Below are 144,179 nucleotides of genomic sequence, written 5' to 3'. Positions count from 1 at the left end.
TTTATATTGGAAGGGTTTTTCTCCTGTGTGGACATGAAGGTGTGTCTTCAGCTGACTTGAAACTTTGAAACTCTTGCTACAATGTTTACATTGGTAAGGTTTTTCTCCAGTGTGAATTAGAGCTCTTCTCCGGGTCCCCAAACTCCAGAGACCCGCTCGAGTCGGGTCGGAGTCGTGTTTTAATGTAATCACTCGGGCAGGGTCGGAATCGGACGTATCCCCGTCGGATCTCGGTTCTGTCTATCATTGTGTGTAATGTCCGAGTGGATCCGAGAAGACCCGTAGACTACTGTGTGTGTGAACTGTCTGTGATTTTTTGTTGTTGAAAATGTTATTAAAATATTCATTCAGTGTGTGATTGTGTGCCAGTCTGACTGAGGCTATATAGCCTACTCTTTTTCTCTGTCCGCTGCATGTGCACTCATGCTCCGCATCAATGTGGAGCAGAAGAACGGTGAAAAAAGTTCTGTTTAAAGTGTGATCATTTAAGCTGACCTAGGTTCAGGTTAGTGTTGCAGCGACACGAACGGCTGTGTTACGTGTGATGATTATGCTGATTTAGGATCAGCAGCGCAAGATTTACCACAACAATTCAAGCCAGGTTTTGCCTTGCTTTGATTTGAATGAAAACACTGGCGTGCAATTATACTTTATATCACGATCACAACAGTTTTGACCTCAACGAGGTGAAAGCAAACAACAAAGCTCAAATCAAATTAATATAAGAAGGATTAAAGCAACCATGACAACTATTGAGTGTCGCGCCTTGTACATGCCGGTACATGCATCTGCATCTGCTAAAACTCTGATGATTGCGTGTAAAAAACAAATGATCAGTTTGGTTCATTTTAAATGCACGACACGGAGGAGAAGAGACGAGACTCTTTTTTTCTCTCTCTCACCCTCTACTGCAGCACGCAGTCTCTCTCTGTCTGTCTGTCTGTGTCTCTCTCTCTTTCTCGCTTTCGCGCTTTAATCATATAAAATGGTAATTGGTCAATACGTAATATTATTTCTATATAGTCCACATTTATGTCTGCCTGGCTGGGTCGTGCCTCTCGGAATGTCGGACATAATCGGGTTTGGTTTAACTATTTGAAAATATTTTCGGAACGGGTCGGGATCAGTAACATGTTACAGATTAATTCCGGACCCGTGAAGAGCTCTAGTGTGGACACTGGTGTGTTTTCAGGGAAGATGATGAAGTAAAACTCTTGTCACAATATTTACATTGGAAAGGTTTTTCTCCAGTGTGGACACGAAGGTGTGTCTTCAGGGAACCTGACAGGCTGAAACTCTTGTTACAATGTTTACATTGGAAAGGTTTTTCTCCAGTGTGGACACGAAGGTGTGTCTTCAGGGAACCTGACAGGCTGAAACTCTTGTTACAATGTTTACATTGGAAAGGTTTTTCTCCAGTGTGGACACGCTGATGTGCTTTCAGGTCACCTGACTGTTTGTAACTCTTGTTACAATGTTTACATTGAAAAGGTTTTTCTCCAGTGTGGACACGAAGGTGTGTCTTCAGATGACATGACTGGCTGAAACTCTTGTCACAATGTTTACATTGGAAAGGTTTTTTTCCAGTGTGGACACGAAGGTGTGCTTTCAGGTTACCTGACTCACTGAAACTCTTGTCACAATGTTTACATTGGAAAGGTCCTGTGTGGACAATCTGGTGTGTTTTCAGGTAATATGACGAGGTAAAACTCAAGTCACAATGTTTACATTGGAAAGGTTTTTCTCCAGTGTGGACACGAAGGTGTCCCTTCAGGGTAGCTGATAAAGTAAAACTCTTCTCGCAATGTTTACATTGGAAAGGTCCTGTGTGGACAATCTGGTGTGTTTTCAGGTAATATGACGAGGTAAAACCCAAGTCACAATGTTTACATTGGAAAGGTTTTTCTCCAGTGTGGACACGAAGGTGTCCCTTCAGGGTAGCTGATAAAGTAAAACTCTTGTCACAATATTTACATTGGAAAACTTCTCCTGTGTGGACAATCTGGTGTGTTTTCAGGGAAGATGACCAAGTAAAACTCAAGTCACAATGTTTACATTGGAAAGGTTTTTCTCCAGTGTGGACACGAAGGTGTCCCTTCAGGGTAGCTGATAAAGTAAAACTCTTGTCACAATGTTTACATTGGAAAGGTTTTACTCCTGTGTGGACATGCTGGTGTATTTCCAGTACACCTGACTTTCTGAAACTCTTGTTACAATGTTTACATTGGAAAGGTCCAGTGTGGACACGAAGGTGTGTCTCCAGGGAACCTGACTGACTGAAACTCTTGTAACAACGTTTACATTGGAAAGGTTTTTCTCCAGTGTGGACACTCTGGTGTCTCTTCAGTTCACCTGACACTCTGAAACTCTTGTTACAATGTTTACATTGGAAAGGTTTTTCTCCAGTGTGGAAACGAAGGTGTTCCTTCAGGGAACTTGAATGACTGAGAATCTTGTCACAATGTGTACATTGGAAAGATTCTTCTTCAGTGTGGACATGCTGGTGTATTAGCAGTTGGTGTGTTTTCAGGGAAGATGATGAAGAAAAACTCTCGGCACAATGTTTACATTGGAAAGGTTTTACACTTGTGTGGACATGCTGGTGTATTATCAGTTCACCTGACTGTCTGAAACTCTTGTTACAATAGTAACATTGCCATTGGAAAGGTTTTTCTCCAGTCACTTCTAGCATTGTCAACATTGACCCAGCAGGTTCCTCTGGTCTTTGAAGTAGCTCTTCCTGTTCCTGTTTAAGTTCCTCCTGTTTCTCTTTAATTTGTGGAGGCTCTGGTTCTTCCTGGAGCAGACTAGAGCTCCTGTCCTGTTCAGGGGAAACCTCCTCTTTACACACAACCATGTGCAGGATGTCTAGGAGCAGAAACATAACATGATGGTCAACACTGGATTCCTAAAATGTAAATCCATTCTTCTTCCATGTTCCATGTACAAAAGGGGCTAACCTACCAAGATAAGATTGACTAAACCGTTATTACCTACAGGTTACTACAGTTCTGAAAGTTTTAGCAAGATTTTAGCAAAATACGAAAAGAAAATCACGTGAAGTAATATATTTACTTTAACACCAAAATGAATAATGTTACAGCAAATATTTCATTTGAAACATGAAATTCTGAAACAATTTAAATTAAAGCTGCAAGCAGCGATGCAAGTTACAGGCAAATATCAGAAAATCAGAACTGGGAGCAGAGCTAAGTAATGACTCAAATGGGTCCAACGTCTTTAACAAACTACACTACAACTACAACAGAACATTTTGATTCCCTATACAGAACTTAAAATGAACGGAAACAACTGTGTGGCAGTGAGTGACAAACTGTGACATGAGGTATTTATTTTTTCCTTAAGACGATGTAATGCAGACACAGGCCTGTACTTCTGTGTCTGAATGGGAAAGTCTTATTTATTTATTTTTGCTTTTTAATTGTCATAATAATAATTAATTATATATATATATATATATCTGGTGTCTGGTCATGTCATAAGATTAAACGATACTGGTTGGGTATCGTGCAGCAGTTGAATGAGATCTTTAATAATATATGGAGTTTGAACCTGACCCTATGTGTTTGATTCTTGGGCTGCCTGATGACAAGATTGTTGACAAGTTCCATACACGTCTGTTTAATCTCTTAACTTATGCTGCTAGGAAAAATATTCTGTTGTCTTGGATTAATGAGAAACCACCAACAAAAAAGGACTGGCACAAAATAATCATGCAGTGCATGCCGTTGGAATTCCTAACCTGCATGCTAAGCCCCACCACAGATACCTTCTATAAAATATGGGACCCATATTTGAGATTTGTTGGCCCTCAGTTAGCTACCACCTTGACCATAGGGTTCCTGGACAGAAGCGATGCCACTAACCTTGATTGATAAAGTGGATATTATTGTTATGTATGTATAATGCATATCTTTTATTATATTTTATTTTCTCTGGAGTTGTTAACCCATCTAAACTGTCAAGCACCAAACTGCAAATGTGTCCATATTTGTATATTATTTTTGCACTTTATTATTTTTGGTATAAGTGTATAATTGTGTCCTTTGTTCCACAACGCGCCTGAGCTGAGCTGTCTGTTTTTGTTTGTTTGTTTTGTTTTTCCTGTCTTGTCTTTGTCATAAAATGTAAAAATCAATAAAATATATTATTGGAGAAAAAAAAGAATATCTATATCGTGCTATGAGATTTTGTCATATCGCCCAGCCCTACTTACAGAACAGAAAATATTAAAGAAAGGAAAAGCAAAAGAAACTTACTGAGATGTGGCTGGTCTTCAGCATCCTGTTTATTAGAAACATCTTCTGCTTCCTGTTTAATAGAAACGTCTTCAGCTTCCTGTTTAAAAGAAACTTCTTTTGCTTCCTGTTTAATATAAACGTATTCTGCTTCCTGTTTAATAGAAACGTCTTCAGCTTCCTGTTGACTAGAAACGTCCCTGGCTGAGTCTGGAGAGTTCATCTTCACCTGGGAGTGATGCATCATGGGTATTGTAGTTCTTATGAGTCTGGATAGTTCATCTTTACCTGCAGTCTGGACTCCGGTCTGAAATCAAGTGAATAAGGAAGGACTTTAATAACTGGAGACCTATAGTCTGTGGAGTGGGAAATGTGTTATATCACTCATTCTTGAGATGAGGGACAAAAGTGGAAAAAACATGTCCCACACATAAGAGCCTTATTTATGTTAAAAATAAATTAATTCATAAAAATAAAAGCACTTGCAAAGTTAAATGTAATACAGTTGTGTATTATTATGCCATTCATTTCATTATAATTGTTTTCATATGCCATCTGAATTAGTTAAAAGCAGGCACTGTACCCAAAAACGCCTGTATTTAGCCTGTCCCCAGCAAGTGGTCACAATTTCAAACTGCTAAAAAAGTGTCTAATACTGTCACAATCACATAAATAATAAATATACATACTAAATTAAAGTAGATTGTCAACAACATAGCAAACAATATACAGTTAATTTTAATTTATATTTTCCATTAGATATCTCATATCAAATGTGTGTCCCACGTCTCCCGTCAACTCCGTCAGGTTTTTTTAAAAGTCTTAAATTAATCAGAAAATATTGTCGGCAGATTTAGCCTGAAGACTCCTTTTCCAAGTCCCGTTTATATTTGTTGCAACAGTGGAGCACCTGGTCTGACAAGCATTAAATTGTTTGATATTTTAAACAAACAATGTTGATATCAATGAGGTCACAGCTTTTACATGTCAACTCCGTCAGGACATTATTATGATCTTTGTTAAGAATTCCAAAATAATGTTTATTATTTTAGTTTAGGGTTAGGTTTAGCTAACAAATGAAGCAAAAACTAAATGGCTACATTGTACCAGAGGGTTAAGATGAAAACAAATGACATTTTGTCAACTCCGTCAGACGTCAACTCCGTCAGGTTTTGTGTCTGACGGAGTTGACATGTATCTGACGGAGTTGACAAAAGTGTTCCTAAAACAATAAAATGATAATTTTTGAATAATGGGACATATTCTAATTTGGCACACAGTTAGAGCATGCCTTAAGGAACATTTTTGGCTATAGGGCCATCACAGATTTGTCTCGTGGTGACCATGGCAGCCATTTTCCAAAATTGCCGCCACCTGATGTTATTTTACAATAACTCAAGTTCTACACCACCTAGGATCTTGATTCTGGTGACTAAGACTACATTTTCAAGGATGAGGGATACATTGGTACTATCTAGATTTGTCCTGGGACCATGGCAGCCATTGTTTTTCAAAATGGCCGCCACCTGCTGTTATTTTACAATAACTCAAGTTTTAGACCACCTAGGATCTTGATTCTGGCGACTAATAATACATTTTAAAAGATGAGGAATACAGTGGTACTATTTAGATTTGTCCTGTGACCATGGCAGCCATTGTTTTTCAAAATGACCACCAACCTGCTGTTATTTTACCAATAACTCAAGTTTTAGACCACCAAGGATCTTGATGCTGGTGACTAATCATTACATTTTCAAGGATGAACTTTCTCTGGGAGGGGTCAGGGCTTATTTCAGGTGCAGGTTGAGTTGCTACAGGACATTAAAAGGAGGTGGGCTTTCTGGCCTTTGACTTGTCCCTTTCAGGTACAGACGCACAGTTTGACTTCACTGGCCGCTGCAGTGTGGCGTTGTATCTTGGTGGCCTCCTGCCAGTGTTTCTCCAATCCTTCTCATGAGCTCTGTGTTCTGGGGCTCTGTTATAGTCAACTTACATTGTCTTGGCTGGAGATTGCTTTCCTGCAGGGTCCAGCCCAGTCTTGTGCAGATGGCTGCTGGCCCACCTGGAGGCCCCAACCTCACTTGTTCGGTTGGTGTGATTAGGTGGGGTGGTCTTCCCCAATTAGGATGAAGGGTTTGACCCTTTCAAACGGCAGTCTGGCCAAGTGTCTGTATTTAGTTGTGAGGCTAGATACAGGATATGATTGCTCACCCAGCCCCAGGTGACTTGAGGTGAAGGCTCCTTTGATTTGGTAACATTGCTTTGGTTGACATGCTGGGGATACAGAACGACACTGATGCCTTCAGTGTCTGCACATGCTGCCTGATAGTCCTGAAGGCAGATCTTCTGTCTTCAGTCTTTCGCTCACTGTTCACTGCTCACTGTTCACCTCAAGCAGGTCTTCAAGGTGTTTGCCTTTGCACAGGCTATATGGCTAGGACTCGTGCTTCAACCACTCAGAGAACTCCAACATGGTGTTGGTTGCTCCTGGGCCGCAGAGCATTGTGCGGCAGAATTCAGCTCTCATCTCTGGTGGCAGCTTGTTGAGGAGTCGTGCAACATGTGAGCCGCATCTAAGTTCTGTGTCTCCCTCTGGGCCTAGGGTAGACACTTCCGTAACACTAATTGGTGGGGCTGTCCAAACTTGTTGTTTAGATGTCAATCGGGTCTCTGTTGGTGAAGTCGGGTCTAGGTGGTCTAGAAGATGAGTTAGTCAGGGGATATTAATACAATCTGGTAATAAATTCCTTATCAAGAATTTTCTTCACCAATGTGTTTGGAAGGGTGTCTACTAACATATCCCACATTGCTTTATATTCAACCACCCTAGGGGAACTTTTGACAGCTGCTGAAAGTTGGGGTACCATCAACAACCTATATAAGGCAAAATGTTCATTATGCTTTAAGTAGCATGTGACATGTCAAACTAGGGAGTTTTCATGATTCTGAATGCATTCCAAGCATTAGCTATGCACGAAGAACACTCCTTGGGCTGAAAACGGCCATAGCCGTCATCACAAAATGAGGTCAGCACATTTGGGCAAGTGGATATATGGCCGAATTTAGCCCAAGTGGTTTGACCCCTAGTTTGGCCATAGACTCCCTAGTTTGGCCATAGCCACATGGTATGGTACCCAACTTTCAGCAGCTGTCAAAAATGCCCGTAGGGTGGTTCAATAGAAACCAATGTGGGATATGTTAGTAGAAACCTTTACAAACACATTGGTGAAAACATTCTTGGTAAGAAATGTATTCACAGATTTGACATTATTCTGATAATATTCCCTGACTAAATTGGTAAAATAATAGCAGGTCCACCATTTTTGAAAATGGCTGCCATTGTCACAGGATAAATCTAAATAGTACAACTGTTTTCCTCCTCCTTGAAAATGTAGGATTAGTCACCAGAATCAAGATCCTAGGTGGTGTAGAACTTGAGTTATTGGGAAATAACAGAAAGTTGGCGGCCATTTTGAAAAATGTCTACCATGGTCACAGGACAAATCTAAATAGTACCAATGTATCCCACATCCTTGAAAATGTATGATTAGTCACCAGAATCAAAATCCTAGGTGGTGTAGAACTTGAGTTATTGTAAAATAACAGCAGGTGGCGGCCATTTTGAAAATGGCTGCCATGGTCACAGGACCAATATAAATAGTACCACTGTATTCCTCATCCTTGAAAATGTGGGATTAGTTACCAGAATCAAGATCCTAGGTGGTCTAGAACCTAAATCAGTTAAACTTGTCAACTCCGTCAGATGTTCGTCAACTCCGTCAGACGTTCGTCCCGTGATGTTTTTGTTAATTTCCAAAGAAATAGAAAATTCGATGTTAAATCTTTTGTGCTTATGTATTGAAACACCAACTGAAATGATACGTAATGATGATTTCTTTTTTTTTTTTTACATGGTTTTCATGTTATAATATTGAAAATAAAGGTTGAAATGACGGATTTGAGAAATTGGATATTTCATAATAGTGTGATATTGGAACAAAACAATATTAAAAGAATTGTATTACTTAACTTGATTACTGAAAGCCATAAGATAACTGAGGACTTTATATTATTGTTGAAATTATCAAATTCAATTAAAAGGGATTTTAGTGTGTCTGACGGAGTTGACATGAATCAGGTATTAAGTGCATAAATGTCCCATTTTAGAAATAAATGTTATGCGAAAAACCTGTTCCTTCTCAAGATTGGTAGTTGAGACCTGTGTCTACAAATACATCTATTTGGTTTGAATGTATCTTAAAAAAAAAAAAATCTAGTTTGAAAAAAGTTTTGTCCCTTATCTCAAGAATGGGTGATATACGTAGTTTTTATTGGCCTAAAATATTGCCTATATACTCACATAATACTACATACTAACACTTGCGGACTGACTGTCTGTATTGAGCGAATTCTTTTATAGGAGTTTATGTGACCATACCATTACTTATATACGGCAAAAATGTAAAAATGTCATCATGCTTTAAGTAGCATGTGACGTGTCAAACTAGGACGTTTTCATGATACTGAATCCATTCCAAGCATTAGTTTTGCACAAAAAAACACTCCTTGGGCTACAAACCAGAAGAAATCACACTTAACTTATGGTGTAAAGTGAATAAGGTGAAAGTAACCAATCTTTTTTTTATGTTCTGCCTCAGTTCGAGCAGCAGGGAGCGTATAGTACAACCATTTCTGTGAGCGTAAATTGTAACAAGTAGGGATGGGAGATCATAATTATTTGATCACATAGCCAGCCTGTATTTGACCTCGGTGAGGAGAGTGATCCTATATTCTATATTCAAACGTTATTAGCAGTCTCAGGTCCATAGAGATACATACACACACGGGGTTAACATACAAGAAATAAAATCATAAAAGAATGTAAACCAAATACACAATATATAACTTTACCCACAGGCAGAACATACAGGCATTTTAGCCAGTGTACCCTTAAACTTGATGTATAACGTGAACAGCTCACTGGAGGGCTTGAAAGCGCCACAATGATACCATTTGTCGATCCAGCCTTTGCATAAACTTAAACATTACAATTCAGTGCTTTAAAAGTCCTCACTCCAGCAGTGACAAACTGCTCTCTGAGTGTTCTCATGGCATCATTATATGAATTTTGCGACCTGCGCATGCTAATTTTTTTATAACATGAGTCATGGTGAGCACTGAGCAGTATAAAGTGTTGTGCAATATGCCTTGAACATGGACACTTTCACTTTAGTGGAACACTGACTGAACTTGCGGGCAATAGTGTTTGCTTGAGCATACAACTTCCGACATTGTCTGTATATCATCATCATCATCAGTCATTTAATCAGTAATAAAATGACAAAGATATTGAATCTTATTCCAGACCTCAAGACTATTGTCCGATAGTTTAAACATAGGAAAGTTAAGGCGTTTGTCCTCTTTAGTACTACATATTAGAACAGCGCTTTTGCTGGCATTATATTCAGTCATGTTGCACACCGTATTTAGAGCAAATGTCAAGGAGCTTTTGTAAACCAGCACTACTGGGACTGAGGACCACCAGGTCATATGCATACATCAGATGGTTTACTAGTGTGAAGCATGCCATTTAACAACTAGAACTGCACTCTGCCGAGTGCCTACTTGCACGTTGCACACAAGTAAATGGCCTACTACTGCGCAAGCTTCGTAATTCATCTCTGTAAAACAGAGATTAATTACGAAAGTAATTACGATATGTTTAAATATTGGTTGGGTAACAGGTAGGCTATTGTATGTATGTAAGTTAAAAGTACTACTGTATACTGTGGTCGGCTGGCTTTTTTATGTACGTACAGTATGCTTGGTTGGTATCAACGTCCATTTTATATACCTCCCAAGCACACGTGTCCCAACACGACCACAATACTTGCACGCTCTGCTTGCTGCTACGAACTTTCAAATCTCAGCCTCTCTGTAAAACATTGGAATTAAATACTAAAGTATAGTTATAACTGGCTGTCAATGGTGACGAAATTACTATATGTTTTTTAATATTGTTTGGGTAACAGGTAACGTATGTATGTATACATGTATGTAAGTTGTAAGTTGAAAGTACTCTACTGTGGTCGGCTGGCTTTTTTATGCGTATGCTCGGAGGTATATATACTGATTTTGATGGAGACGTAATTAAGATAGGTTTCAGATTACATTACATTACATTACCTCTAATTCACCCAACACTGAAACATATCCTAATTACCTCAGCATCGACAGCCAGTTATAACCCGATATTGAAACATATCTTCATTACGTCACCATCAGTATATATACCTCCGAGCATACGCACATTCGTACGAGCACGACCACAGTACTTGCGCGCTCAGCTTGCGCAAGTAATGATGCTCTTTGTTTTGTCTTGTTTTTGAGAGGCATATATTCAGCTATTAGTGTAGATGTCCGTCCTACACAAACATTAAATTCCCATTGACAATGAATGGAGAATTCTACGTCATGTGTCTGAGCAAATCGGCTTAGTGACCATTTAATGTCATGATGATGTACAGTACGATTATAAGAGCGCCCCTAACTTCACATGGGTGTAATTTTGTCTAGAATACCCTCTTTTGCCACTCCCTAAAAGCTCAGTGAGATGTTTAGTTCAGATTTAGCCCAGATGTGAAAAGAGGAGCAGTGCTTAAATGTGACCACCTCTCGCTAATATACGTCATAGGCGTATATATTCAACTTAAAGCGAGCGTCAACAGGCTAAGGAATGCATGCGCACGTGACATGCAGTAACTAATCAGGATCCATTTTGAATCAACATTTGACATTTCATGGCATATATTATAATTGTTACTCACTACTAGTTAGTGGTATACTATTATTTCGTTGCTGTGTGGAAGAAACCTCATAACTCCATTTTTGAGGTTTTTATTTTATTCAGTATAAATCAGTGCTATTGAACAGTATGAACACCCTTTGTCTGTGTGTGGTTTCGAAAATATTGAACCAATGGACAGGAGTAAAAAAAAAACCCTCTTAACTCCATTGGACCCTGTCTGCTAAAACAGCTAACTCCACCACCTCTCTCCTTCTCATGCAAGTATTTGACAATATATAAAGTCACAACACCAACTTTGATGAGGCAGTATTGCATCGTTTATTTATTTTACCAGGGCCAACTCTCCAACTCAGCAGAGCAGGCAGGCAACAAAAAGCCACGCTATAGCTCCCTTTGTTGGAGGAGGCTGAGAGCGACTTACAATATCATTATACTGCTGCTAGAATTAACTACTGCTAGTTTAGGATCACATTATAACAAAACAAGTTACAATATTATTACTGCTGCTAGTATTAACTACTGCTTAATGTTTAGGATCACATTACCGGTATAACAAACAAGCAGATATGAGAGAAATACTCGTCATGTTAACGTTCCATGAGTCAATAATAATAATAAAGATAGATGTAGTAAAAAACAATTGGATCAGTTCCTCTTACCTGCTGTGTTTCAGGGTTGAGCTGCTTAACGAGGACACCGTTTTCAAACGAAACCTTTTACTTTTCTTTGTATGTTAATTAAAGTGTCAACAAACACTCACACCAACGCTCACAGGGGTGTGCACATGCGCAGTCTAGCGCTGCTGTTGCTGGAAGCGTGCACGGTGCACGTACCATAGACGGTCGCTAGGGAGAGCCATGGTACAGCGTAATACAGTGGAACAGCTATGTACTGTGTGTAATGTCAGTCCTGAACTGACACCACTGGCTGGTTACTGAAAGCGAGATCTAGTTTGACGTGTAGCCTATAATAATAATAATAAAAACAAAGAACTGATGTCCAAACGTATGACTTCGTTTTGAATGAACTGGTATTTATTTACCGTCACTCAGCAGGTTTAAACAACGACAAATTCAACAGCCTTTGTTCTCATGATTCGATACAGTCAACAAACTGTTGCCTCTTTCATTTCAGTAGCACCTGTGCCTTAATTGTTGCTCACTTCCTCATATAGACAGGGCGTTGGCCGTGGCCTTGACGTCAATTATAGAAGTAAAAAGCATAGAAACGAAATGGCTCTTACACTGTGATCTCATCTCGCAAGTATGATTGAACCCTACAAACCCTCCCGCGCACTCAGATCAGCCAACGCAGGGAAGCTGGAAGTACCCTCACTAAAAACGCCGGGACAACGCTCCACACGTCCCAAACTCTTCTCCCTTCTGGCTCCAAAACTGTGGAATGCACTTCCCATTGCAGTCAGAACTGCAGCATCACTCCCAATCTTCCGCCGTAGTCTGAAAACCCACCTTTTTAGACTCCATCATGGCCCATAGCACTTACCCTACCCCCTTAGATAGCATTTCTGTAGACTTAGATAGCATCTGATACAGACTTATAGCATGTTATGTAGACGGCACTATAATTGCATTGTATATAGTCATAGCACGCCATAGTACATATGTATAGCATAGTAGTATATATATATAGTTTATATGTATAGTCTCATAATATTGATATTCCACTGTTACTTTCTTAGCTTACGCATGTTTTATGATAAATGCTTTTGTGATGTATTCCCATGCTTTTGTTCTTGATTATTGTAAGTCGCTCTGGATTAAGAGCGTCTGCTAAATGCCTAAATTGTAAATTGTATCAAAGTCTAACTTCACTAAATCATTTTAAATATAAACTTATAGAAACCATTTGATGAATCAAATCTAACAGTTCAAAATGTCTTACACCCCCACACACATCACACATAGGCATACACTTATTCTTTTCTACTAATATGTATTTTTACATTTATACTTTTCATTTATACTGTCGGTTTCCATTGTTGTATTATTTATGTTGCCAATTATTTAGTTTGATGTTTTATGATTTATTTGTGCAACCCTGAAATGAGTGTCCTTGGCCCTGGTGTGATTAAATCCCACCCTCTGTCTCATGAACCAGTCTCTGCGTTGTGCATTTGACGCAGTTAACTATGACACCTTGCGTCTTTTGTCACGTCACATCACGTCACTCACATCCCCATACATGGGGAAAGCCCCCATATATGCCCAGGTCTCGTGACATCACTATGACATAGGTCTTGTCACTCGTAGTGACATCACTATGACATCATCAGGGATGCTAGTAAATCAGGGATCATATCATATTTAATGCGACCTGCTGTCGCAAATTAAGCCAATATATGGAGATCCCTGATGTAATCAATATTAGTATAGGCCTATGGATATATGTCAGAACCTCTTCTGACAGATCGTTCCCCATCCATCCTCTTCGATGTCTCCCTTTTGACTGATACCTGTGCATTTAAAGTAACTCTAGACGGGCCTGCCCCAAAGTTATTTGTGCAGCTGCACCCGGCAGCCGGCAAAAACTAGAGTTCTCAACAGGCCTGAAAATGAAGGCCCGGTCCTACCTGGGCCCTCATTAAACCCTGTAAACTCAAGACACCGCCACCGCCGACACCCTTATATTTCCGATATATGAAGCATTTTTGGAGCTGACCTATTCTGACATTCCATATGTTGATCTGACCTCATCAAACCCTGTACACTCAAGACACGCTCCATATGGCCAGTGCACGCGACCTCGATCTTTAGGGCGAGGTCGCTTCTCACCCTCAGGCGTCTTACTGGATGTTGTTGTTGTGTTTGTTGGTTAGGAGATGAAGATGAAGAACCAGCTGTGCAGTAACCAGTTTATAGGGCAGTCTGGTGTCGGGTAGACAGGTAGACAATAGACATGGTTGCACACCTGTCATTTGACAGCGAGAGGCAGGAGTTCCAAGTTTGCATCGCTGTTCATGGCCAGGGCACAGTTATCTCATTCCCTTATAGAGCACCGAAGTCTGACGTCACTTTCAGTAGATGGCGTCAGTCACAGGTTCATGTATTTGTTTAGTTGCATTGAAATCCCCATTGAGGCGATTTTAGATCGCCTCATATAACTGTGTTTTAAAAATCAACATGTCATCCCGGCCGCTTCACTCATATGGATATGAAGAATCAACTGACTGAGAGAAAACGCTAATGTTACTGCTGCTGAATTAGTTACATTTTCGCTAGAAGCAGACTGTATCATATATGAGTGACTGACTGTTGCAAACGATACAGAGACACCTCCCTAACAATAACGCCGAGACAGCTTGTTTATTTTTGGACCACAACGCTTATAGTAGACGATATTAAGATCACCCCATGTTATTCTCCATAGAGAAATTACTTCCGCGAACCAGGGGAATCGTCGGGATGAGCGAGTTACGTCAGGACTTCGGTGCTCTATGCTTGTAGACCAGCCAGTAAGGTATGTTAAATATTGTTTGCATGTTATTTGGACTGCCTTTTCTTTATGATTATGTGCCGTTGTATTCTGCTGTATTATGTTTGTGCGATGTTTTAAGCATTATTTTTGTGTTGTTTACCAGTTCGATGTTGGTTTGAGTGCTTCTAAATAAATCCAGCAGTAGCTATGCAGATCAACTGAGTAATTTTTGGAGCTGAGCTGAGGGAGTGATAGCGGTCTTGCGCCTATCAAATAATCAAATCAATTGCACGCTGCTGTGCGTAACGATAACGCTCAACAACCGACATTCTCTGAATCCCCGCTGTTCACAGTCACCACAGCCAGTTAAAGGAGGAAAGGCACAATGTACTAATATAATTGTAGTGGAGTAAAAGTATTGACAATTGGAAATAATCGAGGGGCAGCTGCAGCGGACGAGGTAGAGTGGCCGCTTGTTCGATACCAGGCTCCCGCAGAGTTAGTGTCGAAGTGCCCTTGAGCAAGCCTCTCTCTGACTTGCATGGTCTCCTCCACCATCAGTGTATGAATGTGTGAGAATGGATTAATGTAATATGTAAAGCACCTTGGATAAAGGCACTATAAAAAGGCACCATAAACTATTTTCCACCACTGGCACACACACATACACGCTGAACTGTGACACATGAACGGTTTCTTTTTTAGGTTGTTTTAGTGCTGCTGCTTTTAACGTGCAATATATCAGTGGGTGCAATTGCTTTTTTTTGCACATTAGGATTCGTGTTGTCATTTGCATGATTTTGTATGAATTTTAGAGAATCCTTATAAAATGTTTAGATGTCTTTTTACCTGACAAGGACCTAGGTAAACAAATGTTGTTCTGTACTTGTATGGAACGATAATAAAACTCCTTGAACCTTCAGTTCAACTTATAGGTATTCAGGCCACGTATTTGAAGACCTCCATGTTAAGTACACAGGATGCTAACATATTTTGGCGGGTCACCAATTTCACTCCTATGCTGAGTGAAGTGACCGAGTGTGAGAGAGCGAGTGGCCGAGATTTTGGGTATTGGCATTTGGCTCAACAAGGGGAGAACGGGGAACACTAGCCAGGGAGCGCAGGACTCACACAGGGATGCCATGGGGAAGAACGGGGGACACTAGCCAAGGGACACTCCGTCCCATGCCTGGCCACACCGGGCACGGGCGCTACATACTGGCCATAAGCAGAGGTTGTGATCATGTCGTCATCATCCTTCTATAGGCCAAGTTTACATAATTTTGTTTCCCTTTGGAGAAATCTGTATTGGAAACACAATGCAGTACAAAAACTATGACAGGTACAACCCTCCAACAGTCATTAGGCCTGTACATCACCCTCCAGCATAACAGATAACCTACACAAAATTCAATATCAATAACAAAAACACATATTACATGAAACAAGAACAAGAACTGCACGCTGTTGAGTGCCAACTTGTCTACTAGTGCGCAAGCAGCTTATCACTGCGCATGGAATACGGATGTGCATATTACAGGAAACCCCTGTTAAACCCCCAAATTTTACCATCACACGGTCACACCTGTATATTACTGTATATTCCTGCTAAACTTGAGGTTTACGGGAAAATCTAGTGCCCATAATTGCCCCTTAACTCCTCTTTCCATCAGCCCATCTGTAAAATATTGAAATTAAATACTAAAACAACAAATAAACCTTTAAAGAAATTACATTAATATAAAATACAATTTTGTTGAAAACAGTTTAAAAAAGAACTTTAGAGAGATAATAGATATGACATTTAATTTCTATAAATATACGACTTATATTAAGTCGTATATTTATTTATATATATATATATATTATATATATTTTTATATACAGTGTATATAAAAATATAGGTTTCAGATTACATACAGTACATGTATTCCATAGTTTACCCACCCGAAATTGAAACATATATCTTAATTACGTCACCATCAACTTAATTTCTGCACCATCCTCTTGTTCCCCTACTGTTGATCTTCGTCGCTTTTAAGTACTTTTAAAATATTCTTTGAAATGTTGTATATAGTGCCTATTATAACTGCTGGCTTAAATCTCATGAACACTACGAACGGATTGTTATAAATGTATATCGGTGGTGTAACCAATCTACGTTTAATCTTAATTATGTCACCATCAACAGCCAATTATATACACTATCTTAATACTTGACGTAATTAAGATTACATACAGTACATGTATACATACATTACCTCTTACCCACCGACATTGAAACAATTATAAGTGTATACTTGTATACATAACTTGTATACATGTATGTACTGTAACTTGAAAGTAGTATACTGTGGTCGGCTGGACCGAATGTGGTCATGGTGGTCATATTCTATAACTTATTATCGGCTGTTGATGGCTACGTAATTAAGATATGTTTCAATGTCGGGTGAGTAAAAGGTTATGTATGTATACATGTATGTAATCTGAAACCTATCTTAATTACGCCACAGCCAATTATAAGTTAGAGAATATATGACCACCATGCCCATCATACATACATACCATTTTTGGTCCAGCCGACTTAATAAGTAATAAAACACTATTGGGTAGATTTTGAAGGTGCGTTTTACCAATGGAAATACATAAATTGGCCTCGCTCTGCGCACATTCGTATTCGTATTATGAAATCGGCCCGTGTTGAACGCACTGGCCCGTGTTGAACGCACACACATTATGGCTTACCGCGTTGCTGAATATTTTAGCATTGTGGGAGTGTCCATATGTTAATTATTTTCGCTTTGCGCAATTTGCTATTAAGCCCCTTGACCTAAAGACACTCAGCGCATAACGATTAGACGTGGGTCTGACCACCTCATAAACGCAAAAAGCACTGTTTGATTTGACACTTGAGCGGCTCTGTGAGGCTGCTAGAGTGTTGCCATGTCTGTTTATTATAAGCGGCTTATTTTTCTGTAAAGTTGCTTTCTGTGTGGTTGCTTTTCTTGTGTCTAAAGTGGTTATTTGGGCTTTTCTCCTAATGTTGTTTAAACCAGTGATCCTCACACAGCACATTCCCATGTCAAGGATCCCCAGATGAATGCATTTGCCCAACTAAGGACGGCTAATCCAAAAATTAAATAAAAAGATTACTTTTGAAAATAGCAGATCTATACCAGCTCACAATGCATCACATTCATTCATTAAAACTATGAACTCTGACTGCAGGGGGATATATAATGATCATTATAACAATGTGCAAGAACATATTTAAAAAGAAGGAAGAACTTTATATTTGTGGACAATCAAAATATGTTTTTTTATTTTAATGTGGTGTCATTCAAATTAATCTGGATATGGCAGACTCACTATTTAGAAAATAAAAACATGGCACTTCATTTAAAATAGGTTACAGACCCCTGTTATATGCGCTTCTTTTGGGATTATTTTTATAGACCTATTTAGTTGTTTCTATGGGACATGGCAACACTGCAACAGCTGCTCTCTGCTGGGCAAAGAGAGAGGCTTTCTTTGGTAAAAATGTTGAGATTAGAAACGGCCATAATTCTTACATTTCTCAACCTTTAAAAAAAATAAAAACATCTCCATAATCCTTGGGAACTTTGCTTTCATACGCTGTATCACACCCGATTCAAGTCTTCTTAAATAAAATGCTACGAGCGAACTCAGCGAAGACCATACTATCGGGGCCACAGCATTACGCAGCACGCATTCAACTCATTCCTTCCTCGTGATTTGAATGAAATAAAATATAATAAACGTTATTTTACTGTTTTTTTTTTAATAGAAACAAATAAAGAGCGTGTGTAGGCTACTGTGTGCAAGTGCAACAGTGCATATACATGCATGCACTAGGCTATATTTCTTCCGTGTCGGGATGGTGATTGAGCTCTTCAAGTTCACAGCCCGTTTGTCTTTCAGAAAAAAACGTTTAGGATAAGTGATAATTTCCTCTCTATTGGGCTGAAAGGTGGACTTTCAGGCTGTGCTGTAGAAGGAGAATTTACCCATATTTGTTTTGAAATATAGGAGCAGTAGAATAATCCATAATATTGTCCTTGTCTATCGACCTCCCTACAAACATACGGCTGTTTAATTTGATCCTCCCAGCAAGCTCATTTATAGTGGAAACTTTCTTTTCTTACCCCATGGTGTGAATGCAATGGTGTTTTAGCAAGTGCCCAGAGTTATTTAAACTTTGATCACACCGTTTACAGTGGACATCTTTTTTTTTTTTACCTATGAGAACTGTGGACACGAAGGTGTCTCTTCAGATTACTTAAATCATTGAAACTCTTGTCACAATGTTTACATTGGTAAGGTTTTTCTCCAGGGTGGACACTGGTGTGTTTTCAGGGAAGATGATGAAGTAAAACTCTTGTCGCAATGTTTACATTGGAAAGGTTTTACTCCTGTGTGGACATGCTGGTGTATTTTCAGTTCATCTGACTGTATGAAACTCTTGTTACAATGTTTACATTGGAAAGGTTTTTCTCCAGTGTGGACACTCTGGTGTGTTTTCAGGGAAGATGATGCAGTAAAACTCTTGTCGCAATGTTTACATTGGAAAGGTTTTACTCCTGTGTGGACATGCTGGTGTATTTCCAGTAAACCTGACTTTCTGAAACTCTTGTTACAATGTTTACATTGGAAAGGTTTTTCTCCAGTGTGGACACTCTGGTGTGTTTTCAGGGAAGATGATGCAGTAAAACTCTTGTCGCAATGTTTACATTGGAAAGGTTTTACTCCTGTGTGGACACGAAGGTGTGCTTTCAGGTTACCTGACTCGCTGAAACTCTTGTCACAATATTTACATTGGAAAGGTTTTTCTCCAGTGTGGACACTCTGGTGTCTCTTCAGGGAACCTGACTTAATGAAACTCTTGTCACAATGTTTACATTGGAAAGGTTTTTCTCCAGTGTGGACATGAAGGTGTGTCTTTAGGGAACCTAACATTCTGAAACTCTTGTTACAATGTTTACATTGGAAAGGTTTTTCTCCAGTGTGGACATGAAGGTGTGTCTTTAGGGAACCTAACATTCTGAAACTCTTGTTACAATGTTTACATTGGAAAGGTTTTTCTCCAGTGTGGACACGAAGGTGTGCTTTCAGGTTACCTGACTCGCTGAAACTCTTGTCACAATATTTACATTGGAAAGGTTTTTCTCCAGTGTGGACACGAAGGTGTGTCTTCAGGGAACCTGAGCGGCTGAAACTCTTGTAACAACGTTTACACTGGAAAGGTTTTTCTCCAGTGTGGACACTCTGGTGTCTCTTCAGGGAACCTGACACTATGAAACTCTTGTTACAATGTTTACATTGGAAAGGTTTTTCTCCAGTGTGGACACGAAGGTGTGTCTTCAGGGAACCTGAGCGGCTGAAACTCTTGTAACAACGTTTACACTGGAAAGGTTTTTCTCCAGTGTGGACACTCTGGTGTCTCTTCAGGGAACCTGACACTATGAAACTCTTGTCACAATGTTTACATTGGAAAGATTTTTCTTCAGTGTGGACATGCTGGTGTATTAGCAGTTGGTGTGTTTTCAGGGAAGATGATGAAGTAAAACTCTTGGCACAATGTTTACATTGGAAAGGTTTTACACTTGTGTGGACATGCTGGTGTATTATCAGTTCACCTGACTGGCTGAAACTCTTGTTACAATAGTAACATTGCCATTGGAAAGGATTTTCTCCAGTATGGACACGCTGGTGCTTCTCCAGGGAACCTGAGTCACTGAAATTCTTGTCACGGCGTTCGTCATCATCGTCCTCACTGGTGTCCTCCCAATCATCACTGTCTTCAGTGACTTCAGTGTCAGATTTAGGTTCAACTTCAACTTCAGAGCAGTGGGAAGATATGTCTTTTTCATCATCATCATCATCATCATCATCATCATCTTCTTCACCTTTCACTTCTAGCATTGTCAACATTGACCCAGCAGGTTCCTCTGGTCTTTGAAGTAGCTCTTCCTGTTCCTGTTTAAGTTCCTCCTGTTTCTCTTTAATTTGTGGAGGCTCTGGTTCTTCCTGGAGCAGACTAGAGCTCCTCTCCTGTTCAGGGGAAACCTCCTCTTTACACACAACCATGTGCAGGATGTCTAGGAGCAGAAACATAACATGATGGTCAACACTGGATTCCTAAAATGTAAATCCATTCTTCTTCCATGTTCCATGTACAAAAGGGGCTAACCTACCAAGATAAGATTGACTAAACCGTTATTACCTACAGGTTACTACAGTTCTGAAAGTTTTAGCAAGATTTTAGCAAAATACGAAAAGAAAATCACGTGAAGTAATATATTTACTACACCAAAATAAATAATGTTACAGCAAATATTTCATTTGAAACATGAAATTCTGAAACAATTTAAATTAAAGCTGCAAGCAGCGATGCAAGTTACAGGCAAATATCAGAAAATCAGAACTGGGAGCAGAGCTAAGTAATGACTCAAATGGGTCCAATGAGCCTGGGCACCATTTCATTTAGGGTATATGAACCTGTCGGGAGCGGATGATATCATTACGTCATGTTGTAGTATTGTTTTATAGTCGAGTTAGTTCAAAGGTTATGGCAAATGAAACTATAACATATTGACCAATCAGAAGAGGGGGCGGGGCAAGTTTCACCAATGAAAGACAAGGACTCTGAACCAAGTCCTGACACCCCCCACGAGTCTGAACTATCAAATATCGACCAATCAGAAGGAGGGGCCATTCTTCAGAAGGCTGCATTCACATGGAATAAGGCAAGTGGTAGACGGTACTGTAGATGTCATTTTAGTGGACGGGAACAGGACGGAACGGCAGCCAGAACCGGCGACGGTCACGGTAGACGACATCAATGTTAAAATATTTAAACTTTTTACCGTTCTGTGCCGTCCAGTAGGTTTTGCTGTTTGCCGTATACCGCTTGCCTGATTCCATGTGAATAAGTTACACCAATGAAGGTCAAGGACTCAAAACCAAGTCCAATGACACCAACCACCATGACAAACCATTGAAAAGGTATAGCAAAAAATATGAACTTTCAAGTATCGACCAGCTGTTCTTTTCACTTCCTGTTTGGTGTTGAGGTTTGACGTTTCGCCACGGTCACGCCATCTTACGAAAACTCACGATTTTGATAACTTTATCGTTACGATCTTTTGTGTATGCTGAGCAAGTTTTAAGCTGAACGGACCCTATTGCTAGGAGGACTTTGTTAAAGTGTGACCCGTGGAAATGGCGCTAAAATGCAACAATAAATTGAAAATGGACGACTTCCTGTTCCGTTTAGGTCATGGCGCTAAGAGACCTTTTTGGAAGTCGGGACATGATACAGGTGTGTACCAATTTTCGTATTATGTAGGTATTGTGGGGCTTGAGGCACAAAGTAGGGGGCGCTATTGAGCCATTAGGTCACGCCTCTTTTTGAGATCTTTGAGTATGTTTAGCGCCTCCAACGCAATTCATTTGTGGGAATCAACAAACAAACAATAATCACTGCGATTTCAATAGGGCTTCGGCTTCGCACTACTGTGCATTGCTCGGGCCCTAAAAATGATACTTCACACCCGAGCTCTGATTTGGAAGTAAATTAGTCATGCCACTCAGTGCATGACGTTATGAAACAGAACAATTAAAGCTTGAAATGTGGACCGATAGTAGCTTAACAATCTATGTAAAAGATGTCGACTGCATAGCTCTGTACGTCTGTAAATGTCTGCCTGTGTGTAAATGAGTCTGCGAGTCTGTGAATCTGTCTGCCTCTTTGTCTGGGGCAAATTTCACAAACTACTGTAGCTATCAAATCTCACAATCTGCTGTAGCGATCAAATCTCACAATCTGCTGTAGTTATCAAATCTCACAATCTGCTGTAGTTATCAAATCTCACAATCTGCTGTAGCGATCAAATCTCACAAACTGATGTAGCGATCAGCGCCAATTTTCTCTTGTTCACACTGCCAGTCGGAAGAAAGTATTTTTCCACACCTGATAGAAATTGCGTTGCACATAATGTTTCAGTTTTGTAAAGAGTAAGAAAGTGCAGACACTAAGCTTGCAAATACTTGTTTGAAAGTTGTTAACAGTTAGTCCGCCATTGCCGTTGCTGCAATAATATACAGTATATATATTATATATATATATTTGTATGACCAAGTTGTCCACATTGTTTCTTCAGGAACAATATTTAATAGTTTGCCATTGTAAGTCCAGTGAAAATAAGACATTGTGGCAGCCCTACAGAATAGGGCTGGGCGATATGACGATATATATCGTATATACCAGGGATGTCAAACTCAAATACACAGTGGGCCAAAATAAAGAAATTGGTACAAGTCGAGGGCCGGACTGTGTTTCAACACACGGGCCATTTTTGGAGGAGAGGGGTAGCTGAAAGTTGACCACAAGTGATATACTTTCACTGCTGATCAATAGTGGAGAGAAGACGCATGCTTGCGCTTGCGGGCCCTCGATACGTGACAATGCTCTCGCAGTGCATTGTGGGACTTGTAGTATTATGGTGGTCCGTGCAGTATACCAGAGGGCCAGTTCTAATACTAATTAAATATCACCCCGCGGGCCAAAGATAATTCATTCACGGGCCTGATTTGGCCCCCGGGCCTTGAGTTTGACATATATGGTATATACGATAGAAAATGTCTATCGTGAAAATTCTTCTATATCGTTTATATCGTTGTGTCGCAAAACAAGCGTTACGGCAGTATTTTACGTCACAGCGCCCAGCCACGCTGTGCTGTTATTTCATAACAAACATGAAGGGAGATGATGGCTGACGAGATTCAGAGCGGAGTAACACTAAAGTAACCGGCCATTCACTGTTATAAAAGCAGGTTTCATGTTGGGTCAAATTGATAAACTGCGTGAGCCACACATCAGACACATGTTTTACACAGTTGAACAATTGAGCTTGTCGGTCGGGTGCAAACTTCTTCTACGTCTTTCCTCTTACCTGCGCAGTCCTCCTGCTCTGTCTTAAGTGTCTTGTTTTATTGTTCCAAATATTATTATTATTCCATTTGAAAAGTCCTTAATTCAGCAACAGCTTCCAACAACAACAACAAAAGACGCTACCTTAAGTTGTGATCATCAAAAAAAAAAGAAAAGGAAAAACATCCCCTCGCGTCCCATACGCACAGCTGGCCATGGAGAGTTGACGACGCGGTCGCGTTCTCTCTCACTCTATCGCCTGTAGTCAATTAAACATCGTTAAGCTTCCCAACGTCTTTAACAAACTACACTACAACTACAACAGAACATTTTGATTCCCTATACAGAGCTTAAAATGAACGGAAACAACTGTGTGGCAGTGAGTGACAAACTGTGACATGAGGTATTTATTTTTTCCTTAAGACGATGTAATGCAGACACAGGCCTGTACTTCTGTGTCTGAATGGGAAAGTCTTATTTATTTATTTTTGCTTTTTAATTGTCATAATAATAATTAATTATATATATATATATATATATATCTGGTGTCTGGTCATGTCATAAGATTAAACGATACTGGTTGGGTATCTTGCAGCAGTTGAATGAGATCTTTAATAATATATGGAGTTTGAACCTGACCCTATGTGTTTGATTCTTGGGCTGCCTGATGACAGGATTGTTGACAAGTTCCATATACGTCTGTTTAATCTCTTAACTTATGCTGCTAGGAAAAATATTCTGTTGTCTTGGATTAATGAAAAACCACCAAAAAAAAAGGACTGGCACAAAATAATCATGCAGTGCATGCCGTTGGAATTCCTAACCTGCATGCTAAGCCCCACCACAGATACCTTCTATAAAATATGGGACCCATATTTGAGATTTGTTGGGCCTCAGTTAGCTACCACCTTGACCATAGAGTTCCTGGAAAGAAGCGATGCCACTAACCTTGATTGATAAAGTTATGGATATTATTGTTATGCATGTATAATGCATATATTTTATTTTATTTTATTTTCTCTGGAGTTGTTAACCCATCTAAACTTTCAAGCACCAAACTGCAAATGTGTCCATATTTGTATATTATTTTTGCACTTTATTATTTTTGGTATAAGTGTATAATTGTGTCCTTTGTTCCACAATGCGCCTGAGCTGAGCTGTCTGTTTTTGTTTGTTTGTTTTGTTTTTCCTGTCTTGTCTTTGTCATAAAATGTAAAAATCAATAAAAATATTATTGGAGAAAAAAAAGAATATCTATATCGTGATATGAGATTTTGTCATATCGCCCAGCCCTACTACAGAACAGAAAATATTAAAGAAAGGAAAAGCAAAAGAAACTTACTGAGGTGTGGCTGGTCTTCAGCATCCTGTTTAATAGAAACGTCTTCAGCTTCCTGTTTAAAAGAAACTTCTTTTGCTTCCTGTTTAATATAAACGTATTCTGCTTCCTGTTTAATAGAAACGTCTTCAGCTTCCTGTTGACTAGAAACGTCCCTGGCTGAGTCTGGAGAGTTCATCTTCACCTGGGAGTGATGCATCATGGGTATTGTAGTTCTTATGAGTCTGGATAGTTCATCTTTACCTGCAGTCTGGACTCCGGTCTGAAATCAAGTGAATAAGGAAGGACTTTAATAACTGGAGACCTATAGTCTGTGGAGTGGGAAATGTGTTATATACGTAGTTTTTATTGGCCTAAAATATTGCCTATATACTCACATAATACTACATACTCACACTTGCGGACTGACTGTCTGTATTGAGCGAATTCTTTTATAGGAGTTTATGTGACCATACCATTACCTATATACGGCAAAAATGTAAAAATTGCATCATGCTTTAAGTAGCATGTGACGTGTCAAACTAGGGGATTTTCATGATACTGAATCCATTCCAAGCATTAGTTTTGCAGAAAAATACACTCCTTGGGCTACAAACCAGAAGAAATCACACTTAACTTATGGTGTAAAGTGAATAAGGTGAATAAATTAAAGTAACCAATATTTTTTTTATGTTCTGCCTCAGTTCGAGCAGCAGGGAGCGTATAGTACAACCATTTCTGTGAGCGTAAATTGTAACAAGTAGGGATGGGAGATCATAATTATTTGAACACATAGCCAGCCTGTATTTGACCTCGGTGAGGAGAGTGATCCTATATTCTATATTCAAACGTTATTAGCAGTCTCAGGTCCATAGAGATACATACACACACGGGGTTAACATACAAGAAATAAAATCATAAAAGAATGTAAACCAAATACACAATATATAACTTTACCCACAGGCAGAACATACAGGCATTTTAGCCAGTGTACCCTTAAACTTGATGTATAACGTGAACAGCTCACTGGAGGGCTTGAAAGCGCCACAATGATACCATTTGTCGATCCAGCCTTTGCATAAACTTAAACATTACAATTCTTAGGAGTGCTTTAAAAGTCCTCACTCCAGCAGTGACAAACTGCTCTCTGAGTGTTCTCATTGCATCATTATATGAATTTTGCGACCTGCGCATGCTACATTTTTTATAACATGAGTCATGGTGAGCACTGAGCAGTATAAAGTGTTGTGCAATATGCCTTGAACATGGACACTTTCACTTTAGTGGAACACTGACTGAACTTGCGGGCAATAGTGTTTGCTTGAGCATACAACTTCCGACATTGTCTGTATATCATCATCATCATCAGTCATTTAATCAGTAATAAAATGACAAAGATATTGAATCTTATTCCAGACCTCAAGACTATTGTCCGATAGTTTAAACATAGGAAAGTTAAGGCGTTTGTCCTATTTAGTACTACATATTAGAACAGCTCTTTTGCTGGCATTATATTCAGTCATGTTGCACACCGTATTTAGAGCAAATGTCAAGGAGCTTTTGTAAACCAGCACTACTGGGACTGAGGACCACCAGGTCATATGCATACATCAGATGGTTTACTAGTGTGAAGCATGCCATTTAACAACTAGAACTGCACTCTGCCGAGTGCCTACTTGCACGTTGCACACAAGTAAATGGCCTACTACTGCGCAAGCTTCGTAATTCATCTCTGTAAAACAGAGATTAATTACGAAAGTAATTACGATATGTTTAAATATTGGTTGGGTAACAGGTAGGCTATTGTATGTATGTAAGTTAAAAGTACTACTGTATACTGTGGTCGGCTGGCTTTTTTATGTACGTACAGTATGCTTGGTTGGTATCAACGTCCATTTTATATACCTCCCAAGCACACGTGTCCCAACACGACCACAATACTTGCACGCTCTGCTTGCTGCTACGAACTTTCAAATCTCAGCCTCTCTGTAAAACATTGGAATTAAATACTAAAGTATAGTTATAACTGGCTGTCAATGGTGACGAAATTACTATATGTTTTTTAATATTGTTTGGGTAACAGGTAACGTATGTATGTATACATGTATGTAAGTTGTAAGTTGAAAGTACTCTACTGTGGTCGGCTGGCTTTTTTATGCGTATGCTCGGAGGTATATATACTGATTTTGATGGAGACGTAATTAAGATAGGTTTCAGATTACATTACATTACATTACCTCTAATTCACCCAACACTGAAACATATCCTAATTACCTCAGCATCGACAGCCAGTTATAACCCGATATTGAAACATATCTTCATTACGTCACCATCAGTATATATACCTCCGAGCATACGCACATTCGTACGAGCACGACCACAGTACTTGCACGCTCAGCTTGCGCAAGTAATGATGCTCTTTGTTTTGTCTTGTTTTTGAGAGGCATATATTCAGCTATTAGTGTAGATGTCCGTCCTACACAAACATTAAATTCCCATTGACAATGAATGGAGAATTCTACGTCATGTGTCTGAGCAAATCGGCTTAGTGACCATTTAATGTCATGATGATGTACAGTAGGCTACGATTATAAGAGCGCCCCTAACTTCACATGGGTGTAATTTTGTCTAGAATACCCTCTTTTGCCACTCCCTAAAAGCTCAGTGAGATGTTTAGTTCAGATTTAGCCCAGATGTGAAAAGAGGAGCAGTGCTTAAATGTGACCACCTCTCGCTAATATACCTCATAGGCGTATATATTCAACTTAAAGCGAGCGTCAACAGGCTAAGGAATGCATGCGCACGAACATGTGACATGCAGTAACCAATCAGGATCCATTTTGAATCAACATTTGACATTTCATGGCATATATTATAATTGTTACTCACTACTAGTTAGTGGTATACTATTATTTCGTTGCTGTGTGGAAGAAACCTCATAACTCCATTTTTGAGGTTTTTATTTTATTCAGTATAAATCAGTGCTATTGAACAGTATGAACACCCTTTGTCTGTGTGTGGTTTCGAAAATATTGAACCAATGGACAGGAGTAAAAAAAACCTCTTAACTCCATTGGACCCTCAAACTGTCTGCTAAAACAGCTAACTCCACCACCTCTCTCCTTCTCATGCAAATATTTGACAATATATAAAGTCACAACACCAACTTTGATGAGGCAGTATTGCATCGTTTATTTATTTTACCAGGGCCAACTCTCCAACTCAGCAGAGCAGGCAGGCAACAAAAAGCCACGCTATAGCTCCCTTTGTTGGAGGAGGCTGAGAGCGACTTACAATTATCATTATACTGCTGCTAGAATTAACTACTGCTAGTTTAGGATCACATTATAACAAAACAAGTTACAATATTATTACTGCTGCTAGTATTAACTACTGCTTAATGTTTAGGATCACATTACCGGTATAACAAACAAGCAGATATGAGAGAAATACTCGTCATGTTAACGTTCCATGAGTCAATAATAATAATAAAGATAGATGTAGTAAAAACAATTGGATCAGTTCCTCTTACCTGCTGTGTTTCAGGGTTGAGCTGCTTAACGAGGACACCGTTTTCAAACGAAACCTTTTACTTTTCTTTGTATGTTAATTAAAGTGTCAACAAACACTCACACCAACGCTCACAGGGGTGTGCACATGCGCAGTCTAGCGCTGCTGTTGCTGGAAGCGTGCATGGTGCACGTACCATAGACGGTCACTAGGGGAAGCCATGGTACAGTGTAATACAGTGGAACAGCTATGTACTGTGTGTAATGTCAGTCCTGAACTGACACCACTGGCTGGTTACTGAAAGCGAGATCTAGTTTGACGTGTAGCCTATAATAATAATAATAAAAACAAAGAACTGATGTCCAAACGTATGACTTCGTTTTGAATGAACTGGTATTTATTTACCGTCACTCAGCAGGTTTAAACAACGACAAATTCAACAGCCTTTGTTCTCATGATTCGATACAGTCAACAAACTGTTGCCTCTTTCATTTCAGTAGCACCTGTGCCTTAATTGTTGCTCACTTCCTCATATAGACAGGGCGTTGGCCGTGGCCTTGACGTCAATTATAGAAGTAAAAAGCATAGAAACGAAATGGCTCTTACACTGTGATCTCATCTCGCAAGTATGATTGAACCCTACAAACCCTCCCGCGCACTCAGATCAGCCAACGCAGGGAAGCTGGAAGTACCCTCACTAAAAACGCCGGGACAACGCTCCACACGTCCCAAATTCTTCTCCCTTCTGGCTCCAAAACTGTGGAATGCACTTCCCATTGCAGTCAGAACTGCAGCATCACTCCCAATCTTCCGCCGTAGTCTGAAAACCCACCTTTTTAGACTCCATCATGGCCCATAGCACTTACCCTACCCCCTTAGATAGCATTTCTGTAGACTTAGATAGCATCTGATACAGACTTATAGCATGTTATGTAGACGGCACTATAATTGCATTGTATATAGTCATAGCACGCCATAGTACATATGTATAGCATAGTAGTATATATATATAGTTTATATGTATAGTCTCATAATATAGATATTCCACTGTTACTTTCTTAGCTTACGCATGTTTTATGATAAATGCTTTTGTGATGTATTCCCATGCTTTTGTTCTTGATTATTGTAAGTCGCTCTGGATTAAGAGCGTCTGCTAAATGCCTAAATTGTAAATTGTATCAAAGTCTAACTTCACTAAATCATTTTAAATATAAACTTATAGAAACCATTTGATGAATCAAATCTAACAGTTCAAAATGTCTTACACCCCCACACACATCACACATAGGCATACACTTATTCTTTTCTACTAATATGTATTTTTACATTTATACTTTTCATTTATACTGTCGGTTTCCATTGTTGTATTATTTATGTTGCCAATTATTTAGTTTGATGTTTTATGATTCATTTGTGCAACCCTGAAATGAGTGTCCTTGGCCCTGGTGTGATTAAATCCCACCCTCTGTCTCATGAACCTGCGTCTCTGCGTTGTGCATTTGACACAGTTAACTATGACACCTTGCGTCTTTTGTCACGTCACATCACGTCACTCACATCCCCATACATGGGGAAAGCCCCCATATATGCCCAGGTCTCGTGACATCACTATGACATAGGTCTTGTCACTAGTAGTGACATCACTATGACATCATCAGGGATGTTAGTAAATCAGGGATCATATCATATTAAATGCGACCTGCTGTCGCAAATTAAGCCAATATATGGAGATCCCTGATGTCATCAATATTAGTATAGGCCTATGGATATGTCAGAACCTCTTCTGACAGATCGTTCCCCATCCATCCTCTTCGATGTCTCCCTTTTGACTGATACCTGTGCATTTAAAGTAACTCTAGACGGGCCTGCCCCAAAGTTATTTGTGCAGCTGCACCCGGCAGCCGGCAAAAACTAGAGTTCTCAACAGGCCTGAAAATGAAGGCCCGGTCCTACCTGGGCCCTCATTAAACGCTGTAAACTCAAGACACTGCCACCGCCGACACCCTTATATTTCCGATTTATGAAGCATTTTTGGAGCTGACCTATTCTGACATTCCATATGTTGATCTGACCTCATCAAACCCTGTACACTCAAGACACGCTCCATATGGCCAGTGCACGCGACCTCGATCTTTAGGGCGAGGTCGCTTCTCACCCTCAGGCGTCTTACTGGATGTGGTTGTGTTTGTTGGTTAGGAGATGAAGATGAAGAACCAGCTGTGCAGTAACCAGTTTATAGGGCAGTCTGGTGTCAGGTAGACAATAGACATGGTTGCACACCTGTCAATTGACAGCGAGAGGCAGGAGTTCTAAGTTTGCATCGCTGTTCATGGCCAGGGCAGTTATCTCATTCCCTTATGCTTGTAGACCAACCAGACAAGGACCTATAAACAAATGTTGTTCTGTACAACGATAATAAAACCCCTTGAACCTTCAGTTCAACTTATAGGTATTTAGGCCACGTATTTGAAGACCTCCATGTTAATTACACAGGATGCTAACATATTTTGGCAGGTCACCAATTTCACTCCTATGCTGAAGTGACCGAGTGTGAGAGAGCGAGTGGCCGAGATTTTGGGTATTGGCATTTGGCTCAACAAGGGGAGAACGGGGAACACTAGCCAGGGAGCACAGGACTCACACAGGGATGCCTGGGGAAGAACAGGGGACACTAGCCAAGGGACACGCCGTCCCATGCCTGGCACGACACACTGGGCACGGGCGCGACATACTGGCCATAAGCAGAGGTTGTGATCATGTCGTCATCATCCTTCTATAGGCCAAGTTTACATAATTTTGTTTCCCTTTGGAGAAATAAGTATCGGAAACACAATGCAGTACAAAAACTGTGACACGTACAACCCTCCAACAGTCATTAGGCCTGTACATCACCCTCCAGCATAATAGATAACCTACACAAAATTCAATATCATCAATAACAAAAACACATATTACATGAAACAAGAACAAGAACTGCACGCTGTCGAGTGCCAACTTGTCTACTAGTGCGCTTATCACTGCGCATGGAATACGGATGTGTATATTACAGGAAACTCCCGTTAAACCCCCGAATTGTACCATCACACCTGTATATTACTGTATATTCCTGCTAAACTTGAGGTTTACGGGCAAATCTAGGGCCCATAATTGCCCCTTAACTCCTCTTTCCATCAGCCCATCTGTAAAATATTGAAATTAAATACTAAAACAACAAATAAACCTTTAAAGAAATTACATTAATATAAAATACAATTTTGTTGAAAACAGTTTAAAAAAAACTTTAGAGATAATAGATATGACATTTAATTTCTATAAATATACGACTTATATGAAGTCGTATATTTATTTATATATATATATATATATATATATATTATATATATTTATATACAGTGTATATAAAAATATAGGTTTCAGATTACGTACATGTATTCCATACTTTACCCACCCAACATTGAAACATATATCTTAATTACGTCACCATCAACTTACTTTCTGCACCATCCTCTTGTTCCCGTACTGTTGATAATTAAAGATCTTCGTTGCTTTAAGTACCTTTAAAATATTCTTTGAAATGTATATAGTGCCTATTATAACTGCTGGCTTAAATCTCATGAACACTACGAACGGATTGTTATAAATGTATATTATGTCACCATCAACAGCCAATTATATACTTGTATACACTATACTATCTTAATACTTGATGTAATTAAGATTACATACAGTACATGTATACATACATACATTACCTTTTACCCACCCGACATTGAAAGAATTATAAGTGTATACTTGTATACATAACTTGTATACATACATATATGACCACCATGCCCATCATACATACATACCACTTTTGGTCCAGCCGACCACAATACTTGCGCACTCTGTTTGTGCAAGTAATAAAACACTATGTACAGAGTGGGGAAAAGTTAGGTGGGGGGGGGGGAGCACCTGTTTAAAGTTTAAGTGATAATTTCCTCTCTATTGGGCTGAAAGGTGGACTTTCAGCTTCAGGCCTGTTTTAAAAGATGTAACTGATTGCATTTTTAAGGGAAGGGGTCAGGGCACTCCACACCTGGGTGGCCGTGCTGTAGAAGGAGAATTTACCCATATTTGTTTTGAAATGTAGGAGCAGTATAATAATCCATAATATTGTCCTTGTCTATCGACCTCCCTACAAACATACGGTTGCTTAATTTGATCCTCCCAGCAAGCTCATTTATAATAATAATAATAATTATAATAAAACTTTATTTGTATAGCACCTTTCATGACATGAAATGCAGCTCAAAGTGCTTTACAGAACAATGGAGAATAAAAAAGAAAAGCAAGGCAACGACATTAAAAAACAAGCAGTAATGCAATACAGTGAGGACATGAATAACAAAAAATAAAAGATCAATTAAAAGCAATGTTGTAGAAGTGGGTCTTGAGCTGTGCTTTAAAAATGTCTACAGAGGCTGCCTGACGAAGGTACAGTGGGAGCTTGTTCCATGCTGACGGCCCGTAGAAGCAAAAAGCTGCTTCCCCGTATTTCTTAGTTGCCATTTTTTTAGGCAAAGCGAGCAGGCCAGCAGTGGAAGACCTTAGGGGGGCGGTTTGGGACATATTTAGGCAGGCAGTCATGTAGGTAGGAAGGTGCGAGACCATTGAGAGCTTTATACACAAGTAAAATAATTTAAAAATCAATCCTAAAAACAACCGGAAGCCAGTGCAGTGAAGCCAAAACTGGAGTAATATGTTCTCTCATCTTAGTTCTAGTTAAAACTCTGGCTGCTGCATTTTGGACAAGTTGTAATCTGTCAGTTGTTTTCTTAGGCAGTCCTGGAAAAAAGTGCATTGCAGTAATCAAGCCGAGAAAAAACAAAGGCGTGGATTAGCGTTTTTGCATCGTCCACCAGGAGGCCTTTGTCCAAACATCACGCAAATTGGTACACAGTCTCTCTAGTTTACTTTTGTTGCCCTTTTATCCAACCACCAGATGAAGGCAAGCTGCAATGTCCTACATTCCTATCCTGGTGGAGACCTGTGCCCAGAAGGGCCCTTTTTCTAGTTATTGATTATTTCTGCTCACTAGAACCGATTATGAGAACTTCTGTCTTATCCTCATTTAGCTTGAGAAAGTTCTCACTCATCCAACATTTGATGCTAGACAGACAGGTCAACAGCGGGTCTAAAGCACAGGGATCATCTGGAGCCACAGAAAGATATAGTTGGGTATCATCAGCATAGAAATGAAAATTGACTCCGTGATTGGTAATGAGTTCACCCAATGGCAGTATGTACAAGGAGAATAGCAGAGGACCAAGAATCGAGCCCTGTGGAATACCAGAACTGATGTCGTGTTTGTCTGAGTCAAACTCAGCTAGATTGACAAAGTAACTTCTGTTTGATAGGTAGGAGGAAAACCAGGACAGGGCCGTACCAGACAGGCCTATCCAGTGCTCCAGACGCTGTATTAAAATTGAATGATCAATCGTGTCAAATGCAGCCGTTAGATCTAGAAGTAAGAGAACGGATACATGTTTCTTGTCAGCAGACACCCTAAGATCATTCATTACTTTTACAAGTGCTGTTTCTGTGCTGTGACCTTTCCTAAAGCCAGATTGGAATTTGTTATGCACATTATTGTTCTGTAGAAACACATCCAATTGATGAAAGATGCATTTTTCTTATAGTGGAAAATTTCTTTTTTTACCCCATGGTGTGAATGCAATGGTGTCTTAGCAAGTGACCCGAGATATTTAAACTTTGATCAAACCGTTTACAGTGGACATCTTTTTCTTTTACCTGTGAGAACTGTGCCGGCTGATAAAAGCATGAGCTCTCGAACTGATGATTCAGAATGTTTTATTCCAGAAACACAGTAAGAACTATAGGTGGAAAAACACACAAACAGTACACAAATGTTACATATATGGCTTCTGACGAAAACAATTGACAAACTATACCGTAGCAAAGCTGAATACTGTACTATATGAAAATCAAAGTTACAAATACATCGATAACATTTGACAATGAGCCTCTAAATTACTATTGCTCAGCATGAACTGTTTTTATACCAAAATGACAACCCTTTGAGTGCAAAACATGAATTACTGAATAATGAATTATCTTAAAGACAAAACCTTTACATTTGATCATTTTGAACATAATGGAATGTTTGTTACTGTATCTGTACTGTATCATTTTAACAAACAAGGCTAAGATTATTTGTAAAACACATTCTTCTTTTGGCAACATGAAACATTTTAATCAATCAACCATTAATATGAATTACCTATCTAGTATTTATCAACGTTACCGAGGCTTCACAAAAAGGGTTCAAAATAGAATGGCAGAATCACGTCTTCAAAGTTACTTTTAACTTAACACAAATGCACAGAAGCAACGTAAAAGATATTGCATACAATACAAAGCAACAGAATCATAAACAGTACCTTGTTGCCCTCAGGCATGTGATTAAACTAAATAAACCTTTCGTTCTGAACACAGGAGTGTTCCCTTGCTGTTTTCATTCATGGCTCTGTTGCAAAGAAAGACCAGTACGCTAAACTCTACTCATCTACTTGACTACTTCCTTCCTGTTTCTCAGTTTCAAATTAAAAGCTATACAAAAACAGACTAATAAAACTAACTCAAATACAATTATTTCAAGCAAAACACACTGAAGAAGTTGGTAGACACTATATAACCATGAAATATATAACCATGAAAACCGTTTAATAACTCAAATAAAGAGAAACTGTATAAAGATACACTGACACGAAAACGTGTATTCAGGGCGGAGTCACCACCCCCAGGGTAAGTTGTGATTTGCTCTCGTTCACTGCAATGCAATTTGCGGCATTTCCAAAACAATATTGCGCAGAGTAGCGATGTGACGTTTTTGGGCGTTCCTGTCTTGTTCCGTGTCAGTGTGAAGTAACCTCGAAAGTCCTTGTTCAACTTGTTTTGTGGGCAACAGCGCAGTCGTCTGGACAGGGGGAGCATATCTTTAGCCTTTCTTAACCCATTCTGACCTGAGATCAGATTCTAAAAATGTCTTCTACATCCTGACAGTTTTCCATTCTGACCTGAGATCAGATTCTAAAAATGTCTTCTATGTCAGTCGCTCTTCGATTTTACAAAAATAGAAGACCTACAGTACAAGCGTAGCATAGCGTGCCACTAGGTAGATCTGCTATTTTTCAATAGCTAAAGCATAACATAATGCTAACACCAAAAGGGGTTCCCGCCCAAAACGGGTTAAGGTAAACAAAAGACACGAAGGTGTCTCATCAGGGAACCTGACAATCTGAAACTCATGTCACAATGTTTACATTGGAAAGGTTTTCCAGTGTGGACACGAAGGTGTTTTTTCAGGCAACCTGACAATCTGAAACTCTTGTTACAATGTTTACATTGGAAAGGTTTTTCTCCAGTGTGGACACACTGGTGCTTCTTATATTGGGAAAGTTTTTCTCTAGTATGGACTAGATCTCTAGTATATGGTATCTCTAGTATATGGTGCTTCATCAGCGAGTCACTGAAACTGTCACTGTCACGGCGTTCATCATCATTGTCCTCACTGGTCTCCTCCCAATCATCACTGTCTTCAGTGAGTGAAGTGTCAGTGTCAGATGATTCTTCATCATCATCATCTTCTACACCTTTCACTACTAGTAATGTCAACGTTGATCCAGCAGGTTCCTCTGGTCTTTGAAGTAGCTCTTCCTGTTCCTCTTTAAGCTCCTCCTGTTTCTCATTGATGTGTAGAGGCTCTGGTTCCTCCTGGAGCAGACTAGAGCGACTCTCCTGTTCAGGGGAAACCTCCTCTTTACACACAACCAGGATGTGCAGGATGTCTAGGAGCAGAAACATAACATGATGGTCAACACTGGATTCCTAAAATGTAAATCCATTCTTCTTCCATGTTCCATGTACAAAAGGGGCTAACCTACCAAGGTAAGATTGACTAAACCGTTATTACCTACAGGTTACTACAAGATTTTAGCTAAATACAAAAAAAGATCATGTGAAGTAATATATTTACTTTAACACCAAAATGAATAATGTTACAGCAAATATTTAATTTGAAACATGACATTCTGAAACAATTTAAGTTAAAGCTGCAAGCAGCGATGCAAGTTACAGGCAAATCAGAACTGGGAGCAGAGCTAAGTAACTCTACTGAATGACTCAAATGGGTCCAATGAGGTGACTCATGACTCTGTACGACAAACTGTTCAAAGGTAGCCTGGGCACCATTTCATTTAGGGTATATGATCCTGTCGGGAGAGGATGATATCATTATGTCATGTTGTAGTATTGTTTTGTAGTCGAGTTAGTTCAAAGGTTATGGCAAATGATAGAAACTATAACATTGACCAATCAGAAGAGGGGGCGGGGCAAGTTTCACCAATGAAAGACAAGGACTTTGAAGCAAGTCCAATGACACCCCCCACGAGTCTGTATGAAAAATCACTGAAAAGTTATAGGACAAAATAGGAACTATCAAATATCGACCAATCAGTAGAAGGGGCCATTCTTCAGAAGGCTGCATTCACATGGAATCAGGCAAGTGGTAGACGGTAGATGTCATGTCATTTTAGTGGATGGGAGCAGGACGGAGCAGGACGGCACGGCAGCCAGAACCGGCGACGGTAACGGTAGACGACATCAATGTTAAAATATTTAAACTTTTTACCGTTCTGTGCCGTCCAGGAAGGTTTTGCCGTTTGCGGTCTACCGCTTGCCTGATTCCATGTGAATGCAGCATAAGTTACACCAATGAAGGTCAAGGACTCAAAACCAAGTCCAATGACACCAACCACCATGACAAACCATGACAAACCATTGAAAAGTTATAGCAAAAAATATGAACTTTCAAATATCGACCAGCTGTTATTTTCACTTCCTGTTTGGTGTTGAGGTTTGACGTTTTGCCACGGTCATCACCAAACTCACGATTTTGATAACTTTATCGTTACGGTCTTTTGTGTATGCTGAGCAAGTTTTAAGCGGAACGGACCCTATTGCTAGGAGGACTTTGTTAAAGTGTGACCCGTGGAAATGGCAAAAATTGCGCTAAAATGCAACAATAAATTGAAAATGGACGACTTCCTGTTCCGTTTAGGTGATGGCGCTAAGAGACCTTTTTGGAAGTCGGGACATGATACAGGTGTGTACCAATTTTCGTATATGTAGGTATTGTGGGGCTTGAGGCACAAAGTTTTGTAGGGGGCGCTATTGAGCCATTAGGTCACGCCCCTTTTTGAGAACTTTGAGTATGTTTAGCGCCTCCAACGCAATTAATTTGGGGGAATCAACAAACAAACAATAATCACTGCGATTTCAATAGGGCTTCGCACTACTGTGCGGTGCTCGGGCTCTAAGAATGATACTTCACACCCAAGCTCTGATTTGGAAGTAAATTAGTCACACCACTCAGTCAGTGCATGACGTTATGAAACAGAAGCACTTCTGACAATTAAAGTTTGAATTTGAATTGAAATTGCGTTGCACATAATGGTAATGTTTCAGTATTGTAAAGAGTAACAAAGTGGAGAAACTAAGCTTGCAAATACTTGTTTGAAAGTTGTTAACAGTTAGTCCGCCATTGCCGTTGATCTACTGCAATAATATATATATTAAAAAAATGAACAAAGTTCCACATTGTTTCTTCAGGAACAATATTTTATAGTTTGCCATTGTTATTGTCCAGTGAAAATAAGACATTGTGGCAGCCCTACAGAACAGAAAATATTAAAGAATGGAAAAGCAAAAGAAACTTACTGCGGTGTGGCTGGTCTTCAGCATCCTGTTTAATAGAAACATCTTCTGCTTCCTGTTTAATAGAAACGTCTTCCACTTCCTGTTTAATAGAAACGTCTTCTGCTTCCTGTTTAATAGAAACCTCTTCAGCTTCCTGTTTAATAGAAACGTCTTCTGCTTCCTGTTTAATAGAAACGTCTTCTGCTTCCTGTTGAATAGAAACATCCCTGGCTGAGTCTGGAGAGTTCATCTTCACCTGGGAGTGATGCATCATGGGTATTGTAGTTCTTATGGGTCTGGAGAGTTCATCTTCACCTGCAGTCTGGACTCCGGTCTGAAATCAAGTGAATAAGGAAGGACTTTAATAACTGGAGACCTATAGTCTGGCAGCCGGGGGTGTGGAGTGGGAAATTTGTTATAGTTTTTATTGGCCTAAAATATTGCCTATATAGTACTCACACAATATTACATACTCACACTTGCGGACTGACTGTCGGTATTGAGCGATTTCTTTTATAGGGGTTTATGTGACCATACCATTACCTATATACGGCAAAAATGTAAAATTTTCATCATGCTTTAAGTAGCATGTGACGTGTCAAACTAGGGGGTTTTCATGATACTGAATCCATTCCAAGCATTAGTTTTGCACAAATCACTAGCCCCTTCCTATATTCAGCTATTAGTGTAGATGTCCGTCCTACACAAACATTAAATTCCCATTGACAATGAATGGAGAACTTTACGTCATATGTGTCTGAGCGAATCGGCTTAGTGACCATTTTTGTCCTACACAAACATTAAATTCCCATTCATGAATGGAAAAGTTTGCGTCATAGTGTCTGAGCAAATAGGCATAGTATCTATTTAATGTCATGATGATGTACGATTATAAGAGCGCCCCTAACTTCACATGGGTGTGATTTTGTCATGAATACCCTCTTTTGCCGCTCCCTAAAAGCTCAGTGAGATGTTTAGTTCAGATCTAGCCCAGATGTGAAAGGTGCTTAAATGTGACCACCTTTCTCTAATATTATACATCATACTGTCATAGATGTATATATTCAACTTAAAACGAGCTACAGGCTAAGGATGCATGCGCACGAACATGTGACATGCAGTAACCAATCAGGATCCATTTTGAATCAACATTTGACATTTCATGGCATATATTATAATTGTTACTCACTATTTAGTGGTATACTATTATTTCGTTCCTGTCTGGAAGAAACCTCATAACTCCATTTTTGAGGTTTTTATTTTATTCCATAAATCAGTGCTATTGAACACCCTTTGTCTGTGTGTTGTTTCGAAAATATTGAACCAATGGACAGGAGTAAAAAACCTATTAACTCCATTGGACCCTCAAACTGTCTGCTAAAACAGCTAACTCCGCACCACCTCTCTCCTTCTCATGCAAGTAATTGACAATATCTAAAGTCACAACACGAACTTTGATGAGGCAGTATTGCGTTATTTTCTTTAACCAGGGCCCCCTATGGACGGGCCTCCACTGCTTTTAATGGATTATGATCTTTATTTTTTGTGTTCATACATAATTTCCATGCATAAGAATTCTGTTGTTGTTGCTTGTTTTTTCTGTTTATTTGTAAGAAATCCAGTACTGATCATAAAAATAAAAAAACAGGTGGTACGCAGGTCCGTATTCAATGAGTACTTCCAAACCCCAATACTTCAAAAAAAAAATCACACTGCAAGGAATTCAATTTCTTGACACAAAGTAGCTCATAACATGTCTATGGTGGACTTTTATGAACCAAACACTTGCAGATAGAAAGAGCATCATTCAAGCTTTTCATACAGCTGCAATGTTAGTTTGACATAATTTAATACAATTAGATAGGACTTTGTCTGTTTGGATCAAGTATGGGCGTTCAATGGCAAATTGCGTCAGGTTTCCACCCTGCCATTAACTTGTGGAAAGATGACCGCCGTGTGCATATGGTCTATTGAGTATTCAAACATGAGTATTGTTGGAATATGATCTTTATTGTATATATATTTTTTTAATTATTGACAGCTCTTATTGTGAAGTACAAACCACAGACCGGAAGTGCCTATTATCTATGTGTATATAACCTGATGTGAATAAACCTGGTAACGTGACGTGTGTCGTACTGATCCAGCAACACTTAGCTGATGCCTCCTGGTGTGTTTATTTATTTACTCTAGTGTTATTCCTCCGTCTACTATTTCTTCACTTTTATATTCCTGGTACAACACACTATTGAAGCTGTGAAACTCAACAGGTTATGGGCCCAGAGAGACCGGATTTATTTACGAGGTGAAAAGTTTGTTGTCGGCGTGCTTTGCCGAGCTAGTCTCGAGTTAGGCTAACAACAGAAGAACCGAACCATGCGGGCTGCTTCGAGTGGTCAAGATTGTGTTTCGACGGAGATGCGGAGAGATATATACTGTGGGAGACGAGGATGTTGGGACATCTGAGACTGCGAGGGCTGAAGAGCACCAAATTGAATGCGCCTGACGACGGCGACAATGTGGACGCCGAAAGAAATGAGGAGGCGTATGCTGAGCTTATTCAAGTGCTCGACGATAAAAGTTTGTCTTTAATTGTGCATGCAGCAGATGATGGGAGGAAGGCGTTGAAGATTCTGAACGATCACTAATGCTGGTAAGAGAAAACCAAGAGTGTACACAGAGCTTACGTCGCTCCAGAAAGCTGCTAATGAAACAATTACTGACTATATTATACGAGCAGCACTGCACTGAGGAAATTGAAGAATGCGGAAGAGACTATAAGTGACGGCTTATTGACAGCTATGATTCTGAAGGGGCTGCCAGTCATACAAGCCATTTTTATCCACATCACACAAAGTGATGACAAGAAGACCTTCGCTGAGTTTAAGACCGCAAGCTGAGGAGTTATGAGCGCACTGATAAGTTCAGTGGCAAGTGCAACTCTCAAGCTGAGGAGTTATGAGCGCACTGATAAGTTCAGTGGCAAGTGCAACTCCGTCGGTGAAGACAGCGTGATGAAAGGCAAAGACATGAAACTGTGCTGTTACAACTGCGGCCAGAGGGGGGCATAGCTTTCGAGTGCGAGGATGCTGCCGGCCAGAGAAAACAGACAGTGGTGCAGTCTTTGCAAAAGTTCCACGCATAACGATACAAACTGCAAGCGGGGAAGACGGAGGGACAACGTCAACGTGACGCAGGATGATAAGAGGAGCACACGTTCACCTTCAAGGTGGGCAAAGTGAACCGCGACTTGGACGGCGCCGGGAGACCAAAGCAGAGACTATGTCAGGGCATTGCTCTGAGCATTGGGCTGATGGTCGTCACCGGGGCTACGTCACACATTGTGACCGACGTGAAGAAGTTCCGAAACTTCGACGAGAGTTTCGAGCCACGGAAGCATGTTCTAGAGTTGGCTGATGGAGTGAGGGCCTCTGGCATAGCGCTGAAGAGAGGTAGGCTACTGCAAACATTTGGCTGAGAGATAACAATGGTCGAGAGGTGGAAACGATGCAGAAGGGGGTGCTCTACGTTCCATCCTTTCCCCAAGACATTGTATCAGTCAATGCAGTTATAGCTAACGGAGCCACAGTCATATTCAAAGAGGGACAGAAAAAGCTCATCCATAAAAACGCTATGACATTCAACATTAAGGTACATGACATATTGTTTTATTTAAACACTATAGAGATAAATTCTGATGTTGATGAATGTCATGGGTGTTATAATATAAAAACGTACCCATTGTATCAGTCAATGCAGTTATAGCTAACGGAGCCACAGTAATATTCAAAGAGGGACAGAAAAAGCTCATCCATAAAAACGCTATGACATTCAACATTAAGGTACATGACATATTGTTTTATTTAAACACTATAGAGATAAATTCTGATGTTGATGAATGTCATGGGTGTTATAATATAAAAACGTGGCATGAAATTCTAGGCCATTGCAACTGCAAAGATGTGTTGAAATTGCAGAATGTAACTAAGGGGGTATGGAAATGATAGGCAAAGTTGATATTTCCAAATTGACATGTGTGCACAAAAGGTAAATTTGCTCAGAGCCGAAACAGAGCCAGACCAAAGGGCTAAAGCTGCACTAGAATTTGTACACAGTACACACTGATTTATCTGGACTGATTGATCCAACAGCTAAAGATGGATTCAAATACACTAGCATTTACTGATGACCAAGATGATGTAACCTTTGGTTATTGTTACAGAGTTATGAGAGAACATGATGTATTTACCCTGACTATACTGCCAGAGGGCAAGAATGCAGTGGGGGATGCAAACAGAAACAGGGTGATGCATGATTGTCATAACACAGTAAAACAAAAGAAAGGGAAACAAGTGGTCATTTTGTGTTTGATTATTTGTATCTGATTCTGTGATTTATTTAATCTGTTTTTTTTTTAGTATTTGAAAAGTAACATGTATTTGAAGTTGTATTATTGCAACCAGTAATTTGATGTGGTGATAGATGTAAAAGAGATGCTTACATTTTGCATATATTTATTGAACTTTTATTGGTATTGAAATGGATTATTGTTAAAGATTAGTTTGAAGAGACATAGGGCCTATGCATTATGGAATTCTATTGTGAAAAGAAGAGAGGGGAGAAAAATGTGTATATAAGAGATGTATGAAAAAGAAAATATATCCAATGTGCGATCAAGTGGGGGTGTTGGAATATGATCTTTATTGTATATATTTTTTTTTAATTATTGACAGCTCTTATTGTGAAGTACAAACCACAGACCGGAAGTGCCTATTATCTATGTGTATATAACCTGATGTGAATAAACCTGGTAACGTGACGTGTGTCGTACTGATCCAGCAACACTTAGCTGATGCCTCCTGGTGTGTTTATTTATTTACTCTAGTGTTATTCCTCCGTCTACTATTTCTTCACTTTTATATTCCTGGTACAACACGCTATTGAAGCTGTGAAACTCAACAAGTATTCTGAACATTTTGAGAGGAAAACTGTCGCACAAACAGTTTAGAAGATAGAGCCATGTTTGAAGTAGCTGTCTGGTGTGGTCATGTCCGGGTATTTCGCCCCGGGATAGAGATTTCTTCACAGTTCCTAAAGTTGTTCGCAGTGGTCATATTAGCCAAGAACAGTTGAGATATTCTCCGCTAAATGAAGTGCATATGTAACGGGTCCCAGGCTGTGTGGGTACCACATTTACAATATTGGTTGAGTGGATGATGTAGGTCTGAAAAACAGAATGAACAGTCACAGAAATGAAGACAGAACTTGTTTCTCTTTCGTTCCTAGTTTTCCTCTCAGATTTATTCACCAATAACAATGAATCAAATATAATTCACAATACAATCTATCAAACATTTCCCAATGCAATAATGTATTTTTGTTGTTGTTGTTGTAATGTTGTTGTGTCTGTTCTCCCATAAAAGGACATTAACATATTTCCATTTCAGTATTTGCAATAAAACTCTCTTCACATTCAACATAACTCTTTGGCTTCATCGATATCAATAAACCTCAAAGTTACCACATACAAATACATCAAAGTGCATTTCTTCAGTACCGTTACTGGTTCCTTTTAGCTACCATTCTGTAGTGCAATAATACTGTCAATTACAGTGCAAATAGTTCCATAGTTGTGCCATAATGCTGCTACAAAACACAACCATAGTGCAGTCTGAATATTCACATACATTTTACTTTAGCTTTCAGCTATACCTTTAGTAATAAACTGTTGTCTCTTCAAGACATACTGACATCATCACAAAGGAATGAATAAGAAAGGTGAGCATATTAAATACACTCCAAACACAATAACCTCTATAAATCAAATGCACTTTTACAATAAACCAGTAATCAATAATAAACCATAGAGCACCCAAATACTCCGAAAATGTAGATAAGAGTAGAAATATAAAAAGTAGTACAAATGCACATATCTGCTCTGCAGCTATTCAATGTAAAACCGAAAATTAGCTGTTCACAAATCCTGTCACACAATAATATATCTGTCAAGTAATCAGGTAACCAGCATAAATCATGTCGGGGGTAAATATAAACCAACATCTCTCTGTAATACACGAGGCGGACGCCATTACGCCACAGTGGTTATGTAACAGGGCGACGCCATTACATAACAGCATGATGCAACAAGTCTTCAAAACCGCAGCATTTTCACCGTATTTAAACACACTCTAAAGCACTCAAATTCTTCCTCAAACGTCTCACAGTATCTCCACATAAGCACTCGATCCTCAAGGGATAAGTTAATATTGTTTTCACGTTGTACTAACCTGAAAAACAGAATGAACAGTCACAGAAATGAAGACAGAACTTGTTTATCTTTCGTTCCTAGTTTTCCTCTGAGGAGAAAGGGGGCGGTCCCCTAACCTTAAGAGGAAGCGTCAGGAAACCATGCCCCATTCTATAGAAAGGTTCCGCGTTCCTCATTCTAGTGAACTACAGTGATATACTGCTGATATATTTTGGCTTGTGACCATTTGAATAATAAAAATAGTAAACGTACTGGACAATACTTTTAACCAAAATGAAAATAAAGAAAGACCAAAGAACCATAGAAAACAAAAGCTATTTCACACTTTGTGAGAGTATCACACATAGGCCTACATATCTTAGCCAGGTCCTGGTTTCAGAACATCCCACTCCACTGACACATGCCTCCTCTATTTGAGCGACCACATCAAACACGAGGTGGATGCTGTAAAATACTGCGGCATGGTCAAGCTGGACCTCCAAAAGGCTTTTGACACCGTGAACCACTCCATACTGGTTAACAAGCTTAAAGCTATTGGTTTTGATAGCACATCAGTGAGCTGGATGCAATCCTACCTGGAGGGGAGAGATGGTGGAGGTGAACGGAACACTGCCCCCCCCCCCCCCCTCCCAGTGAGCTGTGGCGTCCCACAAGGAAACATACTAGGGCCTTTACTGTTCCTAATATATGTTAACGACATAACATCAGCTTGTGACTGCAACTTGTTCCTGTTCGCAGATGACTCAGCACTGCTGGTCTCGGACAGGAACAAACTGCATGTTGAAAAGACCCTCAGCTCTGAACTCGGTAGAATCTGCACCTGGATCGCTGATAACAAACTATCCTTACACCTGGGAAAAACTGAATCCATTCTCTTCGGATCTAATAGTAATCTCAGCAAGGCAGATGGCTTCTTGGTTAGAGTGGGTGACAATATTATCACACGAAAAGATGAAATTACCTACCTAGGTTCCATCCTGGAGGCCAATCTTTCCGGTGATAAAATGGCCACCAACGTAATCAAAAAAGTCAATCAAAGAACAATATTCCTTTACAGGATCTCCTCACTGGTCAACAAAAACACCTTGAAGACCTTAACAGGAGCCCTCGTACAAGGTTTCTTTGACTATGCATCCACCTCTTGGTACCACAGCACCTCAAAGGCCCTTAAAACAAGGCTCCAGACCTCCCAAAACAAACTGGTCAGGCTCCTACTTGGCCTCACCCCCCGAACCCACCTCACCCCTGGCCACTTTGACAGGCTGGGATGGCTTAGGGTCGATGACAGAGTACAGCATCTTGCAATGGGTCTGGTCCACAAGATTCGATACACCACCAAGATACCCATGTACCTGTAATGTAAATGAAGTCCACACCCACAACACCAGAGGGAGTGCAACAAACCATGTACAACCCAGATTCGGCACAAACAAGGGACTAAATTATTTTCGCTCCTATGCCACCAAAATGTGGAACGCCCTACCAACAGTCATTAAGACATGTGATGTGAATCCGTTGACTCCTTCAAAACCGCTCTCAAAGGGCACCTGCGGATGGCTGCAATTCAAAACTGGCCTCTGTAAAATCTGAATCCCCCCTCCCCCCTTTCCCCTCACTGTATATGTATCTTTTCCCTTTTTGCTTCCTAAATGATGAATTCCTGTTCTGTTCTTTAACACAAAGAATGCTGGAACCGTATCCATACGCTTTATTAATCTCGAACGCCGTATGCTGAAAGCGTATCTATACGTTTTATATGTTCTTTTTTATGATTAATGTGCTTCATATTTATACGCGCCCGGACAACAAAGAAAGTAACACCGATCGTCTCTAGGAAGGTCCGGTATGTGATCCGGGAGTTAAAAGCCCCCCCCTCCTGAAAAGAGGTCTGGTCTATGGCGGGCAAGCTCCCTCCAATGCCTCCATTACGACGTACTGGAGTCTGGAGCCGGCCTGCACGGCAACGGCATAGACCAACGCAGATGTCAGGGGATATAAAATGGAGTTACCCATACTCTAGTGTGTGTGAATACACTCGATTCCCCCTCCCCTCCTGTTTCTACATGGTTTCTCCCGAGGCAGCAATGGAGGGAGGGGCTCTTTCTCCGATCGCATTTGCAGTTCAGTCCCCCCCCCCCACTCACTCATCATCATCCACAGATCCACTGTGTCTGACTGTGGCTGTGTGTGCCTCCATTCCAACGGCAACTCGCCGGTCCGCCGCCTCGTCCTCTCATTCTCGGAAAAATATTGCCCGTATATAATCCAAGAATAATCTGCAACGGTCGATCGCCATTTCACGCACACGGACAGGTATACGCAAAACGAATGACGTATTCTCGAAGGACCGCCATAGGAGAAGCACGTATGAGATGATCAACTGGCCGCTTTATATGTCTTCATGGTCTTCACCCATGTTTGGGCAATGAAGCCCGTATAGAAGAGATCACAGCGATTCTCTCGACACCATGGATCGCCATTAGCCATAGCGCCTTCGCCAGCCAATGCAGCCAACTATCCTACTCTGTAGTGTGATTGTAACCGACTTTTTATCTTTGCCCCAACATGCCCAGACATGCCCAGACATGTCTGTCAACCACTAAAGTGTCTCACCGTTATCGTTCTGAAACGATCTGAAGGTAGCCTACAGCAGAGCCGAAGAGTTTGATCAATCCTCAAGGCCCCCCCCCCCCCCCCCCCCCGCAGCCCCGCCTCCCCGCACCCCCCCCCCCCCCGCCGCAGCGCGGAAAAAAATAAGTTGTTTTCGCTGGTACTTTTAAAGCAGCTTCTATAGGCCAATGTCCAAGCCAAGGTGAGGACTTTCAGGACTATATTATTATTATGAGAGAGAGAGAGAGAGAGAGAGAGAGAGAGAGAGAGAGAGGGAGAGAGAGAGAGGGAGAGAGAGAGAGAGAGGGAGATATAGAGAGATACGGAGGGAGAGAGAGAGAGAGAGAGAGAGAGGCGGAGGGTGCGTTTTACCTTTTACCTTTGGGTAGGCTACAGAATTGCGTTGGGGGGGACTGTCGCGGCCGAGCGAAGCGAGGCCGCCGCCGCGGATTTATTTATTTATTTATTTCCCAAATGGTCTAAAAATGAGTTCTTTAGCATACTTTTACCAATGAATTAGCCTATACACAGACAGCGACTGATCAGCCTATTTTGGACGATATGGGTCTTTTCTCGAGTCAGTGTGTAGTCTCACTAGTCTGTGGTTAGGTCTCTTTGGTGAATTCTTGATCAGTGTTATTGGGCGCGTTCGGAAATAGCGCACTGAGCCCACTGTGCAATGCAAACTAATAGGCGAGTGTGCTCCGGTGTGGTATTTCCGAACGCGCCCTTTATGTCACGCCTCAAGAACAGCTACAAAAGAAACCCGATTAGCACTTTTTAACACCTCTTGGACGGCCGGTGTCTCTCAAGACAGACTGTTGCCTGAGGAACAACAGGGGAGGCGCTGTTTTCCCGAATATTTGACGATGGGATTCTCAGCGGAGAGGTCCAAAATGTTCGGAATTCCCAGAAAATATGTAATGTAAATGTAAAATGTCCACGAAAATCTTCATGGGGGCCGAAAGGGGCCCTAGGATTCTTCATGGGGGCCATGGCCCCGTGGCCCCCACAGACTCTACGTCGCTGGCCTACAGTACTGATCCAAGACATTTGTTGCCCCCCCCCCTGTTACTGAGACAATGATCAGATATGTCTATAGTATGTACATGTCGCTATAGGCCTTATTTTGTGAATATTTAGTTGTCAGGTACCTTGTCTAAGATACTCTTTTTCAGAGAGGATTTCAGAGAATGAAGGACCTGAAGAACTATTATTCACAAAATAAGGCCTATAGCGACATGTACATACTATATACCGTATGAAACAGAAGACACTCTGCTTTCATAAGAAAAAAACTAATACTGTAATAATAATAAAAATCACACCCATGTGAAGTGAGCAGTGCAATGTTGTGAAGTGAGCAGTGCAACATTGCACTGCTCACTTCACAGGGGTGTGATTTTTATTATTATTACAGTGGAAGTATTTTTCTTATGAAAGCAGAGAGTCTTATGTTTCATACGGTATATAGTATGTACATGTCGCTATAGGCCTTATTTTGTGAATATTTAGTTGTCGGGTTCATGTCTTGTCTAAAATACGAGAGGTAAAAACAATTGGATCAGTTCCTCTTACCTGCTGTGTTTCAGGGTTGAACTGCTTAACAACGACAACGTTTTCAAACGAAACCTTTTACTTTTCTTTGTATATTAATTAAAGTGTCAACAAACACTCACACCAACGCTCACAGGGGTGTGCACATGCGCAGTCTAGACTGTCTAGCGCTGCTGTTGCTGGAAGCGTGCATGGTGCACGTACCATAGACGGTCGCTAGGGGGACCCATGGTACAGTGTAATACAGTGGAACAGCTATGTAGCCTACTGTGATCTCATCAAAGTCTAACTTCACTAAATCATTTTAAATATAAACTTATAGAAACCATTTGATGAATCAAATCTAACAGTTAAAAATGTCTTACACCCACACACATCACACATAGGCCACTTATTCTTTTCTACTAATATGTATTTTTACATTTATACTTTTCATTTATACTGTCGGTTTCCATTGTTGTATTATTTATGTTGCCAATTATTTAGTTTGATGTTTTATGATTCATTTGTGCAACCCTGAAATGAGTGTCCTTGGCTCTGGTGTGATTAAATCCCACCCTCTGTCTCATGAACCAGTCTCTGCATTGTGTATTTGACCCAGTTAACTATGACACCTTGCGTCTTTTGTCACGTCACATCACGTCACTCACATCCCCATACATGGGGAAAGCCCCCATATATGCTCAGGTCTCGTGACATCACTATGACATAGGTCTTGTCACTCGTAGTGACATCACTATGACATCATCAGGGATGCTAGTAAATCAGGGATCATATCTTTTTTTTCTTCTTTTTTTTAAACAATGTGTTTATTTTCCTTTTTTTACACACAAATGGAGAGATGACAATACAAACATACAGAAAACAACAATGAACATTACGCGACAGTACAATGACTACTATAAAGAAAGCAAAACAACAATAACCAAAACAAAAAACAAAAAAAGACCCAACAACAACAGCACTACTCCTCTTCAGCTCCATCCATTAAGTGTGACAAATTATTGTTCTTTATGTATCTAATAAAACGGCCCCACACCTCCTGAAACACTTCTTGTTTGTCCTTGAGAATATATGCAATATTTTCCAAAGGTAAACATATCGACAGTTCCCTGAACCACTGTGTAATACTCGGTTTGTCTGGTCTCTTCCAGGTCAATGCTATCATTCTCTTAGCTTCTGTCCCTCTGGGTATAGACCGAGCAGGAAGAACTTTGGTTCTGGTACAATATGTATTGACAAAATGTTCTGTATTTCCTGCCCGACCTTCCCCCAAAATTCCATCAACTTTGGACAGGACCATAGACAGTGGAACAATGTGCCTCTTTCTTCACCGCATCTGGTGCATACATCTGGAATGTTACAATTGTACTTATTAAGTTTAACTGGTGTGATTGCGAACGCAGTGAGCCACTTACTATGAGACCCTGCTGCTCATGTCTGTGTATGTGTGTGTGTGTGTGTGTGTGTGTGTGTGTGTGTCTGTCCCGCTGTGACACCACCCGCCCGCCACCAGAGGGCGCAGCTGTAGCACACACACACACACACACAGGGCGCAGCTGTAGCACACACACACGCACACACACACAACCACACACACACGAGCTGCGTTCGCTTCCCGCGTTTGCGCGTCTTACTTGTGTACACTCTCATAAGCCAATTGTATTGTAGAAGTTTTAGACAAGTATTCCCAGTCTGGGATTGAGCTTGTACACAAGCCGTACTCCATTGTTCCACTGTTAAATCCTCCTGAATATCTGTTCTCCAGGCGGAGAAAAGTCAACCAATAGAGTATAGAAGTCTGATATTATCCCCCTTCCGAATGGGTCATTAACCAAAGCTTTCTCTAGCACAGACATGGATGGGGCCAGCATGGATTGCCCCTGATTAGTTCTAATAAAATCCCTCAGTTGCAGATATGGATCATATCATATTAAATGCGACCTGCTGTCGCAAATTAAGCCCATATATGGAGATCCCTGATGTCATCAATATTAGTATAGGCCTATGGGTCAGAACCTCTTCTGACAGATCCTTCCCCATCCATCCTCTTCGATGTCTCCCTTTTGACTGATACCTGTGCATTTAAAGTAACTCTAGACGGGCCTGCCCCAAAGTTATTTGTGCAGCTGCACCCGGCAGCCGGCGAAAACTAGAGTTCTCAACAGGCCTGAAAATGAAGGCCCGGTCCTACCTGGGCCCTCATTAAACCCTGTAAACTCAAGACACTGCCACCGCCGACACCCTTATATTTCCAATTTATGGAGCATTGGAGCTGACCTATTCTGACATTCCATATGTTGATCCGACCTCATCAAACCCTGTACACTCAAGACACGCTCCATATGGCCAGTGCACGCGACCTCGACCTTCAGGGCCCTCAGGCGTCTTACTGGATGTTGTTGTTGTTGTTGTGTTTGGTGGTTAGGAGATGAGGATGAAGAACCAGCTGTGCAGTAACCAGTTTATAGGGCAGTCTGGTGTCGGGTAGACAGGTAGACAATAGACATGGTTGCACACCTGTCATTTGACAGCGAGAGGCAGGAGTTCCAAGTTTGCATCGCTGTTCATGGCCAGGGCACAGTTTTTGCGAACGCAGTGAGCCACTTACTATGAGACCCTGCTGCTCATGTCTGTGTGTCTGTCTGTGTGTCTGTCCCGCTGTGACACCACCCGCCCGCCACCAGAGGGCGCAGCTGTAGCACACACACACACACACACACACACACACAGGGCGCAGCTGTAGCACACACACACACACACACACACACACACACACACACACACACACACAACCACACACACACGAGCTGCGTTCGCTTCCCGCGTTTGCGCGTCTTACTTGTCTCATTCCCTTATGCTTGTAGACCAGCCAGTAAGGTATGTTAAATATTGTTTGCATGTTATTTGGACTGCCTTTTCTTTATGATTATGTGCTCACTGCTGTATTATGTTTGTGCGATGTTCTAAGCATTATTTTTGTGTTGTTTACCAGTTCGATGTTGGTTTGAGTGCTTCTCAATAAATCCAGCAGTAGCTATGCAGAACAACGGAGTCATTTTTGGAGCTGAGCTGAGGGAGTGATAGCGGTCTTGCGCCTATCAAATAATCAAATCAATTGCACGGTGCTGTGCGTAACGAGAACGCTCAACCACCGACATTCTCTGAATCCCCGTTGTTCACAGTCACCACAGCCAGTTTGAGGAGGAAAGGCACAATGTACTAATATAATTGTAGTGGAGTAAAAGTAAAAGTATTGGAAATAATCGAGGGGCAGCTGCAGCGGACGAGGTAGAGTGGCCGCTTGTTCGATACCAGGCTCCCGCAGAGTTAGTGTCGAAGTGCCCTTGAGCAAGCCTCTCTCTGACTCTGAACCCCTGTGCAGGTTGGTGCCTTGCATGGTCTCCTCCACCATCAGTGTATGAATGTGTGTGAATGGATTAATGTAATGTAAAGCGCCTTGGATAAAGGCACTATAAAAAGGCACCATAAACTATTTTTCCACCACTGGCACACACACACACACACACACACACAGTCACACACACACGCACGCACGCACACGCAAACGCACACACGAGAGTTGAGTGAGTGAGTAGGGGGAGGGGGGAAATGGAGAAGAGGTCAGGAGGGAACGGGGAAGGCCCATACAGGGCCAGGGACACTATAGAGCTGAATTCCAATACCCGGTCAGGAGGTCACTTGGTCAGGGCAGTGTTACGGTGACCTGCTGAAATATGTGACAATCGTGTAGACATCACATAACGTCAGTGTCCGAAGATATTATTGCGGTTTGTTTGTTTATTAGCAGAGGTCCCCCTCCATTAGGGCAGGAGGCTGCCCTAGTAGTATGAAGGCCAGCACCACCATGAAGGAAGAAGAATAATAGCTTCTTCCCTGTAGCTGTGGGGACCATGAACTCTACACCTTGAACTGTGACCCTTGCACTAGTGATCTGTGAGATTACACATGAACTGAACTGTGACACATGAACTGTTACTTTTTAATGCTGTTTTAGTGCTGCTGATTTTGTATGAATTTTAGAGAATCCTCATGAAATGTTTAGATGTCTTTTTACCTAACAAGGACCTAGGTAAACAAATGTTGTTCTGTACTTGTATGGAACAATAATAAAACTCTGAACCTTCAGTTCAACGTATCTGTATTTAGGCCACCCATTTGAAGACCTCCATGTTAAGTAGCCCACACAGGATGCTCACATATTTTGGCAGGTCACCAATTTCACTCCAACACCGCTATGCTGGAGTGACGGAGTGTGAGAGAGGGAGTGGCCGAGATTTTGGGTATTGGCATTTGGCTCAACAAGGGGAGAACGGGGAACACTAGCCAGGGAGCGCAGGACTCACACAGGGATGCCTGGGGAAGAACAGGGGACACTAGCCAAGGGACACTCCGTCCCGTGCCTGGCACGACACACCGGCCGGGCATTGGCCAAACACACTGGGCACGGGCGCGACATACTGGCCATGGGCAGAGGTTGTGATCATGTCGTCGTCATCATTCTATAAGCCAAGTTTACATTATCTTGTTTCCCTTGGGAGAAATCTGTATCGTTAACACAATACAAAACCATACAATACAGTACAAAAAACCCATTAGGCCTGTACATCACCCTCCAGCATATATATATCACCCCAACCAACCTTGCGCAACACCTTAGCACCACCTCAAAGTCTAGTACCCCGGAGGCACCGGTTCTAGGTGGTAGCTCTATCAGGCACCTTGAGTGATATAAGTAGGACTTTGTGCGACTTTTGTGCCGGGCTTCGCGCAATTCTACAACATATGGTCAATGACAGACTAAGGCAGACTAGGCTGGTGCCGTTCTATGATTATAATAAAGACTTATATGAGTACTTATATGAGTGCTTGTAACTGTAGTTATATCATGTTATAATAATATGCAGATTATAAAGCATTATAAGTATTTGTTTAACAGTGACACGGCAAAAGAATGGTTATATGGCCATGTACCAAATGACCTCAAATAAAGCACAGATACTTAGAGAGGTTTGAGTTGTGTAGTTACCTTGTAACTCCAAAGGTGGGCATGACACCAAAACATTGACATCCATGTACGGTGAAGAGGCTCAGGATGAGCTCTTTTCAGTAAGCAAATGCAAACAAAGCTGATTCTGACCATCACCAAACTCAGTATTCTTCTTATGTATATAAAAATGTAAATGTCAACGTCCAATTGATTTTGATGTTGTTTTTATTAGGAAGAAAAGCCTGGATCCGTATCTTCAAATAGTAATCAGTTGAAATCAGTTGTGTGATCATGTGAAAAATGAACAGTAAAAAGCAGTTGCCAAATGTACTGCTTGGTTATAATGTCCAGCACCGGTACTGGTACCAGGCTCGGCTCCAGGATGAAATGACTGAGGGGGCATTTGAAAATGGCGAGGGTGCACATCTAATTTTTATATAGTAAAACTATGCTGTATGTACATAAAAGTGAGGGTGCAGAATTTGGAACGGAGGGTGCTGGGCACCCTCTGGCACCCCCGTGGCGCCGGGCCTGACTGGTACTGCTCTAGCCTGGTTAATAAACCAGACTAATATCGCACGGATCCGCGGGATATTAGTCTGGGGAGGCTCAGCTTGGATTTCATTTCCAGGGAAACATTTTCTCTTTGACGCAATTGGTCAGAGCTACTGTCAGTCAAAGGTCTCAAGCATTGAAAGTCACTGTACCAAAGCCCGCCCATATTGCATACCGTGTCCCGATTGGCCGCCCACATTCTCTGGTGTAGGAAATGGGCGAACAGTTGAGCCTCTCCAGACCGAAATCCGCCGGCAGGCAATTTATTTTTGCCAACGGCTGATTCGGTCTGGTTTATTAACCAGGCTAGTACTGCTCTGAGCCCGTGTTGATTTTGACAGCAAATCTTTATTTAGTTTTAGCCATAGACGTTTGAATTAAATTCTGTTAAGTTTGACATTTTGTCATTGAAATATTTTACCTTTAGACTAGTTTTAGTTGACTAAATATCATAATATTTTAGTCAACTAAATCTACAGTTGATCTAGTCGACAAGAATGTATTTTGGCGGTGCCTTGATGGCATCGTAATGGCAGATTTTACACGTTTGCATGCTGAAAATAGCCGATCTGTCGCACTGCGACGCGCTGTGAGCTTGTAGATCGGCTATTTTCAGCCTGCAAAAACGCATACAATGAAATGTGTTCTACTAAGTCCCTCCCTAAAATTTTAGTCTAGTTTTAATCTGTTGACGAAATTGTCAGTATATATTTAGTCCTAGTTTTAGTCGTCTTCATAGCTATCAACACCACTCTGAGCACGCAGAGACGGCGTGCCCCTTCACGTGCACAGCTCTCCCCAGCCAATGAGAGCACAGAGCTGTCCCAACATGTCAGCCTGCGGGCTCGCCATGCAGAACCCAGGTTAATTTTAACCCCATCACAGTTATATGTGGCTGGCTGGCTGGCTGGCCTGCTTCTGAAGACATCTCCGACACCACTACGATGTGGAAGTTACCCTCCCAGAGGTATACTGTGTCCACTTGTAACTCGGGGAACGTACTGTAGCAAACGTATAAACCGTCAGCTGAGGGTCCATTATTTTTGGTCATGTCTGGGAATTTCACTGTGCAAGATTATGCTTTTTTGAGTGGTGCAACCACTCCTACAACCAGCAAACAACCAGCAATGTCCGTGTAACCCACCCGCCTATGTGGCCATGAGCATGACTATATGACTATAGGGTACCAGTAGGGGGCGCCAGAAACAAAGAGAGGGATAGTGCTGCAATGGTGCCTGCTAATATGAGAGAGAGAGAGAGAGAGAGAGAGAGAGAGAGAGGTGTGTGTGTGTGTGTGTGTGTGTGTGTGTGGGGGGGGGGGGTTATAATAACAATGAGAAAAGCAGATCAGCATACCCAAATCCAACGCATTCCAGCAAATCATTGCATTTGCACAGGTCGCATTTACTATGAAAACGTGCATTTCCCGTCAGTTCGTTGGTCTGTCACCCAATCGATTCGTGACATCATCACGTGACATCATCAGGGATGGAGATACCTGATGTCATCAATATTAAGCCCATAGGCCTATAAATGCCAATAAATGGAGATCCCTGATGTCATTAATATTGGCCAGCAACTCTACATCTGACTTCAAACCACATACACAACCATATAACTGTATGGAGCTGACCTGTTCTGACTGACATCCATATGTTGATTCTTCCCCATCCATGCTTCCTCTTCGATGTCTCCCTTTTGACTGATACCTGTCTATTTTAAACTCTAGACGGGCCTGTCCAAAGTTATTAGTGCAGCCACGCCCGGCAGCTGGCAGCTGGCGAAAACTAGAGTTCTCAACAGGACGGAAAATTAAAGGTTAGGGAAACGGAAATGGTGGGCATTTTATTTTGAAATGTCAGCTTGAAACGCTGGCCCTGAAGTTTCTGAACCAATCAGTGCTTGGCATCCCTCCAGGCCCCAGGTCTCCAGCTCCCTCCAGGTGTTGATAGGGAGAGGAAGTCTCTCACGTGCAGTATCTTGAATGAGATTAAAAACTCATCCTACAGCCAGGTGTACTCAGTTATTAAATAATGAGCTTTAATTGACGTAGATCTCGGCCAATGGTGGTATAAGTGTTAAAATATGATTATGTGGCCCAGGCCGTAGCGTAACGGTCTGGGCACCGGACTGGTGATCCAGTCGCAGTGTGCCGCGGGTTCGACTCCCGGACCCGACACGGCCTTTACTGCATGTCATCCCCCCATCTCTCTCCCGTTTCCTGTCAGCCTACTGTCTGTCCCTTCAAAAATCAATAAAAGGCGTAAAAAAATATCTTAAAAAAAATATATATATGATTATGTTGTGGGTCACGGCCTGCAAAGGTTGAGACCCACTGTACTGACCTACAGTATGAACTTTTGGTAGGGTAGCACTCCTTCTGCTGTGTGTGTGTGTGTGTGTGTGTGTGTGTGTGTGTGTGTGTGTGTGTGTGTGTGTGTGTGTGTGTGGCCTAGCTGGCTCACACGCAGGCAGAATTCCCTCAGAAGGATTAATCTTTTCTTAGCAGTGTAGGGTTCATGATAACAGACAGCTGCAGCAGGTCGTAAACATAGGCTTGTTTTTCTATACTTCCACCTGCTGCTGCTTCCTAACTTGGCTTTAAATGTGTCCACACACACACACACACACACACACACACACACACACACACACACACACACACACACACACACACACACACACACACACACACACACACACACACACACACACACACACACACACACACACACACACACACGCACGCACGTGCGGTCCTTGATTGGTTTCCAGGTGGTCCCGACTCCCCAGCTAAATGAGTGGGTAACCGAATGGACCCTTATTAGTTACATCTTTAACTCTCGAGTGTAAAATGAATCATTTTATGCTCTCAAGAGTTAAACTATTGTTTAAGTACATACTGTATGCATTACATTCATTTTGGGAGTATCAAATTGGGGTCCGCAGCCTAATGCATATCAAACAGGAGTTCACACAGATTCAGAAGCCCTGGTCTATATCTTTGGACCACAATCTACGGTACACTCACTGTAATATCCAGAGTGCGCAAATGGAACCAAAAGGCCTTTGAGTGGACTGTCACACAGGGAAGCCCAAATGGTAACAACTTTTTTTTTTTTTTTTTAAGATATTTTTTTGCGGCTTACGCCTTTTATTGATTTTTTAAGGGATAGAAAGTAGGCTGACAGGAAACGGGAGAGAGATGGGGGGATGACATGCGGTAAAGGCCGTGTCGGGTCCGGGAGTCGAACCCGCGGCACACCGCGACTGGATCACCAGTCCGGTGCCCAGACCGTTACGCTACGGCCTGGGCCAATGGTAACAATTTTGACATCTGCTTTTACAAATATGCATAGCATCCATTTAGAAAGACTTTGACTGGAAAAGACTCGCTCACCGTATAGAAAAAGAAGTAAAACTCCTTAGACTGAGACTTAGAAAAATATATTTTATTTTATTTTATCATGCTGTGCTCATGGTGCAATTAAAAAGCTTTTTAATTGCACCATGAGCACAGAGCACCATGAGCACAGCATGATAAAATTATTTTTCTATACGGTGAGCGAGTCTTTTCCAGTCAAAGTTGTCCTTATGTTTTTGAGACCACCGCTACCGTAGTTAAGTTTGAAGAGAGAAAAAAAGGACGAAGAAAGGCGCAACAGTTTTCTCAGTGCTTTAGCATCCATTTAGGAAATAACTTGGGCCCCTTTGTAGCAAGGAGCCCTTATTGTATTATGAGCAGTTATTACATTACGAGTTGCTACACCCTTCCCTACTTCCTTCACAGGTGTCACCGATGCCACTAATGAAGGCTCTGTCCATTCTCTGGGCTCTGTCCAGCACCTTTGTCAGCCTTGGCTGTTGTAAATGTGCTATCAAATAAAGTTTGATTTGATTTGATTCTGGTCAGACACAGTCAGGGTGCTGCTGTTGTGCTTGTTGACTCACTGTAAACACTCCAGTGGGTCTCAAGGTGTCCTTGAGTGGGTCCCAAATGGAACCATATTTGTACACCATCAGAGTTACAGGTGTTTGTTTGTTTGTTTGTCATGCCATGGTGATGACCTTGATTAGCTGAGCTCTATAAGAGCAACTTGTTTGTCTGTGATCCACCCTTATAGCACTGACCAAGTTCCCCTAATTTTAACTATGAGCACAGAGCACTTAATTATGAACATATAATTATGAAATATAAAATAAATTATATTTCTTAAGTCTCAGTCCAAGGAGTCTTCCTTTATTTTTCATGCAGCGGGCAAGTCTTTATTTTTGCCAGTATTTTCTTTCTTTTTTTACCCAGGGTAGTAGCTGAGCACATAAGTGCTCATTTTCAGCAACGCCCTGCACATAGAAACACAGACACACACACACACACATTAAAACCAGGGAGCTGACCTGTACAACCACAGTCTGATACTGTTGACCACAAAGCAGCTCCACTGGAGCAGTTTGGGGGTTCAGTGCCTTGCTCAAGGGCACTTCAGCAGTATTGGGCGAGTGATGACCAATCACTTCACGACCCAGATGTTTCCTGCCCGTTCCGGGGAATCGAACCGGAAACCTTTCGGCAACAAGGCAACACTCCTCTAACCCTTAGGCCACTGCCCTATGTGTTTTTTAAGACCACAGCACCTGCAGTTTAACCCTGAACAGTTCCCCCTGTACTTTAGCAACACATAAGTTATGTGACATAACCACATGTATTATGTATAGGAACAAATACCTTTTCAAAACATATATTGTAACAATTGTTACAGTTGGAGTGGATGGTTTGTATTCCATATTTGTATTCCACGCCTTGAGCGATATAGTGTATGTTTTAGAGGGGAATCAAAACAAAACAGGTTAATCTGAAATAATTTATTCTCTCAACAAAAAAAAGCCACAAGGGCATCATATAAAAAAATATTGTTCTGTACAATTTAAACATACAAATACATTTCCTTCATAGTGAACAGTATTGTGTATTTTTGTACACAGCAAAGAAGAAGAAAAAAAGCAAATAAATTGAACACAGAACTGTTAACCCATTAAAACCGGGAAAGCATCTGTGTCATTTATAACAACATGAGTTTTCACAAAACTCTTAGGAGAACAGTGGTTTATAACCGTGGTTCTCAAAAACAGCAGATCTACAAGCTCACAGCACGTCACTGTTGCACGGTATCAACATTTATTCTTTTTAACAGTTTCCGTGCCGGGAATGGATTACTCCAGGTTAATGTCGCTGCCGTATCGGACATACCCGCCTTTTGTTTTATGTGTTTAATCCGCCGTAATGTAATGAATCAAAAGAAAATCCGTCTTCGTCGCGGAGTATGAGACTGGATGCCTTCGCTGTGATGACGAAACCGGAAATCGTCACATGCTGTGGGCTGCTAGGGCTTCTGGGAAATTGAGGCCAATGGAAATGCATTGGGTGCAACGCCTCATTGAAACCAATCTTGTGTGCATCTTCCGGGTGCACCAAGATGGTGGATGCTACACACAGATCATAACAAACCACGGGAGCTTTTTTTGATGGATTTTCGCGGATTAAAAGCCCAAATAATTCAGCGTATGCTCTAAAGGTAATACAACAATCTCGGCAGTGAAGGGGGGTTGATTAAAATGCGGGTTAATCGTAAAAAACAGTCAAACTGTTAAAGAAATCTCTTCTGGGGGTGCCTGGCACAAAACATTCTCAAATGGGGGCCACACAGTGGCGTGCACAGATACACTAGGGGTGCTGCCCTTGCCCTCTGGACAGCAATGTTCCCTTAACCCATTCTGACCTGAGATCAGATTCATACGAGGTTTCCGCCGGACACACACTGGTCCTGATGAACCCATTCTGACCTGAGATCAGATTCTAAAAATGTCAGTCGCTCTTTGATTTTTCAAAAATAGCAGACGTACAAGCTCGTATCGCGCCACTCGGTGGCGCGATATGAGCTTGTAGATCTGCTATTTTTCAATAGCTAAAGCACAACATGATGCCAACACCAAAATGGGTGCCCGGTCAGAATGGGTTAAAAAAATTACTTTTTTTGTACAGTATGTGGACCATGGTGACATTGATCAATTCTTGATCTTGATTTCTAATATATTATTTATGCCCCAAAATCTCACACTATTAAGTCAACCGGCCGGTTCCATGCGCTGCACAAGGTGCCCTTTTTTCACTTGAGCCCCTGCCCCTCTAAATGTCTGTGCACACCACTGGCCATACATATCAATTTGGGGGTTGTTGACACGTAAAAAAAAGTTTGAGAAGTACTGATTTAGAGGGCCTTTTGTAGAATTGGCCTCAGGTCTTATGGGTTAATCTAGTCTTCAGTGACCCAGGCGAGTATGTACATGGTAGAAGGACGTTAAGCAGTGCTGGGCAATCATTCAGCACTGTGGATGACAGTGTTTCTGAACTAAATAGACCCATGGAATGACTAACCTTGTGCACTATCAATCTTAAGAAGTACACAGTCTTCCTAAACGCAACACCAGACACACTCCAGAGACTGCCCCCGTGTGTGTGTGTGTGTGTGTGTGTGTGTGTGTGTGTGTGTGTGTGTGTGTGTGTGTGTGTGTGTGCGTGTGCGTGCACTCGCGCGCACGTGTGTAGGAATGCATGTGTGTCCTCAGACAGCTTGAACAGGATGAGTTCTGCATCTGAGCTCCTCATCAACCTATAAGGACATAACAGACACAGTATGTTAATTACACAGTGATACATTGTCTAATAAAACTCAGTTTTTAAACATTTAATATTATAGTTTTTTACAGGCTAGCTCTTGAAAAGCACTATATAAAGCCCAGATATTAATATTATTATTATACCTATCGCAGCTAAATTACTTTCTAATATAAAGCCATTATGAACCATTGGTCTATCTATCCCAGCGGTTCTCAATGTTGTTGACCCTGTTGTTGAACCGGTTCCGTTCTTTTTCCCCGCTAGTAATGGAACGGTGTTTCCACTATAAATGAATTGGTTCCGAACCCTAAAAGTTGGTTCGGAACTGGAAACCAAAACATGTCCACAGGTTCTGTGAAAGCACCAATAAGGTTCCAAGAATCTGGAACAGAAGCAGTTCTAGAACCAAGGTTCTTTCGGTGGAAAAAGGGGCCAAAGTGGGGTCTGCAGGACCAAATGCATGAAAATACAATGCGTTTTGACATGAAAACGGTTTGAAAAGCACCGCTCTATCCACCCTGCACCAGCGGGTCCTCACCTCCGAGTAGGGCGGTGGGGGTGGAGGGGGGTAGGGCGCCACGGGCGATCTCATGAAGAGGCCCCCCTCCTCCTCCTCATCCTCGTAGTCGTCCAGGAGGGGCGTGAGGCCGCTGTCCGCCCCCAGCTCTCGAGGGATGTTGCTGTAGCTTGGGGGCGCCGAGGGGAACGAGACGCAGCTCCCTCGGCCGGACGCGTAGCTGACCATGCTGTTGGTCCGGCTGTTGATGCCGCAGTAGGGGATCGTACCGATCACCAGCGGCAGCTCCACCGACAGCTTCTCGCTGCCAGGAATGTGGACGTAGATCTGCAGGGAGGAGTTATGGTTTGTTTGTTTTTTTTATATTTGAGGACATCAGGAGGTGTTACCACATGCCTCAGGTTGCCTGAATGCGTTAGCCTCGGTATCCGGGCTTTTATTTTCATTCGGCTCAAAACTGTATTTCGCTTTAACAGTGCAGAGGCGCGTCGCTCCAAAATGTGGCGACGTCAATGTTCTCCGGTATTTTCTACCGGGGAGGACCGGCACCCGCCCTTCTAGACCAGAAATCATACAGGCTGGGCCAGGCTACCCATGCGTCGTTTTACATGAACCCTAACAGCTTCCAAGTCTTCCCTACACTGCCCAAGGAAGCTCTTAGAAGGAAGTGAAGTGGTCACGTGACTGGGCTGCGCCATGACACTTTCATGGACACTTTCACGGGAGCCAAACTACACCCGGAAGTTTGGCAGAATGCACTGGAGCCAATGAGAGCTCAGTGACCAGCTCATGAACAAACATTATTTATGAATGACTGAGACCTTTTGTAAAGTGATCGCTTCTGGAAAATAAAATAATATATATAACACATTATTTTAGGCTGTCTTATTTTTTTATGTGCATACTACTTAATGTGATTTATTTTTTCAAAGAGCAGAGAGCAGCCCAGGCAGAAAACTTACTATGTGCTCTTCTATAAATACCTCAATAAAAATAAATAGTTAAGTCGAAAAACAACCACTCTGAAAAAACGTGTGACATCACTTATGTCTTCTTTCATATTCCTGAACCAATTATATGACAAAGTTGAAAGCTCGCAATCGTTCATGTATAATGTTTGTTATGAGCTGGTCCAGCCGGCTCCATTCACTGCCATGTATTCATTGCACTACCGGTGTGAGTTTGGCTCCCATGAAAGTGTCCATGAAAGTGTCATGGCGCAGCCCAGTCACGTGACCATTTCACTTCCTTCTAAGAGCTTCCTTGACACTGCCCCGGGTAGCTCCCCTGCCTCCCCGTTCCTCTGTCCGCACACAGACCACGGCGGAGGGGCGCCGTCTCAAGAGAACTTGAGCCACGAGAGACACAGTTGCCGCGTTGAGCGTTGCGAAGTTAGAGCCGACACTGCCCCGTCCAAGTTGCAACTCGATAGGCACAGAATAGTAAATTATTACACGGCATGCAGAGCCCACATCCACAACAACAACGCTATATTCTGCTCACCATCAGAGCGTAGTCCACCGCGATGATGTCACAGCCCTTCAGGGAGGGTCTCAGTTTGGGGACGCAGATGCTCTTGCCCTGCCAGACGTCGCCCATCCCGGAGATGATGTGGTCGCCCCGCACCGAGCACAGCTTCTGCCGGAGCACCTTGTTGCGCCCGTTGGCCAGGTAGGCGTGCTTGGCCACGATGGCCGCCTTGGGCACCACGATGCGCGAGCACGTGTTCTCGAACTTGGCGTCGATGGCGATCACCTCGCCCTCGCAGAAGCCCTTCCGGTCGATCTTGGCGGCGATCGACACCTGCCCGTCGGGGATGAACATGCACGTGACCTTCTTCACCGTGCTGGCGGCCGCCGGAGCCTGGAGGAGAGGAGAGGGAGATGGAGGAGGGATTTGTTGTTAACAGAGAACACCATTAAGACCACAAACAGAGTCTAAAAGTTATCTGCTACGATCATTTTTCATGATTCTCTGCTATCCAAATGTACTGGGGACTGTGGGTGGGATAGGGGACTGAGGTTTTGTGTTTTATTGTTGTATTTCTTCTGAGTCACCAACACTTAAGAGCGTTCTGACCTAATGTTTTGTATGTAACTGATTATACTTAACTACTGAAGGCTATACTCGTACATGCTGTTAATTCTTTCCCATAACTTTCCCATAAAGAATCCGTAGTTCTCGCGCTTTCAAGACTCTAAATTATTCAAAAATAGCAGATGAGGCTTGCATATCTGTTATTTTTGAATAGCCAACAGAAAAATCTAACTGATGCCTTCCTGGGTTATTACGTAATCACAAAAATACAAATAAATTTCTGTACATACAATATTTATAACTTGTGTCGTTTGTGTATATATATATATATTTAATATACCAGCAGATCAGGAGTGTTGACATCCAGGGGTTCTTCCACCTCAAATCTCCTCTCACACTGAAAGGCATGCTGGGAAGCCGTCTCCATGGAGGCCCGGACGTAGTAGCGAACGTACCCGAACTTACCCTCATGGGACGACGCCAGTCGCCTGGAAAGACCACAAACACACGTACGTCATCAGTAACACAAATTCAAACCTGCGATGGACTGTGTGTGTAATGTGTCATGGAGTCACTGCGAAGATGTATCCACTGTATCTAACGCAGTGTTGAGTTTGACAGCTAAATTGTTTAGGCATACTTTAAGTCTTCAGAAAGGTTTTTAGTTTTAGTCGAATATATATAAGATTTTAGTCGATTAAATCTACAGTTGATTTAGTCAACGAAAATGTATATTGTCGATGCCGTCGTAATGGCTGATTTTACACGTGGTTGCATGCTGCAAATAACCAAACTACAAGCTCACAAGGTGAAGCAGCGCAACGCGTCGTGAGCTTGTGGATCTGCTATTTTCAGTGCAACACCGGAATTACTTGTCTTTTACTTCTACTGGATCTCTTCTCCAGTAGTCCCTCCCTAACATCTTAGTCTAGTTTTGATTTGTTGACTAAAATATAAAAGTTAATACATTTAGACTTAGTCATAACTTTTTATGTAGTTTTTGTTATAAAATAAAAACATCATCGTTTTAGTCGACGAAAGCGACACTGATGTGATGTTAATATTGAGTGCCATAGAGACAATGTACTGATAATGTGACATTCTGTTACTCTCGGAATTCTGTCACACAAATAAATTATTGTTGTGTTTTGATGGTTGATGATTCGTTTCGTTTGTTGTTGTCTTGAATTGTAAGAAACATCATAATTCATAATGTTAATGCAATGATGCCTTCTAATAATAAACTTGAACTCACCCTGGCCCTGGCAGCTCAAATCCAAACAGAAACTCATATCTCTTCCCAGGTGTGAGAGTCGCACTGCTGTTGCCGTCTGCAGAACACAGAACACTGATTTAGTATTCATAAAATAACTACTACTAATACGCAGGTTGATAAATGTATCCGGGTGTCAATGAAACGTATTATTTAATTATTAACCTAATCATGTCACAGCAGGCAAAGAACAGGAGAAATATCAACATGCCATTCGGCTGGAAGATTGCTACAGTCTCTCCATTCATTCAGTCATTCATTCAGGACCAGAATTTTCCACATCAAGAGTAGAAATCAAGTATTTTGAATCACGATTTTATATACTGCAATCATTATACTGCAATCATGTCTTATGGAAATCTAGTTCTAAATGTCTATTGTACCAGTATGTATGCTTTATTGTATATATAAATTAAATTAAATTAAATCAAACAGGCTTCCCATTCCCTCACCTCTCTTGTCGAGATGAACCTCCTCTTCGTACCTCAGGTATTCCACTTCGTCGCGGCACTTCTGTTTGCCTTTGCTGTACGCCACTCTGGCACATCCTATGCCCAGCACTCGGATGGCCGACACGGCGGTCGTCTCCGACACCTCCAGCACCACGTTGCCCGACACCTTGTCTCCGCTGCAGTAGAACCGCTTGTTGGGGTCGTGGAAAACCACCTCGAAGGTCCTCGGCCTCTTGGCTGCGACCACCATGCTGTCGTGTGAAAGTGAAAACAGAAGCTCTCTAGGATGTGTCTGTAAACATTTGGTTTTTATAGGCCCCGCTGGACTCTCGCCGGTGTCCCGTTACTGTGGCATGCGGCCCGTGAGTGAACACATGTTTTCAATTTCTGCTTCAGCCAATCGTCATCCAGTGAGAGCTCGTGGGCACCTCGTGCACACACAGCCCCAGTGAAATGTGTAGAGGGACTACAGACTATAAATAAAACTGACAACAGAGCCTAAAAGGCTGCCGTACGGCTTCAAGACAGAGCCAAATAATGAACCTAAAATAACTTCAATGACTGAAATCTCTCTCATTCATTCACTCACTCACTATTGCTTTCATCTTAACAAAACTGTAATTTTGCAGAGAGCATTAACCTTTGGGCCACAAGGATCACTTTCTTTATTTAATCCCTTGCAGGCACCGCCAACTCGGATCAGTAGGCAGCCCAGCTTGGGTAACTAAGATGTGCAGTTAGTCCACTGGGAGCTGATGGTAGGCATACTGTAGGTGTTGAGCTCCACCTCAGCAATCCATCACTATCAGTGTACCAGACAGTAGCGGCAAGAGGCGGCAAGATGCCGGCATAGGCAGCTCCCGGCAGGATCCGCCGGGAGAATCTAGACACAGCTGCGCGACATGAGACTAATTAATTAGAGCGACAGAGAGAGAGAGGAGTGTGTGTGTGTGCACGGGTGTGCGTCAATTTAACAAAGGTGGCGGTGGCTCAGGGCTAGAGTGCCTGGATGGTAACCGTAAGGTTGCCAGTTCGAACCCGGGCTCCCCCAGAGTTACTGTCGAAGTGTCCTTGAGCAAGACACTGAACCCCTAATTGCTCCCGATGTGCTAGTTGGTGCCTTGCATGGTTTCAGCTGTCATCGGTGTGTGAATGGGTGAATGTAATGCACAATCTCTGTAAAGCGCCTTGGATAAAGGCGCTATATAAATGCACCATTTACCATTTACGATCAGAAATCAGCAGAGAGTGATCGACGTTTGCGCTACTCTATGCCGAATTGAAGTGGACTTTTTTTCTTCCTGGAAATAAAAAACGTCTGGGTTTCCGAAGCTAGATGCCGCGTAGAGCAGGCGTCTCTTCCCGGTTTTTAAACAGCTGCTGAATGACACTCGCGTGCGGCTGCATTTATTCAAGGTTAAGATTCAAGACTTTATTGCCATGTCAACAGAGTTGATTGGAATTTGTTTTAGTGCACTAAAAACATACATACGATACATACACATATTCACATCACATAATCAGACAGAACACGATACAAAAGTACAGACATCATACTGTATGAGGGGGACCAATAAATAAGAAGAATGCAAAACGTTACAATTCAGGTTGAATAAATAAATAGAAAATGCATCACAGTTCATCGTTTTACAAAGCAGCTTCACGCTGTAAAGTGCGAGTGAAAAGGGGGTCAGCATTCAAGAGGCGAACAGCCTTGGGATAAGTGCTGAAGCGGGAGGTATTGCACTTTAGAGACCGGAGTCTCTAACCTGAGGGCAGGGCCCTTTCTGAAACCAGTCCCTTGACTTGAAGTGCTCTCGGGAGGTTCCCTCGTCAGGAAGTGCCCCTCCAGCTGAATCAAGTTCCCTTGATTAGGGTGCTGGGTTTAAAAAACTGTTTGGAGATACACTCGCCCTCCTTGTGAAGAAACAGGAAACAGACACTATTCGTTGCCATGGTTACCATCATGCAATTGTGTTACCTGTTATTTTGTTTGTACAGTTATATTGCATTGCATCGTGTATGTTTGTGTGACATGTGGATTTCATTAATATGGAAAAAGGAAATACAGCATGACTGTCAAAAATGACATATACATCCATGGTGTTTATAAATCATTGTGTTAAAAGTTGTTTTGTTTGTGTGGTTTCATTTATAGTTTTTCACGGTGGGGTAAATAAAGAGCCCTTGTGAACATCAGTTGGAGCGTTGTCTATTCTGCATCAGATGAAGATTGTTTAGGAGGAGTTTATTTATCATTTATTTGTAGTGGTACTTCCATTTGTAGGTCGCGGTTTCCATGCGGACAGAAAGCAGGGCTGCACAAGGCAATCGAGTCTAGATCGGCACAGACTCGCTCTTGAGGGCTTTATAAGCCACTTCCACTCAAGGCTGCTTGGTTTCGGACAACACTTAATATGGCGCAGCCTCGCGTGAACGCGCATATCGAGGGCAAGTGTGTAGGGCGAGTGGCGAGGAGCTGGTTTCAGAAAGGGGGCAGGGGTGCGAAAAGAGAGCAGGCAGGGTGGGAGGGGTCGGCGATCACCTTCTGCATTCTGCGCTTAGTGTGTGTGGTGTAGATGGTGTAGACGGATGGAAGGTCGAGGCCAATGATTTTTGACGCTGTGCGTACCACCCTTTCCAGCCGTTTCCTCTCTAAGTCGGTGGTGTTACCATACCACACTGTGACTGAGAAGACTCGGTGGTGTTTCCATACCACACTGTGACTGAGAAGACGAGGACACTCTCCACAGTGGCTCTGTAGAAGTGAACCAACGCCTCCCCGGTCACACCGAACTTCTTTGCAACTTGATCCAGTTTTTTGTTGTTGTAACTTTTCAGTTTTTTTGCCGACACATCAAGTTGCAGCAAGAAGCCAAATGAGCAGTATGATCTACTTTAAGCTCACTATACATTGCGAATCTTGTGATGCATTGTGAGCTATTAGATCTACTATCCCCCCCCCCCCCCCTAAATACTTTAAACGTGGAATATTTGGAAGATTTTTGAAACATTCCAACGACACAAATCTGATACAGCCAGGGCTCCGTCCCTGGCACATTTTCTTTTCAGATGGGGGTTAGCGGGGACAAATACATGATATTATTTTGGGTCCATGACGTGAAAATGTTTGAGAACCACAGGTTTAAATAATTAAAAACATTTGTTAGCTCAAGCCCAAAATAGTCAACTACACTTTTCCCAACTGGCCACTCTACCCCTGCCTTTGATATAACCTCTCCGGTCAGTAATTATTTTTATCACCAGTGGGTGATACGATATGATTTCCCACAATTTATTATTAACTATATTGCTATTAGCTATTGTGTAAATGTACTTAAAGGACCACTTCACCATTTTTCAACCTATCTTCATATAATAGGTCCTCACTAATAATCACGATAAAATGACACAATTTTTTCTACTCAGTCTGTGTCTCATACGAGGGCTGTGGGCAGTTCAGAAACCAGTCCACCAGTGACATCATCGTTAGGCAGATTTATTTTTTAAAACAAGATTGTTTTACAAAAATGTTTAGATTTGTATTATCGTGGGAACGATGGCTTCCATTTTCGCATTGCAACTTTTCAGGACTGCCGTTTCTATTAGCTTGGATTCCCCATCGATGATGTCACTGGTGGACGGGTTTCTGAACTGCCCACAGCCCTCCTATGAGACACAGACCGAGTAGGGAAAAAAACTGCCATTTTATCATGATTATTAGTGAGGACCTATTATATGAAGATAGCTTGAAAAGTGGTCCTTTAAGCAGGCTTCCCTATTTTGGTGATATTTGTCTATTTTTACATTTTCAGAACTGCCCTTTTCTTTTCCCTTAAAAAAAATAACATTTATTTTTTACATTTCCGCTTGGCGCTTATAATGACATGGCCAGAATAGGCAGACACCCAGGCTTTAAGTGGTTCGTTAACAAAAATGACCCTCTTCGCGATGACAGCCGCCCCGGTCATGTTTATGGAAAGCCCACCCACTTGAAGTAGACAGTAGAAATCAAACAAATCGCTTTCAGCCTCACAAGCTGTTTTAAGCTGGAGGAGGAGGAGACACAAGTATCATATCTAATCATCATCACTTATATACACAGAGAGAGAGGGGGAGAGAGAGAGAGAGAGAGAGAGAGAGAGAGAGAGCATGCGACAGCGTGGGAACGCTTCTGTAGGAATCCACCAAGTCAGTTGCCATGGGAACTGTGGTCCGTAATAGCAACAGTCAGTGAATTAGTGTCCTCTCTCCCATCTCCACGACAACCACCGTGCACGCGGACAGCCCCCCCCCCCCCCCCCCCCCACACACACACACACACACACCCTGTGGGTCTCTATACTGTATGACAATGTTGTGTGTAAATGATGGGGTAGCAATTTGTAGTCTCTCTCCCTCTCTCTGTCTCTCTATCTCCCTCTCTCTCCTCCTCGTGAATTCTGAGAAGTGTGAACGCATCTATCCTCCAGCCTCCTGGTGGCGCAAAGGAACCTGAAGGGAGGGGGAGGCACACGCGCACGCATGCACACACACACACACACGCGCGCGTGCGCATCCCGGTAGGATGGTCGTCATGCACCAAGTGGATGCGAACACAAGACATCTTTGGTAAGCACGCTTATACGCATTAAATTCAGTTTGAATCAAATATATTTGTTATTAGCATCATTAGCAAATTGAATGTTCTGTCTCATTGCAGCCAAATTTAACACTGATGGCACAACAACACATTTAAGAATGGGATTATTCTAGATTTTGTGAAAGCAAGCTATATTTATTTGAAGTTGTTCCTAATTTTGGGTGTCTTTTGAAAAGCCTTGCTGCTGCATAATAATAATCCATGATGTTCCATGAGTATTTCATAAAGCAAGCGCACTGTCGTCTCTGTCTGGGATGCACTGAAGGAATGCGACATCAAATTCACCCAAACCCCATGTGACATTTTACCTTTACATTGGGGCGATTATTACGGCTTCATTGTCTCCAAAACATTGTCATTTCACACGGCAGAAAATCATTTTCTCCGCAAGTCGTGTCATTTTACGGAAAGTCTGTGAATTATGGAAATGACACAACATTAATATTTTCTTTACATTTTTGTAATGATCTCATGAACCAAAAAAAATGACTAAATTGTTTTGTTTTTTTTACAAATGACAAATGTCTGTTTTACTGATTATTTACTGCTTACACACATTGTGATTGTTGTCATTGTATCTGCTGTAGTTTAACCCATTCTGACCGGGCACCCATTTTGGTGTCAGCATCATGTTATGCTTTAGCTATTTAAAAATAGCAGATCTACAAGCTCATATCGCGCCACCGAGTGGCGCGATACGAGCTTGTAGGTCTGCTATTTTTGAAAAATCGAAGAGCGACTGACATTTTTAGAATCTGATCTCAGGTCAGAATGGGTTCATCAGACCAGTGTGTGTCCGGCGGAAACCTCGTATGAATCTGATCTCAGGTCAGAATGGGTTAGGCTAGTTGGCAGTGTTTGTGTTGAATCCTGGTATTACATAACTCCATGCGTGACATCACCACAACTTCAGTCAAAGCATAGTGACAGAAGAGGCTGCGTTGTCATCGATAGAAACGTTTGACAGGATTACGTCACAATCAGTCTTGCCAGATTGTGAAAAGAAAAAACAAAACACATCCGTGTGAAGTGAGGGGGCACTCCCATCATATACAAGATATATGAAATGTAAGATGACAACTGCATTTATGTGATATATATATATATATATATAAGCCCCGAGCTGAATTAAAACAGTTGCACTGCGTTTAGAAAAGTCGATTTGCTCATCCACATATGACGTAAATTCTCCTTTCATTGTCAATGGCAAATGTGACAAATAGCTGTATATAGGAGCAAAAGAATAAGCAACCAGGTCTATGAAAACAAGCCCAAAAGGAGAGACTATATAGGCCATGAGCGTTTAAAGGAGAATTCCATACTAAAAGGCTTTCTTACCTTTCTTTGTAGTCGTTACGTCCCCACCAAAGAGGTCCAGGTGTTATTTTGTGCAAAAGCTCCTTATTGGCTATTTCCCCTACCATAAGCCCTCAATGAATTGCATTGAATTGAATGGGATGTATGGGGTGTTGTGCTAATTCGCTTATTTCCATCGAAATAAGTAGTAAAGTGTGCCACTTGGGTTATTATTTACATTATGAAGAGAGGATATATACAAAATAATTATAATTTTGAGCGATGGAAATAAGCAAATTAGCACAACACCCCATAGCCCCATTCAATTCAATGCAATTCATTGAGGGCTTATGGTAGGTGAAATAGCCAATAAGGAGCTTTTGCACAAAATAACACCTGGACCTCTTTGGTGGGGACGTAACAACTACAAAGAAAGGTAAGAAAGCGTTTTAGTATGGAATTCTCCTTTAAAAAGAAAATCACACCCGTGTGAAGTGAGGAGCGCTCCAATCATCGTACATCATCATCAAGAATGGTGGTCCCTTATTGGGCATTGGCCAAGGGTGGCCACCGAAATACCCAGCCGATTGGCTCAGACACATGCCACGTAAATTCTACATTAATTGTCAATGGCATTTTTAATGTTTGTTCAGACAACACAAACATTAAACACTGTAGCTGTTTATAGAGGGGCTATAGCGCCCCTAAATTGTGGAACATTTTTGAAGGGTGCTATAGCCCCTCCTATATACAGGTTTAATGTTTGTCTTTAGTTCAATGTTTGTTTTGTAAACACCATTGACAATGAAGGGAACACTTACGTCATAATGTGCCTCATTATGTCATACTGTCTCTTTATTGTTAATGGCGTTTAATGTTAATGTTGGCACCGTTTGTGTAACATCACCATTAGGCCTACATCACCTAATCAACATGAGTTAGACTTTAACCCATTCTGACCTGAGATCAGATTCATACGAAGTTTCCACTGGACACACACTGGTCTGATGAACCCATTCTGACCTGAGATCAGATTCTAAAAATGTCAGTCGTTCTTCGATTTTTCAAAAATAGCAGACCTACAAGCTCATATCGCGCCACCGAGTGGCGCGATATGAGCTTGTAGATCTGCTATTTTTCAATAGCTAAAGCATGACATGATGCTGACACCAAAATGGGTGCCCGGTCAGAATGGGTTAATATATTACCAGCCCTCACTTCACACGGGTGTGATTTTTCAAATCCACAAAAACAAATAACACGCAACTACCTAGCTCTGTTCCATAACCTTCCGCTTCGCAGAAGGCTATGGGACTTTCAGTTTTAAATCTCAAATCGAAATCAGACCAGCCTCTCCTCTTTAGTGGAAATCTCACGAACGTTTGACCTACTCACCAATACAAAGACGGGTTGTGTCAATAGAAAGCCTACTTTCCTTAGTGGACGCACTCTGAGCCCCCCACCACACGTATAAACGGTACTTTTTGGCCAGAAAGGGATTTTTTTCCACCGGAGGAAAAATATTCTCTATGAGGCAGTTCTCTGTGCAATATCAGTAGAGGGCGCAGCAGAGTAACTAAAAATGTTTTTTTTTCCGGTGGAAACAAAATCCCCTTTTGGCCAAAAAGTACCGTTTATACGTGTGGTGGGGGGGCTCAGAGTGCGTCCACTAAGGAAAGTAGGCTTTCTATTGACACAACCCGTCTTTGTATTGGTGAGTAGGTCAAACGTTCGTGAGATTTCCACTAAAGAGGAGAGGCTGGTCTGATTTCGATTTGAGATTTTAAACTGAAAGTCCCATAGCCTTCTGCGAAGCGGAAGGTTATGGAACAGAGCTAGCAACTACCCAGATTTAAAAGCTACTTTGCAGGGAAAAACAAGGCCAAAGTCGCTGATAGTAAGCAGAGATGGCAACACTGACATCAGCCGCATCATAGATAGAAACATTATTTTGACAGGATTACGTCACAAATGCAGAATGCTGACTCTAGGTGTAGTTCCATCTCCTCTGGAAACACCTCCTGAATGCTATATAGTCTGAAACTACTCCTGAATGCTATGATGGAGGGGAAAGGAACTGGTCGGAATAATGTGTTCATTCCACACGCTACGTCCAGCCGGGGAAGCTCCCGCCTGTCAGGTTGAAAAGAAGCAGCTTGGACTGACTCCTCATGCATAGACATAAACATCTTGAAAAATCTTGAATCAGGATTCGATCATTGACACTGGGTGAAAACATGGGTTGCAAAATCGTGGGATAAAGATTTAAGGCAAAATAAATAAATAAATAAATAGCGCCCCTCACTGATTTTTTTTATTGAACATAGCTCATGCTTTGCTCTGCTTACTTTAGAGTTCGCACTTGTAAGTCGAAAATCTGACCGGTCTGAACTGAGTGGTGCTGTACTGTACTTGTGCTCTACTGTAGAAGCTCTCCTCCCTGGCCTGTGTACGTGTGTGTGTGTGTGTGTGTGTGTGTGTGTGTGTGTGTGTGTGTGTGTGTGTGTGTGTGTGTGTGTGTGTGTGTGTGTGTGTGTGTGTGTGTGTGTGTGTGTGTGTGTGTCTGCACAACAGTGACACTTGGTGGTCAACAAACGCTATTTCCATGCTTGGACACATACACATAGGGACACACATTGGTGTATATAGGAGTGGTTAACACCACTCAAACAAAAAGGTAAAATAGTATTTTTAAATGTGTGGCACAGTTGGATAGAATAGCTATTCAAAACGAGATTATCTCGTTTTGGCACAGATTTGGTTAAGTACAAAATGGTTTACATGTTTATTGTGGAGGCAGCAGGTTTAAATACAGCCACAATCAACAAGTGTTATCCATTCAGGCATTGACAACTTTCTAAAACCCTGAGATTGGAACCCTGGTCTCCTGTGTGGGGAAAACAAACATCTACATTTAGCTAAATAACTAAATTGTAAACCGTAAACACTGCCTGGCCTGTAGCTCTGGTCCATATCCCTAATGCCCTGCATTCATTATAATTAAGGCATTAATAGAGCTATGGACCAGAGCTACCTGGCCTGGGGAGATAATATTGGGCTCATGATGAGATTCAAGGCACAATGGAAGAGGACTGACCTAGCCTGGATCCAGCCCATAGACCCCGCCCACTCTCTGAGTGGAGCTTCAGGTCAGGAAGCTCGCTCACTCAGTCTGATAATCAGGCTAGCTAGGACTGACCACCATGTTACACTCAAACCAAAGTTAAAATCATCCATCCACTGCAGTCTGCAGATCAATTGTATAATGCATTAAACATAGGCTTAGGCCTATATACTGCATATTGGATAAAATAATCGTAGATTGCAGCTTTAAGCACAACAGAGGACAATGCTTACATGGTAGTGAGACTCCGCCAGGGGTCCAAAATGGAGAAGCAGTCCAAGTTAACTTTGGCAAACAAGTCGAAAGAAGCAGGCAAGAATCCAAATTCCAATACGCTGACTGAAGACAGGAGCCTAGGCATGCAGGGCTGAATCTGAGATGGACCTCAGATATTCTAGTACCCTATAGTACTAACTATACTGTTAGTACTGTAGAGAACGAAACTTCAGAAACACATAGCTTGTGATCTGACAAAGGAACGGGTAAAACGGGGGAGAAAACAGCACAAAGGTAACAGGAAGAAGGAACACAGGTTAAAACACTAGACACCGATGGGGTCTGATTACACTGATAAGCAACACACTGGGGACATCTGGTGGACAATGTGGAGAAGCACACAGACTTCTGAAACCTTTCCATAGCTAGGAGGATCCCCAGCCAAAATACAGTAGCCTCTGCATGGTAGCCCAGCTGCTCTGCCCTGTTGGGAAATGGCTTTAAAAGAAGAATAACTGACAGGCAGACACCAGAGAGAGAGGAAGATAGAACTTCATTGTCATAAAACGAAATTTAAAGTGCCAACCAATCAGTGCATCAGATCACAAAACATAAAGCTAAAAATATTAAACTAAAACAACAAAACACACATGACCGTACTTCCTGTTATTGCACAACCCCTGTAGCACTATATATATATATTGCACAATAAACATGTAATTTCAGCTGTTATTGCAGAGAGAGAGAGAGAGACACACACACACACACACACACACACACACACACACACACACACACACACTGTTTGCTTTGAGATCAATTGTATCTAGGCTGTTTTCTGCTCTGTACTATTCTGTTTTTATTCTGCTTGTTTTTGTTTCTATTTCCTGCATGTAAAGCACTTTGTGAGTGCTATAGCCTATAAATAAAATGTACTTTTATGTACAGCTATCATAGTTGCTGCCTGACCTGTCCTGAGTGCTATAGCCTATAAATAAGATGTACTTTTATGTACAGCTATCATAGTTGCTGCCTGACCTGTCCTTTACATGTGCCAAGTTCTTGAGCTTAGTCCAGTTACCCTGGGTAAACATAGTACCTTTCCTTTCCTTTCCTTAGTCCAGTTACCCTGGGTAAACATAGTACCTTTCCTTTCCTTTCCTTAGTCCAGTTACCCTGGGTAAACATAGTACCTTTCCTTTCCTCACGCATGACTAATGAGTCATGAATCTTGCACTCTATTGCAGGCTGCCTCGACCACGGGACACAAATGCATGCTTGTCCGCTTGGGTGCAGTACTTAGTTTAGACAGTTTTTGGTTTAGACTAGTCATTGGTTAGACCAGTCATTAGTCCTATACAACTACAACCTATCTCAAACCCTCACCCTAAACCTAACCTCCCACGGGGCAGCACACCTAAACCTAACCTTAACCCATGTCTAACCAATGACAAGTCTAAACTAAGTATGCACCCCTGTCCGCTTCTGGTGTCATTATAATAGAGTCTAGACTACTAGAGGCATGGAGCGACCCCATAGCAGAGAGGCCTGACAGTGACCATTTTCTGCATGTCACTCCCTTATACTCTAAGGTCACTCCCCTATAGTAGCCTCGGAAACCCAGGCGTTTTATTTCCTGGAAGAAAGAAAAACTCCCCTAGTAGCTCTCTCTCTCTCTCTCTCTCTCTCTCTCTCTCTCTCTCTCTCTCTCTGTTTCCTGTCTCTCTCTCCACTGTGTCAAATAAAGGTGCTGGCCAAACACCACAATGTCTAGTATAGTCCGGCAGTCGAGGTGGACGGGTGGGAAATTTGGTATATAGTCTTTTTTTTATTGGCCTAAAATATTGTCTATATGTATAGTATATATATTCATGAATCCACTTGCTGACCGGCTGCCGATTTGGGCAATTTTTTGAATAGGGGTTTCTTGTGACCCTTCCATTAACATCCTATGGCAGGCAAAATGTCAAACTTTCCTTTTGCTTTAAGTAGCATGTGACATGTCAAACTAGGGGGTTTTCATGATTCTGAATTCATTCCAATTCAATTAGTTTTGCACATTGAGAAAATAATTGCCCAATACTAACAGCCGGTCAGCAAGTGGATTCATGAATGGATGTAGGCTGTATAGACAATATTTTGTCCAATAAAAAAAGACTATATACCAAATTTCCCACTTTAAACAAAAGAAGCCTGTCGGCAGTGTCGGCTGCCGGACTAGTATGCCAGTATTCCAACGTCCTGATAACGGTTGATTTCGTATATTTAATGCAGTGATAACGGATGAATCCGCTGGCCATCAAACTTCTCCAAAAATGAACTCACTATAATCACTTAAAACCCCTATCTTTGCTTAATTGGTTGACAAGGGTCCACCAGGGCTCTGCACTAGCTATGCTTGTATTAACCTTTACACACCAAATCTCTGGTTCTGCAGAAAATAGATGTTCAACGAAGCTCACAGGATCTAGATTTGCTAACTCCGATGAATGTTTGTCGCACCCCAGAATAGGGACGGCAGTGAATAGAGGACATTCGTTTTGTTGACAAGATGCGGATCTGCACAGACACATGCCTGTGTGGGGAGGGTGTGACTCATTTCAAGGTTATTTATAGAGGCTGTGTCACTTTAAGATAGCACTAAAAAGCTTTTTATTATTCTTGTCACTTAGTGCGGTGCATGTTCAGAGAGGTCATTGCTGCTGTTGAGGGAATGCATTCAGTCTTGAGTCTTGACGGTCTTCACTTCACACTCGACATGCACTTCCTCAGCATTACTCAAAGGTTTTTACTTAAGTAAAAGTATCATTACTGCAACTAACTACTCTGTTCCAAGTTAAAAGTCCTGAAATCCAAATGTACTTGAGTAAAAGTACAAAAGTATTAGTATCCAAATGTATTTTTTAAAGTACTAAAAGTAAAAGTAGTCATTATGTAGTAGAATGTGCCATTTCAAGTTTTCAAGTCCATTATTTATTTGTTCCCATTTAAAGCCTGGAACCAAGCCATCCAGGCTCCTGGCTGACCATAAGACATTTGATTCTGTGTCAAAAACTATTTGAGTAATTATTTATATTATATAGGTACTAATAAATACATAAATAAAAATTGCGGTGAAAAAAATAATAATAATGTGCTTTCTATAAGTGTAACTGCAAATTGGCCGCCATGGGCCGAGTACACTAACGAGTCATGATTCACTCTCGCAGGTCATGTGACATCTGATGCCGACAGGAGTGCGCGAGAGAAGGCGGGATCATGGGAGACGGAGGCTCCCTCCACATCGAGGGGAACGCCCTCCTCAAAGCCGTCTTCCAGGGAAAGCTGCGTCTGACTCGCTTGCTCTTGGAGGGCGGGGCTTACATCAACGAGGGCAATGAGCGCGGCGAGACGCCCGTCTCCGCCGCCTGCATCGCCGGCTACGACGACCCGGTGTGTATAATGATGTTAACCCATTCTGACCTGAGATCAGATTCTAAAAATGTCTTCTATGTCAGTCGCTCTTCGATTTTTCAAAAAATAGCAGACCTACAAGCTCGTAGCGCGCCACTCGGTGGCGCGCTATGAGCTTGTAGATCTGCTATTTTTCAATAGCTAAAGCATAACATGACACCAAAATGGGTTCCCGCCCAAAATGGGTTTACTTAACCCATTCAGGAAGGGAACCCCTTTTGGTGTTTTAAAGCATTATGTTATATGCTTTAGCTATTGAAAAATAGCAGATCTACAAGCTCATATAGCGCGGCACCAAGTGATGCTTGTAGATCTGTTTCTAAATGAAACGTCATTCATTTAGAAACAGGTGATACGCGGGGCTGTTGAGTGATTTCCAACGAGCCCTTCCAAACTCCAACACTCCATGGCCATGCTGCTCAATGTTTTGCCACTCAGTCTAGATGAGGAGAGCGTGTCCCAGTGTCTCGGTCTCAGCCAAACACTTTGAAATAACACAGATTGGCATAGAGTATATGGGGAGGATTACAGTGCAATATGTACGGATCTGGGGGTTTTCTAGTAGTGTATGGCATAGACCATAGGAGGGGCGCCGTCTCAAGCAAACTTGAGCCACGAGAGAAGTCCCCCCTGATGATCAGCCCCACTTCCCTTGCAGAGGGCGACGATCGAGTTTCATCTACTAATACATCAAATTAATCAATACCACAATGATTGTCATATGAATTGTCTTGTCCACCACACAGGTGGCCCGTCAGAAGATGGTGCGCTACCTGCTGGAGAAAGGCGCCGATCCCAACATCCCGGACAAGGGCGGCCGGACGGCGCTGATGCACGCGTGCGCCGGGCAGGCCGGCAGGGAGGTGGTGTCGCTGCTTCTGGAGAACGGAGCCGATCCCAGCCTGAAGGACTACTCTGGCTCCTCCGCCCTGGTGCACGCCATCAACCGGGGAGACCGCGACACGCTGCAGGTCAGTGCTCTGGTCCATACTCCATACATAGCCTTAAGGACTTCTCCTTAATAATAATAATAATAATAATAAAACTTTATTTGTATAGCACCTTTCATGACATGAAATGCAGCTCAAAGTGCTTTACAGAACAATGGAGAATAAAAGAAAAGCAAGGCAATGACATTAAAAAACAAGCAGTAATGCAGTACAGTGAGGACACGAAAAATAAAAAATATAAGATCAATTAAAGGCAATGTTGTAGAAGTGGGTCTTGAGCTGAGCTTTAAAAATGTCTACAGAGGCTGCCTGACGAAGGTACAGTGGGAGCTTGTTCCAAGCCGACGGCCCGTAGAAGCAAAAAGCTGCTTCCCCGTATTTTTTAGTTGCCATTTTTTGGGGCAAAGCGAGCAGGCCGGCGGTGGAAGACCTTAGCGGGCGGTTTGGGACATATTTAGGCAGGCAGTCATGTAGGTAGGAAGGTGCGAGACCATTAGGGCTATGTTACTCTCGACTTCCTGCCGCCACATGAAGACTGCACAGCCTGTCAACTTCTGCAATAATAAATAGAACGATTTCGCTACTCACCAATTCAAAGACGGTTTTAGGCGGCGAAAGCCTACTTTCTCTAGTGGACGCACTCCGAGCCCCCCACCACACGTATAAAATGCACTTTTTGGCCAGAAAAGAAAATATTTCACCGGAAGGATTTTCTATTGACATTAAATGGTAAATGGTAAATGGTGCATTTTTATAAAGCTTTACATAGATTGTGCATTACATTCACCCATTCACACACACATTCATACACCGATTGTGGCGGAAGCCATGCAAGGTACCAACCAGCACATCGGGAGCAATTTGGGGTTCAGTGTCTTGCCCAAGGACACTTCGACATGTAGACAGGAGGAGCCGGGATTCGAACCGCCGACCCATGGATCATTGGAAGACCTGCTCTACCTTCTGAGCCACAGTCGCCCCATTATCTGTAGAGGGCACAGTGGAGTAACTAAAACATACCTTTGTCTTTGGGTGAAATAGATACTTTTGCTACTTTTAAGTGCATTTTGATGCCAATACTTTTGTACATTTTTAATTACGGACTTAATTACTTATATTATATATTACTTATATTATATATATTAACCCATTCTGACCGGGCACCCATTTTGGTGTCAGCATCATGTTATGCTTTAGCTATTTAAAAATAGCAGATCTGCTATTTTTTGAAAAATCGAAGAGCGACTGACATTTTTAGAATCTGATCTCAGGTCAGAATGGGTTCATCAGACCAGTGTGTGTCCGGCGGAAACCTCATATGAATCTGATCTCAGGTCAGAATGGGTTATTATATATTATAGAGTATTATAGTCATATTTCTATATTGCAGTGTTGGTAGTTAGTTGGTAGTAGTAGTTTTACTGAAGAAAAACTACATTTCCCACACACTGCTCTGCTGCAGGTCCTGCTGGACGCCTGCAAGGCCAAGGGCAAGGAGGTCATCATCATCACCACCGACACCTCGCCCTCGGGCACCAAGAAGACCAAGCAGTACCTGAACGCTCCCCCCTCCCCCTCCCCCCTGAACGCTCCCCCCTCCCCCTCCCCGGGCGTGGCGGACAAGCAGCCGCCCCCGGACTGCTGCATGTCTCCGTCCGAGGTAGGCCTACGTCTCTAAAATGTTCTGATGAATTGAAAATGGTGGACCCTGTTGTAAACAAGTCTGAGTGCTTTATATCATGGTTCGTCCACAAGTTTTCAACCTTTTTCATATCAAGGCAACATTATTTATTCTGCATTTGATGAGATTTAGCCTCTCAGACAACAAGACGTTGGCAAGATTTTGGACTTGTAAATTAATTAATGCAGATAGGCTATTTAACAATAATGTAATCTTGAAAGTGTAAAAAGTTAAAGATCTATAAGGGTCCATTTGGTTACCAACTCTCTACAGCCATGGGGACCACCTGGAACCTCCTCAAGGACCACTGGTGGTCCCCGGCCCACTGGTTGAAAAGTGAAAACCCATGGTTTATTTATTGACTTTTGCTTTCACTTCGAAATGTACCCATACTAGTGATTATACTGTGAAATAAAACATTAAACATCAATCAATCAGGTGGTGATCGGCACGTCCAGCTCGCCGGTGGAAGGCAGCGCCAAAGAGGAGGGTGGGGAGGGGATCTTCAGCTTCGCTCTGGTCTCAGCTCTGCCGCTGCCCAGCGCCAGACCTCCCGGCGAGACGAAGCGGCCGGCCCCTCGGAAGCTTCTCAAGAGGCTGAACTCGGAGCCCTGGGGCCTGGTGGCTCCCTCCTCTTTGCTGAGGGGGGTGGACGGGGGTCTGGAGGAGGAGGTGACCACCCCCAACCACCTGAGCGGGCTCGTCAGAGAGATGAACGGCCTGTCCGTCGCGGAGACGGCGACGGCCAGGCCTCGGTTGTCGCGCCGCCACAGCATCGAGACCCACGACCCCTGCTCTCCCAAGCTCGTCGACCGCTCCTGTTCCGAGGACTGCGCGCAGCTCTACAATTCCTTCTGGGCCGACAAAGTCCAACAGCACCAGAGTCTGTATCGGAGGAACACCGCCCCCGAGTCCCAGGAGAGCGTTGTCGGAGGAGGCGGTGCTTTGGCGCCCCGGGCCCTGGCTCATCCCAAGCTCACCCGAATGGAACACTACGAGTCCGACACGCACCTGTGTCCATCCGAGTCCATCCCCGGATCGCCGGACTCGGGGCGCATATCGGTAGAGCGGCGGAAGTACAACACCTCGCCTCTCACTCTGTTGGTCGGCAACTCCAGGGAGTCCTTGGAAAACATCCCCAACTCCGTCTCTCCCCTCACCGGGAGGCGTCGGGCCCCCGGCATCCTGGAGCGGAGAGGGTCCGGGACCCTCCTGCTGGACCACATCTCCCACACGCGGCCCGGCTTCCTGCCGCCGCTCAACGTCAACCCGCACAGGCCCATCCCGATCATCAGGGCCAACGGGAAGCTCAGCACGTCCCCGGTCCACTCCGGGCACAAGATCCTGGTCCCGATGGCGCCGGCCTCGCCCAAACGGGGTCCGCCCGACTTCAAGACCAAGAAGAAGCTGTTGAGGAGACACTCCATGCAGACGGAGCAGATGAAGCAGCTGTCCACCTTCCAGGAGCTCCTGGCCGAGAAGGTCAGCGAGTCTAACGGGGATTGATGGCTGGGTATAAAAGGCTGAACGTATTAGCAGATGCAATCGCGTGCAAGGGCTCCATGTTCAGAAGCCTGCATTATGTGCAAGCGGGTCCAGCCAAAATAGACCAGATGCATATCTTTTTGCTGGATCAATTTGCATTTGATTCTGTGTCAAAAAAAGAAAACAAAAGAAAGAAAGAAATGGTATATAGTAATATACTATATTTATTTAATAATATATTTATATATATTTAATAAATACCTTTTTTTTTTTTGCTATTTTCAAATACCTTTTGACACATAATCAAATGGTTTTTGGTCATGATTCACCAGGCTTAAAATAATTAAATATTTTCGGAAATCTCGATGAATGGGCTTCATATCTGTGGAACTACAAAATGGCCGGTGGGATTCATGAACACTGGCTTTAATCCCACCAGCGTTCTGGGATAGACCCGCCTTTAATACCATGTGTCTGATTGGCTCCTGGGCAGGCATATAGTTATACTGAGGTTAGGGTTAGTTAGGTTTAGCTTTACCGAGGTTATAGGTTTAGATTTAGGCATAGTTGTAAAAACGAGAACTGTCAATCACAGCGACTACTGGCCAATCCATAGTGTCAATTCACCCTAACAGTGTTGACTTTTTTCCAATCCAATCCACTTTATTTATAAAGCACATAACTCAAGGTTTACAAAGTGCTGTACAGAAAGTTAAAAAAGCTTAACACACTGTAAAGCTAAAACACAAAAACCAATAGCAAGATCACACTGTGAAAAAGAACACATAACACAAAAACATAGAGTAGACCACAGACTCGCTAAAACGGAATTAAAAGCCAAGGCGAGATTAAAATGTCTCGGTGGTGGGGGCCAGTTTGACATGCATGGAAATGGAGCTCATTCCAGAATTTGGGGTTTATGACAGAAAAGACTGTCACCTCGTGAGCCTCTTTGTTCTGAACTACTTAAACTCAATAAACAGTGGCACTATGTTATTTTTAGCTTAGATTTATTATGCGTGCTCTTCCCCTTACCATGTAATAGAGCTGTACCCATTTCTTCCTTCCCGATACCTACAAACAACTTGTATAGGCTATCGATAGAGTAGTAGGCTACTGATCCCGATACCAGTGTGTAATTTAATGTTTGTGTAAGACGGAAATCTACATAATATAGGAGGGGCTCGACAAATCTAGGACAGTAGTTCTCAAAGTGGGCTCCAAAGTGACCCTCTCTCCATTTGGGTTCCATCAGTGTTACGGGGGTCCTTACGTTTCAGAACCACTGATCCAGAAATGAATACACATTTAATTAATTAATAATAATTGAAGTGCAGCTCCAAGTTAGTAAAGTTACCAATAATGTAAATGAAATATATCGTCATGTGATAAATTAAGTGGTATCGGACTGGCATACTCGTCCGTCTCGCTGATACCGATAGGCCCGATACCAAGCATTTTAGGCAGTATCGGCAGCTTTTCCGATCTTGGTATCAGTGTGGGAACAACTCTACCACGGAGGCTTGTGTTTCTGGATGTGTTCTCTGTTCAGTGGGCTTATAGGGATATTATTGCCAGTGACGTTTACACTTCCTGTGAAATATCACACACACTTTGTATTCCTACCCAGCTGTCAAAAAAAAAGAGACTCATTACTAGATGTTTACAATTGCAAAGTTTGCACGTATCTTTAATGAATTATTACAAAACATTTCAGTTTATATACACACTAGAATCGCTGCGTGTATACTATTTACATGAAGATGGAGAAACATGAAGAACTCATGACACAACTTCATGAAAATGAAGTCAATGTTGAAATTCTGAGCTCCTCTTTCAAGCTATATTGTTCACCAATTTGCGTTATTAAGTAATTCCCTTTATTTATTTAATTGCAGCTTATTTAATTTCAGAATGTGGAAATGATGTCGCTGTACCTAATTAATGTGCTGTATATTTATGTACTGTATGGATCATACCTTGCTCTGATGTACATTTATTTATATTCAAATTTGCTTAATTTGTTATTATAGTCAAATATCTTGATTCGGTAGACTTAAGAATCCACTACAGGACATACCCTCTTCCTGATCTATAATGTACAGTATACATTGCAGTGTTTACATTAGTGGTTCTCAAAGTGGGGTCCGGGGACCCCCAGGGGTGCTGGCACACGTGTGTGTGTGTTGGGGGCTCAGTTTCCTGTTCTATGATCCTCACAAAGCAGGACTTGTATTATGGTGGTCCGTGCAGTATACCAGAGGGCCAGTTCTAATACTAATTAAATTACATCCCGCGGGCCAAAGATAATTCATTCACAGGCCTGATTTGGCCCCCGGGCCTTGAGTTTGACATATATGCCTTACGGGTTATAAAATTAACAAATAAAATAGCATTCTAAGAACAAAATACTTGAAAAAGATGTTTGAGAACCACCGCATAGGGGTTGAACTGAGGTTGACACACAACAGGGCCCATTTCATACTTCCAGAGAAACCCCATTTACAGCTGCAATTTGTAACTTTATTCCTCATTCAAACCCTGGTGACGTCTACCCGCTCAACAAAGAGACAGTCCTCAGTGACTAGGGGGGGATACAGTAGGCCAGGGGTCTTCAACAGGGGGTCCTAGTTAACCCATTCTGACCTGAGATCAGATTCATACGAGGTTTCCGCCGGACAAACACTGGGTCTGATGAACCCATTCTGACCTGAGATCAGATTCTAAAAAAATGTCAGTCGCTCTTCGATTTTTCAAAAATAGCAGACCTACAAGCTCGTATCGCGCCACTCGGTGGCGCGATATGAGCTTGTAGATCTGCTATTTTTAAATAGCTAAAGCATAACATGATGCTGACACCAAAATGGGTGCCTGGTCAGAATGGGTTAATACAGGGGGGGGGGCACCAATACTTGAACTCCAGCGTCCCCATTCTGAGAACTTTAGCCAAAAATAGCAGACCTACAAGTTCAAAAGGTGTTGTGAGCTTGTAGATCGGATATCTTTTGGCAAAGAGGTTTGGTGCAGAGTGGAAGGAAGAGCAGAATAAGTATAGAGTAATGTAAAAGATCAGGTTTACCGAGTATTGATAGTTTTAAGTGGAAAACATCTGGAAAACAGACATTAACATCAATCCAACACTGATGATACTCAGTGCTGTGCTGTCTTAACAATTCTATGACGCAATCTATGAACAAATTAAATTTACAACACAACTTTATACAATGGTGGTCCTTGAAATTAAACAGATTGAGAATCACTGCTAGAGCCATTCAAAATGACAACTCTTCTCTCATGGGGGTCCCTGGCATATATTTTGGGGTGCTAATTAGTGTCAATTTGGGGGTCCTTGACATGGCGACGTTTGGGAACCACTGAGCTAAGGGACCATTTTACCTGAAAAACGTTGAAGACCCCTGCAGTAGGCTGTATTGGTTTTTTCAGGCAGTACTACTTGTCAGCCAGTAGGTGTCGCCAGACACCAGGGATGTCTCCAAGTGGCTAACAAAGCGAGCCAGGTGATTATGTAGATCAAACTGCTATAGATCTACACAGTATGTGGTTTAAATCTAACTGGTTTAGATTTTGTGTAGAAAATGTGAACCTTTTGATGATTATTGTCATTTTAATGCCGGTTTGGCAGTGAAACCAATCCCTGGGATTACTTTTATTGATGTAGATTACTTGAAGTTTACGATACATTCAAACAAAGTATTTTTGTATGCTCGTTAGGAGATAAAGAACAATTGAATTATGTAATCTATTTTTCTTGTTTCTCTTCGATTGTAATTCAAACTGTGGAATAGAGGTTAGCCTACAGTAGTTTCCTTTTCAGACGTGGTTCATTTGAAACAGTCTAACCTCTCTGGTGTTTGACCAGCTCCTGTAAAGAAATAAATAAAATAAATCACACTTGCGTGAAGTGATAGGCGCCTCTTTTTTTTTGTCTTTTGCTTTTGTACGTCACGGGGGTGGGGTGGGGGGTGCATAGACATGGCTGCTCTATATAGGCCACAGCTGAATTCGGCTACATGAGGCGACGGCACTACCGTCTCGGCACTGCCACTACCGAGGTCTTTTTGTTACCTCGTTCATGTATCTTTGGCAGAACACTATGCCAATATGCCCCAGATACTGTTTTAACGCCGGCCAGCCCACTGTCAGTCTCCTGCATGCGCTCCTGTCGATGCAGCCTGGCTTCAGTGTCCAGGAGCTCCTGACTCAACTCCGTCTCAGTCGCCGACTCCATGAGCTCCTGCAGTTTCATCTCGAGGGCACGCTTGTCCTTCTTCCTCCTGTCCTGTAGCATCAGGAAGCTGAAGAGCACGTCGGTCAGGGTGTCGGGCAGAGCTCCCGTGTCGTCGTTCTCCGCGATGCCAGCGACGATGGAGCAGAAGAGCGGGACGTGACACATGGCGCTGAGCCTCTTGTGCGTGTGCATGTGCGCGATGAATCTCTGGGCCAGCTCCTTATCGACGAATCTCTTCATGAAGTACTCTTCCTTCTGGACGCCTACGAACCCTCTGATTTCCGTCACCCTGTCGACATATTCACGGGGTATCTGTACGGCTGCTGCGGGTCTGGTGGTTATCCAGATTTGAGCCCGGGGGAACAGATTGGCCGTGATGAGGTTCGTCAGCAGCACGCTCACCGACGCCGTCACTGTGACGTCGTTAACATAGTCATGGTCGTCGAAATCCAGCTTGATTGTGCTTTGATCCAGACCGTCAAAGATGATCATGGGATTAACGCCACGGCGAGTGAGCTCATCTTCCGTCACCCACCGTAACGTCGGATGGAACTCGTGGATCAGTTCGAGAAGACTGAACCGTTTATTCTTGACCACGTTCAGCTCCCGGAATGAGAACGGAATCATGATATCAATGTGGCTATTGGCCCTGCCCTCCGCAACGTCGTGAATGAACTTGTACACGGAGAACGTTTTCCCAATGCCGGCGATGCCTTTCGTAATGACGACTCGGATGGAGGGTATTTCTACTTGGTAGAAAGTAAAGAACATCTGCTCCTTCCCGGACGCTTGTCTCGCTTGTTTCTGGAGTTGACGCCACACGTCGCCGGGCTGCTTCGGTTTGCTAGTCCCCAGGCCGTCGAGGCTTCCCACGACCATGCTGGGCGAGAAGATCCCTTCCATGGGGAGGTGTTGGTCCCTGGTCCGACGGGTGTCTTCTGGTGACCTTCTGACCTCTACGTGTGCCGTTCTAAACCTCCTGCAGAGCGACGTGCGCTGTAAACAGAACAGATCATGAATGTTAAACACGCGTTCAATCATAGCTTTAAACAGCAGTGGTTTTCAAACATTTTCATATCCGTTGTTAAATTCGGCATTTTGAGCCACGGACCACCATTTGATGAGATTTAGCCTCTCAGACCCAAAACGTAGAATATTTTGTTAGCGTTGGATGGGATTTTTGTACACAATTCCATGGTGTATTGATGTGGTACTACCATTAGGAAAGAGAACAGGAAAACGTTGATCAAAAATAAAAATTTTAGTCTCAGTCTCTGGTCGCCTCCTCTGGAATCATTTCTGTCTGTTTCCTGATGATTCTCACATTATTTATCACTAAGTAAAACTAACCCAGGCCTGCCACAGTTCTTGCATAGTCTAATCGCAATTACACATTGTAAGCTTGTATAGATCAGCTAAATTTTAAGTAAAAAATAATAATGAATATGTCAGTAATTTCTTTGTATATTTCATATCATATCTAATCTAACCTGTGCATTTTATTTTGATTACCAAACAGAAATGTATGCTTTATTCATATGTTCCAATGTTCCAATGACAAAAACACAATTACATCGTTAATCACATTTATTTATGTGACAATCGTCAACTTAAATTTGTAATTGCGACAGTCCCACTCTAACATATAGTTTGTATATGATAACAGCTAGGCCTATACAGTTGCTGCTTGTGATGATATAGGAGCTAATTTATTATTATCTTTTTAGTCATTATCATAGACATATGCAATTTTACTTTCTTATAACTGTGGTTCTTAAGATAGCCCCCTCTCTATTATGTTTTAATTCATGAGTCGTGCACGTTATTAACAAAATGTGTTAAGAACGTGAATTAAGCAGGAAATGCAAGTGAAACGTCGTGTCAGCTCTTATGTGAGCTGACACATGCATTTCACTTGCATTTCCTGGTTCTCTCTCTCTCGTCAGTCGTCACACAAGATATCTCTGTCGGGTGGGAAGTTCTATCTGGAAACATAATTATGTCCAAATTCTCCAAAATGTTACTTTTCAGCATTAAATGTAGCAGATCTAAAAGCTCAAAGCATGTTTTTGAGCCAGGTTTGCGCTACTTTTAATGATTTTGTGTGACACTGACACTGTGTACTTATAATACTACACTACTACAGTAAATGTACGCCTTATTGTCTCCACCAGCCGAAGGCATGGGGAGAGTATGTTTTGCACTCCGTCCGTCCGTGTGTCCGTGTGTCCGTGTGTCCGTGTGTCCGTGTGTCCGTCCGTGAACAGCTAATCTCGGCCACCGTTAACCCGGTCGATGCCAAATTTTGCACACACACTCCCTGGATGCCAACCATGAACCTCTGCCCCAAACTTTCCAGAACGGCCTGTTATAGCGCCACCAGGAGGCCGCTTTGTGCAAAACAGGTTTTTGCACAGCACACCTACAGATTTTGTCCAAACATCACGCAAATTGGTACACAGTCTCTCTAGAGCCATTCAACGAAACCGGTCTTTCAGATTTCTCACACTCCATCCTGATTGGTTAAGATTGGCTTCCAAAGTTCACAGGAGTGCTCAGTTTCAAACAAAATGCTGCAAATCATGAACACATCGCGTGATTTCCGTGAAATTGTGCACCCACATTCCCACTAGGCCGAGGACAAAATGCCACATGAACAATTTCAACTCAGCCTCAAGGTGGCGCTATAACTGGCCGAAAAGTGTTTTTACCTCTAACTGCACGGATCTGTGGATAACCTGGTGGAGACCTGTGCCCGGAAGGGCACTTTTTCTAGTTGATCATGTTGTACAGTGTATAGTATTATCAAGGGGGGCGTTGATTTACAGGGGGGGAAGAGTTTGAATATGGAGATAATAGGTTTCTCGCCCGACAGTAAAATATGACATTGTGTGGAAGAGAGATAACAGGCAGCAGACATTATAGTTGCAACATAAAATGGTTGGTGTAAAAGGACACACGGAGGTACACCACCCAGATTTGCCTATATTTCATTTAATATAGCATGAACTCACGTCCCTTTAGAACTTTCGGCGACAGCATGGTGAGATTGTGACCAATACAGAGAGAGAGGGGGGAGGGTAAGTAGTAGCCTAAAAAATGCATTTGTTTGTATGTTAGAGGCGAGTCGAGTCCATCTTTTCTGGACGACACCAGGTGGTTTTATAGTTATAAATTAGTATAAAAACAAATGTACGTATGGTACGGTTATGTGTGATTTATAGAGTATATTTAAACACTTACCCTGCAGCTATTAAAGTAGAGTTATTCTGTTGTTCTGCTTAAAATGGAGTCAGTCAGGAGGTCGGAGACGGTCAAACGGAGAGTACTGAACCGAACATGTTACTTCCTTCCTTGTTTTGGAGTTGCTATTGTGTCATAAACCCTCGCATGGCGTCGTTATAAGGGCGTCACCAGATGGTATGGGCGTCACCAGACTTTCCAGTTTTACCACAACCTAGTCAGTGTAGCCTACATTTACACTTGACAGGCCTACATTTACACTTGACAGATCTACCCAGCAGGGGTGATCACTGATCAGCCATTCTGGTGCAATAATGTCCACAGACCCCTTTTCCACCGGTTGGTTCCCAATGGGAACCGGTTCAGTTCTTTTTGGTTTTTAGTCCATGAGCCAGAGCTCCAAAATTGGTGGGAAAACTATACCTTATATTAAATTGTTTATAGGATCAATACAAGTAAATTATACATGATAACCCTTCCACAGTAGTAGCTTTATCCTATTTTCGATTATTTTGCATATTTTCCTATTTGCATATTTAAAAATGTAAAATTTGTAATACTATAAATCATTGACTTCGTGTAAGTACTCAATTGGGGAAAATGTCATGGTGACAATAATCTAATATAGGTATAGTTTTGATTAACGTTTCAATTTTGGTGCTCTGGCTCATGGACTAAAAACCAAAAAGAACTGAACCGGTTCCCATTGGGAACCAACCGGTGGAAAAGGGGCCACAATGTCAACAACGGAGGCTAAACAGAGTATGATAAGTTATTCAGCACAATAATATTAGTCTCCAATATCCATCTCTCTCCAATATTGGAGAGAGATGGATGGATGGATGGATGGAGCTTAAATAAATGTGTCACTCGGAAAAAACATTTTTTTAATGTTACCATTTCACCATTGTAGAACTGGTAGGCTATCGTGAATCTGCCAGAGATAGAAACACTTTTATTTGTGTCGTGATAGACACAACTCTAAACCACAGAGTAGGGGGCCATGTAGCCCTGGAACATGACATGCCATGATGATTACGAGAGTCATGAACCATGGCTAGGGGCCATGCTAAGTACTCATGGTTTTCACCTCAAATACACATGTGAAACAAATGATTATTATGAACGCAATGAATCCAATGAATATCATCGCACACAATTAACTATAGCTCTGTACTTTAAGCCCACTGTTTCCCCCCCCTTCTTATCTACAAGATCACAACGCTGGGTGCCACAGGTGCACTGTCGCTCCGATCCACACCAAACTTGGCAGTTGGCACAAACCTCAAGGCACAAAAGGCCTGATATCACACAACAGTCACATGGTACCAGGGCCCCTTTAGGGCCCCTTTTCCACCAGGGTTGAACCAGCTGGTCACACGGTACCAGGGCTCCTTTTCCACCAGGGTTGAACCGGTCACACGGTACCATGGGCCCCTTTTCCACCAGGGTTGAACCGGTCACACGGTACCATGGGCCCCTTTTCCACCAGGGTTGAACCACTTCAGTTCTTTCTTCCCCCGCCTAATATTTAACCAGTTCAGAGTGTTTCCACTGAACCCTAAAAGGTGATTTGGAACTGGAACAAAAAAAAATGGCCACCGGTTCTGTGTAAGTACCAAGGTTCCAAGAATCTATAGAACGGAACCATCTCTAGAACCAAAGTTATTTTGGTGGAAAAGGGGCCCAGGGAGGAGGGAGCACGTTTGGGGGGCCCGGGGACACAGGTTCACTGCTGCTCCAATCTGCATTCTGGCCTACACCCACATTCCAAATTCCACCCCCGCCTTACAGTCACAGCTTGGCAACCTGTCCAACCTGTACGGCGTGATGTTCGACTCTAGCCTTTCATTCATTCACTAAGGTTTCATTTCATTCATTCACTAAGGTTTCATTTCATTCATTCACTAAGGTTTCATTTCATTCATTCACTAAGGTTTCATTTCATTCATTCACTAAGGTTGTGCAATCCTGTTTCTTCCAACTCCGTAATATAGCAAAAATCTAATCATTTATCTCATTCCCTGACCTTGAGAAGGTAATCCATGCTTTCATCACATCACGCCTAGATTACTGCAACTCACTCTATTCCGGACTCAATAAAAAAAAAAACTATCTCCCGTCTTCAAATGTTACAGAATCTAGCAACCAGATTATACTCACCAACTCCAGAAGGCATGACCACATTACCCCTGTCCTCGCCTCCCTCCGCTGGCTGCCTGTTCATTTTTAGGATTGATTTTAAATTACCACTTTTAAGGCACTACATGGCTTGGCCCCCCATCTACATAAAAGATAATGCTGGAGCCCCATAGGCCAACACGTAGCCTTAGATCGGCAAGCAAGGCTCTTCTGGAAGTTCCGGCTACCCAGCTTGTCACCATGGGTGAGAGGGCTTCCTCGGCCCGGGCACCTAAGCTGTGGAATGCTTCACCAGAGGCCCTAAGACACATTACCCTACTGAGTCCTTTTAAATCACAGCTAAAAACCCACCTGTTCACGATGGCTTTCACTTGAATTATTGATCGTTTTATTTTGTGTTCACCCGTTTACTTGTTTTAGATTTGTTTACTGTTGTTGTTTTATTCTACTGCACTGCATTTTATTCTGTATTGGAAAGCACTTTGTAACATTGTTTTAAAAAGTGCTTTATAAATAAACTTAAGTTTATTATTATTATAGCTATACAATAAAGAGATAGTTGCACTTCCAGGATTAACAGGTGACATACTGTAATCAAGGTGTTAAGCAATCCGTCATATCAGGCTAGATGCTTAATCAGTCACCCATTTAAACAGGAACTTTAATTAGTTTGACTTTACTAGGTTAGGGTTACGGTTAGGTATAGTTTTACTGCGGTAAGGCTAGGTTTAGGCATGGTTTAACTGAGGTTAGGGTTAGCTTTAGGCACAGTTGCAAAAACAAAAACTGTCAATCACAGGGACTATGGTCAATAACAGCCGGTTTGCCTAGAACTGAGGTGGGAATAATGCATCATTCAGGTATTAAAAGGAAAACCGGAGAGACTCGTTTAAGTTATCTTTTTTTATTAAAGGTGCAAAGTATGATTGCAGACCAATTTCAATGTGGACTTCATCTTCATCATCAAAACAGGCCAGGGTAGCATTTAAAAATGGCTTCCCAGTGCTCCCTGATGAGTAGCGTGGTCTGTGCTATCAATAATCAATATGCCAATGTCTGACATCCACCATGTGACAAGGTGTCCTCACATTATTACACAATTAGAGGTACAATCAGTGGTACAATATGCAACAATCACCATAAAGATCCATGAAAACAAGCACAACACAGTGTAATAGTATATATAGGATTTAGAACAGCAGTTGTAACAGACATTAGTTAGTAGCAGGCAAGCTAGTCATGAATGGCCTACTTGTCAACCTACATTATGGTTACTATTATAATGCTGAGGAGTCGGTACCCCCTGGAGCCCCCTCAAGGAGCCCCACTTCCACAGACCCCACTTTGACAGCCCCTGCCATAGACTACAGTATGTTTCCAAACTTTCCAGACTGCTGACCAGACTGATGAGGCAAGCAGGATGCGACAGCCAGACTGTGGGCACTACCCTCGATAGAAGATGATTCTTTAAACACCGAACCTGAAGAGACGCTGCATCAGACCACATCACACGATTACGTCAGATGTCGTCACATACAACCTTATGTAAAGTGTAACCGTGAGGCCAACCGCAGGATATCTTCTCATGCGGTTTTTCCCAGCATTCATGATTTGGTTGAATGCACCCAACCTGACCAGAGTTCCGTGGTCACCAGAACCATCGTCCTGACCAGACAGACACTGAAGTGTCGGTCTCGGGCGCATTCTCTCCTACAGCCCCACATCACTCTTTATACTCTACATCCAAACCATGTCTGACACCCAAGAATCCAAGATAGACCTCGTGAAGAGATTCCTGAGGTCGTACGACTGGCCGGCTAAGGGCATCGTTTTCAGAGACATCTGTCCTCTGCTGAAGGAGCCCGCCGCTCTGGCGGCGGTGATCGACCTGTTCGAGGAATACGTGAACCGGCACCACCGGGAGGTGGAGCTGATCGCGGGCGTGGACGCGCGTGGCTTCGTGTTCGGCGCCGTGCTGGCCCAGCGGCTGGGCAAAGGCTTTCTGATGCTCAGGAAGAAAGGCAAGCTGCCCGGGCCCACCATGTCCGTGTCCTACACGCTGGAATACGGCCAGGCCGAGCTGGAGGTCCAGGCGGACGCCGTGGACCACCCCGGGCAGAAGGTTCTGATCATCGACGACATCCTGGCCACCGGAGGGACCATGGCGGCCGCCTGCGAGCTGATGGCAAAGCAGCAGGCCGAGGTTCTGGCCTGCTTGTTCGTCGTGGAGCTCAAGGATCTGAACGGGGCGCAGAAGGTGCCGCGCACCGTCTACTCGCTCATCCAGTACGGATAAGGGGGGCCGTGTTGGCACCGTTTGGACACATCTTGGCCTTTAAATGCGTGAATGTCCGCTGTGAAAGTCCACGCCAAAAGACTGTTTCTGTGGAGGAGCGGTCTCTCTCTCGTTTTCCCATAATGGCTCCCTCCCTCCCAATCATAGCCAATTGACTGAATTGAATGGAATATGAAGAATCTGAATCACACGTTTATCCCATGAGACGTGACCGTAGTTATTGTAATATTAAGAAGTTCTGTTTTTGTTTTGAGAAATCAAAGGTCATGACAGAATGCATGACATTGTGATATTGGTGGACAAAGTCAAATGAAGATTAATTTGTTAGTTTTATATTGTTCAAGTTATTTTAAGTTTCACTATATAATAGTCACATGACTTGAAAAGAATTGGGATGGAGTGTCTTTGGCCTACTGGGAGTGAGTGCATGCAAAGCTGTGGACACATTTAACATCTTTATTTGCATTCACATTTTACAAGGAATTTCTTGAACACAAACAATAGTGGATGTGCAAGCTTGAAAGAAACTGTACAACAAGTGCTTCAGGATACAGATCACGGGTACAGAATGCATCGACTTCTCCATATAATGGCGACTGCCAATTATTGCAGACAATGAACAGAATTTTGCCGATGCCTTAGCTCTCGGCTTGGGCATGCCTGCAATCTGCAGGCCCCTCACGACTGATTTATGGACATTACCGAGGCTTCCAAATATGAACACAAGTAGTTTACATTTGTAGCCAAGCTGTATAATAGCATCCTTAAGACACACACACACACACACACGCACACACACACACACACACACACATTCTAGATGTGCCAAAATAATAAAGAACAAAAAAAAAGCTGGTGGAGACTGGAGACGGCTGTATTGATTATGTGGCTGGCCTGTGGTGCATATCAACAGAGCGTAGACCCACAGCTATACTACATCTAGCTGACGTAATTGTCAGCCCTATAGCCTCATCCAAGTGCCCTCGTGTCACTAAAACCCTCTATAATATAATAATATATAGGGGCCTTGAACGTTTTTCAGACCAAGGACCCCTTAGCCGAGAGATGAAGCTATAGGGACCACCCACTACATATGGGGTTCATGCTAAATGGGTGTTTTCAGACATTTAACAACTTCCTAAACCCTCAATACTTTGTAAACTTAACCATTGGCTTGGTTCTGTCAATTTAATAAAGTCTAGTCTATCAAGTCTAGTCTTTTAAATTAGGCCCATATTAGCCAAACTCAATTTCAACTCTACCTGTAACAGCAAGAGTCCTATAAGGTTCACTCTGTTTTTTAGGCATGCACCCCACCCGCCATTTAAAGCAATTAAGCATACCGTAAGTCAACATTATTTATGGTAACATACCTGTTCGTCACCATGGATCCCAGGTGTTTGAATCCATGGCGGTACATCCGGCTTGGCCCATGCAGTGACTGCATACCAACACGCTTGGCCATGTTTGAGAGAGATCTGTGTTGGTGCACTAATAACTGGGGGGTGTCCGTCAGTGCAGGGGTGATGAACGGACAGAAGATCCATTTCCCCCCGCTGGGGGCTCCTCACTGCCAGGTGAGCTAGCAGGGTACAATAGAGCAACACAGAAATGTCTGGGGATGATTAGTATTGGCAAAATTACTAAAGTCTGATAAAAGGATGAAATAAGTACAAGATATAACCTACTTGTTTTCTCCTCTCAGTCCTCCTACCTCTTTAGAAATGTTGGAACAGACTGTAAAACTGGCGGATCTCTCCAGCCTTCCTGTTAACCTCCACGTCGTTAATGCTCTCGTGTTTATTGACGAAGGCCTTGCTGATCACGTACTTCTGAAAGCCGAGCTCTGGTCTTCCTTCTCCTTTGTTCACGTAACTATTCACAAGTGCCGTAGTGTAGCGCACGCTGAGGCCGTGCCGGAAACATGCTACACTTTCAACAGGAACACTGTTAAGGCTCAAGGCTCGTTCATAGTCTGGATTTTAGGTGGTGAGGTGACCACCGCTCCGGTGGTGAGGTGACCACCGCTCCGGTGCTGAAATAACGTTGAGCGGTGGTGAGTAAAAACAGAGAGGGGCTGGGGCGGTGGTTTGCTTTTCACCGCGGCTCGTGACGTCATGTTGTAGTTGGGTGAGCCTTTAGCCTTTAGCCTTTAGGATTAATTAGAGCTCCAGGTCTTTTAACAGCTACAGCTACACTCTGCAGGGCCGACACATTATTTTATATTATTGGGGAATTAATTTCGGACGACATCACGGTTGTAGAGATCTTATGAATTTCATCATCAAAAAAACCATTCTCGAATTGACTAGCTGAGACATGAAGCAGGGACCCCCTCACTACATATTGGACTAGCTGAGAGATGAAGCAGGGACCCCCTCACTACATATTGGACTAGCTGAGAGAGATGAAGCAGGGACCCCCTCACTACATATTGGACTAGCTGAGAGATGAAGCAGGGACCCCCTCACTACATATTGGACTAGCTGAGTGAGATGAAGCAGGGACCCCCTCACTACATATTGGACTAGCTGAGAGATGAAGCAGGGACCCCCTCACTACATATTGGACTAGCTGAGAGATGAAGCAGGGACCCCCTCACTACATATTGGACTAGCTGAGACATGAAGCAGGGACCCCCTCACTACATATTGGACTAGCTGAGAGATGAAGCAGGGACCCCCTCACTACATATTGGACTAGCTGAGAGATGAAGCAGGGACCCCCTCACTACATATTGGACTAGCTGAGAGATGAAGCAGGGACCCCCTCACTACATATTGGACTATCTGAGAGAGATGAAGCAGGGACCCCCTCACTACATATTGGACTAGCTGAGAGAGATGAAGCAGGGACCCCCTCACTACATATTGGACTAGCTGAGAGAGATGAAGCAGGGACCCCCTCACTACATATTGGACTAGCTGAGAGAGATGAAGCAGGGACCCCCTCACTACATATTGGACTAGCTGAGAGAGATGAAGCAGGGACCCCCTCACTACATATTGGACTAGCTGAGTGAGATGAAGCAGGGACCCCCTCACTACATATTGGACTAGCTGAGAGATGAAGCAGGGACCCCCTCACTACATATTGGACTAGCTGAGAGATGAAGCAGGGACCCCCTCACTACATATTGGACTAGCTGAGAGAGATGAAGCAGGGACCCCCTCACTACATAATTGACTAGCTGAGAGATGAAGCAGGGACCCCTCAGGGACCCCCTCACTACATATTGGACTAGCTGAGAGATGAAGCAGGGACCCCCTCACTACATATTGGACTAGCTGAGAGATGAAGCAGGGACCCCCTCACTACATATTGGACTAGCTGAGAGATGAAGCAGGGACCCCCTCACTACATATTGGACTAGCTGAGAGATGAAGCAGGGACCCCCTCACTACATATTGGACTAGCTGAGAGATGAAGCAGGGACCCCCTCACTACATATTGGACTAGCTGAGAGATGAAGCAGGGACCCCCTCACTACATATTGGACTATCTGAGACATGAAGCAGGGACCCCCTCACTACATATTGGACTAGCTGAGAGATGAAGCAGGGACCCCCTCACTACATATTGGACTAGCTGAGAGATGAAGCAGGGACCCCCTCACTACATATTGGACTAGCTGAGAGAGATGAAGCAGGGACCCCCTCACTACATATTGGACTAGCTGAGAGAGATGAAGCAGGGACCCCCTCACTACATATTGGACTAGCTGAGAGATGAAGCAGGGACCCCCTCACTACATATTGGACTAGCTGAGAGATGAAGCAGGGACCCCCTCACTACATAATTGACTAGCTGAGAGATGAAGCAGGGACCCCTCAGGGACCCCCTCACTACATATTGGATTAATGTTAAAAAAAAAAAATCACACCCGTGATTTTGAGGGGGAAGAAATTGCTCTTTGCTGGAAAATGTTTAACTCAGCTGATGCTTCATATCCATATGAGTAAGATTTCCGGATAACATAACAGTATTTCATCTTGTGGACAGGCTGAGTTTATTATGTGTTTGTAACAATAACCAGATTTGCTCATCATAAAACGTATTGCTGTTTTCTACATTTCCATGACATAAAGGTTTACAAAGTTAGCCTGTAAATGGGATCCAGCATACATACAGTATGTGTGCTTTACCGTAAACCATGTGTGCTTTACTGTAAACTTTATAGTAAAGTTTAGCCTGTAAATGGGATCCATACAGTATGTGTGCATTCCTTAAAGTAACATGAAAGCGCCACGCACATACAGATTCAAAAGAAAACTAAACAAAAAACGTTTTAGTGCATAATAAAAGAAATTAGCTCAGTACCTGAAATGACAAAATGAATCAACAAATGTAGAACTTAATGTTACCTACACATTATTTCTATATTTATATCTATGTTCCGTTTAGCGCTATTCAATAAGTTATCTATATATTTCCGCATAACAGCGCCTTTTTAAACAATAGTGTTTAGTGCAATATGTACATGTCAAAACATTCATTCAGGACCAATATGAAACAGCACATTCACTGGGTCAGTGACCAATATGAAACAGCACATTCACTGGGTCAGTGACCAATATGAAACAGCACATTCACTGGGTCAGTGACCAATATGCAACAGCACATTCACCGGGTCAGTGACCAATATGAAACAGCACATTCACTGGGTCAGTGACCAATATGAAACAGCACATTCACTGGGTCAGTGACCAATATGAAACAGCACATTCACTGGGTCAGTGACCAATATGAAACAGCACATTCACTGGGTCAGTGACCAATATGAAACAGCACATTCACTGGGTCAGTGACCAATATGAAACAGCATATTCACTGTGTCAGTGAACAATATGAAACAGCATATTCACTGGGTCAGTGACCAATATGAAACAGCACATTCACTGGGTCAGTGACCAATATGAAACAGCACATTCACTGGGTCAGTGAACAATATGAAACAGCATATTCACTGGGTCAGTGACCAATATGAAACAGCACATTCACTGGGTCAGTGACCAATATGAAACAGCACATTCACTGGGTCAGTGACCAATATGAAACAGCACATTCACTGGGTCAGTGACCAATATGCAACAGCACATTCACTGGGTCAGTGACCAATATGAAACAGCACATTCACCGGGTCAGTGACCAATATGAAACAGCACATTCACTGGGTCAGTGACCAATATGAAACAGCACATTCACTGGGTCAGTGACCAATATGAAACAGCACATTCACTGGGTCAGTGACCAATATGCAACAGCACATTCACTGGGTCAGTGACCAATATGCAACAGCACATTCACTGGGTCAGTGACCAATATGAAACAGCACATTCACTGGGTCAGTGACCAATATGAAACAGCACATTCACTGGGTCAGTGACCAATATGAAACAGCACATTCACTGGGTCAGTGATCAATATGAAACAGCACATTCACTGGGTCAGTGACCAATATGCAACAGCACATTCACTGGGTCAGTGACCAATATGAAACAGCACATTCACTGGGTCAGTGACCAATATGCAACAGCACATTCACTGGGTCAGTGACCAATATGAAACAGCACATTCACTGGGTCAGTGACCAATATGAAACAGCACATTCACTGGGTCAGTGACCAATATGAAACAGCACATTCACTGGGTCAGTGACCAATATGAAACAGCACATTCACTGGGTCAGTGACCAATATGAAACAGCACATTCACTGGGTCAGTGACCAATATGAAACAGCACATTCACTGGGTCAGTGACCAATATGAAACAGCACATTCACTGGGTCAGTGACCAATATGAAACAGCACATTCACTGGGTCAGTGACCAATATGCAACAGCACATTCACCGGGTCAGTGACCAATATGAAACAGCACATTCACTGGGTCAGTGACCAATATGAAACAGCACATTCACTGGGTCAGTGACCAATATGAAACAGCACATTCACTGGGTCAGTGACCAATATGAAACAGCACATTCACTGGGTCAGTGACCAATATGCAACAGCACATTCACTGGGTCAGTGACCAATATGAAACAGCATATTCACTGGGTCAGTGACCAATATGAAACAGCACATTCACCGGGTCAGTGACCAATATGAAACGGCACATTCACTGGGTCAGTTTGACTCCTTCCAGCAGGAAGAGTGCACAGCTTATTTCTAATAAGTGTAAAGGAGTGGTTTTCAACCCTTTTCAAACCCAAAACGTTTGTTTCCACGCTGTATTAATGTTGTACCATGAGGAGAGATTCAAAATAACAATTGTGTTGTAAATGTTTAACAATAATGTAACCAATGACCAATAAGGTCATTTTACACTCTCAATAGTTACTACAGTATAAGGGTTCATTTGGTTACGAATTCTCCATAATTTGGCTGTGGACCACCTGGAACCCCCTCAACGACCACTGGTGGTCCCCGGACCACTGGTTGAGAACCAATGGTTTAAAGGATAAATTTGTTAACCACCGAAGACGAATAGCAAACATAGCAGATCTACAAGCTATAGATCTGCTATTTCCGCTATTTACAAATTACTTTTTTTATTTTGTAATTTCTTTGGGGGGGAGAAAAAAAGAAAAGAAACAGTTTGCCTAAAATATGGACACCAGGGTTACTAGTTTTAAAACGTAAACATAAGAGGTTATTTGCTCCTTCCACAACGAGACTTCAACTGAAAAAGTATGGATGCAAGACGGTAAACTATCTAAAAGTTAAAGTAATTAAAATAAAAAATAATCATGGATCCTCCTGGGAACATCATTTTAAATTAAATTTGTTTTATATTAGTCTATAGCTTAGTTAATCGGTAAATTACAGCCACCTGGGCTTCTCCGTTCTTTTAAATTCTAATGGAAAACAAAAGGAGAAAGCCTACCTAACTGACCTTCAAACTGTAGTGGAAATCGACAACATTGAAGGCTGTGGGCGATTTTGATCAACCTAAACGTTTTCCACGTATAAGATGATAGTATGTTAATACAATACTACAACTGTGGCGGTTGCCTTGTCTACCTGCTCTACTCTTCTATCAAGACCTTGTTGTAGATGCGGTAGGACATCTACTGGCTGAAAAGAGGTATCGCAGAAAGGTAAAATGCATAGGTTGACACTTGACGGTAGAAATGTTGGCAGTCACGAGGAAAAGGGGACCCAGGTTTTAAATCCTGGGTAGGATATTAACCCATTCTGACCTGAAATCAGATTCATACGAGGTTTCCACCGGACACACACTGGTCTGATTAACCCATTCTGACCTGAGATCAGATTCTAGAAATGTCAGTCGCTCTTCGATTTTTCAAAAATAGCAGACCTACAAGCTCGTAGATCTGCTATTTTTCAATAGCTAAAGCATAACATGATGCCGACACCAAAATGGGTGCCTGGTCAGAATGGGTTAAAGGAGAACATTAGCCACTTTTTTCAGCATGTATTAATATAATTGGCCCTGATACTAATGCTAATTACAAAAAGAAAGTGAGTGTCTACTCACTCTTGTGTTCTCTTCCCAGGAGAGTTGGCATACTGAAACAGAAGCGATTGTTCTTGAATTAATAAAACATATTTAAAAAAGGTTTGAAATGATAAAACTCTGACTACTGATGAGCTCACTCTTAGGCATATTTCAGAACTGCCCACAGCCCTCCTCTGAGACACAGCGTGAGTAGAAAGAAATGTTAGCCATTTTCATAATGACAAAATTGGTGAGGAACCAATTATGTGAACACAGCTTTAAAGGGGAAACGGTTGAAGTGTCTTTGATGTTTGGTGGGACGGCCATTGTTAGATGCAGTTGAAATGACTGAACATTACGACGTGAATAAATTATATTATACTAAGACTTCTCTTTCCGACATCTTCATCATCTCTCTGCTCCCATTAACGACTTCAAACCAAAAAAAACCTTCCCTCCGGTACAGTAGGATATGCGCTTGTGTTTAAAAATGTACAGGCGAGGCACACAGAAGACCACGAGAACCTAAAGAAGAATTGAAACGTCACCAGAACTTGAAAAAAAAGTTGAAGACAAACTGAGAAAACCCACACTTGAGAATGTGCGTAATAGGAAATAAGAGTAAAACTTGAGGTTCTCAATTTCTTTAAATTTCAAGGACCCCCCATAACTCTGAGAGTGTGCAAATGGAAACCATTGGTTCCTTTTCAACACTCTCAGAGTTACTCACCAGACCAGTAAGGGTCCATTTGGTTACTAACTATCAATCATTTTGCTGGCGAAACCCCTGGCCCAGACCTGTAAGGGTCCATTCGGAACCCACTGAACAAACTGAAGATTCATTTTAAGACCAGCAAAATTCAAATAAAAAAAGGCAGGGATGTAGAGATGGAAACAAGTAATGTGTGTGTGTGTGTGTGTGTGTGTGTGTGTGTGTGTGTGTGTGAGGTCCACAATGTCAACAGTTCCATCACCCCTTCTCTCTCCCTTTAGCCAAATTCCAATACCCTCCAAATCTCTGCCACTCGCTCACTCACTCCAGCATGGCGGTGAAATTGGTGACCTCCCGAAATATGTGACCTTCTTGTGGACTTACATGGAAGCCTTTAAATACGTGGCCTAAATACCTACTAGGTTGAACTCCGCAAAACGATTTGCGTTGGCGTGATGTTACTCTACTCTACAGTGCAAGGTTGTCACATTATTATTTCAGCAGGTCACCAGCTTCACCACAAAACACCGCCATGCCCGGAGTGACCGGAGTGTGAGCGAGTGAGCGGCACAGATGTTTCTTGGGGGATTGATATTCATCTTTTGTCTTCCTCAAACCGCTTTCTTTCACTGCGTTCCGTCCGTCCGTCCGTCAGCCACGTCCTCTCTCCTTCCTCCTCTTCCCTCCTCCTTCCTCCGTCGCCGCCACCCCAAACTTCCGCATCACTTCGTCCTCGAAGCCGTCCATCTCCTGCTCCAGGGCAGAATCCTCTTCCTCCTCCTCCCCTTCCTCCTCCTCTTCCTCAACCATGTCCTCCAGGATGTCTGCGACGTCCTCGGCGAAGTCCTTGAAGCTCATCAGGTGGTGAGCGAAGACGCCGTCGGGGAAGAAGTCCGCCGCCAGCTTCCGGAGCTCCTCCGTCACGGAGGCCTCCACGGCGCCCGCCGCCTCCGCCTTGGCCAGGTAGCCCTGCAGGAGGAGGAGGAGGAGGAGGTCACTACGAGGCCTGATACAATTATTACATCATTAATCACCTACATCTTTGAGCTCCTAACATCGTTGCGTGGTTCAATTCAGTGAAGTGAAGTGAGGGGCTCTCTTATCATCATATGTCATCTCATTCCGGGCCAATCACACTTTCCGTCATCACTTTTGTCTTCAATGTTTGTGTTTACACAATGTTCGTGTTAGGACAAACACTCAAAAGTGGCCATTCATTGTCAATGTCATTCAATGTTCGTGTTAGGACAAACACTCAGAACTGGCCATTCATTGTCAATGGCATTCAATGTTCGTGTTAGGACAAACACTCAAAGTCAAAGTCAAAGTCGTACGAATTGTCACACACGTTACCGCAGTGAAATTTGTTTTCCGCATTTGACCCATCTCTTGGAGCGGTGAGCTGCAGCGTGCGCCGCGCTCGGGAATCATTTGATTAGTAGATTTGACCCCCCCCCAATCCAACCCTTTGATGCCGAGTGTCAAGCAGGGAGGCATTGCGTCCCATTTTTACAGTCCGTTTGGTATGACCCGGCCGGGGATCGAACCCAGACCTCCCAGTTTCAGGGCGGACACTCTCTAACCACAAGGCCACTGAGCCGGTAGGTAGAACTGGCCATTCATTGTCAATGGCATTCAATGTTCGTGTTAGGACAAGGTTTCACAAACCCCTCAAAAAACAGGTTATAAAACGGTGAAACCCGTAAAACAGCAGCTACCTGCAGGACGTCCTGAAAGGGGTCGTGGTGGACGGGCTGCAGGCCCTGGGCCCGGGCGCACGTCTCCACAGAGTCACAGCGGACCTGGACCTTGGCGTTCCTCTGGAGCTTGTGTTTCTGGTGGAGCCAGTAGTCAGGGTGCTCCACGGAGGGCGGGGGGGAGCGGGGCGGCCCACCTGGGGGAAGGGAGGGGAGGGGAGGGGAGCAGTTAGTTAACCCATTCTGACCTGAGATCGGATTCTAAAAACGTCTTCTACATCCTGACAGTTTTCTGAAAAAGCTATGTTTCAATGTCAGTCGTTCTTCGATTATTTCAAAAATAGCAGACCTACAAGCTCGTAGCGCGCCACTCGGTGGCGCGATATGAGCTTGTAGGTCTGCTATTTTTCAATAGCTAAAGCATAACATGATGCTGACACCAAAAGGGGTTCCCACCCAAAATGGGTTAATGCACTAGTTAAGAATGTGATTTAGATAGCATGTTGTTTAGGCCAGTGCATTTCAACCTATTTCATATCAAGGCCCACTATTCTTTCAGCATCTGAGCCGTTTGAGACTTGCTGACCCAAAACTAAATAATTTTGTTATCGTTGCATAGGATTTTGTCCACAATTCCTTTCTCTAATTATGTAGACTTAAGTAATGCAGATGTTTAACAACGATTTAACTTTTGAGAATGTAAAATGAAACCAAATGGACCTGTATGGGTCCATTTGCTTTAACTTTACTTACACTGGGGGCAAAGGTTATTTTTTTAGTGACGGGTTTGGACGGGTTTCTGTCCACCTGACAGAGACGATATCAAACTGGGAGTCCAGTTAGAAATTGAAAATATCAGAACAAAATAATGTATAATAACCTTTGCCAGCGTGCCACACTTTGTCATCGCGGTGGCGGTGGTGGTGGTCATGGTGGTGGCGATGGTCATGTTGGCCGTCAACGTGATCGTGGCGATCGTGGCGATCGTCGCGGTGACGTTTGTCGTGTTTGTCAGAGCGTCCTCCGTCTTTCTTCCACTCTCTCTTTCCTCCTCCATGTTTCTTGTCGTTTTTCTCTCCCTCTTCGTCCCAGTCGTTTCTGTAGTGTTTCTTCTCCTCTTTTCCTTCCTTCCAACCCCTCTCTTCCTTGCCTTTCCACTCCTCCTTCCTCTCCTCCTTGCTCCATTTCTCCTGCTTGTCCTTCCAGACTTTTCTCTCGTCCTTCCGCTCTTTCCTTCTCTCGTCTGTCATTCTCTCCCCCTGCTCTTTCCTTCCCTCCCTGCCCTTCCACGGCTTCCCCTCGCCTTTCTTCCACTCCTCTTTCTCCTTCCACTCCTTGTTCTCCTTCTTGTGTTTCCAGTCTTTCCCTTCCTTTCCTCCCTCCTCGTATTTTCTCTTCTCCTTCTCTTTCCACTCCTTCTTCTCCGCCTTCTCTCGTTCCTTCCGTTCCCTCTTCTCCCTGTCCTTCCACTCTTTCTCGCCCGCGTATTCGTATTTGTCTTTTTGTTTCTTCTCTGCCTTTTCTGCTTTCTTTTCGTGCGCTTCCTGACCGCCGTCTCCCGTGTGGCCAGTAGGGGTCTCTGCAGCACCACCAGTGTCAGGTAGAGGAGGCGCTCCATCGGCTACTAAAGGAGAGGAGAATCAGAAACACAGTGTGAATTAGCACGATAAAAAGACGCTTTGACCCCCCCCCCCCCCTCTCCCCCTCAACCCATTCTGACCGGGCACCCATTTTGGTGTTGGCATCATGTCGTGCTTTAGCTATTGAAAAATAGCAGATCTACAAGCTCATATCGCGCCACCGAGTGGCGCGATACGAGCTTGTAGGTCTGCTATTTTTGAAAAATCGAAGAACGACTGACATTTTTAGAATCTGATCTCAGGTCAGAATGGGTTCGTCAGACCAGCGTGTGTCCAGTGGAAACCTCGTATGAATCTGATCTCAGGTCAGAATGGGTTAAAAGGAAAAGTAGAAACACAGGAAGCAGAGTGTAAAGCGGAGGGAAGGACAAGCACCACATGGGGCCAAATTCCAATACCCAAAATGTCAGTGGTTTAGGTCTAGGTTTTTAATCTGACCAAAGAACTGTCATCGGTCAGGCTCTATAGTTCACACCTCGTCATATGTATGTATGTATTAATTGATTCAAGTTTTATTTATTCTTAAAATTACACTGAGTAATTAAACTCATTGTCAGTGTCGTCGAGTAATACAATATCATTATAGAAAAACAAAAATAAAAAAGCAAAGACAAATTTCAAAACGATCTAAAAAACAGTTACATATCGTGGGGGTCTGTATGCTCGCCAAGGTTTTAAAACGACTCAAGTGTACCAATGTGTTCCATTTTAATGTCGTTTGCAGGTCATTCCATGTATTAACCCATTCTGACCGGGCACCCATTTTGGTGTCAGCATCATGTTATGCTTTAGCTATTTAAAAATAGCAGATCTACAAGCTCATATCGCGCCACCGAGTGGCGCGATACGAGCTTGTAGGTCTGCTATTTTTGAAAAATCGAAGAGCGACTGACATTTTTTAGAATCTGATCTCAGGTCAGAATGGGTTCATCAGACCAGTGTGTGTCCGGCGGAAACCTCGTATGAATCTGATCTCAGGTCAGAACTCAGAATGGGTTAAAGGACCACTTCACCACTTTTCAACCTATCTTCATTATAAGAGGTCCTCACTAATAATCATGAAAAAAATGGCGCAATTTCTTTCTACTCGGTCTGTGTCTCATAGGAGGGCTGTGGGCAGTTCAGAAACCGTCTTCCAGTGACATCATCGATGGGGAATGCAAGCTAATAAAAACTGCAGGCTTTCTAGTCCTGAAAAGTTGCAATGCGAAAATGGAAGCCATCGTTCTCACGATAATGAAAGTCTAAACATTTTTGTAAAGAAATATTGTTTAAAAAATAATCTGCCTAATGATGATGTCACTGGAAGACGGTTTCTAAACTGCCCACAGCCCTCCTATGAGACACAGACTGAGTAGAAACAAATCGTGACATTTTATCATGATTATTGGTGAGGACCTATTATATGAAGATAGGTTGAAAAGTGGTGAAGTGGTCCTTTAAGGCCACAGAAGCTAAAAGCAGATCTACCAAGTTCAGAGTTAACTTTTGGTACCTTGAATTTGGGGAAATTACTTGATCGGGTGTGGTAGGGTTCAGCAGAGTCACATTTCAGAAAAGATGTATTTAGGACAATCTCCAAGCATGGCTTTATACAAGAACAGGTGCCAATGGAGTTCTCGTATGTATGCAAGAGTGTACCTCCTCTATGGGGTCATATTAATGCCCTGTCTCTGTCTCTCCTCCTGTATACGTGCAGAGTGTGTGTGTTGGGTCAAAACGGCTCAGAGTGTCTACTAGCTCTTTGTGGATGCCGGGGACAGACTCCAGCTCGCTCCTCAGCCTCTCCTTCTCTCTCTTCAGCCTACCGTTTTCCTCCTCCTCCTCCTCCTCCACCTCCTCCACCTCCTCCACCACCACCGCCGCCTCCCTCTGCAGCGGCTCCTTCATGGCCGCCTCCGTCGCCTGGCCCTGGGGTACTTTTAGCTCCTCCCGCTGCGCCTGAGAGACACAGACACACATATACATGCAAGTGACGCACAGAAATACAGAAATACAGACACAGAGAGAGAGCTATATTAGAGAAATGTTAACTCCATAGACGCATACAAAACAGAAAAAGTACAAAAATCATGGCACTCCATCTTTAAAGGTTTTATGACATTCATTTATTTTTCTTTATTTTTTCTTTTAGGTTTTATGACCTCAATTACACCCAAAAAACCTGAACTTTGAACATTCAGTGGATTTTCTGTAGTCTGAAGTTTTCTTTGGGGTTTTTTGGGCCTTTTGAGCTACAATGAAAACAGGCAACACAGTGAAACAGTGACATCTGCTGGCAAATCCCATTGACATATATGGGATTTGCAGTAAGTGATGTCACTTACTGCCGGCAAATCAGAGCACCTGTTTGAGCCAGAAAACCCCAGATCACAGAAAATCTACTGAATGTTAAAAGTTCATGTTTTTTGGGTGCAATTGAGATTAGAAAACCTAAAAAAACAATTCCAAAACCTTTTTTTTTATGTCACAATCCCTTTAAGATTTTATGCAATAACGGAAAACAGCACATATAGATACTAGGTAGATGTTTTCGCTGTGCAACATGCTTCCATAGAAGACACATGGCTTCTATGGAATCCAAAAGACAAATCAGTTGTCTGAGACTGAGAACTTGAATCCACGGGTCCTCATGTGAGACCGAGCAGAGCATACAGTACATGCATGTACCTGTACCTGAGCTTGGAGGTCAGATATCTGCTCAGTTCCTTTGTCCAACTTATTGAGAAGATCTGCATCATCTGCAAGTGATGGAGGTCCCTCTGTGTTCGACCACTCCTACACACGCACATTGTGTCAGGTACAAATGTATATAATATATTTGGCCACAGACCCGTATCTGAGAATGTTTTTCTTCATTCTTGTATGCGTCTGAAAACACTGCATTTTCACGGAAACCTTCTTCTTTAGAAAGTAGCGACAATAATACCACGACTGGACACAAGACACTTGGATTATACTGTGAGAGTTGTGTGAGAGTTTAGTAACTGATCTTTTGGTTTTAAATTTTCTTTGGTTCATCAAGCATTTTCTACATTTTTGTCTATTTAAAAATAACAGACTAATAACTTCAGAGCGTGTCACTTCGTGGCGTGCTGTGCACTTGTACATTAGTTCTAGTATTTTCTAACATTTTTTTTAAATCTTGAAAGTGAAACTTGAATTCTTTAAGACTCTCTTCTCTTCTGGGGGTCTCTGGCACAAAACATATTTTCAGATGGGGGTCCGTGGCCAAATACATGTCATTTTGGGGGTGGTCCTTGGCCAGAAAACGTTCCAGAGCTAATGATTTAGAAGGCATTTGTAGAATAGGCCTCACTAGGTCTTAATGGGGTAACATCCCACCACCATGTTCAACGATTTCTGTGTCGTCATTTTTAACGCCATTTAGACCCGAGAACTGATTCTACAAATGTTTCCATGTCAGTGGCAGATGCCAACAATGCAATTTCACACGCAAAGCAAAGTAATTCGACCACCCACACACAGGGGAGAAGTATGACATCAAAGGTATCATTATGTGCTCTACAGCCAATGGGATTTATATGCTGAAGTGTCCGTGTGGTCTTGCCTATATCAGTAAAACATCAAGACCTTTAACCCATTTTGCGCGGGAACCCATTTTGGTGTCAGCATCATGTTATGCTTTAGCCATTGAAAAATCGAAGACATAGAAGACATTTTTAGAATCTGATCTCAGGTCAGAATGAAAACTGTCAAGGTGTAGAAGACATTTTCAGAATCACTTCCATGGACATCCACGGTCATGTGATCGACACTTTATCTTCTCCTCGATGGGTCTTTTCCTGGTTGTTGTTTCTGGTCCATATTTGTAACTGACTCTCCTTTTTAAATAAGGTATTTTGTTGTCCCTATTTTTTTTACTTACATTTAGAGTAGACAAGAGGCGCCTCTTAGGTAGCAGTATGATGGCCTGATCAGCGTATGAATACAATGTCTGTAAATTAGGACAAATATGAATGTATTGTATTTTGTATATGGGTGTTTATTATATCTTATACAATGGATATACTTTGAGACTTGTGTCAATGTCACCTGATCAGTGACAGTGATTGGGACTGATGGTTGATGGTACATCACACACTATACTGTATATACATGTATTGTCTACTCATTCCTTGAAGGGCTGAGGAAGGGCTGTTAACGAATTAAAGTAAAGATACTTGGGAGCCTGAATTGGTGTGCCGATCATTTCATTTTCTCTATGTTAGTGGTGCTCAACCCATTTCATGTCAAGGACCCCCAGAATTGTCTGAATTTGACCGCGGACCCCCCATCTAAAAATATGTTGTTCCAGCGACTCCAAGAAACAAATATTTGAGTTAAAAATGTTCACTGTGAAAGAATATAGATTCAAAGAATTTGCACACATTATCACGATTTTTCAAAAATGGAAGATCTACAAGGTCGAGCTATGAGCTTGTAGATCTGCTATTTTTCAACGGGTAAAAAAAATAATTGGTTAGGAGTGGTATAACCCATTCTGACCGGGCACCCATTTTGGTGTTGGCATCATGTTATGCTTTAGCTATTGAAAAACAGCAGATCTACAAGCTCATATCGCGCCACCGAGTGGCGCGATACGAGCTTGTAGGTCTGCTATTTTTGAAAAATCGACTGACATTTTTTTAATCTGATCTCAGGTCAGAATGGGTTAATCAGACCAGTGTGTGTCCAGTGGAAACCTCACATGAATCTGATCTCAGGTCAGAATGGGATAAAGCTATGAGGCGACGACACCGATGCGGCCTCAGGTCTAAATGGGTTTGGACTTTTCCCCCCCGAGACGTTGCTCTATCCACTCAAGTCTCCACGGAGATTGAAGTTCATCTTAGATTTGATTGTTGGATTAATTTCACTGTGACCTACAGTTAGCAGTCTAATGTTTTTTCTTAGCCGAGGATTGATACAGAAGTGTACAGACATTAAAACTGACCTGTTTTACTGGGATCTCTGCATCTCTCAGGTCCATGTAAGCTTCATATTCACTGTCTGGAAACAAACATTCACATGATTAGTCAATCGATCAACCAAACTTTATATTAATAGTACATTAAAAAAAGGACCATACCGTTTCACGGTGTCAATAGTAATACATGCCATTGTCTATTCACAGAGTCATCCGTATCGTGCGTAAACAGACAATTATTTTCCAGTAATGTCTTCATTTTTAGATGTTGTTTGTTTTGATTTAAAAGGTCATTGAAATATTACAGAAGTCATCTGAATAACTATGCCAGTGTTGGCTAAACATTACAGCACAGGTTAATAAAGTGCTCTTTGAAATCGAATAAAATGCAAATAATAACCACAATTAGTGTGTGTTGGATGAAGCTCTAGCGCAAGTTTCACGTAAGCAAGTCTAATGTTTGTTTAGGCTTTAGGGCACTAGTTAAACAAACACTGACGATGTGAGTTATGTTATGTGGCCAACATAAATACATCTTGTGACTGATTTTGTTTTATTATTTATACAGTAACAAACGGCATGCCGATTTCTCAAATGGCCCTCACAAGTGAAGCAAATCATACAAGTACAAACACGTGCATAGTTGCATAGACACGCACACCTGACTGTTGTTTTAACAAAGATATGTGAGGATTGGGAGCATGCATTCGTCAACATCACCACATCACCATGTGCTTACAAATCTAATATCCACTAAATTATAGTGAAGTCTGCCGTGCAAAGCATTCAAGGAAATGTGTCCACAATAAAAACAACAATAACTTTGTTATTTTCATGGATACTCATTATATTATACTGCACAGCCGCACACACACACAACCTACCGTCATCTACGTCAATGAAGATACCTGTAGATAAAAACACACCTCAGTCTCAGAGTCCTTCAAGTAGTAATTTACGATGCCAACCAGAACTCAGCCACAATCCAACATTAGCTCACAAATAGTTTTGTACTTTTGTTAGCCCCCAGGCTATGGGATACACATGGTCTTTAGGCTATAGAGGGTGTTAGCCCCCAGGCTATGGGATACACATGGTCTTTAGGCTATAGAGGGTGTTAGCCCCCAGGCTATGGGATACACATGGTCTTTAGGCTATAGAGGGTGTTAGCCCCCAGGCTATGGGATAGATACACATGGTCTTTAGGCTATAGAGGGTATGCACATGCATAAAGTGAGTGGCAAATTGACTGGCAAAGTGAGTTTAACATCGTTTAATGCAATCAGACAGGACTTCCCACAATCCCATGCCGTATTGATGATGTCGGTACCTAGCCTGATTATCAGTATGCAGTCCACTCAGAGAGTGGGCGGGGTCTTTGGGCTGGATCCAGGCTAGTTGGTACCAACAAAAACGATCAAAAACGTTGATCAAAATAACTATTCTTCAGCTACATTCTCTATTTTGTGTAGACTTCTTGTAAAATAAATAATGCAGATGTTTAACAATAATGTAACTCTTGAGAGTGTAAAATGAAACCAAATGGAGTTATAGATCTATAAGGGTCCATTTGGTTACCAGGGGGGCAGTCAGACAGATATTTTGTGAAGCCTGAAACTCCTGAAAGTTCATATAATGGCCTGTTGTGGCGCTGTCACTGGACCCAGAAAAACCCATAGCCCCATAGAAGTCCATGTATTTGGGCCCAACTTCACCTAGACTGTATTACCTTAATAAACATGGTCATGAATACTTTCTGCTTCCAGTCACTAGTTTAAAGTCTCATTTCTAATGTCATAATATTCTTTTTGGAAAATTATGGTCCCATTTATAAAATAAATGACCATAAAGTTGCGTATGTTCTGAGGGGCGTGGCTACCGTTACAGTCTATGATCGGGAGTCCCCACCCACTCGAGTCAAAATAAAAACCAACGGAGAAGAAGGGGGGGAAGTCCCGCCTCGTTGTCTGGGCAGCCAATGGTCAGCTGGGCCCAAACGGAGCCAGCCAATGGCCAGCTGGGCCCAAACGGATCTAGAAAGATGGCGACTTACAGTGCAGGAATAACAGGCTTCATTTTACGTCCATGTTAGACCCGGGGAACGCTTTGTCCATATTTTTTACAGTCTATGTTGGTTACCAACTCTCCTTCACTTAGCTGGGGACCACCTGGACTCCCTCCCTTCAAGGACCACTGGTGGTCCCTGGTCCACTGATTGAAAACCACTGCCGTTTGGGACACAGAAGGTCACCGGTTTGAAGTGTCCCGGAGCAACCCATACTCACACCCACCCAGGTCGTTCTATGGACAAGTTGGCCAACATGTGACCAAAGTGACAGATATCTGACGTGGCAGGCTCCCCCTGCCTGACGTGTCACATTTTGCCAAGGATGGTCAAAATAGTGTCGCCCCAACTGGACACCAATACTGACGTGCGAGTGAGAATGTGTAGCCCCTAGCAGGACACTTGACCCCTCGCTGCTCCCCACACTGAGCAGGACACTTGACCCCTCGCTGCTCCCCACATGTATTAATAGCTCTGTGCTTAGAAAGGAGTAGTTGGGCCTGGGGCGTGACTCAGCGGTCCAGGCACCTTGGCTGGTAATCCAGTCTGGCAGTGTGCCGCGGGTTCGACTCCCGATCCCGACGGCCTTTACTGCGCAGTAAAGGCCGTCGACTCTCTCCCCATTTCCTGTGAGCCTACTATATAAAATATAGGTGAAAGCCAAGTTCACCCAAACAGTAGTTCACCCAAACAGAATTACTGATTTTCTATCAATTACACACCCCATGAAACCTTGAATTCATCAAGTTTTTTAAGAGACAAAGCCCGAAGGGAAAAATTAAGGTTTTATGAGCCAATGAAAGTTGCAGTTTTATGAAAATTCTTCTTCTGCCCCTATATACATGCAGTCACACGTTTATGAAACTTTACGGGGTTTTTTTGGGGTGAAAAGTCATGATGAAATATTAAAGAAGAGTACCTCAAGTTGCCATGTATTGCTGTACTTCAATATATTTTGATGAGAACATTAATTTTCTTATGGAATATTTTTCTCCATTGGCCAAAGACGCGGGCGGGTCATCTTGCCTTTATATGTCTATTGTTTTAACACTCTAATCTTAGTAAAACTGACCTGTGTTGTCTCCAGGTTTTTTTTTCCAGGTTTTTTTTTCCTACACCAAATCTCTTCCATCGAAAATAGCCGATCTACAAGCCCTGCTGTGAGGCATTGTGAGCTTGTAGATCTGCGATTCTCCGTGTTCCCACCAGACGCTAGGCTAGGGCACCAAGTGGTCAACACCTACCCGAGAAGAAGACGGTGCCGATGCCCAGCAGGATGATGGCTCCCAGAATGCACTTGTTCAGAGAGAAGCTGAACTCCTCCCCCCGGTGGGGCGGCTGGAACTCCTCTTCCTCCTCCTCTTCCTCGTCGCTCCTCACGATCTGCTCCAGGGTGGACAGGAGAGTCCTCCTCCTCCTCAGCCCCTCCTCCTTCTCCTCCTCGCCTACCTTCTCCTCCCAGCCCTCTGAATCCACGGGGGAGTCTGGGGGGGAGAGCAGCCATTTTGCATAATTATACTAAACACAAGCAGGGCTGAATGTCCTGAAACTATCAAAAATATCATTGGCGATTATTAGGGCTTACAAATATAAGTTGACGATTAACGATTTAATTGTGTGTTTTATTTCATTGAACATTGGAACGTTACAATTTGTGTTTAAATTAAATATTCAAAGACGCATTTAATATTTTTTCTTTCCAAAAGAAATGTACAAAATAGTGGAAATAGTTGATCTAAAAGCTTACAGCACGTCACGAAGTAAGCCGATAGATCTGCTATTTATTCTATATATGGAAAAATACTTGAAAATGTATGTACAAATTACAAAATGGAAATGATTAATCTACTCAAATCTAATACAATATAATAGTTTTATTTCATCAAAATTCATTTGGACTGGACCCTGTCATACAGTACCTGTTTTGGTATCACATCCAACAAGGCGATCGCCAAAAAAAATCGCCACTTTGCATCATCATTACATCACGACAAACTCCCCTATACTAGTGCCAGGAAGCATTAGCTTGAGCTTCAGCATTTTGAACACGCATACAGGCCAGGGGATTGACATTATTGCTACTGTATGACAGCCAGCTACACAGAGGAGATCCTCCTATCCGCAGGGCTACTGTATGACAGCCAGCTACACAGAGGAGATCCTCCTATCCGCAGTGGAAAACTAAGTAAAGCCAGTTGAGCTGAGCTGAGCTGAGCCGGTACCATGCAGAAGAAAAGCACCGTACCAGGAGGAGCAGGAGGTTAAAGCTGGGGGGTTCCCAAACATTTGCATGGCATGGACCCCCAAATAGCCATAGCCTCTGGCTGTAGCCCCCCATAGACCATAATCACACGGCAGCCATTTGGGATTTTTGCATTGGAGAAGCAGGGTGGCACGTACGTTGCCACCCTGCCATTAACTTAATGGCAAGATAGCCGCTGTGTGAATCTGGTCTATTGCTAAATAAATGGCTTAAAAAAAAGCTTCATTTTGCATTAAAAAAAACGTAGCGAAAAGGCTACTAGGACAGGTGCGTCGGAGACGGCAACCAAATGCGAGTCATGAGAAGACTGCACACCGTCTTCACTTATAGAGCAGTAGTTTTATTCAGATGACAACATTGAAATAGTATAGAGAGTATGTCCACTAGACCAGTGCTGTAGTATGTCTACAGACGTAGACATTGATGAACTGAACCTGAATTTAATTTAAAAGTGGCACCTCCCACTTTGAAAACCACTGGTTTAGAGTTTCCAACAGTGTTGACTAAAACTATGGCAATTTTATTTTCACTGACGAAAACTAAAACTAAATAAAAAGTTATGCTGACTAAATAATATATTGACAATTTAGTCAACTACACCAAACTAAAAACTACACTAAATATGTTCGGGGAGGGATCCAGTAGAACTAAAACAGGTCTTCATGGGGCATTGCTGAAAATGAGCCCTTGTGCTCAGCTACTACCCTGGGTAAATAAGCCAGAGAGATGGGTGTAACAGACAGAAAATAGCTGATCTACAAGCTCACAATTGAAATCAGCTCACAATGCGTTACGCTGCGAGTGAGTTGAGTGAGCTTGTAGATCAGCTATTTCTGGCATGCAGCCAAGTTAAAAAAAAAAACAGCCATTTCAATGGCATCTCTGCCTGCCAAAAAAAATATATATATATTTTAGTCGGGCTAAATCAACTTTAGATTTAGTCGACTAAAATCTTTTAGACAAGTAAAACATTTCAGGTGACCAAGATGAACTAAATCAAAATGTGCTGTCAAGGTCACCATTGGGTTCCAGAGCTCATGCAGCTTTACAGTATATGTATCTCTACTGTACCAGCATCATACCGAGCCCAGTGTCCAGTCCCTGCTCCAGATAGGACTGTATAAGTCCAGAACCAGCTGGTCCGGTAAGTACACTTCACACATAAACACAATCGCCCACACAGAGTGCATCAGTGATATTACAAAAAATGAATTTTTTTCATCCCACGATTTTGCAACCTATTTTTTTCACCCAGTGTCAATTATGTGTCAATGGTTTACCTTTTTAACCCATTCTGACCTGAGATCAGATTCTAAAAATGTCTATTACATCCTGACAGTTTCATTATTAACCTATTCTGACCTGAGATCAGATTCTAAAAGTGTCTTCGATTTTTCAAAAATAGCAGACCTACAAGCTCGTATCGCGCCACTCGGTGGCGCGATATGAGCTTGTAGATCTGCTATTTTTCAATAGCTAAAGCATAACATGATGCCGACACCAAAATGGGTGCCCGGTCAGAATGGGTTAAATTACCTGATGCCTCACTTTTTAATCCATTTCAGATTATTGTTTTATAAATATTAATTTGAATCAACACATCCTCCAATTAGAATAGAATAAACTTTTATACTGTACATTCAAATATAATATCAACACCAATCAACAAAATATATAAACATATCTACTCTTTCAGAAATAGTTATACAGAATTTTCCAAAGAATCCATTCAAATATATAAACTCACCTGCTTGTTTCCCTGAGTCAGTCACCCTCTGAGATAGCTCTGACTCCTCCGCTTCCTGCCCTAGCCCCTCCCCCTCTGTGGCTCCTCCTCCTGCCGGCATAAGCCCCTCCCCTCCCAGAGTCTCGGGTGTCAGCATCGAAGCGGGGGGCTCCTCGGGGGAGGGGCTTATGTGGGTGTAGGAGTCGGAGAAGGTGTCGGCCTCTGGGCTGGGCGGCACCTGGCCCTCGGGGAGGCCCTCCGATTGGCTGTGTGCGTCGTCATCGAAGGAGGAGGGGGGGGCGGAGACGCGCAGGGAAGAGGGGGGGCGGGGGTCATCGGGGACAAGGGTGTTGGGGGGGTCAGGGGTCCCATGGGTGGGGTCGACAGTAACAGGGGTGGGGTCGTCAGTAGGGTTTTCGGTAATAGGGGTGGGGTCCTCATTGATAGGGGTGGAGTCTACAGTGCTAGGGCTAGAATCTTCAGTGCTAGGGCTAGGATCTTCAGTGCTGGGGCTAGGGTCTCCAGTGCTAGGGCTGGGGTCTTCAGTGCTAGGGCTGGGGTCTTCAGTGCTAGGGATGGGGTCTTCAGTGCTAGGGATGGGGGTGAGGATGGTGTCTGGACTAGGATTTTCACCTAGGTCCGTCCGGTCTTCTAAGCCCTGTAAGCAAGAATCATTCAGTCAACCAACTAGCAGGTGTTAAGCCTACTTCACCCTGGTGACGGAGGTGTTGCCTAGCAACCGGACCAATGTTAAAAGCTGATTTTCGACCCTACTTTTAAAATAATACGAAATGAACTGAAGACTATATTGATCTGAATAAAAATATGTTTCCAAATGTATGAAGTGTCTTAGTCAACATATATTATTGTAAAGGCTACAAGACATCAGAGACGCATACTTCCCACAATCACCAAAGGACAGTTTGAAAACATGACTAATGACAACAAACTCCCATAATGTCTGTTTTGCGGGAAGTACAACAACATGCAAACACAGCAGCAAGATTCGAGCTGCCGTGACAGGAGAAGGATGTCAAATGGAACACAACCACCTTAAAGACTATACTACTAACCACTGTGTATTCCTGCACTATCCGCATCGAGTGACCCCGGCACATGATATAAATCGATCTATTGGATACACCGACTTCCAATTGTACAGTACATACAACTTTGTCTTGATTGTATATTGTTCCACTTTTTGCTTTGGCAATGTAAACGCAATTGTACATACAACTTTGTCTTGATTGTATATTGTTCCACTTTTTGCTTTGGCAATGTAAACGTATGTTTTCTAAAGCCCTTTGAATTGAAATGAATGGTGTGTTATGAGGTCAGTATACCTGCCGTTCATCCACAATGATCTCTGATGTCGTCACTGACCCCTCCACAGACGATGGACAGCCTGCTGACACACGGCCCAAAGGTGGGAATGCATCGAGAAGAGTTTAGATAGTGTGTGTAAAGCATGCACGCATGTGTGTGCGTTGCCGCCATAGCTAGGCCACATTTGGGCACAAAATGAGTGTTTATCCAAAATTCAAAGGACTGTTGTTAGAGTTGGGGTTAGTGCAATGACCCAAAAAGTCTAAGTCGACATGAGTGTGATTGTGTGTGTTTGTGTACCTGCTGTAGATGATGTGTTACTGCCTTCATGTTGCTCTGCTCTCAGTGTCTCAGCTGCAGTCTCCTGAGACAGACAGACAGACTCTTAACACCAATTATGCGTGTATATAATACACGTCTTTATAATAAAAAACATGGGGTGCCTTGGACGTGTATCGGCGTCTTTAGGTCTTTTTTTTATTGATATCAAAGTTCAAACCATTTTATAAAAATCTATTTTGGCCGTTTGGCCTTTCCTTCTTCAGCGGTCTCCTGCACACTGCCGTATACTTCCTTGTTTACGGCAAGGACTGTCTAAAGAGGACGGGACGCGAAGACCGTAAGGGCACCGCCATGTTGCTCACATGGTGCTCCATGGAAGGAAAGAAACATGCGCAGTTGAGACCAAGGAAGCTGAACGAGGAAGTGTTGGCTGCATATAGCCCATTGCGCATGTTTCTTTCCTTCCATGGAGCACCATGTGAGCAACATGGCGGCGCCCTTACGGTCTTCGCGTCCCGTCCTCTTTAGACAGTCCTTGGTTTACGGCCCGACTAAAAAGGCTCATAACTCTAAATCTAGGGAGCTCTCCATGGTTTTGACCAAAAGGGCAATGTTCCGTCTTCATCTCTGACTTCAGGAAGCATCTCGTTTGGAATATAAACACTTCTAGAGGGACTTTGGATGTGACAGCGTGAAGTAGTAATGGAAGATTATCATTATACTGTACCTCACGGATTTGGGGGGAAATGGTAGGCGGGGCTTTTCAGAGTAAAATCTGCCTCATCTGCTGGCACTCTATAGCGCATTTATTTTGGCAAAAAAAAGTGTTACACCTGGAAACCAGGCAAATCTGCAATTGCCCCTTGGAAATGCAAGTTCCACACATAGATTCCAGACTAATAACGCATACTAACGCAGTGATATTATTCTGGCCAAGTCAGGCTAGTCTCCACTAGCAGCTCCCACCTTGTTGGCACATGAGCACTGCATGGTTATGGAATGCTTGTGGAACCGATTAATTTGTTAAGTCCAGTCCGAAAACTAAACTGCCGACAGTCACTTTGAATAATACAACGAGCATGCTAACTGTCTGTCGAAGTACTGTCTGTTATACACAATTGGAATTATTTATTTGATATACGTAACATTAAAATGTTCTGTTAATTAAGCCTAAACGGATCGTGGCACACATTAATTTTCGTTATAAACAGTTACAGACAGACAGACAAACATGGCAGATACACAGACAGACAGACAGACATGACAGATACACAGACAGACAGACAGACAGACAGACAGACAGACAGACCGACCGACCTCTGGGGTGACGACGGTGCCACTGCTGTCAGACATCGCCCTCTAGTGGAGACGTCCCGACTCCTGCAACACAATGACATTGTCTTATTGAACGCCAGTCTTCAGTTCGGGTGACAATGAATATAATTATTACGAAATAGGACTGCCTCCTCTCCGTTCTCTCGACTAAAACCTAAATCAGGGCCTGGGCCATGGCTCAGTGGTCTGGCAGTGTGCCGCGGGTTCAACTCCCGATCCCGACAGCCTTTACTGCATGTCTCCCCACGCCATCCCCCCCCCCATCTCTCTCCCCATTTCCTGTCAGCCTACTGTCTGTCCCTCTATAAAAAATATAAAATAAGGCGAAAGCCACAAAGAAAAAAAGAAAAAAAAATCAGAAAATCTGTGGAACAATGCAAGCCAGTTCTTACAAATTTAGGCATTTAGCAGACGCTCTTTTGTCTTATCCAGAGCGACTTTGAATAAGTAAGATAAACACACACATAAAATGCAGAGAGAACAGTTTAGTAGTGCCTCAGTAAACTAGAAACACAGGAAAACCAATAACCTAGCATCATCAGTCTCAAACGTTTTAATTTCAAGGACCACATAACTCTTGAGGGTACACAAATGCAATGTGTACACTCTCAAGAGTTACAGAACTGTAAGGTCCATTTGGAACCCCCTCAAGGAACCCTGAGGGTCCCTGGATGGACCGCACTTTTGAGAACCACTGCCTTTTATGTTTTGGGCATAAAATACTTGCTCTTGTTCATATATAAATGCCACTAATACTTTGTGAATAAAAGGGAGTGTGGAGCTCTGTTTTGTAGCCGTTGTGTCTTGAGGTGTTTCATGATATATTGTGTGTGGTAAATGTGGTAATATGTGGACAATAAAAGTGTTTCATTCATTATCCCGACATGGAACTAGCAGGACACACAAATACACATGTTCCTGAGCTGTCACAATGACCAGTGGTGGAAAAAGCACTCATATTTTGAAAAAGTATACCAATACTGCAATATATAATTCAAAATACTTCAGAAAAAGTATTGGCCTAAAAATTTACTTAAAAGTACAAAAAGTCAAAGTAAACCTTCTGAATAATTAAATTATACAGAAAGTCCCATTTCAACTCTATCAAATGTATAATAAAACGATTTTGAAAATAGCTGATCCACAAGCTCACAATGCGTCGCAACGGCCCATAGCACTTACCCTAACCCCTTAGATAGCATTTCTGTTGGCTTAGATAGCATTTGACACAGACTTATAGCATGTTATGTAGACAGCACTATAATTGTATTGTATATAGTCATAGCACGCCATAGTACATATGTATAGCATAGTAGTGAATATGTATAGTTTATTATGTATAGTGTATGTATAGTTTCATCATATAGATATTCCACTGTTACCTTCTTAGCTTACGCATGTCTCATGATAAATGCTTTTATGTGATGTATTCCCATGCTTTTGTTCTTGCTTAAATGTAAGTCGCTCTGGATTAAGAGCGTCTGCTAAATGCCTAAATTGTAACGCAGTGTAAGCTCGAGTCGTAGATCGGCTATTTTCAAATGGCCAAAATGCATATAGGGTTGAAGTGGTTAGTGTATGTTTTGTAATAATCATCCAAATCTACAAAAAGTAACTAAAGTTTTCAAATAATTGTTGGAGTAAAAGCACAATAAATTGCCTCTGAAGATGTATTGGAGAAGTATTGGAAATATTCAAGTACAAATGCCTCAACATTGTACTGAAATACAGTAAGTACTGGAGTACATCATTAGTTACTTTCCACCACTGACAACGACACAGGCAAAACTAAACGGACATCGTCTATTTACACAAGGACAGTATTTGAATAGAGGCCCAATGCTTTCAGCCTTAACACACCCTGCTTTACTGTCTATGTGTGTGTGTGTGTGTGTGTGTGTGTGTGTTTAGATTGCATGGGAGCGTGTGTGATTGCCTGCCGTGCCTGTGCTTCGTTGGCACGTCATCGTGTTAATGTATGTGTGGTGTGTGTGGGTGCACTCACACGCACGTCGCACATGTACAGTAAATGTTGACGCACGGCGCGCACGTGGATGCACAATTATGCGTGTGCGCTATGTGTGGTATCCACATGCACGCAGTGTTTCCTGCAGGAAAAGGCCTTGGCATGGTGCTGGGCGCGGGGGGACCTTTCGAAAAAATTGATTAATGAATTAATTAATTTGATTAATAAATTAAGATTAATTTGTATTATTTGTATTATCTTGTATTGCTATTGGAGACACTGGGGGGACACTGGGGAGGCACTGCAGGGGCACTGGGGAGACACTGGAGAGGAACTGGGGGGGCACTGGGGAGACACTGGGGAGAGAGACACTGGGGGGACACTGGGGAGGCACTGGGGAGGCACTGGGGAGAAACTGCAGCCACTGGGGAGACATTGGGAAGGCAGTGGGGAGGCACTCAGGGGGACACTGGGCAGACACTGGGGAGGCACTTGGCGGAAACTGGGCAGACACTGGGCAGACACTGGGGAGGCACTGGGGGAGGCACTGGGGAGGTACTGGGGAGGTACTGGACATTTCATATCACACACACTATGATTCACTATCCCCCTCAAAAAAAGAAAAGAAAAGAAAAAAACTTTTTTTGAAGCTTGGCATGGCGCGATTTATTTCAAGCATGGCGCAGCGCCATGCCAACAACATTGTGCAGGAAACCCTGCGCCTGCGGATACACTCGTGCACGTGATATTATGCAAATGTATGTGAGCTCGTCGTTAGTGTGTGTATGTATGTACACTTAATTACTATACTTGTGAGTGTCCCCACAAGTATAGTAGAATATGAGAAATAGACATTGGTGAGGACCGTTTTCGTGCTTCTTATGGTGAAGAAATGTTTTAGAATGAATTAGGCTTACAATTAGGACAAGGTTCAGGTTGGGGTTAGGATTAGACATGTAGAGGTCAGGTTTAGGGTTTGGAGTTACAGCATGCCAGAAAACATGGCAGATCTACAAGCTCACAATGTCATCGTGCTGCGACACATTGTGAGCGTATTATAGATCATTGATTTTCCACTTTAAATGTTAAAAATGGCAATATCTAAATATCTTTTCGTATTCATGAACCCATTTAGAACCTGGGGACAAAACACCTTCTGAATCCAGAACAGTTTTATGAAAAACGTATATCGTCTCGGTCGGGTGGATCAAACCATAAACTGTCCAAAGGTTTTACTTTTCAGGATTAAAATTCAATCTACAAGCGCTGCTACTTTTGGGCATCACTGTGACTGTAGTATGATCAAGTATAGCATTAAAAACACCACAAAAAGTTTAAATATGCAGATAAGAGGGGGTACTGTACTGTAGTGTACATGGCAAAAATAAAAAAATGACGCAGATGCTTTCCTGGATTGAACGGGCTAAAATGTCGACGTCCTCGCAAGTATAGAACCACGACCGTGTGTGTGTGTGTGTATTTACATGTAAATGTTCACAGGGCTTGCATGCATGTGAACATTGGGTTCTTCATTAGTAGTGGCTGTGTGTAGCTCTGCCTGGCGGTCTGACTCCTAGCTGAAGGGGAAATATTTCAGCCCGTCCCTCTGGTAACTAAGGCTGGATCTATTCTAGACATACAAGCAACGGACACTTTGCTACACAGTAAAGACTCCGGTGTTAATTTAAAGGGGAATGCGAGCCTCCTTCTCTCTCTCTCTCACATGTGGGTCCCCTTGGAACACATCCCTTATTATTTATTTTATTGTACACTTAGTGACGCAATGATTTGTATGGTGTGTCCTATAAGTCCATGTGGGCTGTGAAACACAAATAAAGAATCTATCTATCGATAGGCCTAGTTCACTCAGTGTGAATGGCCGAGCATGAAACACGGGTTCAAATCATGGGTAGAAGAGGCGAGTTTACCACGCTGAATTTGAAAAAGCAATGCCTTTATTCCCAAACTAGGGATGCACCGATGTTGAAATGTTATCCCGACATAAACAGCTTGAATGTAGTATTTTTAATTTAAAAACGTTCCAACTTGTTGACTTTTTGAAAGCTTCCCCAGAAAACACTGACATAATCTGCAGCCTTCATCGTCACAAAAGGCTTTTTCAAGCTTTTATTTTAACATAATTATTATAAATTTGCTAAAATATATTAATTTTGATATCGTTTCAATACCGATATTGCATTTTAAGGCCAACACCGATTACGATGCCATGTGTAGCCTACATTCAAGTTACAAAAATAAAACAACTTGTTTGTTTTATATTTTCTGCCACAACTCTCTTCCACCCCTCCGTTACATAATTGTTCGATTCAAGTATGTAATTGGTATTGGTACAATACTGGGAACAGTACTGATTCAGCTTTCAGCATCCATATTCTGGGAGGAACATTAGCCAAAAAGTACTTGTTTTCTTTGCAAAGATATCTCGTATAGATGGACAAAAAGTGGTCCAATTACATTATCTATAACTCAGACCCACTTTACTAAGTCTAAAGGGTTTAAAGGACAACTTTAGTTTTTTTTCAACCAAGGTTCATGTTTTAGGTTGTTATTAGAGAAAGTAAAAGATGAGTGTTCTTTTTTTTTTTCATTTGCTGCTTTCTTTCGTTAGGGATTTTAGCTGTTTTTGACAGGGGGCATTCGAGCATGGGGCTAATTATGTATTTTTTTACAAAATATTATTGCGATTTTGTTTTGTATATCCACCTATTCGAGACAGTTACTGAAGACTGACACCTCTCAGTCTCAAAACATAACACCAAAACACGCCACACTGCAACACATCTATACTACTTAGTATAGATCTGCTATTTTCCGCTATCACGTGCACAACGACATATATAGGGTTTTTAAGCGGTTAACCATGGTTAATGACACACTTCAAAGTCCCTTAAAAACTTAATTCCCTGTCAGTAATTTAGGTCTTGTGCTGCTAATCACGGTCTGGTCCCGAGAGAGAGAGAGAGAGCGAGAGACACTGAGCAGAGCCCTGGGGGCCTGGTGCCAGTGTTGCCAGATTCTGAGAGAAATAAGCATCAAGATCTATGAAAACAAGCCCAGAAGAAGCAACTATTAAAATAAATGGTAAATGGTAAATGGTGCATTTATATAGCGCCTTTATCCAAGGCGCTTTACAGAGATTGTGCATTACATTCACCCATTCATACACCGATGGCAGCGGAAACCATGCAAGGCACCAACTAGCACATCGGGAGCAATTAGGGGTTCAGTGTCTTGCTCAAGGACACTTCGACAGTAACTCTGGGGGAGCCCGGGTTTGAACTGGCAATCTTACGGTTACCATCCAGGCACTCTACCCCTGAGCCACCGCCGCCCCAGTATTAACAGTTTAACCACTTTAAACTGATACATCGGCTATTTGACAATAGTCGACCTATAAGCTCACAGTGCATTGCCATGTGATGCAGTGAGCTTGTACAGGCAAAAAAAAACAAAAAAAACACAGCATATCTGTCAGTAGATTTGGGTGAGGTGCTGGAGTCACGATGAAGCCAGATGAAATAAGAAAGAGTGGCTCCACTCCGATCTGGAATATTTTTGTCCCTGGCAGTTGGCAGTTTCAGATCATCAGGTCAAGTCAACGGACACCTGGGGGGTCCTTGACATGAAACGTGTTTCACGACCCCGACCACTGGTTTAAACAACATTTAGGAAGCGAACACATACGCAAGCAACTACTGTACACTTTAGAAACAAGCCCGAAGGAAGCATGAGCTCAGTTCGGGGCTCTCTGCAGATTAGCAGAGGCAGAGTTGCACCCAGGATTACAGTTTATAGGCAATTGCCACCGGATGAAGACCTTTTTCAAACCAACAGTAAAGCATTTTCCATCAGCACGGTCGGTTAACAGCACTGAAGGCGGACGTTGTTAAAGGAGAATTCCATGCTAGAATGCTTTCTTATCTTTCTTACCTTTCTTTGTAGTTGTTAGGTCCCCACCAAAGAGGTCCAGGTGTTTTTTTGTGCAAAAACTCCTTATTGGCTATTTCCCCTACCATAAGCCCTCAATTAATTGCATTGAATTGAATGGGGCTATGGGGTGTTATGCTAGTTCGCTTATTTCCATCGAAAGAAGTAGTAAAGTGTGCCGCTTGGGATATTATTTACATTATAAAGAGAGGATATATACAAAGAAATTATAATTTTGAGCGATGGAAATAAGCGAATTAGCACAACACCCCATAGCCCCATTCAATTCCCATTCAATTCAATGCAATTCATTTAGGGCTTATGGTAGGGGAAATAGCCAATAAGGAGCTTTTGCACAAAATAACACCTGGACCTCTTTGGTGGGGACGTAACTACTACAAAGAAAGGTAAGAAAGCCTTTTAGTATGGAATTCTCCTTTAACCTGGGCCTCGACCGATCCGATCTGGAAGTTATTGATTTGATTTGGCTTATGTTTTACGTCGGATTCCCTTCCTGACACAACCCTCTGCATTTACCTGAGGCACAAGTAGGACACTGGCTTGTGCCCCGTTGAGGCTGCACCGAATGAAGACAGGGAGTTACAATTTACAAAATCGTAAAGTAAAGAAACAAGCCCCAATAAAACAATATTTACAAGCAATTTGCCAAGTTGCCAATTATTATTATAAGCGACTTTGGGATTGTTTGTTCTGTGACAAACAATCCCAAAGCCACTTATAATAAGCGGACTTGGCAACGCCACTTGGTGGAGCGTCACATATACAGTGGAGTGGCTCGAATAGATTAGCTCAGCTAAATATAACCTTCATGACACAGGGAAGTGAAGAAAGGAAACCAGAGAGGAGGGATGGAGGGATGGATGGAGGGATGGATGGATGAGGGAGAAAGAGAGCCAGAGGGAGAGTGCAACATTACACAGCCTTGAGGACTAAAATAGACAGCCATGTAACGCTCATGATTCACAGGGTATTCTTGAAGATATGCACAGACTTACAGTATATAAACGAACAAGAGCTGTGTCTATCAATTCATTTCTTAGTCCAATTGATTGGATGATTCACCACACAAAATAAAACAGAGCATTGGAATTTGCCAGAAGGCTTTCATAAGTGGGCGCCATGAGTCCTGCATCACCCTAACACAATATCATAATAATGTTAATTTAATGATTTCTGAGTAAAACTAAATAACATTTGTAAAACTCTGAGTTGAATAAGCCCACTGTAAAGTGGGAGTATCAGCCATGCAGGCTGGTATAGGCTACTCTTGGGAGAACTGAACCCGCCTAAGTAAATATCCATCACAGAACGAGCTAAGGACTACTTCCACATGTCAGAACTGTTTAGTTCTTCTGAATGATGCTTTTTCTTTCCTTTTTTCTGGTCTTGGTCTTCCACAGCAGGGAGAAGAAATGACCAAACATGGTCACATGCAGTGGTAAAAGTCCAGTACAGGAACAGCAGCACCACATTGATTAGATTAAACGCCCACCCCAACTTCATTAAGAAAACACATAATCAAATGTTTAACAGCTTTCAGGTTTCTGGTTTTTTACATCGATGCGAAGCTTTAATTTGAGAGGCGTTTGACAGCTGTCAATTATGGTAATCATCAAATAAATCTCTTTAAATTAATTATCATCAAAAGTCAGAAACAACAGGACACGAATCGTTATTTATTTCGTCTTCCCTTTTTTTTGTACAATATATTTATACAACTATGTTTCCTAACTTAGAATTTCTTCTCATGCTGAATAAAATCCGTGTTTTGTTAATTCACTTGAGTTTGACAAGAGGACCTTGGCGGAGCAGGAAGCAACGCAGTGCAACATAATGTAACATTAATGTTTGTTTGTCTGTGTTTGTTTTTACCTGTCCGGTCAGTTGTCTTTTTGCTTTGATGCCAGTCAGTCCGTCCCGTCAATGAAACGTACCGTCCGTCAATAAATGGAGTAGTTTCTCTTCTCTCCATCAACTTATTCACACAACTAGTAGTTGGAACATTTTGATCAGTGCGTCAAGTACGACGGAGAAGGAAGATCGAGGCTTCCAGTGAAACTTCAAAATAAAACAGTAATCTTTCTAAATATAGATTCTGTTTCTGTTTACAGCTGCAATAACGAAATGGTTTCCCAGAGTTTGTGAAAGTAAACTGTATTTAGCCTACCTTTACATTTCTGAAATACTAGTTTAGTAGTTTTTTTTTTTGTAGATTTGTGTTAGATTAATAATACAACAATAATAATAATTATTATTGTAATAATACTACTAATAATAATAAATAAATAATACATTATGTACTTGTTTAAGCTACCCAGCTGCCTGCAACATTAGTTACAATTATACAATTACTTATGAAATGGACCGCATATTCTTCTAACATAAATGAGTAATGCCTTTACATTAAGGTATAGCATACTGTAGGCTAAGTATATTTTGATGCCAATACTTTTATAATTTTAAACTGAGCAGAAAATGTTACGTTACAAATAGTTTTTGAGGCCCTAAAAGTCTATAGCCTAGGCCTACTATGGGGCCCATAATCTATGTTTAAGCTTGTAGATTTGCGACTTTTGTGTAATGGGGCCCTGCCTTTAGGTCAAACAGAGTGGCAAAGCCTTAGCCTGAATTTTCATTTCTTTTCAGAACATTTCTTCGCCAGAACATATTTTCTTAATGAGCGTGGCTATAGTGATTCAGGGCTGGAGTAGTGAAACAAGTGTGAACATTGTAAGAATTTATTATAAATGTTTTATAAGAGTGCCATTTTTCCCCCCAGTATAGTTTCCTGCATCTTGCAGATAAACTAGCCTACATCCTGTCTTATCTTTTCATAATTGCGAGAAGCAACAGTCCTGTGCAACAGTCTGGCAACGTGAGACTATGTCCACTCCAATCATAGAGGACTCCAATTTACACCACTATTTATAATTGTAACGGTAAAAAAGGTTTTATTTTGAGGGCAAAATTGAGTTACTTCCAGTGTTTCTGTGGCTGACTGTGGGTCTTTTGTGCTCTTCTCCGAGTTCTTCTCCATGCTTCACTCTTGTCCAATAACAGTTAAATATTCACTTTAGTTCTGCCCCTCACCCCCTGCCTCGACCAATCACAGGACAGCGTCACGATGACTCAAGGGGACATTTCCTATGATTGACAAGCACAGGTGGTAAAAAAAAGATAATGACTGATGATGTAAGTAGGCCTACTGTATGTTATGACTGCATTTCATTCTCTCCCTCTCTCCCTCTCTCGTATTAACTAAAACATTTTCTCTATGTACAAAAGAGAAAACCCTATTCTACCTGTTGATGGGAATACAAATTGTTTGTTAGTCCAAATGAAGGACTGTAAGTGATCTCTGATCAATTAATTCAGGATCTATTTTCAGCCTCTCAGCTCGGGATCTCTGAGGTCGATCACAAAGTATAGCCTACTGGTACATTACAAAGAGTTCAGACACTAATTCAATTTAATTCTCACTTACAAAAATGTCTTTGATCGATCGATCGCTAGATGAATGATTTGCATGCTCTCCCAGATGGATGGGTTAATAGTCAACTGCTCACTAAAACAAGCTGAAGGAGAAATGGGGTTAAAACAGATATAGTGATCAGTTATATTATATAATCGCTTAGTTCAGTCGTTTTCAACAAGTGGTCCTTGAGGTTCCAGGTGGTCCCCAGCTAAACAGAGAGTTGGTAACCAAATGAACCATTATTAGATCTTTATTGTCAAACATCTGCATTACTTAATTTACAAGAAGTCTACACAATTAGAGAATGTAAAATAATTGATATTTTGATCGTTTGCCCGTTATATCCCCTAATGGTATACCAACATCAATACAGCATGGAATTGTGGGCAAAATCTTATCCAACGATAACAAAACATTCTTTAGTTTTGGGTCTGAGAAGCTAAATGTCATCAAATGGTCTGTGGCTCAAATGCTGAATAAATAATGGACCTTGATATGGAAAAGGTTGAAAAACACTGGTCAGTCCACACTGGTCACTGGTCACTGGTCAGTCCATCTTCTTCATCACATCTTTTCCAGAAACCTCCTGACACAACAACTTTTAAGTCCACTGGACTTTTTCTTCTTTTTAAGTCCATCAATATTGGTTCAGTGACTGGTCGGCAGCTGGTGTTGTACGCGACTGTCCGTACACACAACACACTGATGAATTGAAAATGGAGGACCCTGATGTAAATGTGATAGAGTGATATAGCTGGGATCCATGGCAGTGATCTAGTTGGACAATTCATTTAGCAAATAAATAAGCCTTGTGATCTAGTTGGACAATTCATTTAGCTTCTGAAAACTTAAACCGTTTTGTGACATTCAATAAATGTAAACATGTTCTGTGATTCAGATTTAATAGTTAAAAGGAGAACAGAGTCAGAATAGATCAGTGCATCTGTAATCTACTACTTCACACTTGGTGTTGTTATGATGTGTTGTGTATATCTTGAGTTACTTTGTGACCAAATATAAAGTGTTTTGAAAGTCTTATTTTGAGAGTTTGGATCATACAGTATGTGGATTCAGTGCACAATGCAGCACAACGTGGCCATGCTACATGCAGTGTACAACGTTGCTAATGTGTGTGTGTGTGTGTGTGTGTGTGTGGGTAACTTGCATGCATTCATGCAGGCAAGAGAATTAAGAGAAAACGAGTGGTTTTGCAATTTGCATATGAAAAGAATTAAGAGAAAACGATTTTGTGTTTATGTTATTGTGAGAAAAGAGACATGTTATTATGCTAAAAGGGGTATTTACCTGCATGTGAAAATAATTGTGTATTGAAAACCTGCACAGAGAAAAGTTGGTATTGCAATGAAACATTGTGACTATGTTAATATTTCTGAACTAAAAGTGACAATAAATGATTCTCATACTGCTGACAGAGAGGAAACACTGTGTCCAGCTTTCTTACTGAGATCTCCCCTTTTACAGGGTACTACATAAACAAGTCTTACTGCCTTTCCTGGTTATATCCTCACAGTTTCTGCATTGACCTGTACTTTCTTTTGAACTGTACAGTACAGTACAGTACAGTACCCATTCTACAAACTGTGAATACAAAATTTCAATCGAGTTTCAATGAATCAACCACACACGTCAGTCCAGGATCTCCTTGATGCACCAACAGCACAGCAGGAAGTACAGACACTCCTTGACGGACTGGATGAAGCCGTAGGCGATGTTTCCCCCCAGCAGGTGCTTGTTCCCGCGGCCCAGGCCCATGGCCATGTCGCGCAGGTTCTGCCCCAGGGAGGCTGCAGGCACAGCCTGCATGGGGGGAGGAATAGGGTTGTCACTTTTTTTTTTGTTTCTTTACATTTTTATCCCACGATTTTGTTACCCATTTTTCACCCCTGCATGTCAATTATCTAATGTGATCCTGGGCTCTATACACACCCTCTGCCAACCTGGGGAGACCAACGGACTTTGAACTCATTGCTTCCTTCATGCATGAGTGTCCAAGTTGCTCCTTTACAACCTGACAGGGGGGAGTTTCCCTGGTTTGGACGGTTGGCATGGAAGGAACACGTTATTCCAACCAGTTCCTTTCCCCTCCATCAGGTGCCCCGGCTGGCCAGGGGGAGGCAGTTTAGAGACCAGGAAGTATAAAAGAATGCCAGTAATTTCTTATATTAGTATATTTCTTGGTTGTGTGTCATATCTGCCCTGTGCACCTTTTTTATCACAAAGCCAGAATTGTCAATTTCTAGTCATAACGTGCCAATTTCCAATGCAAAAAAAAGAAAAAAGAAAACAGAATAACACAATGAAATGGTTAATACACAATCATATTTTGCGTGACAAATTAATTGTCAACTCTAAAAAACTAAAGTAGTAAATGGTGACCTGGGGGAGTGGGCGCTGAGGATGCATGGCTGCTGCTGCTGCTGATGGCTCCCTCTCTGGAACGGAACAAACAGGGAGGAGGTGTAGACTAGGATGAGCTGTGGTGGGGGGGGGGGGGGGGGAAACAGGTACACACATGGTTTACTTCAGTAAACGTTATCAACACGGCAATGTAGAACTACTCCGTTACATGTAAAAGTATACAGAAATTAAAATTTGACTTGAGTACAAAAGCGTTATCAAAATGTACTTAAAAGTACCAAAAGTAGAAAGCACTCATTATGCAGAATGTGCCATTTCAAGTTTTCAAATGTTTAAACATCTTTGGAAATGAATAGCCGATCTACAAGATCACAATGCGTTGGCTATTTTCAAATGGCCGAAATGCACATACATGTAGGGCTGAAGTAACTAGAAACTAAGTTTTCAAATAAAAGTAAAAAGTAAAAGGTACAATATTTGCCTCTTGAGATGTACTGGAGTAGAAGTAAACGTATGAAACACTCAAGGAAAGTTGCAAACACTTCAAAATTGTACTTTAGGTATACAGTACTTAAGAAAATGTACTTAGTTACTTTCCACCACTGAGGATGAGGAGGAGTCCGGCAGGAGGAGTGAAGATGGAGCAGACTAGGAGGGGGAGGAGAGAGGAGAGGAGTTCAATGTGAACGCAGAGAGGAGGAGTGTGTCCGTGCGATCGATTGCCTCCCGTGCTCGTCCCAGAAAGGTCACCCGCGACCTCCCCACTCCGAGTCCTACTTATAACCTTATCTCCATTCATCCATGCATCCCTCCATCCACGCACCTCCTGCTGGTTCTGTGCTCTTCCCTGACACTGTGTGCTTATTCATCGCTGTTGTGTTCCGCTAATCCGCCGCATTCATCTCCTCTATACACGGTTCCAGCACACACACACACACGCACACACACACGCACACACACACACGCACACACACGCACACACACGCGCGCACACACACACACACTTTCTCCATCGGTCACTGTCCATAACCTTCTCTCTCTTTTGTCTCCATTTTTGGGTCTCTTTTCATCAGTGTCTCCATTTCTCTCTCCAATTCAACCAGGAGAGTTCCAGCTCACTGTTCCATTTCACTATAGGACTCACAAACTCTCTTCATACAGTATAGTTTAAATATAATTCAGATTATCTATGTTAATGGACTTCATATTACGCTCTGTTCACGTAATTCATATTATCTGTATTTAAAGCAGCACTGTGTAATTATTCATGAATAAAATGTATTTTTGTTGAATCCGATTTATACAATGTTAATACAATACAAAGTCTACACTTGGGGTGATTGTATTTTGTCTCTCTGCTCTTCTATTAAGACATTTAGAATAGATTGTGTCAAAGGTCATGTCTCACCTAATCTTGAATTGCATTTTTATAGCGCTTTTCCAAGTGCTCAAAGCGCTTTACAATGGTCCTCACTTCCCACATTCACACACCAATGGTGGAAAGCTCACACCGACCGACTCATTGGAGGCAATGTAGGGTTCAGTGATCTTGCCCGAGGACACTTCGACATGTGGACAGGAGGAGCCGGGATTCGAACCGCCGACCCAGGGATCATTGGACGACCTGCTCTACCTCCGGACCCACAGAAGACACAGGATGATCCGACACGAATGTCGACCTCATGGTTAACATTCAATGGGGGTAGAAGAGGGAAGTTTCAGTGCAGCTAATAATAGCTAAAATGAATAGCTTCATTCATACACATAACTGTTTCTAACTTACCGATACAATGACTCAAATGTCAGTAAAGAGAGAGGACTCCGAGGCTGACATTTCCAGAGTGTATTTAAAACCAAAGCTCACCATGAATGACATGATTTATATATACTTATATGCAATCTATATTTTCAGATACAGGTGTAAACAGACATTTTTAACCCCCCCCCCTCCCCTCAAAAAAGTAAATAAGTATTAAAACATAAGTCAAAGGAAAACAAAATCATTAACCCATTAAGACCAGGAAAGTGTTCCGTGTCCATTTAAAAATGTAGCCATATTTTATGCTTTGGCCATTAAAAAAACAGTAGATATACAGTACAAGCTCATATCTCGTCATTTTTGTGTCACGCTATGGGAGGTCCCACCTGGAACAACATTATTTTCAGAGGGCGGTTCTCGCGGCCAAATACGTATAATTTCTCACGTCAAAAGATTTGAGCACCACTGATATAGCGACGACACACGTTCAGGATTTAGAAGACACTTTGTAGAAAACGGCCTCAGGCAGGTCTTAATGGGTTCATAATATATATATTTTTTTTTTACAGGGTATCTGAAAGAAACCTTTGGCGTCAAAATGAGAACTCATATAGAAAACTAAAACTAAAACAAAAGTGTACACCAGCATTGATCACAAACGTCACCAAGAACCATCAACAAACGACGACAAATCACGAGTTTCATGCAACGAAAGGCAGCTGTGATGAAGAGCGGTGAAGACTCTGGACTGACTCACTGGTGATGCGGACGGACAGGTGGGTCCTTTTAGGTCGAGCAAACACGTGCACGACCGGGTGTAAAGCACCCACGTTTATTACATTTCTTTAATTGACCATGTGATTGGCTGGCGGGGCCCAGCTATCCCTCGGATTGGGGAGTGTGTGTTTGTCTGTGTGTGTGTGTGAGATTTCCGTTTAAAATCAAAGGAAATCATTGGATATACCCGCGAGAATGTCGATCCAGGACCCAATGCAAAAAGCCCACCGATCGGGACGGACCTCGTATGTCATGTGACGCTCGACTAATCGGTATGGATGCTATATTTACAGGCGACCAGGAAATACGCCCCCCGGAGGAAGGTGACATCAGGATACTGTGCATGTGAACACGGGCTGAAAGTAAGATATGTGCAGAGATTGCCATCACTGGACTGATGCGTTTGTGTCTGTGTGTGTGTGTCACTGTATTAAGTACACCAGGTGACTGCATCCAGTAAAACAAGGCACAAGTAAAAAAAGATATAAAAAACACTTATGAGCAGAAGGTGGCGGAAGAGTGTGTCTCTCCTCGTTTGCGAAGACAACTCTAAAACCTGATTTCTACTCGGTTCTTCGCACGACAGGGCTTAGCCCATTTAGACCTGAGGACGCATCTGTGTCACCTTATAGCTATTAACCACTTTAACCATTATTTTAAACTTGAGCTGTTGACAGTTGATAGTAGATCTACAAGCTCGCTTTTTTGCAAAAGCCTGAAAATGTGTGCAATTGTTTGAATACAATATTCTTTCACATAGTGAAAGTTTTAACTCAAATCTTTGCTTATGGGAAAACAACATATTTTCAGATGGGGTTTCCGGCGATATATTTGAGTGTCCTTGACATGAAAAAGTGTGAGCACCACTGATATAGAAACATGGGGTTTTTGAGAAAACGGTTACGATATAGGAGACATTTTGTAGAATCGTGTCCTCAGATCTTAATGGGCTTAAAACTCACGTTTTACCTTCACGCCTTTCCGTCTCAAAACGCTTTAGGAAAAAAAAAATAAAGAATCTGTCATTCCCTCGAGTGGCACCCGTGAAAGGCAGGCAGCCTCGTGTGGTGGTGGTGGTCAGTTCTGGCCATCTCAACTAATATTATTGCCACTAGATGGCGTCACATTACCAGAGGGATGTTGGTTCGTTGATTGCCTCAACTTGTTGTCGTGCAACGCAGTCTGAAGGAGCGCGATGGCTCACTTCAACGACATATCCTCAAATGCTCCAAACACGTGTGTCGGCCATCGATTGTCACTTTGCAAACAGTCCTCAAGACAGCGTGTGACGTCTTAAAGCACCGTTTAGTTTTTTACTGCATCAACGTCAACTCCGCCTTTAGTTTTCAGATGACATCATGTTTCAGGCGTCATGCCAATGGTTTTTAATCCCCGCTACAAAAACAGTCTTTTTATATATTCATATATATATATATATAGACATGGCTTTCTCTCTGTACAAACGATCTGCCCCCTATGTAAGTACACGCACGCACGCGCGTACACACACACACACACGCACGCGCACGCACGCAAACACACACAACGTAAAGTTGGCAAATGAGTCTTTGTTGGTTAGCTTCATGGCTTCCTCCGCCTTTAGCAAACCAAGTCCGGGTGTTCTTTGGCATGATGGAGGATGTGTGTATACAGTAGGTACCTGTGTGTGTGTGCGTGTGCGTGTGCGTGTGCGTGTGCGTGTGCGTGTGCGTGTGCGTGTGTGCGTGTGCGTGTGCGCGTGCGTGTGTTCATAGGGAGGACCCAGAGCGTCCAACAATGTTAACCCATTCTGACCGGGCACACATTTTGGTGTCAGCATCATGTTATGCTTTATCTATTGAAAAATAGCAGATCTACAAGCTCATATCGCGCCACCGAGTGGCGCGATATGAGCTTGTAGGTCTGCTATTTTTGAAAAATCGAAGAACGACTGACATTTTTTTAATCTGATCTCAGGTCAGAATGGGTTTAATCAGACCAGTGTGTGTCCAGTGGAAACCTCGTATGAATCTGATCTCAGGTCAGAATGGGTTAAAATGGCGTCCTGTTCTCTGACGGGACGCCCATTTGAATTCATTCTAAAAACACAAAAAGGTAAAAGAATTTAAAAAAAACATAGAAAACGGACAGGAGCTGATGGCGACCATTGGCATAGCAACGCGACCTTGCCTCGCAGAGGGCGAGGACGCGAGAGTTCAAGAGAGTCCTTTAAAGGGGGGAGTGGCTTGTGTGGGTGGCGGCGTGGGGCGGCCTCCTGATTCGATTGGTTTAACATAACAAACGTGTTCATTTATGCATAATAAATCGCCAGGCTGATTGGTTTTCCCCGGGGGAGCTGTTGTGATTGGCTGATGAAGTCTCTCTGAAGCGGGGGAAAAAGAAAAAGCATTCCTGGCTTTGATTGGACAGGTCCACAGGCAGGAAGTAGTAGGGTCCCTTCCTCCTCCATGCCCCGCCTCTGTCAAAACGAGCTCCCAACGACAAGCATCACAATATTTTCATACTTTTCTCTGGATTTTTTTTTAGTTTTTTTTTAGAATAAGCTTTCAGTGTTTTTTTTTTTTTTTTTTTTTTTTGCATGTTGTCGCTTTTTCTTTTTTTTTGTGTCGTTTCTTCGTAGAAAAAGTGTTTTTTTTTTTTTCTGGTTTGCGCTCCTCTCCGCTTCACAGTTAAGCCGCAGTAGAACAAGTGGTTCTCAAAGTGAATCAGGGGTCCATAAGGGGCCCCCCCCCACAGGGGTCCTTGAGGGGTGGGTCCATAAGGGGACCCCCACAGGGGTCCTTGAGGGGTGGGTCCATAAGGGGCCCCCCCCCACAGGGGTCCTTGAGGGGTGGGTCCATAAGGGGACCCCCACAGGGGTCCTTGAGGGGTGGGTCCATAAGGGCCCCCCCCCACAGGGGTCCTTGAGGGGTGGGTCCATAAGGGGACCCCCACAGGGGTCCTTGAGGGGTGGGTCCATAAGGGGACCCCCACAGGGGTCCTTGAGGGGTGGGTCCATAAGGGCCCCCCCCCCACAGGGGTCCTTGAGGGGTGGGTCCATAAGGGGACCCCCACAGGGGTCCTTGAGGGGTGGGTCCATAAGGGCCCCCCCCCCACAGGGGTCCTTGAGGGGTGGGTCCATAAGGGCCCCCCCCCACAGGGGTCCTTGAGGGGTGGGTCCATAAGGGGACCCCCACAGGGGTCCTTGAGGGGTGGGTCCATAAGGGCCCCCCCCCCACAGGGGTCCTTGAGGGGTGGGTCCATAAGGGGACCCCCACAGGGGTCCTTGAGGGGTGGGTCCATAAGGGCCCCCCCCCCACAGGGGTCCTTGAGGGGTGGGTCCATAAGGGGACCCCCACAGGGGGGGTCCTTGAGGGGTGGGTCCATAAGGGGACCCCCACAGGGGGGGTCCTTGAGGGGTGGGTCCATAAGGGGACCCCCACAGGGGGGGTCCTTGAGGGGCGGGGACCACAGCTATGTGATTGATATTTAGGAATCCAAATGGGACCGTTACAGATCGGTAACACAGAGAGAGTGTATGAATGGAACCAAATGGACCCGTAACCATTTGGTTCCATTCATACACTCTCTGAGTCGAGAGGGGGGTCCGTGGTCAACATGCATATCAATCTGGGGAGAGGTCCTTGAAGTTCAAACGGTTTTGAGAACCACCGCAGTCAATAGAAGGAGAAAAGCACACGTCCGGGGCGGGGCGAAAAATGGTGCGCCGCGATTGGCTGGGAGGGACGGGGAGGTCAAAGTTTGGCTTCCAGGAAACGCTGGGGCTTTGTGGCCACAGCGGCGCACAGGTGATTTGGCAGAGGAACTGGTAGGAGTCTTTAGATTCTGGTTTTTGGCTGTCGTTGCTGTGTCGTGTGTGAGTAGTGTTGTTGCTGTGTGTTGTACAGAGCATATAAAGGGGAGTGTGTGTGTGACGTGCGAGCTTGCATGTTTTTGCATCACTGTGTATTTGGGAGCGTTGCATTGGGAGTGTGAGTTGCATTGATTGCATATCAATGGGTCTGTGACATGAGAGTGTCTGTGTCTGTGCAACGCTTGCATATATGCATGTATGATTGTTATGTGCATAATTATCGTTGCATATCGTTGTCGGGCGGAAACCTCGTATGTTATTTGAATTTACTTTTGTTTTTTCGTATAAATATAACGCCTTACTTTGTAGTACAAGAATGTCACGGCAAAAAGTAGCAACACGCGCCCCAAAACAGCCAACCTACAAGCTGTGATCTTGTTGTAGACCAGGTATATTTCTGCTATTTTTGAAACATTTTTGTAAAAACGTTCTCAACATCTTTGAGGTGGATATCAGGGGGGGGAAGATTTCCTACGTAAAATTTACACCCATTATTTCCAACAGAGCCTCGCATAATAACACCTCCCGATACACACACCCTGCCCCGATAAAAAAACATCGTTGGCCCTAGCTTCCATGAACGGATACTCCACCCCACCCCTTAACCGCTGAAAGTGGGTAAGTATGCCTGTGGGTTATATACCGTCCATTTTGAACAAAAAGAGCTTGTGACTACATTGGATACATTGGAACACAGGCCATTTTTTCTTCTTCTTTTTTTCTCCATTTCCTGAAAAGTAAAGGTCTGCTACAAGGTTTCCGCCAGAACACATGTATGATTGTTATATGCATAATGTACGTATGATTGCGCGTGTACGTGCGTGTATATGTGTGTGTGTGTGTGTGTGTGGTATGTTCAGGCCCTGCGTTCCACTGGCTGCTGCAAGCACACCTCGCTCCCGGCCGAGACGATGGGCAGCCTGTTGTCCATGTGGTAGGAGATCAGGTGACTCACGCTCTCGAAGCGGTGGTCTTTGGTACGAACCTGAGGAGGAGACAATACCAGTTGGGGTTTTACTTACAATTCACAATGTAGGCATTTAGCAGACGCTCTTGGTCCAGAGCGACTTACAGAAAGCAAGAACAACGTATGGAAATACTTCAAACACATAGAAATAGTCATCAAGATAAATAAACAAGCGAAGAACCTAAAATCTGCCTAACAGTAGATTATCAGTACAGTGAGGCTATGAGTATACATTATAGACTGCTATGTGCTAATAACTGCTAAATTATAAATCTAATAAAATGCCAACTTATAAAATCTAAATTACATAAGTTTCAGCATTTGCATACGCCTGTAAGGTCGTCGAGGCTAGTGCGAGTGCTACGGGCCAAGATGGAGTCTGAAGAGGTGAGTTTCCAGACTACGGCAGAAGATTGGGAGTGTTGTCCCGGCTTTTTTTAGTGAATGTTCTGCCAGACTCCCTGCTTTGGCTGATCTGAGCACACAAGACTCCCTGCTTTGGCTGATCTGAGCACACAAGACTCCCTGCTTTGGCTGATCTGAGCACACAAGACTCCCTGCTTTGGCTGATCTGAGCACACAAGGCGGTTTTGTAGACTTTGACTTAAGTGCAAGTAAAAGTCCTAGAATGGAGGTACATGCCTGTGGTGACGGGCAGGTACTTTACCACTGCGACACCCGTCGAGTGCCAGTTGTGAATGTAATCTTAAATTGCACCTTTGGCTTAACTAATTTGTTACATCCTTACAGTATGTGGACATGAATGTTTTAATTATAAAGTGTGTGTGTGTGTGTGTGTGTGTGTGTGTGTGTGCGTGCGTGCGTGCTCTCACTCACCACTCCCTCGGGGTCCACCAGCAGCAGGTGTTTGGGCTGTCCCCCCTGCTGTCCCGTGAGGACGTACTGTCCCGGCGTGGTCCCGGACTCGCGCACCAGGAAGTCCCCGTCTCGCGTCAGCAGCCGCTCCGCCTGCCGCCGACTCAGGCTGCCGTGGAACCACAGCTCGCACTGCAGCTGCTCCACCAGAGGGGGCGCCGCTGAGACGGCCAGACCGCCCGGCCCCGAGGAGGAGGAGGCCGGACCGGAGACGCCCAGCGCGTCGTCGAACGGCTCTGGAGAGGGAACCAGGGGACAGGTGAACGAGGGGACAGGTGAACAAGGGGACAGGTGAACCAGGGGACAGGTGAACCAGGGGACAGGTGAACAAGGGGACAGGTGTCAGGTGACGGAGGCAACAAGAACCGGTAAAAATAATACTAGCGATACTGGATGCATTATAAACTTTGACCAAACATAAAATTACTTCTTCCACTAGTCCAAGATAGTGAGTGATCCTTGAGCATTACTGGTACATATGCTGAAACTTTTCTTTCATAAAGGCTGTATTTAATAGCTATCATTCTGAGAAGACATTAAGCAATAAATATGTCCTGGTACGACCCGTTACATGTGCCTGTGATTGGGAAAGACACACCGAGTCGTTGGCATGCCCGCACAAGACTGGAGAAGACACGCTAAACTCACTCATGTCAAAAGCATCTCTGTGAGTGTTCCCATTGGCTGCTGAGGGGCGGGGTTTGTCCACGTTGACATATGATGGGTCATCAAAGAGTTCCCGCCCACCTTCCTTGGCTCCCACTGGGGGAAAAGAAAAACAACTTAATTCATGACATTACTGTGAAGAGAAAGAAAGAAAGAAAGAAAGAAAGAGAGAGTGGTGAGATAAAGGGAGGGGTATTTCAATAATAATAATAAAACTTTATTTGTATAGCACCTTTCATGACATGAAATGCAGCTCAAAGTGCTTTACAGAACAATGGAGAATAAAAGAAAAGCAAGGCAACGACAGTAATGCAATACAGTGAGGACATGAATAACAAAAACTAAAATAAAAACAACTAAAAGATCAATTAAAAGCAATGTTGTAGAAGTGGGTCTTGAGCTGAGCTTTAAAAATGTCTACAGAGGCTGCCTGACGAAGGTACAGAGGGAGCTTGTTCCATGCCGACGGCCCGTAGAAGCAAAAAGCTGCTTCCCCGTATTTTTTTGTTGCCATTTTTTTAGGCAAAGCGAGTAGGCCAGCAGTGGAAGACCTTAGCGGGCGGTTTGGGACATATTTAGGCAGGCAGTCATGTAGGTAGGAAGGTGCGAGACCATTGCATTTTTTCTTGCATTTTGTTTCTGTGTATCTGTTGTATATTGAAGCAGTAACACTAGACGACACTAGAGGTCACTAGAGGTCTGTTGTATATCAGTGGCATCAGAACAGCCTAGTGCAGTGATTTTCAACTAAGTCTAAATTTTTTCGTGTGTGTGTGTGTGTGTGTGTGTGCATAAAAAGATTTGAGAAAAAGTGCACACTATATCAATTACAGCCCTTCGCTGAGTACTCCCCCACCCGTATCTCCTCACTGCCTGCACCAATCGCTCCCACCTTTCACACAGGCATTGACCATAATAATATGGAGGTCTTAACGGAGCCATTTTTTCAATAAGATTAATAATGAATTTATTAGTGAATAAAAACCCGTTTATTTGTCCGTGGTCTATCTCCGACCGAGCCACACTATTAGCACACATCTCTCCATGCCAAAAAAAATCTGCACGCTCCCAGAATCCGGCTAGGCTACATTTTACCGACGCTACTGTCATATTTACTGTACAGATATTGTTTTTTACATCACCACACGATCCCACGGGCAAAGTTGCTGTGACGTCATAATCGTCACACTTCTCCACCAGCACAGAGGCCAGCCATCCACACCGTTTGCACACATCTCACCATGCACAGCAGCAACAGCTAGCCTGTCCACACATCAACCTTGAACCACTACTACTACTACATTCATATTCATGTCATATTTACAGTACTACGGCCTTCACAGTGACCGGGATCCCCCTTTGCACAGACAGGCGATTGACGATTCAAACCACACACGGGTAAAAACAGCGCAGGCACCATTGTGGCAGACAGGCAGCTGTTACACACGGCGCATAGCCTACTAAGGTTATTTAACCACTTTGCAATGCAATGTTTGAACGTCACTTCATATTATAACTTCAAACCAAACGCGGGTGACACGCCTGGTCACTGACGACGCGCGTCGCGCAGTTACAGATCTCATCTTTCCTGCACCTAATGTGAAACATTGAACAACACGGCCACGATCACAACGGAATGATTATCTATCGGGGTGGCTCTGTTGGATCAGAACATATAAATAATTTAAGCCACCACTCGACGGAAGGGAAACACACATCCCGTAAAATACAATGATGAAATACATACAGACAAATGCAATGACTAACGTTTGGCTGCCCTGTCGACACCACTTGAGTACTCAGGAACGAAACATTCCTAAATCACAAAAAAACGTCTCATTCTTATCCTGATTAGATAAAGCACAAAAGCCAACCTCCGACTTTAATACAGTAGATTATATGCATCTCTATGGGCAGCAGACGGTCAGCTGAGCGGTTAGGGACCGTCTACAAAGTGCAACACCGAAAGTGAAAATATTCAATAGCTTTATTTCTATGCAGAATATTACCAACAAATATACATCACACATCAATGGTGTACTTATGATTGTACTACAGCATCTATTAGTGAATACATTTTTCCCATTGACTTGCATAGGAAAATCTACAACTATAACATTATGTCCTACAGTCCACTTGCCCCCCCCCCCCCCTCCTCAAGAGTGCGGGTGCCCCGTAGGCTTTTGTTTCATTTGCTCGGTTCACCAGCAGCCCTTAGGGTTATCGGTTAGGGTTACCGTTAGGGTTATCGGTTGGCCACCAGCAACATTATCTATCCATCCATCCATCCATATTAGCCTATACTTTTGTGCCTATAACCCAACTTCCCAAGATCATCTGTAAACTATTCCCTGCCTATCAGTAATGTCATCTATTACATCGCATTACCCACACTGAATATCATTTGCTGTTCATATATTCAGAACAGGTAAGGACTAGTTTAAATAAACTAGAAATACGAGAAAATGAAGGGAGAAACAGTATCCAACATCAACTTTAACGATCGCCCGACAGGAGTCTTCATGTTGCAAAGTAAGACTACTGTACGGTCATTAGTGTTATTGCCATCACCTGGGCGGGTCAGTCATGTAACTTTCCTGACGTTAAGCTGCCTATGTGTTCAACAACACAGCAATGCAAAAATAACACTGACAGCTATGAGGAGGCGAAAGCTTGTCCTGCATAGCAACAGTTGCTATGCTATATGGATTGGCATTGGACGATCGCTTTTTGGGGCGGTGGTTTAGCGAAGGGCTAATAGTAATTACGTGCATATTATATGGTTGTTGGATGGGAAAATGACAGACAACTGACCTGGTATTGGAGGGAGGGGCTGCTTGTGAATGTCATTCTGTCCTGGCTGTCCATAGGGCTGCACGCACACGCACACACGCACACGCACACGCACACGCACACGCACACGCACACACACACACACACACACGCACACAGAGAGAAAGAAAGATAGACGTAAATTATACATACACTGATACACACACCAGAGTCTTGCAACGGGCCGGGCGGGTACCCACGGGGTACTTTTAGAAGTACACAGGGTCGGGGACTGAAGTAAACGTGGGTGGGGTAACATTTTATTGTGAAGATTAGCACCGTTTCCGCCCAAACAACGGTCACTTATGGAACTCAACAGGACGCGTCGGTGAACATGCATTCATACAACGATGATTTTAATTTGAAGGTTCAACAGGACGCTCTGTTCAACGTGTTTTTGGTGAGTTACGTCAACTGTTCATGTCAAGTTCTTCACTGAATGAACCCGACCACTGATCACGGGGCGGGTCTACTGATCTGATTATACCTGGTTGTACCTGATTGTACCTGCCTACCTGGTTGATCCTGCCATGCTTGTCTCAAAGATTAGTACAAATGGCTCGTACAGTGAAATTACGAGTGAAATTTCACCTCCCGTACGGGAGACAGGTGGGTCGTGACAGGGACCGACGCAAAGCCATGGTACAACGGCGGGCGGCGGTGGCTCAGAGGTAGAGTGGCTGGATGGTAACCGCAAGGTTGCCAGTTCGAACCTGTGCTCCCCCAGAGTTAGTGTCAAAGTGTCCTTGAGCAAGACTCTGAACCCCTAATTGCTCCTGATGTGCTGGTTGGTGCCTTGCATGGCTTCCGCCTAACCTGACGCTGCCAGATGGGGGCGGTATTGGGTAACCATGTTCCCCAACACAGCTTCCATCTGGGATCTCTCAGGGAGTTCAGCTAACACCAATCCTTTCCGTACCGAACCAATCAGCGTGAGCTAAGGGCGGGATATGTGCGAAACCGGATGTGAAGCTATATAGACACGTCAATATGATTGGTTGTGTTTGCACGCCCACACGGTGATAGACAGACGGTCCCATCCAATCATCTACCAAGTATCTTGAAAAAAAGGAACAGCCCCGTCATCGAATTTGCTTCCGCGATCCCAGATCCCAATAAGCTGTGAAACAGATTTGTGTAGCAAGCTTCTTGGATCTGGCAGCGTCAGGTTAGCTTCCGCCACCATCGGTGTATGAATGTGTGTGTGTGTGTGTGAACGGGTGAATGTAATGCACAATCTATGTAAAGCGCCTTGGATAAAGGCGCTGTATATAAATGCACCATTTACAACTAGACTGCTATGCAGAGAAGGTTCTCACCCTCCATTATGAGCTGTTGACTGGGTCAACATGTTGACTGGGTCAACATGTTGGAGCCGTTGACTGGGTCAACAGCTCAGTCAACAGCTCCAAAAAAAGACAGGCGGGGCGGGTTAAGGTTGTCCAA

The 144,179-nt window shown here is 42.7% G+C and overlaps 6 protein-coding genes across 7 annotated transcripts in view; 2 read left to right on the top strand and 4 right to left on the bottom strand.

Moving 5' to 3' along the window:
- Nucleotides 1–58,891: 58,891 nt before the first annotated feature.
- On the bottom strand, nt 58,892–74,457 carry LOC310856096 (thioredoxin-interacting protein-like). 2 transcript variants are annotated; one of them, XM_083761313.1, is made up of 7 exons: nt 74,294–74,457; nt 64,999–65,249; nt 64,529–64,604; nt 63,614–63,761; nt 62,740–63,099; nt 61,258–61,563; nt 58,892–60,711 (listed from the first exon to the last, which is right to left on the bottom strand). In XM_083761313.1, the coding sequence occupies exons 1-7, from the start codon at nt 74,419–74,421 to the stop codon at nt 60,664–60,666; spliced, it is 1,317 nt and encodes a 438-aa protein (XP_083617439.1). In that variant the 5' UTR covers nt 74,422–74,457; the 3' UTR covers nt 58,892–60,663. The 2 variants fall into 2 exon arrangements, with proteins under 2 accessions (XP_083617439.1, XP_083617440.1); XM_083761314.1 differs by lacking the exon at nt 74,294–74,457 and having other exon boundaries at nt 64,999–65,268.
- Nucleotides 74,458–77,406: 2,949 nt separating this feature from the next.
- Nucleotides 77,407–81,866, top strand: ankrd34a (ankyrin repeat domain 34A; the record flags this gene model as incomplete). Its single annotated transcript, XM_083760982.1, has 4 exons — nt 77,407–77,708; nt 78,476–78,700; nt 80,142–80,339; nt 80,799–81,866. Exons 1-4 carry the CDS (start codon nt 77,535–77,537, stop codon nt 81,864–81,866), a joined length of 1,665 nt encoding a protein of 554 aa, XP_083617108.1. The 5' UTR covers nt 77,407–77,534.
- Nucleotides 81,867–84,746: 2,880 nt separating this feature from the next.
- LOC310855845 (protein NLRC3-like) lies at nt 84,747–89,458 on the bottom strand. The gene is made up of 2 exons (XM_083761008.1): nt 89,338–89,458; nt 84,747–87,090 (listed from the first exon to the last, which is right to left on the bottom strand). The coding sequence occupies exon 2, from the start codon at nt 86,995–86,997 to the stop codon at nt 85,891–85,893; it is 1,107 nt and encodes a 368-aa protein (XP_083617134.1). The 5' UTR covers nt 86,998–87,090; nt 89,338–89,458; the 3' UTR covers nt 84,747–85,890.
- A 3,771-nt stretch (nt 89,459–93,229) lies between these two features.
- Nucleotides 93,230–94,064, top strand: LOC310855976 (adenine phosphoribosyltransferase-like; the record flags this gene model as incomplete). The annotated part of the gene is made up of 1 exon (XM_083761192.1): nt 93,230–94,064. The coding sequence occupies one exon, from the start codon at nt 93,230–93,232 to the stop codon at nt 93,773–93,775; it is 546 nt and encodes a 181-aa protein (XP_083617318.1). The 3' UTR covers nt 93,776–94,064.
- A 6,952-nt stretch (nt 94,065–101,016) lies between these two features.
- pbxip1b (pre-B-cell leukemia homeobox interacting protein 1b) lies at nt 101,017–127,151 on the bottom strand. The gene is made up of 14 exons (XM_083761191.1): nt 127,022–127,151; nt 119,197–119,259; nt 117,898–117,961; nt 117,615–117,676; nt 116,293–116,929; nt 113,527–113,766; nt 111,102–111,125; nt 110,245–110,300; nt 109,177–109,245; nt 107,964–108,065; nt 107,025–107,228; nt 104,528–105,287; nt 103,669–103,844; nt 101,017–102,919 (listed from the first exon to the last, which is right to left on the bottom strand). The coding sequence occupies exons 2-14, from the start codon at nt 119,230–119,232 to the stop codon at nt 102,602–102,604; spliced, it is 2,748 nt and encodes a 915-aa protein (XP_083617317.1). The 5' UTR covers nt 119,233–119,259; nt 127,022–127,151; the 3' UTR covers nt 101,017–102,601.
- Nucleotides 127,152–137,098: 9,947 nt separating this feature from the next.
- Nucleotides 137,099–144,179, bottom strand: part of LOC310855974 (SHC-transforming protein 1-like) — a gene marked incomplete at its 5' end in the record, with an annotated part of 18,068 nt that continues 10,987 nt past the window's right edge. The window contains 4 exons of the mRNA XM_083761190.1: nt 137,099–138,377; nt 139,197–139,471; nt 139,884–139,997; nt 142,716–142,773. Of these exons, the coding sequence (XP_083617316.1) occupies nt 138,249–138,377; nt 139,197–139,471; nt 139,884–139,997; nt 142,716–142,773 (576 nt within the window). The 3' untranslated portion in view covers nt 137,099–138,248. The remainder of the gene's footprint in view (nt 138,378–139,196; nt 139,472–139,883; nt 139,998–142,715; nt 142,774–144,179) is intronic.

Source organism: Protomyctophum parallelum (assembly GCF_964188405.1).
Source record: "Protomyctophum parallelum genome assembly, chromosome: 3".
In the NCBI taxonomy this organism is placed as follows: domain Eukaryota; kingdom Metazoa; phylum Chordata; class Actinopteri; order Myctophiformes; family Myctophidae; genus Protomyctophum; species Protomyctophum parallelum.
This window is presented reverse-complemented; position numbering and strand designations above follow the sequence as displayed.

Coding starts and splice junctions, on each gene's coding strand:
- LOC310856096 (XM_083761313.1), bottom strand. CDS start 74,421: ATGCCTAGGCTCCTGTCTTCAGTCAGCGTATTGGAATTTGGATTCTTG. Junction 65,250..74,293: donor TGGCGGAGTCTCACTACCAT/GTAAGCATTGTC, acceptor TTCACACGACAG/CATGGTGGTCGCAGCCAAGA. Junction 61,564..62,739: donor CGGTGGACTACGCTCTGATG/GTGAGCAGAATA, acceptor TCCTCCCTGCAG/ATCTACGTCCACATTCCTGG.
- LOC310855845 (XM_083761008.1), bottom strand. CDS start 86,997: ATGGAAGGGATCTTCTCGCCCAGCATGGTCGTGGGAAGCCTCGACGGC.
- pbxip1b (XM_083761191.1), bottom strand. CDS start 119,232: ATGTCTGACAGCAGTGGCACCGTCGTCACCCCAGAG. Junction 111,126..113,526: donor CGGCACCGTCTTCTTCTCGG/GTAGGTGTTGAC, acceptor TTTTATCTACAG/GTATCTTCATTGACGTAGAT. Junction 102,920..103,668: donor CCTTTCAGGACGTCCTGCAG/GTAGCTGCTGTT, acceptor CTCCTCCTGCAG/GGCTACCTGGCCAAGGCGGA.